Here is a 109,136-nt window from a genome sequence, read left to right as displayed (position 1 = left end):
AAACAACACTGAGAATTCATTTCTTAAATGATGCTTTTGTACAGGACAATCGCTCTCCCTACTCCTCATGTGAGTACTCTCATGTCATTAGTGATAGGACTAGAGTATATGGTTTCAAGCTGCGGCAGGGGAGATTCGGGCTGAACAACAGGAAATATTACTTCTCAGAAAGGGTGGTCAGGCACTAGAATGCACTGCCCAGGGAGGTGGTGGAGTCACAGACCCTGGGGGTGTTCAAGGAATGACTTGATGTTGTGTTGAGGTACATGGTTTAGTGGGAGCTATTGATAATATGTGAATGGTTGGACTGGATGATCTTTTAGGTCTTTTCCAACCTTGGTGATTCTGTGATTCTATGATCTGTTTCCATCCAATAGAGATGAAGGGTGGCTAGCTCATGAGCTGAGCACTTTAAGTATCTCAAGTTTGTGATACAAATTCCATCTAAAGTGCCTTCTTAGACACGCTGGTTAAGATTCACTTTCCAGCTCCTGCCTTTCTCTGCCAGCCAAGGGCTGTGAATACTACATCATCTGTATCTGAGCATCCCAAGCTCTGCAGCCTGAGGATCTATCTGTAGAGAATTGAGTTTCACAAACATTACTGAAGTGTCCATTTCCCAGAGAGCTCTATGTATGTATTTTTCTTCCCCATCAGAGCAGGAAAATATCTGAAGCTGTGGGGTTTCTTATGAATCAGAAATTCTCAAATGCAAAAACTCTGTAACTGGAAACCTGTTTGTTTCTGGACTCGGATATTTGAGGATGAGGCATTAGGAAAACACAGCTATTTTAACACCTGGTTTCATTTCAGTTAACAACTTTGCATCCGATGAATTCTCCCCCATTAAGTCAAATTTATGCTAATACAGCCCTGATTAGCAAATACTATTTCATGTTGGTTTACAGGGAGATTTCAGAATAAGGCAGGTGTGTAGATTTAGGGAATTTTAGCCGGGAAGATTATATTCAGTGAATTTCAGCTCTCGGATGATAGGACAACATAAGCTTCAAAAGTTATTAATAAGTAGCTCTACAGAGTGGTGGAGCTGCCTTCAGGATGACAAGCAGGGAAAAGGCTTTTCAGTGTGAGGTAAATCTGTGCAGCCACTGAACACAACGCAGTCTCTAGCAATGGGGACTGCACAACTCCAGTATTTTTTACTTCATGGAAAACTCGGCCACATCAAACTTACTCTCCTCTGGAGATACAGGCCTTGAAACAACTTGAAATACCTAAGAATGCATTTACAGCATGCCATTTTCAAAGCACTATCTATTAAAATATTAATAACTTATTCCTCTCAGTCCCTTAGTGAAGCGGGTAATTTTGTATTTCCACTGCTTTATGGAAGCACAGCTAAGTACTCTGAAGGAAAGAAATATTACAAGAGTTGAACACGAGAGACAGACATTAATACTTGACAGTTGAAGGCAGTTGAAGAGGATACTTCACACCCATCCACCCAAGCACACACAGCGAGTGGGAGTTTTGAGAGACCCGGGTCTGCTCAGCCTGGGGAAAACATGACTGAGGAGGGATCTGAGAAACGTTTCTAAATATCTACAGGGAGGTGGGAGGCAAATGGATGAGGCCAGGCACTTCTCAGTGGTGTGTAGTGATAGGACAAGGAGCAATGGCCTAAAACTTGAACTTCTGTACTAACACGTGAAACAACTTCTTTATGGTAAGGGTGACAAAGCACTGGAACAGGTTGCCCAGAGTGGTTGTGGAGTCTCCTTCTATGGAGATATTCAAGACCCGTCTGGATGTGTGCCTAAGCGACCTGTGCCTAAGATCCCCTCACTGTAGGGTACCTGCTTCAGAGGAGCTGGACTCGATGGTCTCTTGAGGTCCCTTCCAACTCCTGCAATTCTGTGATTCTGCAAATTAGACCCAGGAAACAAACAACCAGGATGTGTTTTAAGGCACCGGGGCCAAAGTGCACGGGAAACAAACACACTTACTCTCCACTTCTGTAGGGTTTTCAAACAGACACTGCATCAAACGCCGCTTTTCACAGTTAAGTATCACCGTGTTCATTTTAGGATCAGAGAAACCAATGCACGTTAATTTAAGCTGATTGCTCCAGTATTTTATAGGCTATATATAGGCTTCAGCTCTTTCCAGAAGGGCTACATTAAAAACACACACACACACAAACCCAAAACAAAACAACAACAAAAAAACCCAAACATTTCAGAATAAACTGACAGAGAAAATGTTCCTTAGTAGCAGATTCAACGAGCACGCTGAGGGTGGACACAGGCTGTTCTGTGGGAGCCCCGTCCAGGTTGTGCACCCAGCCCTCAGAGTCCCCTCAGAGTCCCTCACAGCCCCCTCAGTCCCCTCACAGCGCCCTCACAGTCCCTCACACTCCCCTCACAGCTCCCTCACAGTCCCCTCACAGCCCCCTCACAGCTCCCTCACAGTCCCCTCACAGTCAGTCCCCTCACAGCCCCCTCACAGCTCCCTCACAGTCCCCTCACAGTCAGTCCCCTCACAGCCCCCTCACAGCTCCCTCACAGCCCCCTCAGTCCCTCACAGTCCCCTCGCTTCCCGCACCCCATCGGCCCCACAATGCCCTCAGGACCCTGGTGAGGGTCCCCGCCCCGGCTGCCCCGCGGTGGGTGGATCCCTCCGATCAGCCGTGTCCCGTCGGCCGATCCCCGCGCCCTTCTCTCGTCCCCCCCGCAGCCCCGTGCCGCCCTCCGTCCCGCTGTGGGCGGCGCTAGGACCCGCCGCACTATTTGTCGCGGCGCTGTGCTGCCGAGGCGGGGTGCGCGGGCGGATGCGTCTGCAAGTAGTTCCGGTCGAGGAAGTGGGTGCTGGCGGCAGCCGGTTCCTTGCCAGGGCAGCAGCGCCGTGAGTCCGGCGGTGCCCGGCCCAGCCTCGAGCCGTCGCCTCGCCCGCCGGGAGCCGCCGCCATGGCCACCCGCTCGTGCCGCGAGAAGGCGCAGAAACAGAACGAGCAGCACCAGGCCATCCTGGCCAAGCTGCTGCGCGAGGAGGACAACAAGTACTGCGCCGACTGCGAGGCCAAGGGTACGGCAGCGGGGCGGGGGGGGAACGGCGGGGCTCGGGGCGGCGGCGGCCTCGCCCTGCTCCTCCACCCGGCCGCGCTGCCGAGCTGGGGGCCGGGCGCTGCACCGCGCGGAGCTCCGTGAGCGCGGCCGCTTCGTGCCCCGCCGGCACCGAGTGTAACTCGGTAACAGGGAGGCGGCTGCCCGGGCCTGGGGCGGTGCGAGGGGCTCCCGAGCTGTTGTTATCTGTACTCGGTCGGGCGGCCCCGTGCCGCGCTGGAGGAGGTACGCGTTTGCGGCTGTGTTTGCTTTGGGTTGTGTGGCTCTGACGTGGACAAAATGTGGCAGATCCCTGTTTGGTGTAGGATCGCTTCGAGGAGATGTTCCCCTGGCTGGGATGATTGCACGGTCATTTATTGAGCTAAATATAATACTTCCTGTGTGACAGCCAGGTGTGCGCAGCGTGGGGCTCCGGCTCGGCATTGCTGGGGTTGAGGCCCGGTGGCCCCTGCTGCTGCCGAGCCCCCTTGGCAGGCGGCTGCTGCTGCTCTGCCCACTGAGGGGACTTGAGCAGTGTCATGTGTGATGGTGCTGTTTAATACATCAGAAAGAAAGAAACCAGATCTTATTCTCCTACTGTATGGATGTAAGTATTATATAATGTGGATTACATTGAAGATAACAGACCCTTGTGACTTGCAAGTAAGTCTTCTTACTGGTTTGCTGGTACAGCTATTCCAGCTTCTTGTTACCATCTTAGAGACCCACTATAACCCAGAGGGTTCTGGAAAAGTCATGCTTGTGTGCTTTATGTGTGACTGGCAGTCCCATGTTGAACTGCTGGCTGAATCCCACACCTGTGCTGTCAGCATCACAGGCCTCGGAGCTTGGCTGCTCAACAGCAGCATCTGAAATTCTCCAACTCAGTTTTGTCTTCTCTTCTGAGTTCCCTCTTTCCATCCATCACCTGGGCAGAGTGTTGCTTAGTCTTTGTTGTCCTTGCTTGGTGTCTTCTGCTCCTTCAGTTCGGCAGTGCTGACACATTCAGCCTCATGTTCCTGTTTGTGTTACTGAACGTTTCTGTGCGCTGCCTTTTTTTCTTGTGACACTTCCATACCTTTCTTCTGTCACAACGCAAAGCTTGAAGTGGCAGCAAGCTCTGACCTTTGGCGTGTTGTTTTTTTCTCTTGGGTTATTGGAGCAGCTACCACTCTGTTGTCCAACCCATCTTTTGCTTTCAAGCGAACCTGTAATTCAGTTTCCTTCTTTGTAATAAATTGTTCTACTTAGCTGCCTTATCTACAATCTGACTGCACTTCTAAAGTCTTCTGTATTTTCTCTGTTGCCACAACCTCTTCCTCCCGTGTTATCTTTCTGTCTGCTAAAGGTATGGTTTGCTCTCACCCTTCCCCCCTCCCCCCTTACAAAACCTGGTTGAGGTTTTGTTTTGTTTTCTTCCCTGAAGCTTAATTTATGTGTGTCTCATCCTGTTCTGGCATTTCTTATTTTCTCACGTCTTATTAGCTTCTTGCTGTCGTCTGCCTTTGCTCATGCTCCTGTAGTTACGTGTGTGGTTTTCTGGTGGTTGTTGAGGAGGTGGTGGATCAGCAAGCTGAGTTAGTGCCAGCTGTTCTAGGGGCACCTGTCTAGTAATAGGATGTGGTAGGACGGGCAGGCTGTGTGGATTTCTTTTCTTACCTTTGGGAGTTTGTTCCTAGGCTGGAGAGCTGTGTGAACAGCATTGGGCTGCCGCTGCGTTATACCCTGGAGCCTGGATATCTGTGTACTTCCAGAAGATGAGGTTCAGAAGGAAAAGCAAAGTTGATTCTCCAGTTGAATATCAATCCTTTGCCTGCCATGAAAGCATAATGCCCTGTCATATCTTTCCCTTGTTGAAACTTGGCCAACAGTGGAGGAGGAATGGAGGCTTTTTCTTCCAGTTTCAGCCAGATTTATTTTTTCCTCCTAATGTGTTTCACGCCTAACCCATGCTGGCTGAGCACTAACAGCTTGCTGGTGTCTGGTGAAGTTCTGGTTATGTTAGTCGTGACACACAGCAATGGCTGAGTTGGTGATTCTTTAAGATGTCTCTGCTGGGATCCCAGGTCTGGCAGCTGTCTCCATGCATGGCTTCCCCCACATGCTGACAGTTGACTTCTCCGCTTGCATCAGAGCAGCAGTGATTTTGTCTCTGCACGTACCCGTAATTACAGGCTGGAGTTCTGTCCTGTCAGCTCCACTAGAGACACTCTTAGGCCTGGCTTCCAGAAACTGTCTCATGAAATTGTTCCTTATAGGACTTCCAAACAAGGGTTCAGTTCTGTCAGAGAACCAGTTATTTTCTTTTCATTGGTGTTATTGATTCTTTTTTTCTTTAAGCTATTGTCACTTCAGTTTCTGTCGGCCTCTTTAATGCAAGCTTTGTGTTCTTGTCTGTCATCCTCCTCCTTGTTGGCTGGGATTCCCTGAGTTGTTCCTCTTTACTGTTCACCTCATTGTTAGGTGACGTTATCTTCATGGTGTAATGAATTGTACTTGGATATTGGTTCTTATTCTGGCAGTCTCTAAAAACCCTTGTTTCTAGCGTGCTATTGCAGATGCCTGGCATTGGCCCAAATTCAGGATGAGCTCTTAACCAAAGCTAAGAGGTTGTCATCACAGTTCCTTAGTTCTCTTACCAGAGACATTGGGGTCCCTCCTTTTGTTCACAGACCTATTACATTTCCCCTGGGCATCTGTTCACCTTGTCACATCTGAGGGATGTTGAAACCTCGCATGTCGTGGTTGCCTATCTGTATTAACTGCAGCTCTTTGAGGCCCTGGAAATTTGTAGGTAGATATCATGTGGAATCTTGTAAATATCCTTCTGACCCTAACAAACTTTATCCCACTTGTTTTTTTTATCGCTCATCACTTTGATCATATCTACCTTTAGTATCTTCTGGCTTTTACATCTTGCATCAAAGGGATCTTCAGCACTTGCTCTGGTCCTTCTGCTGATTCACTCCGAAATCACTGAGCTGGCTCTCCTTGTTCTCGCTACCCAAGGACCATCTGCGTTGCTTATAAGGGAGTTTGAAGTGTATACCTTCCCTATGTTATTACATGCTTGCTTTTGTAGGAGGCTTTTTAGGAGACAAATGTTATTAATGATTAATATTAATAGGAAGGGCAAATCCATCCATATGTTTCTTGCCTACTTCTTAACATGTATGGTATATGGAGTTAACTCTTTTCTGCTTTGTTTTGCAAACCTTAAGGAAGGTGGAGAATATAGCTGAGGACACATCTGCCTACTCTGGCAGGAAGCAATAATTAGGATTGCTGACTTTGGGTACAGTTTGTGGAAGTGCTTTTTATATTCCTTATTTACCTTTTAATTGTTGGATTAGCTGTCATGAATTCAGTGGCTGCTGCTGAAATACACTGGAAGCAACCTGCTGTAGGGCCACGCTTAGAGCCTCACAGATGTCATCTCTTCAGGCAGGAAGCCTAGAAAAGACAGCTCTGGAACTGTCTTCACAATCCGTTGGGTTTTTGGAGGAGTGAAGGATGACATTTGACAGTGCAGTACTTGTCTTCGTACTGCTTTCTTTACATCCCTATCTGAACAGCTGTCTGTGTAAGGTAGTACTTGTCATCTTAGTGTTAAACTACTTATTCCTAATGTTTGTAAGAAACACTAAGGTACGTAGGCAGCAGCTTCAGTGATACTGGCTTTTTGAAAGAGGCAAGCAACCGAGATCCCTTCTAGTGTATGGCCTTATGGTGCAACTTTTCGTGTCCTCTTCTGTGTGTATGTAAGTAAAACTAGCAGGGACTGGAAGGCTGCAGGATCACAGAATCACAGAATGACCCAGGTTGGAAGGGACCTCAAGGATCATGTAGTTCCAACCCCCCTGCCTGGCAGGGCCACCAAACATACACCTTTACTAGATCAGGTTGCCCAGGGCCCCGTCCAACTTGGCCTTGAACACCTCCAAGGACGGGGCATCCACAACCTCCCTGGGCAGCCTGTTCCAGGGCCTAACCACTCTCCTAATGAAGAACTTCCCACTAACATCCAACCTAAATCTTCCCTCTTTTAACTTAAAACCATTTCCCCGTGTCCTGCTATTGTCAGCCCTTTCGAAGAGTTTAATCCCCTCCTGGATGTAAGTTTCCTTCAGGTATTGAAAGGATAAATAGCTCTAGATGTGTTTTATCAGTCTGGTGTGCTGAGAACCATCTTGAAGCATCTGATTTTTATCTTTTTTCTTTCACAGTCTGGGGAGACTAAATGCATTTTTATCATTATTTGTGCTAATATTTGAACCTTTTAAGAAACAACGCCTCGTATGGATTTATCAAATAGAACTGAAGTTGAAAGCCATTAATGTCATTCAGCAGCCCTTTTGACTATAGAGGCTCACAGCTTGCTAATTCTATGTACTTAGTACCTAATTACAATGTGTTCCAAGTCTTCTGGGCTTGTGTTACTGCTTGGCAGCAAGACTGGTGTTACGTAGGCACTGATGTTAAATAGTAGTGAACAGAGTGCTTGCAATATGAAGAGTGTGACAAAGCACAAAAGGAGATGCTTTCTTGAAAAGGGTCAAGGTGTTCAGCAGTAGCGAAGGACTAGTCATTGGAGCAAGCAGGCATGGATACAGACTATATGGAGCAGTTCTTAAGTAGCCCTGCAGAGAAGGACCTGGGGGATCCTGATGGGTGAAAAACTGAACGTGAGCCAGCAGTGTGCCCTTGTACATCATAAAGCAAATGGTATCCTGGACTCCATCAGAAGAGGGGTGGTCAGGGAGGTGATTGTCCTCTGTTCTGCCCTTGTGAGGCCCCATCTGGAGAACTGTATCCAGGTCTGGAGCCCCCACTGCAAGAAAGACAGAGAGCTGTTGGAGAGGATCCAGAGCAGGACCAAGGAGATGATCAGGGGGCTGGAACACCTTCCCCATGAAGAAAGGCTGAGGGAACTGCGCTTGTTCAGCCTGAAGAAAGGAAGGCCGTGGGGTGACCTCATTACAGCCTTTCAGTATCTAAAGGGAGCCTATAAAAAGGAGGGGAGTCAACTCTTTGAAGGGGTTGATATCAGCAGGACAAGGGGAAAAGGTTTTAAGTTGAAGGAGGTAAGATTTATGTTGGGTGTCAGGAAAGTTCTTAGCTATGAGAGTGGTGAGGTGCTGGAATAGGTTGCTCAGAGGGGTTGCCCCATCCCTGGAGGTGTTCAGGGCCAGGTTGGATGGGGCCCTGGGCAGCCTGGTCTAGTATTAAATGGGGAGGTTGGCAGCCCTGTCTGTTGCGGAAGGGGTTAGAGATTCCTGATCCTTGCGGTCCCGTCCAACCTGGGCCATTCTGTGATTCTGTAATGTAAACTGGGAGCAATACATCTTTGTCTACCATCCATCTCTATGAATAAGGGCTCTAAGAGCCTAATCACTGTTCCTAACAATGTTCAAGTGTAAGGCATATGTTTGAAAACCAAACAATTGTTTTCTGTTTGTTATGCATTGCATTTGAATGTTGACTTTAATGCAAACATATCATCTACTGAAATCTGCTGATGAATTCACATCCCTGTCAAGAAGGCAGTTACCTGAGTTGTCAACTGCTTTAGAGTTTTTTAAACTCTAGCAGTTACAATAACACCACTGGAAGCTTGCAGATCTTCTGGACCATCAGATGAAGTGAATAAATAACTGTTAGGAATTCTGTGGGGTTGTTCGTTTCTTTTTTGGTTGAATATCTTTGCCTTCAGAGGTGTGAAGTCTGGCTAAGCGATCTCTTAACAGAATTGTGGTAAAATGACTTATTGGCACTGTTGCTTGTTAAACCTGACTACAAATCAGTTGAAAACTGCCATTTTGGAGGCAATTTTGGGTCCATTTGAATATCACAGTCTCGTGCGGGTTGGAAGGGACCTTAGAGATCATCAAGTCCAACCCCTGGGATTCGAGCCTCCTGTGTAGCAGAGTGGCACTTCTTGAATACCTCCAGGGATGATGATTCAACCACTTCCCTGGGCAGCCCATTCCAGTGCCTGACCACCCTTTTGGATAAAAAATTTTCTTAACATTCAACCTCCATCTCCCCTGGTGCAGCTTGGGGCCATTCCATCTAGTGTCGCTAGTTCCCCAGCTGAAGAGACCAACCTCCACCTTGCCACAACCTCCATACAGGTAGTTGTACGGAGCGGTAAAGTCTCCCCTGAGCCTTCTCCAGGCTAAACAATCCCGTTTCCCTCAGCCACTCCCCATAAAACTTGTGCTCCAGACCCCTCACTAGCTTGGTTGCCGTACTCTGGACACACTTCAGGGCCTTAATGTCTTTCCTATAGTGAAGAGCCTTAAACTGAATGCAGTATTCAGGGTATGGCCTCACCAGAGCTGAGTAGAGAGGGAAGATTGCTTCTGCTCTTCTGCTGGTGAAGCTATTTCTCATACAAACCAGGATGATACTGCCTTTTTGGCTACCTGGGCCATACTGCTGGTTCATGTTCAGCTGAGCATCAGCCACTACTCCCAGGTCTGTTTCCTCTACACAGTCTTCCAGCCACTTTGCCCCAAGCCTGTAGCATTGCTTGGAGTTGTTGTGGCCTAAGCACAGAATCCAGCGCTTGGTCTTGTTGAACTTCATCCTGCTGGCCTTGGCCAAGCAATCCAGCTTGTCTGGATCTCTCTATAGGGCCTTCCCCCCTGCCCCCAGGCAGATTGATGCTTCCTGCTAACTTGATGTTAACTGCAAACTTAGTGAGGGTGCACTTAATCCCCTAGTCCAGGTAATCAGCGAAGATACTGAACAGAACAGGCCCCAGTGCTGACCCTTGGGGAATGTCACTGGTCACCAATTGGTATTAATCCCATACTCTCAAGATCTGTCCCCCCAGCAAGTTCTTCACCAACCACAGGGTGCACCTGTCCAGGCCATGGGCTGCTGGCTTCTCCAGGAGAATACTGTGGGAGACAGTGTCATTGGCTTTGCTGAAGTTTAGGTAGACTATGTCAACAGCCTTTCCCTCATCTACCAGACAGGTCACTTGATCATAGAAGGAGATCAAGTTGGTCAAGCAGGATCCACCTACATGAGTCCATGCTGGCTGGGCCTGATCTGCTGGTTGTCCTGCGTGTGCCATATGATCTCCCTCAAGATGATCTGATAATTAACCATTCGTGGCACCAAGTGGGAATCACAGTGGCAAGCCTCCAGTCCTCCGGATCCTCTGCAGTTGATCAGGAATGCAGATAGGTTGTGGAAAGCAGCGTGGCAGTCATCAGTGCCTGCTCGTCTCAAAAATAAATCACAGGAGAAGGAAGAGACCTGTGGAGATCTCATCCAATCCCCTGCTCAAGTGGGTTCCCTACATGGAGAAGCATCCAGGTGGGTTTTGAAAATCTCCAGAGAAGGAGACTCCACAGCCTCTCTGTGCTGTTCATTCCAGTGCTATGTCACCCTCATGGTAAAGAAGTTCTTTCTGATGTTCAGGTGGAATTTTCTGTGTTGCATTTTGGGCCTGTTGCCCCTTATCCTATGACTGGGCATCACTGAAAAGATCCTGGCCCCATTGTGTTGATATCAGTCCCTTTACTTTCCAGCTGGGAGAAGCGCAGTGGATTTAGAGGAGAACTTGTAAGCAGGTGGAATGAGGCAGTGGGGCTGCTGAAGTACTGAGTGACCTAGTGGAGGAGTCTTGCAAGGAAGGGATTTGTTTCTATCTCCTGTCTCTCACAGTATGGGAAAACGTTCTGAAATAAGCCAGACAAAATCTGTTCAACTTGTGAAAGCACACTGTTGCAAATGCATATTCCTGCTTCTTTATTCTGCCTGAAGGCTTTTTACCAAAGCTCTTTATGTGATATTTTTGCATGGAAACTACATTCTTCAGGACATGGCAGGCCTAGATTGGATGAGATTACAAGTGACATGCTGTAGTCTGGTTAGTTGGTTGGGCTAGATGACCTTTGGAAATTCCTTGCAACTTAAATCTTTCTTTGACTTCCAATATAAACATTTGCAGGACTTATGTGGTTGTTGGGTGTGGTGCGTTTTTTGTTTGTCTTATTTATATTTTTTTATAACCTTTTAGATCAGCGGGGGTGGATTACATAGATGCAGAAAGCCTTACCTTAGTTCTCAGCCCTACTTTCAGAAGTAAAGGCTTTGGCAATTCAATTCCTTTGTGAAGGGCAGAATATGGAAGAGTGACTGGTAGTACTGATGAGACCATGTGTCTAAGTGCAGGACATCCTACTTCTTTGGCCAAGAGCTACTGGTGTCTCTCTCCTAATGATGCCTAAGCTGTGGCTTTGATACTCTTCAGTGGGGTGAAAAAAGGTGTCACTGCAGGATGTTGTTGGTGAGAGATGTTAGGCTTTGTTTTGCACCTAGATGTCTTTTTGTGCAACTGAGATTGACTCTGACTTGCGAATCTTCCCTCTTGTTCTGGCCACTATGGAGAAAGCAAGTTTGATGCAGTCCTAATAGGTCCTTGTCAAGAGCAGCGAGGAAGCAACTAGATACATGTTTGTGCTAAGTAGGCTTCTAGGGAGGTGCCTTTTGTGTAGGAGTGGTTCCCTCCTTAATCTAGATTTCCTAAGGGGATTAATAAAGAGTCAGTTAGTAGATGTTGCTCAGAGAGTAGTCAAAGTTAACTGAGTGCATCTTCCTCAGCGAGCTCACTGGTGTTCATTTGAGCACGATTCAGCTTTACTAACTTAGATGCTTTGAATTGTTCTCCCAGGAGGCCATGGATAAATTCCTTAAAACTTAATGAGTTTACCTTGTGAACAGGTAATGCACAGTGATGTCCTTATTGTTATGTTGAGGTGCTTGAAGAGTAACACTGCTGTATTTGTAACTACTTCAATTCAGCTTCACCGTGCTGATAGCAACAGTTTTCAGATACTCCACAAGAGTAAATATGAGTTAGCTGAGCTATGATTTTACTGGTATCACAGAGACATAGTGAGATTGCAGCCCTCCAATTTTGCAAGTAAGCGATAGAGGTGCTTTAGGAGGTACAGACTTGAGGATGGAGAGTAGCCATGTTCTGTCAGACTGGTGGGCTTGCGTGTGCATCTTTGCCCAGAGATGGATGATGAGCTTAAGAGCTTATGGGTCAGGGCTAGAGGGCAGGCCAGTGTGGGTGATGGTGTAGGAGTCTGCTTCTAACTACCTGATCAGGAAAAAGTAGGAATGAGGCCTTCCTGTATTGTGCTTGTGTGTCCAAGTTTTGGTAGCAGGGAGGCTGCGTGGGGTTAACTTTGTGAGGAGCACAGCAGCCTTGTGTCAGGTCTGAGACTGTTCCAAAAGGGGCTACTGGGTGTGCTCTGGGAGGGCAGATTGAGGGAAGGAAAAACTGCTGCACAGCTACTGGTAGAAAGGAGTGAGAATATGTGAGAGAAGCAGCCTTGCAGCCACTAAAATCAGTGAAGAAGGAGGGGAGGAGGTACTTTCTTCAGCCTAAGAGAGGCCTGTGGTGGAGCAGGCTGTCCCTCTGCAGCCCATGGGCACCATTGAGCAGATCTCCTCATGCAGCCATGGAGGAGGCCACGGTGCAGCAGTGGATGAGGCCTGAAGGAGCTGCAGCCCGTGGAAATTCCCCACAAGAGCCCTGAGCTGGAGTTGCTGCCCGTGAACAGGAGCTCATGATGGGGCGGGATGGCTGAGGGAGCTGCTGTCCATAAGGACTTGTGTGGACTGACTGCTGCCCTTGTTCCCCGTGCTGCTGGAGGGAGAAGGAGGAAGAGGTTGAGTGGGGGGAAGGTGTATTTAGCTTGCTCTCTGTTCTCACTGCTCTAATCCGTTATTATAAATAGGCAATAAATTATGTTAATCTCCCTTATGCTGAGTCTGTTTTGCCTGTGATGATGAGTGATCTCCCTGTCCTTATCTCTACCCTTGAGCCTTTTTTCCATCATATTTTTCCCCTCCTGTTATTTGGAGGAGGGGAGGTTAGGGAGTGGTGTGGTGGAGTTTGGCTTGCTGTCAGTGTGAAACCACCACAGCCCTTCAGAGAACTTGAAGAAGCCTGACATTCACAAGCTGTGGTGTTTGTAGGGGACTTGAACCACAATGAGAATTGCCATAGGGACGGCATAGCAGAGAGCAAACAGTCTAGGAGGTTTCCTGGAAGAGTATTGGTCGTTTTTCAGCACAAGTGGTTGAGTCAAGTGGTTTGTCAAGTGAGGTGCTCAGATGGACCTGACTGACCTGCTACCAACAAAGGAAGGACAGATTGAAGATGTAAAGGTTGGGGATGGTCTTAGCTGCAGTGACTGTGAGATGGAAGAATTTAGTGTCCAAAGAAGAGGAAGAAAGCGAAGAGCAGAACTGTAACTGTGCACTTCAGAGATGAGACTTGGGCCTGTTCAGGGATATGCTTGGAAGAATTATTTGAGTGGTGGGGTCTGGGAAAGAGAGAGGTCTGGGGGTGCTGGTTTGGGCTATTTTTAATGTTATTTATTTCTGAAGGTCACTTCTTTTTGCTGTAGAGGTGCACGTCCCAGTGAGCAGGAAATCAAGCAAAAGCAGCAGGGAGTCTAAATGAGCAAGTTGCTCCTGGCAAACCTCAGACAAAAGAAGCAATGTAAGAGGTGAAAACTGAGACAGGTGATCTGGACAGAATATAGAGGGACTGTCCAAGCATACAGGGATGGTGTTAGGGAGGAAAAGAAAAATCTTGGAGTTTGATTCTGGTAAGGAATATGAAACACAACAGGAAGGACTTTTGCAGATGCATTGGCAGCAGAAAGGGGGCTAGAGAAGGTGTGGACCTGCTACAGAATGGAGCAGGGTGGGAGGTGATGGAGGTAAGAAGTATGGAAAAGGCTTCCTCATTTTGGTCTTTACTAGTAAGACTTGGCTTTCGTAGAGTCCTTCTGTGTAAGAAATCTCACTGGATCTTGTAACTGATTGTTGGATCTCTGTTATGACTAAAAATGATGCCCTCTGGTGGACTAGGGGCAAAATAGAAACTACTTCAAACTTCCTACTCTCCCGATTTGGCCTCTTACCTGATTAATGTCTGCTGAGGGTTTGAGCGATATTGCTCTTCTGCATTCAACTTTGGAGCCTCTAGCATAGGAATGGCATAGAAATGAATCCAGCAGAGGACCATGAAGGCAATCAGAGGGCAGGAACACCTTCCCTATGAAGATAGGCTGAGGGAGCTGGTCTTGATCAGCCTGGAGAGAGAAGGCTCTGGGGAGATCTCATTGCAGCCTTACAGTTCCTAGAAGGGGCCTACAGGAAAGACAGGGAAAGCTCTTTGTAGGGAGTGTAGTGATAAAATAAACAGTAATGTCTTTAAACTAAAAGCGGATATTTAGATTAAACATTAGGAAAAAAATCCTTATGTAAATGATGGGGAGGGACTGGAACAGGTTGTCTAAAGAAGTTGTGGATGCCCTGTCCCCAGGAAGCTGCCATTCAAAGCCAGGTTGGATGGGGCCCTGGGCATCTGATCAAGTGGGTGACAACTGTACCCATGGCAGGGGGTTGGGACTGGGTGGTCTCTAGGTTTCTCCCAACCCAAACCATTCTGGGATTTTGTAGTTTTTTTCTTGAATGACTTTATTTATTTGCCATAATGCAGTTTTGTCTTATTGCAAAGACGCAGTCAACTTAGATTTGAGTGGGTATCTAATTTCATAATTGTCTCTGTTTACAATGGTCTGATCATGTGGTATAGAACTAACCTTTATTTATGCTCTGCTCTTTCTGTGTTTGCTGTTGATTTCCACTAGGCGTTACTTACATGTATGAATATGTACTGTCAAGCAGTCCTGCTTGCTGACACTATATTTGAGCTGGTCAAGAGAACCGGTGTTCCTATTTTTTTTCCACCATAGCCAAAACACATAAGAGTTCTGTGATGGTCCCATCAGAGGAGATGGTTGCCTTTGTGCTGGGGGTCACTGTGTGAAGAGGAGGAGGAATTTAGAGGTTGAGAGAGCATCCTAGTGCTCCAAGTCTGTAGTAGCTGTGGGTATGGCGAGCACTAATTCCGTTGCTTGAAGATACAGTGACATGTAATATTGGGGATGTGAAAAATTGCCCAGGTCAGCATGCTGACTGTCTCAGTTAACCCAGACTTTCAGTTGCCCTTTATCTCTTGAGGAAAGGTATTTGCTTCCTGCAGACTGTTCTGGCATGCGGAGGGTAACTCAGCCCTTGTCAGAGCAGAACCTGGACAGGAGGTTGATGCTGAGGGGCAGTGTTGCCAAGCAACTCACAGCAGCTGGGATTTGGTAAAAACAGTTCTGTTTGTCAGAGCTGTGCCTGTCTCTGATTTTTGTGGAAGAAAATGGATATGCTGACTGAGGAGCTGTACCTTCTTGCATGGCTGGGAAAATACTTTTGTTTCTTTATTTGATCCATGTTTGGTTGTTGATTGCCATACCCTTCTTGTATACTAGTTCTTTTTTTAAGCAGGAGGGAACAGGAATTTCTTATGCAATTTTAGAGAAGCACTTAAACAGTTAAAGCTTTATGGCAGCTTTAAATCTTCCTTAGTAGAATGAAAGGCTGTAGTAGTTCTATAGGAATTTCTGCAAAAGGAAGTGGAAATGATCTGCTCTGTGTAACCTGTTCTTCCTGAGTGCACTGGGATTTGTAGGTAGATTCAAAGTGAGGTAGTGAGTGGTCACTGGGACCTCATAATAATGTTAAATAAATTCTGCTCGTGTTTAGCTGATAACGTGGTGCACTTGTGTGTTGATGTTCCAGCATGACAGACAGACATTTTGCTAAATTCATTTGAATTATATTTCTTCTAATGTCGTCTCAGAGAAGAAACTCCATAGTTTCATGAAATGAGAAGATACCTTTAGAGAAAATGCAAAGCTCATTTCAGCTTTACCTGCAGTGATATGTTCTGATTAGATATAAATAAGTTTTTTCTTTATTGGTTTTGTTAACCATGGGGTGTTCAAATACCAAGTTGTTCAGAGGTTATGGGAACATACCTTAGTGGTGTCTAAGACAACTGAACAAAGTCCTGAGTAGCCCGATCTAATTACAACTGCTTGGAGCATCAGGCTGGTCTGGAAGGATCTCATGAGTTTTATTACCAGTTCTCACCTAAACTACTTTGATTTTTATTCACTGGCTGAGTAAATACAGCAGCTGTATCTCTTAAAAAAAGCAAATGTTAAGCATCTTGTAGAGCAATATTTGTATCTCCTGTTTTGTGGGTTGGCCCTCAGAAAGGCTGGTTCTGTTTTCAACTTGTTCCTTCCCTTGTTCTTTCCTTAAGTTTATACCTTGACGTCCATAGCAAGTGCTGCTTTGAAGGTTAGTAGTACTGTTACGGGATAATTTGGGGATTATCCAAGAATGAGATTGCATTTATGTAGTAAGAAAGAAATTCCTGTGCCTGAACTACAGTTTGTTACTGTAGGGGGATAGCTTGGTAGAAAATAAGAGTAGTGGTGCAGCATTACAATCTGCGTACTCCAGTCTGTTTAACCTGCAGAAGAGGTGAGCAAAGAAGATACATATCTGGGGGAGGAAGGTTGGTGAGTGTACTGTTGTGTTGAGCAGGGATGTTATGGGTAATGCCATTAGCACTCAGCTACTTGCTCATCGCCCCTTGGTGGGATGGGAGAGAGAACCAAAAAGGTAGAGGTGAGGAAACTCATGGGCAAAGGTGGTTTAACAAGTAAAGCAAAAGCTTTGAATGCAAACAAGGCAAAGTTACCGAAAAATTATGGGGAAAGTTGTCCTGGGAGGGGGGAGGTATATTAAAAGGGTAATTGAAGAACAAAGCTGTTATCTAGCTTAGTCGACATAAGTTCATCAAGGGAAAGTCTGGCCTTAGTAATCTGACCTCCTATGATAGTCACCTGCTCGGTAGATGAAGAGCAGGTAGTGGATGTAATCTTTCTTGTTTTCAGACCCTCACAGTGTCCTTCTAGTCAGACTGTCCAACTGTGAGTTGAACAAATTCATGCTGTGCTGGCTGATGAACTGGCTGAACCTCAGAGGCCAAAGAGCTGTAGTGAATGGGGCTACATCTGCCTTCTGGACAGAAGTGGTGTTCCCTAGGGCTCAGTACAATAGCCAGTTCTGTTCAGCAGTTTCATCAGTGATGAAAAAATGGAGTGGAATGCATCCTCAACAAGTTCGCTGATTATACGAAACCAGGAGATGCTGTTCACTTCCTTGAATAACAAGAGTACTTACAGAGGGATCTAGATGCCTTAGAGCATTGGACAGTCAGCAACAGCATGAAGTTCAACAAAGGCAAATGCTGGTATGTGCACCTGAGTTGGGGTAATGATGGGTGCAGGTACAGACTGGGAGATGAATGGCTGGAAAGCAGCTTGGCAGAGAGAGATGTGAAGGGTTCTGGTGACACCAGGATCAACATGAGCCAGCACTGTGCTCTGACAGCCAAGAGGGCAAACCACATTTTGGAGTGCGTTAAACCAGCTGGTCAAAGGGGTGGTTCTCCCACTTATTTGTTGGTATGACCTCAAATTTAATGCTTGTAATGCTTGTAATGCTTTGTGACTGGTTCAGGGGGCACTCGCTGTGTCCCAACAGAGTAGCACAGATATACATATATATATTGTTTTGTTCTTATCGGTGGTACTTTCAGTGTGCAGCTATCAACTTATGAAAACATTTTAGGGAAGTCACAGTTCCCCACATTTTCCTTTTATTTCTGCATATGAAAGGAATATAAGTTCACTTAAAAACAGCAAACCTTTCAGTAGTTCCTTTCTGACAGGGGAAGAATTGTAGTCAAGACCAGTTCCAGAAGCCTCTATTGGAAATGTGAAATGCAACATAACCTTGTCTTTATAGAAAATACCAGATGCTGCTAAGAGGAAATGCTTGCACACTTCTTTTCTTGCAGATTGAACTCTGACAGGAGCAGTGCTTTCTCTTTGAGCCAACAGGCTGAATGAAATCAGAGCGCTGCTCTTTAGCCAAACCCAGATTTGATAGCTAAGACTGCTGGCTTCTTGAATGTGTCCAGGTTGGTACCTGTGACATTTCTGATGTGAAAGAACAATGACTTTACTTTCCAAAGGGTACACAGTGGTGTGCTACCATTCTGCAAGACTGAGAGCGCTGTTATGGAAGCATCCCATGTACTCTGCTTGTGCTCTTCATATGTGCTGGGTAATGAGCTCGAGCCTGGCAGGCATGCTAGCACTGCTGCTTCTAATAGCTGGTTCTGGCCCTGCTTACCTGGAGGTGGTAAGAGTGACTGGGGAAATCTGATATTCAGTCAAACTCATATTTCTAATATGTGACTGTTAGTGAGGCTGAAATATTTTGGTTCCATCTGTTGTGTTACTTGAATATATCCCAGAGTTGAAGTAGTTATAATTTGGATTTGAATTTTTGTTGTTGAAGCTATATATGGTTATTGAGTAGATCAATAGTGTATACTTAATTCTGTGGCTAAATAGAACTGAAAGAACTTCCAGTCTAGTTAAGGCCTCATACAGTTGTAGAAATAAGGTACTGTCTTTATTTGAAACACATTACACAATTATTGCTGCTATTGGAGTATGTATTAGTGAGCTGAAGGGCTAAATGGAACTGGCTGATTGGGATTTCACTGAGTTCTAGGGGAAGGACAGACTGTGCAGGGAGTCAGTGCTTTTCTGTGTGGCTTCTGCAGTTAGGAGAAGGGCTGGGCTTGATGGCTCTGTTGATGGCTTTGATGAAAATGCATTGCTCAAATGGAAGAAACAGACCTGTGGGAATTGTGTCCTTGCAACTCCACAGCACTTACGAGATTTTGGCTAAAAATAGCCACGTTATGCATCCAGATCTTGTTTTTCCAGTGTTCTTGCAATAAATCCTGAGCTGTACAATTCTCAGCCACGACCTAACTGAGCTCTTTAGCAGCGTATAATTGCTTTTATTGCTGACCTTCAGCACGACTTCATGTTGCTGAGTTCAGTTTTATTTAAAACTACCAGAAGCTGCTCCTCTTGTTTGAAGTCTCCCCGGGCTTTTCTTGATGTAGGAAGTTTTAAGTTTCTTCTTAAATTCTGGCCTTGACTGTGTGGTAAAACCACTGAAAATCTTGTTCTGGGAGGACTTCCACTTCAGAGAAGAGCAAGAGATTTCTACTAACTACTTTAAACAAGGTGATCTTTAAGGTCCCTTCCAACCATGGCCATTCTGTGGTTCTGCACGTTTCTTCAAGCTACAGATACTTATTGCCTTTTTTATATAAAAGAGCATTTTGTTGTGTATGTAGGCATTCATATCTGAAGGGCACTTGAAGGCTGTACTTGGATAAAGCATGGAGGTAAAGAATGAGTAGTAGCCTCCTCTGCTGTATAGGAAAAAAGTGAGCTTAATGTGGAGAAACAGTGTGACATAAAAATGTGCTTCAGGTGACAATCAGAAACTAAATGAGTGGAGAAAATGGTGGGTAAACAGTCTCATATCAGTACTCTCTAAAGAACGAAGACGCAAGGTCTTTGAAGAACGTTTTATTTGAGTGTAAAGATTCCTGTGGTGTAGTTCTTGCACAGGTTCTTTGCTGAAAGCTCTTCAAAAATCTTGAAGGTCTCACATATTAGGCTGCCCAGGGGGTGGTGGAGTCTCCTTCTCTGGAGATATTCAAGACCCGCCTGGACGCCTACCTGTGTGACGTGGTGTAGGGAACCTGCTTTGGCAGGGGGGTTGGGCTCCATGATCTCTGGAGGTCCTTTCCAACCCCTACAATTCTGCGATTCTGTGATATTCTTTCTAAGAAAGGCTGGTTTTTAATTCATTAAATCTGACATTTTTCTTCCTGGCTTCATCCTCCTGTTTTCAAGGCTTAACTGATTCAGTAGACCTTATTAACACTGCAGTTAAGGTTTCTGTTTGTTCTGTTTGTTTCTTGTTTGGTTTTGAGCGCATGTGCCAATCTGAATTACAAACAGTAGGAGATGGTGAGTAGGATTGTACTGAAAATACATGTCTGTATGGCTTTTGAGCATCTTAGTCTCTCTTTGACCTAATCACTGTCTTTAGTGATGTTTTGACAGGAGGTATTCAGAGAGTCACTTTGGTTTTCCCTTGTGCTTTTGTTCTTCCCTCCGTGCCTGTTGGAGGTGGAACTCATGTTAGCCATTCTTTTTCATGAAATCATAGGCTGTCCCAAGTTGGAAGGGACCTCCAAGGATCAATCCCGGCTGTACATATGACCACCCAAAAATCAAACTGTGTTTCTGAGAGTATTGTCCAAATGCTTGTTGAACTCTGCTAAACACAGCTGCCTATTTGTTTTCTTTCTGTGTATCTGCTGTATCAGGATGCTCACCTGTTCCTGATCTTTGGAACTCAGCTTGGATAAATGTTTCTGGAAAACATTTATTGATAACTCCATTAAAGTCTCTAGTAGAAGGGTGTTTATGCTGTCTGAATGACACTGAGAAGTAATGTAGAGAGAGCACTGTGTGTCCATATGCTGATACAACCTCTGAGATTTTGGTATATCTTTGGGAAGAAGGTGACTTATAGGAACTGGCTGGCAACCGTGAAGAGACCTGTAAATCTTCTTGCAGTTAATTCGCTTTTCCACAAGATGGAGCCAGTTATTCGACAAATAAAGTGTCCGCGATGTTCCTGCTGTTTAGCGAAAGAGAAGGGAATTAAAGTTACTTCTGTGTGTTTCACTGCTGCTCCTGTAAGCTGAACGGGTAGTGGTGGAGTGGTGAAGGGGAAGAAACTTAAACATTGAGCTTCCTGGAACTAATGTACTTTGGCTTGTGTTATCTTCTATGATGCGCTAAACCAGGCTCAGCATTGCCACTCCTGTTGTTGCTGCCTGAAGAGCTAGATTAGCTGTACCCACAAAAACCTCTGTGTGTAAGTTGTAGTTCCATTAGTTATGTTAACAGGGAGCATCAGCAATGCTGGCAGTTTTTATTGCTGCTTTCTTGATCTACTTTCTAATATAAAGGAGAAGAGCATTTTGCCCAAAACAAGCTGTGGGAATAGGGAGGAAAGAGGCGTAAGGGACACATTAAAGGCATGCAAGGAACTGGTCCAGTTTAAATAATACAGAGAATCATCGTTTTGCTTTAAGGTGACTGAATTACAGCTGCAAATATGACTACATATGCACGAGAAACCTGATGTGCTTTTATTTGGTATTGGTTATTTTAATGGTCATTTAAATTGTTAACGTCCTAGTGAAGATTGCCAAATGTTCTATTAAGAACTGGAAGTTAAGTCTAATCAGTAGAGAGTGTAGAAAAGGAAAAGTTCAGATGAAGCAAACAAGATTTTCATCTTTGAGGTAGTAATCTGTCTTTGGAAAAGGACTAAGTGTTTTCTTGAGTGTACCCAGACTGTTCAGAGACTGCTTGGACTGCTGGAACAGTTGTAAACTCATCAGTTATTTTCAGGACAAGTTCAAGTCCTGCGGCTCTTTTCCTAGCTTTATCTTTAGCTAATGATGAAAGAGACTGAATGCATTTTGAAGCAGTGAAGTTGCCCTTCTCTTAAATGACTGAAGAAGTTACTTGATGTGGGTTTTGTATCAGGAATGGTACACTGAAAGCAGCGCAGCTCAGTTGTTCTGGTGCGAAGCTTCTATTCAAATAACTTGAAAAAGAATAAACTGTATTAAAACTTATATCAAACAACATTTCATGCTAATGTTGGCCAACTGAAGTTGCACAGGATGACGGCTGTTCTTGTCAGGGTGGCTTTACTACAGACGCGAAATGTTTTGCAGAGTGTTGAGCAAAGCTAACATAAAGTATGCATTCAGGAACATCAGTTGCTGCTGCTTTGCTTTTGACCTTGGAGTTCTTTTTGTTCGCAGGCTGTCATATTGCATCTTCAACCAGAGTTTTGAAGCCCATGCAGAAGAATTTTGTAGCTTCTTCTATCCGCTGCTTACAGTGGCCATAATTGACTTTTATTAATTTTTATTTGAAATTAAGTTATTTCTTAAATAAAATTAATGAACATTTGAGAATAAGCAAAACTGTTCCTTTCCAAGGGAATAGTAACTATAGTATGTTATGATTTCAGTGTTTGCTAACAAAATTTTAGGTTAGCAATCTTCATCCCAAATTATTCTAATAGACTTCAGTCATGTAGAGCCCATGTTCTGATTGTATCTTCTCAAAGTAGAACATATGCATATGGGATACGATAGCTGAAAGTCTGAGGAATGGGGAACTAGGCAGTTGGCCTAAAGGGCAGTGCCTAGGTCAGAGACTGATGGGATGTGTAGTTAAATAAGCCCTACTTTGTTTGAAAATGAATAAAGTTATAGTGGCAGTGTGAACACTGTGAAGGGCAAAAATATGGTACATAGATCATAGAATCACAGAATCACCAAGGTTGGAAAAGACCTAAAAGATCATTCAGTCCAACCATTCACCTATTACCAATAGCTCCCACTAAACCATGTCCCTCAATACAACATCCAGTCTTTCCTTGAACACCCCCAGGGTTGGTGACTCTACTACCTGGGCAGTCCATTCCAGTGCCTGACCACCCTTTCTGAGAAGTAATATTTCCTAATGTCTAGATGCTACAGATAAGTGTCTCCTGTCACTGTAGTAACACGGTGAGAACTGGCTTTGTTCCTTATCACCTGAGGGTGAGCCATCCAGTTTTTCTCCATACTGGACAGGCTGTTGGGTGCACAAGACCTTACTGTACTTGTTTTTAAATTCTCATGTCTATATTAAGCACCTGCATAAACAAAGTTATGTTATCTATAATGAGGTAGCAAAGGAAGTATGTAGAGTAAGTTTTTTGCTGTATTCAACAACTTTAGCTGAAAGTGGATTAATATGTTGAGGCAGGTAGTCTGCAAAACTCCATTCTAGAACGCTAAAACTAGAGTACTGTGTGTTGATAGTGGGGTTTTCCTGTGCTATGTATAGCTATGTACGTAGTCCTTGGTGGAGTGGGGGAAATGATAGTTCAAGAGGCTGCTGGCTTTTGTGCTGTCCGAAGATGTGTATTGAAAATAGCTGCTTTAATGTTAGTTCTTACATAAAAAGAGTTAGTTTCTCCATTGAAGTGTGGCTTGTCAAGCATTAGTTTCAGTGAGTGATTGTTAGCTCTCTTGACCCCTGAAACCTAACTTTATGATGGTGCAAATTACTTCTAAAACTGCCAGTCATCTTAATACTTATGGTCTTAAAGGTCAAGCAGTGGACATAGCGTAGTCTGACTTGCTGAGATCATGAACAAGACAAATTAAAAACAAAGTGTCTACCCAAAACATGGCTAGTAAGTGGAAAGCCTTTTGCAGTAAAGACAGGGCTGTGTAAATGTGTGTTGGGATTTTGTGCAGCAATTCCAAAGAATGGAGGCTAACTGAAACCACTTCTTTCTTCCTTGTTTTTGCTAATGCTGAACAGTGCTTGTGCATTGCCAAGACTTCTCCCTTCCTGTCTTCTTCCTCTCAAGTGAGAGGGTTGAATGGACAAGAAACTGAGTGGAGACACAACTGCTATTCCAGTGTTGTGTTGAGTACTAAAAGCTCAAGGATGAGAGAAGGAAGCATGTTGGTGTTCATTGTATTGCTTTCCAAAGCAGCTGTTATACGTACTGAAGCCCTGCTTTCTAGCAGGTAGCTATTCATCCTATACCTCCTGATAGGAAGTAATGAGTAAATCCCTCTTCATGCTTTGCTTGTGCACGCAGCTTTGATTTCACCTGCTAAACTGTCATTATCTATAAGTTTTCTCACTTACCCTTTACCTCCTTTCCGTATCACAGAAGAGTGAGTTAGCAGCCCTGTGTTAGGCTGTCTGTTGTGGCTTGACTCCAGCCAGTCCAAAGTTAAAGATGGGAGAAGGAGGCCTGATTTTCTAGGTCCAAGGAAAGTATTTATAGGCTGTGTTAATTATTGTAATACAAAGGTATCTATTCTCCCTCAAGGGAGTCAACAGCTCCTCCTAACTTAGTATCATCTACAAATTTACTTGATTTACTTGATTGAGTCTTGCATCAGATCACTCATAAAAAAATTAAAGAGAATTTTAAAGAGCATTTGACTTGAAATTACTACAGTCAAATAACCCAAGTGGAGCTAGACTTGATTCTCTTATAGGTGTGTTTGGGAGTTCTGGTTCATAAATCGTCTGGATGCTGGAATACATCTTGGTATTTTGATCACTTGACTTTATAAATGCCTGTATAATTGTTCCCTAAGAGCTTGCATGCTAGTGTTTTGTAGTCCGTGCATAAATGGGTATTAAAGGATTTGTTTCGTTAATATTACTCAGCATTTAATTTCAAGCCAGTTGCAGATGCTTTTCTTAGGAGGTTTTTAATTGGAGAGAAAGGGTTATCTTCTACTGATTTATTTTTTTTTTTTAATTTTTTTTTTTGCTGGTCTTTGCATTTGATGCATAGCTGTAAAGTGTTATTTGAAGGTAAGAGAAATCTTACTGCTTCTCATAAGCCAACTTCTCAGAGTTTCTTTAGGGTGTATTTCCCAGCTAACTGAAATGTTATACGATACCACTGTTAAGTAGAAAGTCATAAATAAAATGGTTGACCACATTAGCAGTAATCAGATGCCTTGGAGAAAGCATTGTCAGCCTTTATTCAGATGTCATTTTGCTTAGAATAGAATAATATCAAAGAAAATCTTCACAGAATATGGAACTTTGAAATTAACTAATATAATTCCATATTTCCCTTAGGTCCACGATGGGCTTCATGGAACACTGGTGTTTTTATTTGCATCAGATGTGCTGGAATACATCGAAATCTTGGAGTCCATATATCAAGGGTCAAATCTGTCAACTTGGACCAGTGGACACCAGAGCAAATACAGGTAAAATGCTGGTGTGCTTTCAAATTGGAAGGAATTCTAGGAATATTTGTGAAAGGGTTGAGTTTATCATGTTTTACTAGCACATAATAGAGACAGGAGATATACAGTGATTTTCAAATGTTTTAGGGCAACAGTTCAGCAAGATAACTTAATACCTCTGCACAGACAAGAAAATTACATGATCAAAAAAAAGATACTTGTGGTTTTTAGGAGATATACTTAAGAGTATTTTACCTTCCCTTCCTTTGAACGTTTCAAATGTGATTCTATATTAATAAAGTGTTGCACGGACTGTCTTCTGATTCTCTGAAAGCAGTGTATGTCCTTTATAAATAGTGCAAGAGATTTTTCAGGTTTCATTCCATGGGACTGAACAGATTTTAGTCAGCTATAACCTATTCACAAATACCTAATTATATTATTTAAACCGTTTTGTGAATAATTTTGAACTCCTCCCAAGTGTGGGATTAGAAATACTTGTGTTCATAAGAATCTTTGGGATGCTGAATGAGTTAAAGAGCTGAAGCTCGTTAAGTGCAATAATTGTGGGACATTAAAGTTCTTTAAAACCTGCAGCATCATTTAATCACACCTTTATCATACTGACTATATCAAGTAGATTTTTGGAAGTATCCAAGGGTCATGAACTAACTGTTTTCTACATTTCCTTAGTGCATGCAAGAAATGGGAAATACTAAAGCAAGATTACTCTATGAAGCAAATCTACCGGAGAACTTTCGAAGACCTCAAACAGATCAGTATCCTTTTTGCTTTAGTTTTCATGTTGAAATTATTTTAAGTGCAATCTAGATGTTATTACTATTTCGAGAAAATTCTCCATTTGGCAACTCATTATTTCATTGATATTGGCATGTATGAAAAAGCAGTAGAAATTGGGAACAGTTCAGAAAAGGTTTAAATTGCTTCAGTTATAGCAAATCTACTTTGCAATGAGATTTGGCAAGCCTCATTTATTTTTACTGTCAAAGAAGTGACTGCATAAATTCCATATATGTAGGAAGTTGGAGTGATACCAGAGAGCTCTCAATTCTGTCCTTGTCTTGAATAACTGCCAGCTAAAGTTAGAAGAATTTGAACAGGATATAATAAGCTGAATCGTGATGTAAAATAAGTCACTGGATCTTACACAAGTGAAGTACAGACTTCTACCTCCAGATTAAGTGTATGGTTTTCTGAAGTTGAAGTGTATGCACTCTGTGAACTGTGTGAGCACAGATGATTAGCATGGGAATTTCTGTATGAACCAGACATCTCTGTCAGCTGCCAATTGTGCAGCTGTATCTGGTAGAGGGGGGGCTGGAGTAAAAATGATCTGCCACAAATAATTCTTTTTCTTCAAAAATAATACTTCTTGAATGCAGGGAATTCATTGTGAAACTGATAATAGTATTAATTTAGATTTGATTTAGCTTCTGATTTAGTGATGGTATTCCACAGGTAGGACTTGCTTCACTTGGTCTTATTGGAACTCTTAATTGTAATGAGATCTTAAACGTTATTGTTAAGCAAGCTGAATGTTTTCCTCGCTCTCTTAAGTCTAATACAGACTATGGAGACTGATAAACTGACTTAGTTTTAACTGGATATGAATTTTCTTCATCTCTATAGAAAAGCAATTATGGTTCTTCTGTTTATTAGATAGTATGCTTGACATGCTATGTATCAGGAGATTTTCTTTTGAATGGTCACGGGTTTAATGATAATGTGCATTTGAGTAAAACCGATGTGTCTCTGATATTCCAGTAGCTTTTGAGTTAAATGTACCAAGGCATAATTAAAACAAACAAACAAACCTTGAACTACATAGCACAGTAATTTTCCAGCTGTAATACTGTAAGACTTGATATCTGTCATAAGACTGAAATGCTTAGGTTAAAACTTACCTAAGACTTGACCTCGAAGATTTTGTACTGCAACTAACTTCAATGTAATGGTGTTATTGCAGGAGAACTAATAACGCTATGCTTGAAGCTTTTGTTTTGAGTAAAGCCAAAAGTAGTTCTGTTGCACAGTAAATCTCAGGCAACTGAGAAAATAATCACTTTTGTCTTTTCAGGCTTATTTAAAACTTTTTGTTGACACTGGAGATAATTGTGTAGTCTCCTATAAGTTTCTTAGTGGTGACTTGTGAAATTAAATAAATTCAGTTTACCATGTCATCTTTATAAAAAAAATACAGTAACAGGAACAAGGATGCTGACATTTTGTTTTATCTCTCTTCCCTTCAATTTTGGCAGCTGCACAGCTGCTTGACAGTGGTGACAAGCTGCTGCAATACGGGCTTCTTTTTGCCATTTGTTTTTGATCTTTTGTATCGTTACAAAATCATCATTGTCTTACAAGTGTTCTGCTTGTGAACATATGTAATATTGTGAATCATCTTTTGGGTGAACTGTGATAACTCATTGCTATATGTTGATTGAATTGGTATGTATTATTGCACGTTAGCATTCGACTTCCTGTAGTACTAGAACGTACTCATACTGCTGCTTTCGAGGGAGCTGAATGGAGACATCGAGTAACTTAGAGGAAGGAAGTCTTTTATCAAAGTCCTCAGTCGTTTCTACTTATTGATCACAAGACTTTCTGGCCATGTTTTCATCTTCTCTTGTGCCTGGCAGGAGGCTCCGGCCTGGAAGCTGCCTCTGAGGATCATCTTGATGTTTTATATGTGGGCACTAGTTTCCTCCTGTTTGAAAGTGGTTTTATTCCAGTAGCAGGTTAAATCTTTCCTTTTGGTCTCTTCATTTTGTTTTTATTGCCTCTGAAATCAGATTTGGCATCTGTTTTAGGTTCTGCTTAATAAGAGCTCAGATGGTTACTGGCCAAAGGAGCCTTTGTCATGGTTCAAAAATTCACGTGGGTTACCTTGAATAAGGATGTGTCTTTCAAAATACATAACTGAATACCCCAGGGTAATCGCATCTGGAAATAAACCTTGTGAAAATACTTCTTAAATTCAGGCTTCATAACTGCCCCATATATCAAGTGTTCATCCTGGGAAACTCTTGTCCTCATGCTTAGCTTATGCACTGCAGCAAGTAATTAATAATGCACACTGCAAATAAAATTTCTGAGGTAGTTCTGTTTATTCTTAACTAAGTACCAAAGTTACGGGTTCAGCATACTCCATTGCATATTCCATTCATCTGCGATTTGATTTTTACCTTTATTTTGGGCAAAGTGTCAGTCCTCATGTGTAAAGAACTGTGTGTATATAGCTATCTTAATACTGGTATTTCAGAGTGCATGTGAGATACTCTTTAGAATGCAGATAAAGTTGAAAAGAAGTATGAAAGTGTAGAGGGAACTGTGAGGTCAGGGCTTGAACTGGTGATTGAGCACCTGGTGAAGAGGTGTGGCTGACCTAGGGAGGGCAGGTACATTGTTTGACAGGAAGGGGTGGACCCAGGGCAGAGCCATGCTAAGTTCATATAAGGACCATCCACTAAAGGGAGAGTGTCTTGGGTCCGGGCCGCTTTCTGGGGAGGAGTGCTGTATTGCTAAAAAGCCACTTCACCAGCTGTGTGAGCTGCATTCTTCTTTCTGTATATGACTATTGGCCTACCTGTGAATACTTTACCTGGTATTGCCAAGAACCTGTCAGAAGCAATTTTGCTTCTACGTAAGCAGAACAAAAAGAATGTTATTGCAGCTTTTTATGAAGCAGGTGTTTAGGTGGTGCTTGCATACCATTTGAAACTAAGTGTTATTGTTGAAGATAAAATTTGATGTGCAGAAGGAAGGAACTGAGCTTAGTGAGCTCACTGCTAATCTTAAGAGATTGTAAATGGAGCTAAGGTATTTTTCCCTTGACTGAAGGGAAAAAATGATCTGGAAGTTAAAAATGCAATGAACCTCAGCCTCCATAGTTGAAACTTTGATTTCTAAATTATATAATGATACTGCTGAACAGATTAGTTAAAATTTATTCTACGGGTGCTGCAGAGTCAGCTTTAGTGAAGTTAAAATATTCACTGTTTTGGATGAGCTGCTTTATTGGGCTGAGATAATGCTTGAAGAAAATAGCTAATGCCCTGTCTGTGTTTGAGCTGAGGAGTTGTATGTTCTGGTTTCAGTGTTACTATGCTTGCTGCTATTTTCACCTTTGGTTCAGTGTATTATTGTCAGTATTGCTTTAGTTTTCTTTCCTTTCTGCAGAGATGTTTGTGCAAGTCCTCTCTGCATATTGAAAAACAGACATATACATTTCTTCTGAAGAACAAGTCTGTTTTCCAAGTTATGATGGCAAACTGTGCTTTAATTATTTGCAGCTTATAAATACTAACTGCAAATATCATGGCAGTGGTACACTTGGCTACTTCTAGTATATCCTTCTGATACCATTTCATTACGAGATTAAACTGGTTAATTTTCTAAATTAAGAGGATTTTTGGATGATGAAGTAGCAGCTGTTTTCTGTGGAGTGTTTTCTGTTTTACTGTTTTAAAATGATTGAGAGAACAGAATCTTCTGCAGTTCTTTGATTTGAATAACGTGTCTGCTTTTTAGGTTACTGGTGCTGTTTTCTGAACGCATGTTTTCCTTAAACCAGCTATTTCCAGAGCCGTGGAATTTTTCATCAGGGATAAGTATGAAAAGAAGAAGTATTATGATAAAAACGCAGCTAATGCCTTCAATGTAAGTAAGCGGTTTTGCTAAGAATTCTGTCACTTTTCTTACTTGGGAGTTTCAAATATAAAAAACATTATACACATTAGAATGTCATTTGTGGTTTAAAACTTTTTTGATACAGTGATAAATGTTTTCTTTTATCTCTTGAAATTTGATTCTTACATCCTTCAAGTGCAGCTTGCATTGTCTGTTATATTTATAACAGCAAACCATTATGGCCCAAGAAATAGCTTTCTTCAGAACCTGTACATTGTGGTGTTCTGCTCTTTCAGTGATGAATAGTTTTTTAACAGTGTACTTGGGAGTTCTTTCTGTGCGTCCCTTTCTGTGTTACGGGAATAAAACAGGATTACTGTTCCTCTTGTCTTTCTTTCCTTATTCTTTGTAGTACCTTGATGGGATTTTAAGGTGTTGTGTAGCCCTATTCTGTGGATCTTGCTACTCTGCTAAACACTAAAACCTTGCTTCCAGTGAGGTGCTTGGTAACAGCAAACGTGGTCAGTAAGACATAATGGCTGTTCAATCAGATAGCTGTGCAGTTGCCACAGTAAGCTGATGAATGACTTCCTTGCAAAGCAGTTTTGAGAATGTAAGCCATTCTTAGAAACACCAAGATTGTAAGAGGCCTCTAAGATCATCTAGTTCAACTGTCCACTTACCTCCAATGTTTCCCTACTAAACTTAGTCCCTTAGTACAACATCTAAGTGTTTCTTGATACTGTGGGAGACAGTGACAAAGGCTTTGCTTAAGTTTAGGTAGACTATGTCAACAGCCCTTCCTTCACTCATCAGGCAGGCCACTCAATCACAAAAGGAGATCGTGTTGGTTAAGCAGCACCTGTCGTTCGTGAACCCATGCTGGTTGGGCCTGATCCTGTGGTTGTCCTGCATGTGCTGTGTGATCCCACTCAAGATGGTTTTAATGAAGTTTGGAGTCTAACAGTTTTGTTTTCATTTATACAGTTGTTTATGGGGTACATAAACAATCTAGTTCATACTTCTTAATTTTTATATAAATATATGTATGCTTAAACTCTTATACGTCCGCGTTATTGAAGTATGGCCTAACACAAAACTTATTAGTGATCTTCGTTAGAGAATGAGTATCAGGATGGGAGAAGATACTGGATATTTATCCTACCTTTGCCATTTGAGGAAGTGGGTCTTTGAAGGCTATTTTTATTTGAGAAGGTTTAGAACAGCCTGCAAACTAGAAAAGTTAATTTAATTAAGCTCTGTTGAAGCAGAGGTAAGGTTACTTCATTTAAACTATGGTTTTTGATTCTGAAGTAGAAAATGGGAACAAATCATTTAAAATTATACGTACTTAAAAGACTTGCAAGGTCATCTTAAACAGTGAGCCTAGCTGTTTAGTGTGACAATCTACTTCTGCTTTAGTATATTTGAACGAGTAATCAGATTTTGCTTACTGTACAGCAGACTAATATAAATGGTTTATTTGTCATAGCATTAAGAATAGAATCCAGACAAGCTGGAGAGATGAATGTTACTGCTGAGTAGGGGGCAGTGTTTTATTTCATCCTGCCTAGGCTTTTCTTTCATTGACTTTAGTAAATCGCATAATTAGTCTGATAGAGGAATACAATCTGATTATGAAATACTTAATAGATGAGCCCTGCAAATTCACACAAGTGTGGTGCTTGCCTCCCAACCTGCTACTTGTTTTCATTGACTCTCCTTGGCTCTCAGCCCAGCTCTCGTGCACTTGTATTTCTCTGGTGTTCTGTGGTTATCTTTTGAGCGAACCTTGGATTGACAGGAAAGAGGGAGAAAAGGTGGAGATGGGTATTCTTTTGGCATGTCCAATATGCTTCTTTTCTTCTGGATATATAAGGTAGAGAAGAAGCAAAGTGACAGAACAGGGCTCAGTGGACACAAGCTGGAGCATAAGTTCCAGCTGAATGGTGAAGAAAAACCCTTTCACTGTGAGGGATGATGAGACATTGGAACAGTCTGCCCAGAGAGATTGTGGAGTCTCCTTTTCTGGGGGTATTCAAGAGTTACCTGGACACCTTCCCATGCAACCTACTGTAGGGAACCTGTCTTAGCAGGGGGATTGGATTTTATGATCTCTAGAGGTCCCTTCCAACCCCTGTGATTCTGTGTATGTATATCTATCTATATGTATGTGCTGTCGTTTATATGAACAAGTAAAACATGTGCAAAAGCAGGCTCGCTAGACCTCAGGATTGCTTTCCTTAATCATATAGTCATAGAATGGCATGGGTTGAAAAGAACCTCAAAGATCATTGAGTTTCAAACTCCTTGCTATGTGTTGGCAAGCACCAGCTGCCAGACCAGGCTGCCCAGAGCCACATTCAGCCTGGCTTTGAATGCCTCCAGGGATGGGGCATCCACAACCTCCTTGGGTAACTTGTTCCAGTGTGTCACCACCCTCCGTGTGAAGAACTTTCTCCTAATATCTAACCCACATCCAGTAGTTTTGCTGAAGTGGTACTGAAAACTTCAAGGGTGGTGTTCCCAAATCTGGTCTTACTGTTTGAGGTGCTTGCGATAACAGCTTTCAAGTTGCATAGAAGTTGCACATTTTAATAAAACGTGTTCAGTGCCATATGCTGTTTTTCATGGATTGATTTTGACAAGATCATAAGCTTTTCAGGTTTGTCTCGCAGTGCCATGTCTGTGTTAATGTATTCTGCCTGTTGGAGTCAGGAGCGTATATGTCAAGTTCAGTTCTTGATTCTGTGATGCTCAGGATTCTTGTATGAAAATGCTGATTAGATGAGTTATCTTTTCTGACAACTCTGCTGTAATGCTGAATTTAGTTTTGAGAGGCCCTTATTGTGATCACAGAGTTATCCATTGTCCAGCCCAGTAGGGCTTTCAAATACGCAGGGGGAAAGAAATGCCAGGAAAAAAAAAAAAATCTTGAGAGAAATACATTTAAAATCAGTCTGATAACTTCAGGGATGAGGTGATGTGGGTGTTTTATGAGAGCCTTTCATTTTATTTTTTTTAACATTTAAACTTGAAACATTCTGACAATTCAGAAGTTTGAACCTTTGCTGCTTCATTATACTGTAATACAAGGAGAAAAAGATTTAGAAAAAACATCTAACATTGCAGTTGTTATTTTCAGATTTTAGGTCAGCAGGGGGTGACCAACAGCCACAGAATGAGGCTGTAACTTCTGTAAGTGTCAGACAGCCTATTTATATCAAGCTTGATAAGCAGAAGCATCTTTTTTTTCTTTAAGTAAAGATATAGTTTAGGGAAATGTAATCCTCAAGAAAGCCCTTTAGGGCAGACATGTTTTTTACTTGCAGAAGCAGTTATCTTTTAGCCAGCCCAAAGAATGGAAGCTTATAACTTCTGCAAATATCATACAGTTGTAATAATCTGTAAGTAGTTACATACAACAATAGGCCTCTGATTAATGGCTATGACTTTACAGACAGCTATCTGGTATTTATTATGTTTAGGAAAATGTATGCTTATTATCAAAGTGCATTCCACTTAAGCAGTGTAGCCTGTGACAGAAGTAGTATTTCTTAGGCCAGTGCCTATCATAATTCTCTTAAAACATCAGTAAGAGATGCACTGGTATAAAAGACAAATGCTCATTTCTCAGAAAGTAGTTTGCAGTCCTAATGTGGTGAGACTTTGATCTGTCAAAACTACTCCCAAGCAACTGCTTAAGCCAAGTCTCCCAATTTGTCCAGTTACCTTCCTGTTTTGCTTTGATATGATGCAGTTTTGAAACATGCAGGACTTAGTGCTCAGTATGCTTTTTTATGGATGCCTGAATTCGAAAAGAATTGAGGAGTATTACAATTAAGAATGTGAAGTGGTGTGTTACGTGGGAGTGTATGTTATCTTCGTGCTATGAAAATTACGTGTGACTTAGTATTGCTAACAGTGGGTATTTTTTCATACTGAATAATGATCTTGAGAGCAGCATCAAGTCAACTGATTTGAAATACACCCAGCATAATATTGTCCTCCTAAAATCTATTTTCTGCCAAGCCCTCTTCTTATTTTTTTAATAGTAATATGTAAGCTGTGAAAAAAAAGTATAGCATAGAATCTATTAAAACAAAATCCACAAAATGAAAGGATTAAGGGTCTCTATGATCATGATGCTTCTAAGGTACAGTAGCACAAACATCTTGCTGTGCAGTATTCTGCGGTGTTTGACTTACAGCTTAGAGCTTCCGTGACTTCTGTAATCACAACTACAGACACCATGTGTCAGAGATACCAGGTAATTGTGTATGTTAAAACTTCACGTGGGTGCTAATACGAAGCTGTTCAGGAATATCATTTCACTTCAGGCACACTCCTGAGTTTCACTTCTAACCATAGGCAAATCTTCTTGTATTCATGTGTTGCTTTTGTGTACAACTATGCAAGAAACTGAGTGCTAAAGCATGCAGAGCAGTTCTTCCTCTTGCAATTTGGGTTGTAAAAACTCTTGCTTAGTAAATCTGTTGTTTGCTTTGGGTTTCCATTAAAATTTTTGTTGCTTGTTTTCTCCTGAAGTGCTTTTCAAGCAGCATGGCCTGCAGCTCCCCAGACACCTTTTCTCCAAGAATCTGAACCTGGATGTTTAAATAAATAACTTGAAGGACTTAATAGAATTGTTACACTAAATATAAGCAGAGCAAATGAAAGTTTAATCAGAGACATGAGACATATTCTGAGATAAGATATGAAACTCATTATTTTTAGGAGGCTAAGCTGTCTTAAAGAAGCTACTGCTTTCAGAAGAGAAGGCATGCATAGTTCTAAAGCTGGGTATAGAGAGGGGAGTCCCAGGTGGTAAAATACTGGATGGGCTAAGCAGATGGCTGCTTTAACACCCTCAAATTTTAGGGTTTTTTCTACTTTTCCTCTCACCAGACCTTATTACAATTGCAGCAGTTCTTTTGTTTCTTTTCTTTCTGTTTTTGTCTGGCATATGTTTTTATTTCTCTGGATAACTTTTTCTCTTACTTTGTCATACTACTTTCAAGAAAGCCGTAGATATGTGCAGTGATGCGGAGCCAGAAGAAAGTTGATAGGAATTCCAGCTGAAAACTGTAGTTATCACAACCTGCATGCTTGTTGTGCAAGGGCATTTTTTATTTTTTAAATTTATTTCTTCTAGTGATATTTTCATTGTTGAAGCTATGGCAAATCAAGCTATTCTTGCCTTTTAGTTCAGGTTCTCTTTCCCTTTTTTGTTACCTTTATTGCAGAAACCATCTTTACCATAGACTTTCTACCACTATCAGCTGATGTATGAGATGTATAATGACTTGAAAATGGAATGTATGCAGTTCATTAGTAGAACTTAATGTGGAAAAATATCCTAATTTATTTAAAACTAATGTGTGGTTTTTTTTTAGCTGAGCTATCACAAGTTTTGATTCTTTTAAAACATTTGTATGATACTGAAAAGAGATGATGTACAGCTTAGTTTGAAAACAGGACGAGTGTGTTTTTCTGTAATCTATTTAGAATATTACAGCAAATCACAGAATCACAGAATTATCAAGGTTGGAAAAGACCTAGAAGATCATCCAGTCCAACCATTACCAATACTTCCCAGCTGTTTTACCCTGAGAAAGAGGGTGCACTTAAAGCATTATCTTACTATTGTGACTATCAAGACAAAGCATTTATCTGACAAGTGCACATTTTGGCCTTATTTCTTTCTCTTGATTCTCTGACCAATCTGAAGACAAAGTACTTGAATTCAGAACTGAAAATTAGGAGATTGCTTTCAGAGATCGCTTTCTAGTATGGAAGAAGTTTGAAGATTAGTCTTAGAGTGCTAGTAACTGTAGTTACTAAACTTGTAAAGTTAGACTGCATTATTTCTCCTTTGTATTTGTATCCTCAGAAACAAATAAGCATAATCTGCGTAGCTAATGTGAAGACAGTGTCTAGTTGTGTAGGAATACAAGTATAATCTTTCTCAAGGAAACAGTCTTGCTGATGCTAAAGCTACTTCTCTTGATGTTTTTATCTAACTTCTGTCAAGACTTTAATGTGTTTGTCACCAGTATCTGGAATGACATCTGAGTTGGTAACAATGGGTGGAATTTACTTCTTGTTGAGGAAAAGCATTATGGAAGGTCAAAGCTCTTGGCTTAGTAAATATCTGATGAAAGTACGTGTGTTATATTTTTGTGCTGGGACAAGAGTTGTTTGCCTGATATATGTATGTGTTTGTTAAAATAATTCAATGCTGTGACTATACATGGAAAGGTGAAGTGCTCAAAGGGTGACTTGGTTCGACTTCTCCCTTTGTTCACTCTTGAAAGAAGGCAAACAATGTTCTGCATCTGTAAAACGAAGTTTAAAGGTTTTTCTGAAAGAAGTATTCATTTTGACTGATTATGTCTGTATTGAGTTCCAAATACTTGTAATCAAATGCATATAACTGATAAGGTAGAGGGCAAGTTGTTGATAAGGCCATGCCTTTAGGTGCAGTTGCTGAGAGAAATGACTTAAGTTTCACAGAGCTTTAGGAAATCAAGTTTGAAGCCACCATATTATCTAACTTTAAAAGTTAAAAAAAAAAAATAGTACCCTCACTTAGCTGTTAAAACAACCAACAACAGTGACCCTTATGTCATACTTGTTATACAGGAAAGAAGTAGTGAGGTAGCTGTCCATTGTATCTAAAGATAAATCATGTAGGAATTCTCACAAGCAATCTGCAATCTTTTTTTTTTTTTAATTAAAAACAACACAGCTTCTCAGAATGGATATGGAAACTGCATTTCTCACAGTGGATAGTGAATCAACTCAAGCTCATTCTAGGTACTTTCAGCCTCAGAAATAATGATCTGGCACCAACTATTCCACTACATGTAGTGTGAATATATTATCATGCACTGATGGTAGTCAGAGAATAATAAACAAAATTGCTATATTTAAGAAAAAGTGTGAATTATGTATGAAGCAGAAGCTCTATGAAACTCTTTAAGTTCATGGAAAGCAAAGAATAATGGATCTACATTTTCCGTGCTTTAAAACACTATGTATAATTGAAGAGGGTTGAAATTAGACAGGCAACTGGATAAAATGTGATGTGAATTTAAAGATTGCAATGACACGTTTTCCAGAAAGTTGCTTTAAAGGAGATTAGTGCAGCAACTGTGTTGGGTAAAATGTGCCATGTGGGCAATTTAAGATGTAAAAATTCAGGTATGATAGCATGGATTAAAAGCAGCTATACAGTAACTAGCATTGAGTAACATTCAGTCATCGTCTTGGAGAGATGTTACTGGAGGCTTAGAAACCAAACCAAACACCTTTCCCAATAATTCAATAACCTTAGTGCTTTTCCTAAGTGGTCTGTGGAAAAAATAATTGACTCAAGTAATAAATATATTTGAAATACATTAATAAAGATGAGCATTAAAAGGTAGTGAAATAACGCCATGCAAGAACTGTGATTTGAGAGCAAGGATAGTGAAAGTGGGATAAAATTATTTGTGTGATCATGCTGGTGGAATTAGTTAAATTAAGAATCACAAGATAGCTAGGAGGAACCCTTAGAGATGATCCAACCTGCTCAAAGCAGGTCAGCTAGAACAGTCTACTAAGAGCTGTGTTCACGGGAGTTTTGAGAATCTCTAGGGGTAGAGACTCCACAACTTCTCATGGCAACTTGTAAGGGCTGTTGAGTATTGGAGCACTTACCAAGTTTATAGTTCAGTGGAATTTCCTCTGAATCAATTTGATCAGTGTTTCTTGGTCCTTTTACTAAATACCTGAATACCGCAGGCAGCAGTTTGCTTCAGTCTTCCTAGTTCAGTGCTACCAGGTACTTATACATGAGAATTTTTTTTCCTCCCTATTCCTTTCCTTCTCCTACTTTAGCTTTCTCTCCTCCACACTAAACAGTCTTAACTCACTAAGCCTCTCCATGCCTGAACGATGCTTCAATCCCTTAATTGTTTTAGAATTCTTTTGTTGGACTTGTTCCTGCCAGCCCATGTCTGTCTCATGCTGGGGAACCCAGAACTGGACATGTTACTGACACACATCCAGCTTGTCCTCCAGGACCTTTGGGTTCTCTTTTGCAGAGCTTCTTTCTAGCCAGTTGACCCCCAGCCTGGACTGATGGATGAAGTTTTTCTTCCCCAGATGCAGGTGCTCCCTTCTGAATTCCATGTGGCTCCTGTTGGGCTGTCCTGCCAGTGTTGCTTTGAATGGCAGCATGCCCATGTGCTGCATCTACTCCTCTTCCTGATTTTGCATCATCTTCATACTTGATGTGATGAAGTGTCCCTCTGTGCAAGTCATCAGTGAAGCAATTAAGCAGACTTGGCCCCAGAATCAACAGCTGAATATACTGCTGCTGGCATGCCTTCAACTTGGAATTTGCCCAGCAGTGGGCAAAGCAGTTAAGTAATTAATTTGATATAAGAAGCAGGGTCTTATTTTCCCCTTATTTTTCATAAGGAAGCAAGTACTTCCCGTGAGGAGTAAACATGAGTGGACTGACCTGGCTACAAGTTACTGTATCAGTGCAGGCAAAAATTCTGCCAAAGCTGAAATCCATACTGATGATTACCAGTTCAGAGTCAATTGTGAAAATGATATGTTATCCTGGTATGCAGTGGAGCAGGAGTTGCCACTTTGGAGAAGAAAGGTGTTCTGAAATGTTGGGAAGCTCTATTAAAGACAGTTTTCCCTGGAACAAATGCAGATAGAAAACATCTGTTAGGTTGGACAGGGGAAATAGAGAACACTTGAGTAAGAGATTAAAAGCATCTGTTTATCCAGTGTCAGCCTTTAATTAAGCCATGGTGATTCTCTGTAGCATCCCAAGATGTGGAAGTCTAAAGGAGAAGCTGAGTAACAGCCAAAAGAGTAGGCAGCAATAAGTATGGGTGCCATTAGAGTTGGAAAATAAATGTAGCATCAAAATCAAGTGCTGTTGAAAAAGATCTCCCAGAGTATTCATTGTGTGTCTACTCAATGAAAATGTTATACATGTCTATACTTCTGCAATTCCAGAGCATGGGAGTGAATGGAGCTAAATCCAACTAGTGACTGGTCATGAGTGTTGTTTCCCAGGGGTTGGTGCTGGGGCCCGTCCTCTTCAGTATCTTTATTGATGATCTGGATGAGGGCATTGAGCGCACCCTCAGTAAGTTGCAGATGGCACCAAGTTGGCTGGAAGCATCAATCTATCTGGAGATAGCGAGGCCCTACAGAGGGAAATGGACAGGCTGGAGAGCTTGGCTGAAGCCAACGGGATGAGGTTCAACAAGACCAAATGGTGGGTCCTGCACTTTGGTCTCAACAACCTCAGGCATCACTACAGGCTTGGGGTGGAGTGGCTGGATGACTATAGAGGAAGTGGATCTGGGAGTACTGATTGATGCTCAGCTTGGTTGTTCAGTCTGGAGAAGAGGAGGCTCAGGGGAGACCTTATTGCCCTTTATAACTACCTGAAAGAAGGTTGTAGTGAGCTGGGGGTCAGCCTCTTTTCTTGTGTAAATGGTGATAGGACCAGAGGGAATGACTTCAAGCTGCGGCAGGGGAGATTTAGGCTGGGTTTTAGGAAATACTACTTCTCTGGAGGAGTAGTCGGGCAGTGGAATGGGCTGCCCAGGGAGGTGGTGGAGTCACCAACCCTGGAGGTGTTCAAGGAACATTTGGACGCTGTGTTGAGGGACATGGCTTAGTGAGAACTACTTGTGACGGGTGGATGGTTGGACTGGATGATCTTTTAGGTCTTTTCCAGCCTTGGTGATTCTGTGCACCTATACAGAACTACAGTTAGGTTTTGTGCCAACTTCAACTCCTGAAATGAGACATGAGCACCTGAAAAAGAATAGAGGAAGGATGAGCACATTCAGAATGCCAACTGCACAATAGTACTGGGAAAAGCCAGCTGCTGCAGTGTCTCGTTGAATGTGGGTCCCTGCATCTTTTTTCTGTAGTGTTTGCCCAGCAGTCAGAGCACTGAATATCAGTGTTTTACTAACTAAAAAGCCTAACCAGTTAAGTTAATGAACTGCAGATATTCAGACATAAGCGCTGGTAATAGTGCATTAGCATTCGTATCCTGCTTTCAGTATTTCAAGAGTAGACCTTTAAAAGTGATAAGCAGTTGGTTGTGTGTACATGCATTTATTACAATTCTGTAATTGATACTGCTTTAAAGTAAAATACTAATTTAATTTTGTCAGTATGCATTGGAGATGCAGCGTAATAAAGACAATGAATAGCATATCTAGTACCTGAACTTAAAACCTATCAAATGAGTATGGAGTAGACCTCTTGATTTAGATCATTTCCCTGTATATTGTGTGCGTTTAAATTGGCCACTCGAGGGCACCTTTGTATTTGGTTCAGCTCCTGACTTCCTGAATATATTGACCTGGTTTCATAATGCACTCATTTTTAATCTCTTGAATCTTTTGAATAATAGCACTGTAAATTTCATATTTAATGGAAGCTTTATGCAGGTTTCTAAAGCTTCAGCTTGAACTCTTTAATAAAAGGCTAGGTAGCAAAATGCATTATATCAAGAGCAAGGTTTTAGAAAAACTAAAAATTAATGAAAACTTCTAATACATTGACCATAACATCCATTAGTATTTGCGTGATCTACCTGGAAGGACATTGTGGTGAGGTGGGAGTCTGCTGCTTCTTCTAGTTAACTAGCAATGGGACATAAGGGAATGGCCTCAAGTTGTGCCATGGAGGTTCAGGTTGGATATTAGGAAAAGCTTGTTTTCCAAAAGAGTGGTTGGGCACTGTAACAGTCTGAAGTCTCCACCACCAGAGAAGTGGTGGAGTCTTTTTTTCCTGGAGGTGCTCAAAAAATGTGTGAACTTGATACTTAGGGTGATGGTTTAGTGTGCACTGCTAGTGATAGGTAGACTGTTGGACTAGATAATCTCAGAAGGCTTTTCCAACCTTGGTGATTCTGTGATTGTTGCCTTCTATCAAATATGTTATTAAAAAACTAACTACAGTAAAATCATTTGTTTTTGTGTACGTTCTCTGATAGCTTCATTTAGTATTTCTTTCAACCTTACTTTTCTCTGAAATAGTATCTTGTGAATAGAATGCATCAGGCAAATAATGCATGTCTTGGTGCTCCTACATTCACTAGTAAAATAGCGTGTATCTGGATAGCATCACTGCAGAGAGCTAACATGGTTTAGTGGGAAAATACTGGTGGTGGATGGATGGTTGGATTAGATGATCTTGGAGAACTTTCCCTACCGTGGTCATTCTGTGATCTCCCAGTAAAGAGGCCAGAGAATTGGAAAAACATCGCAAACTTGAAAAATCCATTCTTTTCTATTTTATGTACCAAGTCTTTTATAGATGATCTGTGAAAATGAAGTCTTATGTAATGTGTGTATCCTATTGTTCTTCACTGAATATTAATACTTTTGAAGTCTGCATTGAGTTTCATTGGGCAAAATAGTCATTTTTGCTATATCAGCTTTCCTAAAACAAAGAATTGCTAAAATTAAATGACTGCAAGTTTTTTTGGTCTCAGACTTGATTGAAAATTTATAATCTTTACAGTATAAATACAGAGACTTAAAGAACTCTGTACTGCATTTCCTCTTTTAGCCTGCTCTGAATTCACTTCTCAATCAAAAGTCCCAACTATTCTTTGATTAAAAACTAAATGAAGTATTCAGATGATTGTTGTCTGTTCACAGTAGTACATATTTAATGCACACAAACACATCAGCTTTATTCTTAGCAGCATGTGCGGCTGGCTGTAGGGGTTGCCATTGGTTTTGTTGTGTGCTTTAAGGTGCCAGTAATTAGCTTTTGTTCACCGCACTCCAGAGCACTGTGCTAGCATATGTTGCCAGAGTATATCATGTTGTGCTTCTTGATTTGAATTCGGGAAAATGGCTGGAAACCACTTGCTTTTTTTGGTATAGAAATCTAGATAGATTTGCACTTTTATACATGTGGTCACAAGTGGGAGAGGTTTGGATCATTAGTCTTTAATAGCCTTGGTGACAGATCTCACTCCTGTCATCTACTTGTGCAAATGTCTTTTTTCTGTTAGATCTAAATTAAACAAATATAAAGATACTTTTTACTTCTCCTGCCGTTCACTCTTCAGACTTCATAACTGGTGTCAGTACTAGTCTGTATTTTCAAATAACTTTCTTTTTGGAGTTTAAGGACTGGAAGATCAGAGAAGTAGCAACAAAAGTATTGTCTATGGAATAGCAGTTTTGCGAAGCAGGTTGTTTTTGCTGCCCAGAAGATGGGATGCCTGTTTGTGGTCAGCAGTATTTTCAGATCCTTAAACTTGCTCTGAGGAATGGAGCTGATCTTCCTTCCTGATGCTTCTGGTCAGTCTTAGAGAAACAAGTCAGTGTCAAGACAGGCTGATAAATACTGAATGGAAAACATGTGTATTGCTTTGAGAGAGGATTACGTAGTGTTCCTTTTCAATGACCTCAGTCTACTTAAAAGGTTTTAAATTTATTATTGAAAACCTTAGTTGACGATCCTGAGCAGTGATCAGCTATAAACACTTAAGGTGCATTTGTGGCTTTCAGTTCATGAAAGGCAGGCTCTCCAGTATGGAATGCAGTGTGTTTTGGGACTGGGTGTGTGTACCTGTCCCAAGTGGCTGGGTCTGGGAATTAGCTTCAACCTCGGTGCTACCACTGCTGCCTACCAAATGGTATTATTGCAGACATAGAAGTAGGTCACTGAGCATATGCTTTCTCAATTGCCATTTGTTAGTCAAATGAGATTCATTAGCTTGCCAACGAACTGGGACAGCTTTATGAGCTACCTTATCGTGGTTATAATTTTAAAAACAAAGATTAACCACTACTATAGGACAGCAACACACAGTTTGTCAGCAACTGTTCCTTATCAGTATTTTGTTTCTTCTGCCTGGTGTGACCTATAGGGGCTGGGTCTGTCTCAACAGTGGCACGATGATGATGGCATGGAGAAGCTATTAGTGCTTACTCTGAATGATCGCTCTGTCTTTTTGCAGCTAAGTCATCAGAATAGTGTTGGAACTGCTTTAAGGATGATTTATGCTATTAAAGATCATTAGTGAGGTTTCTGCTATACATCATATCTGTAAAGTGTATTCCCCTTTGAAAAGAAGAACAGGCCACAACCTTTCAGAGTAATAGTTGGGGGACAGCTGGATGGAAAATACAACCTGTGGTGTTTATTGAAATCTAAGAGCATCAAGTGACTTCAGTGATTTGCTAAAATATAGCATGTGGGTTAATTTGAATTAAGAATGAGCATTTTGGAAACTGAGAACCAAGTTCTGGGTGATCTGAAGTTTCTCTTTGTGCTTGAGGACCATATTAGAACCTGAAAAAATGCTGTATGTTATTCCAGTCAACATCCATAATCCCAGGGTAATTAAAAACACATAAACAAAACTGACATTGCAGTAGTATTACAGTTTTTAGTTGTGTCTGGTGCAGTTCTGGTATGTAGACCTGACACAAGGAAACACATGAGTGTGGACAAGGGCCATAAGAGCTGGTACTACTGGGACTTCACTCTAGCTAGTTTGCCGTGCTTCTTCATAAGGCTTCTCTGCATCCCTGGCTAACTGGACTGCTTTGAGTTCAGGAGCTACCTTGCTTAGTACCAGCTGGGAGCCGGATGCTGGGCAGCTGTCCCTGAGACACATCCCCAGTGGCAAGTAATACTCCAGCTTTCTCTGGTAGCCTGATCAGCTCCACAATGGACTGTATCAGTCGGTCTTTAATCCTGTTTTATGCTTAGCTTTATCCAGCCACTCAATTTAACTTGATTGGATTTTTTTCCATTCAGATGTCCTTATCTGGTACAGCAGAGAAGATAACAAATTTAACACGATGCAGTGATGATAAAACTGTTCAGCAGCTCAAACTCCTGCCATTACTTTCATTATATAAGTGTTATCAGTTCTTTATATGTTGTAATGCCTCTTCTCTTAGAGATTATATTCAGTCATGCACCTTTTGTACTTCTGCTTAGTTGAATACTTACATATTTCAGACGTGTGTTAAAGTGCTGAAGTTTAGCCTGAAGTGAATGCAGTTCTGCTGTACATCTTCAAACACTATTTGTATTTTTCTCACCTTATACATCCTGTTCAGACTGCAACTGCTTTTCCCTGCCTATCTGCTTACAGCTTGTGTACTGTTTCTCTTTTGATTTGCGAAGCTACAGTAATTTCAGGCTTTTATACAGTTGCCATATCCCAGATTGGATACTCCCTCATAAATTAAGGATGATATGCAGATTGAGAAGGACTACTATAGAAGCATAGAAGCATGGAAATGTGATGCAAACATCTCTAGTGCTAATTTCATTCCAGCCCCCAGATGAAATTCTGCTTTTCTAGTTCTGTGTGGTGAGCAGCTGTTACCTGCTGATCACCTGCTAGAACTGTCAGACTTAAATTCTGTTACATCTGAAGAATACAAAAAAATGTTACAAGGGGAAAAATCCTACTTTATCCTTACAAGGCACACCTAAGATGTTCCACAATCACAGTTTCACTCATTTGAGTTTAATTCGGATTTTGATAAGAAGCATGTTATTAGAACTCATTGTTTAGTGTGTGTGTACATAGATGTATCTATATATCTATATCTATCTATATCTATCTATATACATATATATATATATATACTCAAATCACTCTGAAAGTAATGTCCGTAGAAATTACAACAAAGATATGAAGAGCACAGTAACAGTACTTGACAAAAAGAATTCTCAGTCACAGAATGTTGATTTTCAGTATAGTCACCACATTATGTGTGTATTTTTGCCTGCGATGAACAAAAGCCCACATGCAGCACTCAAAAATCTCCATGGCTGTCCAGAATATGGCTTGTCTTTCATATCCCTGTCAGTGTTGCTGAAATGCACCACGTATGGCCTCACTGTGCTCACATCCACTGTTTCGTCTCTATCAACATTCAGCAAGCATCAGTGAAAGTCAATGGGTGCCACTTTCTGCACATGAAGAAATTCAGTGATGCACCTTTCCTTCATACACACTTCCATGTCAGGTGCCATGTTGTCAGACTGCCCCTCTGCTGTCGTCTGTCACACAGCAGCAACATAGACTTGAAAAAAGGTGGGAAGGTTCAACCTCTACTGCCATACCACCAACATCCACCTCCAACATTGTGGGCCAACCTAATAAAATAGGCATTACTGTCAGAGCACAGCCCTCCTGGTTCCCTGACATCTCTATTCATTTATAGTGTGGTGTAATCAGAATAAACAGGATCCCTGCAGCACCTGAGTGCTATGGCACAAGAAACAGCTTTCTTGCAGCTGTTCTATCTAGAACTCTTCGTATAACCTGAGGATTTAAATACAGCAAATTTAAAAATGAGGAATCTGTTCCATATTTCTGTGGGTTAACTCTATTTTAAAAACCAGGCCATGTGTAGTTACTGAGTTTGTGGAAAAAAATATGTTATATATGCTTTATGAATATTCACCTGTCGTACTTGTAGGATTGGAAATCTGGGACGTGAGGTAGGCTTTTTCTGTATCTATTTTTCTTTAACTACAGTAAAAACATGTCATCTGAATTGGCTATTTTGATCCAACATAATGACCTGCTCTGCAATAGCCTCCCTTACTTATAAGTTTTCATCGTAGATAGTAGAGATGATACAAGACAGTGTAGAAGTGTCAACTTTATAGCTCTGAGGATCTACTGCATGTTTGTTGAAAGTAATTCAGTTGTACTTTTGTAGAGAGAATAACAGAAAGATAATGTTTCCATCAAAGTGACTGACTATGCGTAAAGAAACAGGATAGACAGATGTATGGAAAAGCATCTAGAGAAATCCCATTTTCCTGAGCGAACCAGATCAGTTTCACATTTTGGATAATTCTGTAAGTGATAACAGCAGTGCGTTTTGGTCACAACAACCTCAGGCAACCCTACAGGCTTGGAGAGGAGTGACTGGAAAGCTGCCTGATGGAAAGGGACCTTGGTGTGCTGATGGACAGTTGGCTGAATATGAGCCAGCAGTGTGCCCAGGTGGCCAAGAAGACCAATGGCATCATGGCTTGTATCACAAATGATGTGGTGAGCTGGACTAGGGAAGTCATCCTGACCCGGTACTCGGTACTGGTGAGGCCTCACCTTAAATACTGTGTTCAGTTTTGGGCACCTCAGTACAGAAAGGACACTGAGGTGCTGGAGCAGGTCCAGAGAAGGGCAACAAAAGAATATGCCCTATGAGGAGGGACTGAGGGAACTGAGTCTATTAAGTCTGGGGAAAAGGAGGCTGAGGGGAGACCTTGTTGATCTCTTCCAATATCTGAAAGGTGCTTACAGCGAGAGCGAGGCTGATCTCACTGGTGACAGGTGACAGAATGAGGGGAAATGGCCTCAAGTTCTGCCAGGGGAGGTTTAGGTTGGAAATCAGGAAACAGTTCTTTACAGAAAGGGTTGTTTAGCACTGGAATAGGCTGCCCAGGGAGGTCATTATCCCTGGATGTGCTTAAAAACCATTTGGATGTGGTGCTCAGGGACATGACTTAGCAGAGAGTTGTTAGTTTTGTTAGTATGGTTGGGTCATGGTTGGACTTGATGATCTTTATGGTCTTTTCCAACCTGAGTAATTCTGCGGTTCTGTGATTTTATGTACTTGTTCGTAGAAGAGAAGCTTCCCCTGACTAGAAGATCTGACTAGAAGTTCTGCCTCTTGGATGCTGCTTTATCTATATGCTTCATAAACTCTAAGCTCCTCACTCCTTTGGAATGATCTTAAAGGAGCAGCTAATTAGGACTTCAGTTAATGTATAACTCTGAGTTATTTTGCATTGTTTTTACTAAAAATACTGTTGCAGTGGAAAAGAACAAAGGCTATCTTCTCTCACCCTCCTATGAGGACAGTATGACTGTGTGCTTCAGGACATTAATATTTCAGCAGTCACACAGGGAAAAGGGAAAAACGAATGAAGCTGAATTGTCTTTCTTAGATCTGTGATATGAATTTGTCCAGGTTCATTTACTTGTATACTGTTCTAGAGAATTCTGTTGTAGGTCCCACGTTCTTGCTTGATGGAGTTCCTTTAGAATTCATGCAGATAAATGCAAATACTTTTGTCTTCTCCTTTTGCTTTTTCTGTGTTGGTTTTTTTTCCCCAGTACTCCAAAAATTACTCAGAACAAAAATTATACCTTAGCTGTCTCTGCCCCTCTCCACCATTTTCCCAACTTTCCTTGCTTATTTTCCTTCTCATTTCTTTCCTGTTTTGCACAGATATCCTCTTCTGATACTGCTCAACCTTTGGCATCCTCTCCTTCTCTCCAGGCTGCTGCTGAGAAGAGCAAAGCAGAGGTATATCTTTCTGGTGTAACTTTTTTGTTAATTATCTAATCTGCTGCTTTGCACAGATGTTTGTATTGCTATAGGGTAATTCCATAGAGTTGCTGGAGAATTAAAACTCTTAATAATCATTCAGGCATTCTCCCCCTCGCTTCCCTGACTGGGTACAAAGGAACTTATACAGTGGGACAAAACATGTGTGAGTGATGTGCTAACGTTTACATGTTGAAATGTTGGTTACCCTTTGGTTTAGTTGGTGTTCCAGAGCTATGTGGAAACAATTCTTCATTCCAAATTAGTGGGCATGAGTGACTTTGGCCTTTCTCTTCAGGCATAATTTTTGACATCTTTTCTACGTTACTTGTTTCAGAATCATCAGTATTATTCCACTTACTTCAGTCTCCTTGGAGATAAGTGTCACTAAATTAATTCTTGCGTTTCTTTTAACTCTTACTGTTACAATATCCTTTCTAGCCAAGGCATGTGTATGTGAACTAAAATTACATTTAATGTTTAGAAAGGCCTTTGAAAATTTTCGCAAACAAGAAGAGGATGAGGTATCATTTACATGAACTTTCAGTAGATGTTACAATGTGGAATAAGAATGGGATGCTTCAAAATGCAAATGTTCAGTATCAGGTTCTTCTGTATGAACACTTTAAGTGGAGATTGTATGCAGCCTGTGAAAAGTTATGATCTCAACATAGATCTTTTTTCTTCTAGATATAGAAAATGTGGCCAGATGTTATAGATTTTGTCCAACTATATTAAACATAAATTAAAATCTGAGTTAGCGTCATAGCCGAGACCGCAAGCCTTTGTGAATCTGATGTGCTTTTGTAGATGTAGCAGGAATCTCAGCAGCTGCTCTATAGTTAAACTCACAGTTTATTTCACAGTCCTCTCTTTTTGCATTCAAATTTTTAAGTTCTGCTGTCTAACTAGTATGCCATACTGTTGGAAACAATTCTGGGGAAAAACGAATGATAGTTGTTAGCAGTATAATTTCATGTGATGGTCTTGATAGCGCTTTTTGACTAATTTTGTAAGAAATGAAACACTTGAAGTTCTGGCATGAATACACCTTCTGAGAAGTGCTTTTATTTAGTCTGTATTCATTTTTATCTAAGGGAGCTGAAGCAGAAAGCTTGTATATTGAACTTGTGAAGTGTGAAGATGAAGGAGTTACAGGTTTTTAAGTCAGAAAAGGAGTGAAAATAAAGTCTGTGGGAATTGAAAAAGATCCTTGTAGGATTTGTGAGGTGAAAAACACTGATGAGTGGTTTGTCTTCACATCTCCACTCCAGTTTGGGCTTTGTTCAGAGGCATTTCTTGTTTTCACTTTGTCACTTTTGTGGCATGTTTGCTGTATTTAAATTTAAGAATTTAAATTTCCTGATTATTTTTCCCCCCTCTAGAAGTGAGGTTTCTCTAGCAAAATATATTTAACAATCATATATGTTAAAGTCAATCTGGAAATCGAGACATCTTGAAGATAATACGCAAAAACCTCTAACTCTGTGTTCATTTGAACATATTCTCGTGACTTAGTGTTGTATCTGAGAAGCAAGTGTACTGCAGTAACACTTAGAACAACCTTCTCCAGTAGGAGGGAAGACAAATAGTTGTGTAAGTCCTAGAAGAATATCTGTAGGAGAAGAAATCAAGTGTACTTAAATTATTCAACTTGAGAAAGTAGGGAGGGAGGAAAGGGATAAACAACTTCTGGAAAAAGTGTTCTCCAGCAGTGTAAGTGTGCACAATATGTGATTACATTCAAAACATGCGAGGAGTGTTTAGAATTCAAGTTGATACTAGAATTGGTGATACGAAAATGAAAGAGGGGCTAAGCTTCATTTGAAAAGCATGGCTGTGCATTTGCAATCTTAGTTTAGTAAGAGTGGAATGGCTTCCTTCCATTGAGGAGAGTATCATCAATGGCTGCAACTTGGTGCTGTTTGTCTTGGTGCTGCAGTTGCTGTGAGGCCTCAGTTGATTTTACCTTGTGTGAGAACTTGCACAGATTCTCTTCTTCCCTCTTTTAACATCCCACAGCTTTGTTGTAACTGCTTGGTAGTGGAAGCTGAGTGGCAGACAGTGGCTCCTGTTCTGATGTCTGAAAAGACCCCATCTTACGTATGTTATGAGCAGGAGCCTTGAGGAGTGTTTTTCAGTCATGTTAGACCCATGTAGTTTTGAATTAATAAATGGGGGACAACTTCTGTAGTGTGGCTATGAGTCTTTCAAAGGAAAGGGATCTCTTCTGTCCTTTCTGGGTCCACCTATGGTCATGTGACTCAGGAAGTCTTTCATATGACCAAAGTCAATGTTCTATATGCAAGAGTGCTATGTTTCTAACTCTACTCAGTCAGCCTTTAAAACTGGTAACCCTCTGCAGAAGGTGAAAGTTACGTACATATTAACTTACAGTTCTTTGGTCAGGTTGGAAACTGTATTAGTGACAGAGGTTATCAGACAGTGGTTTACTCTCCACTCCTTCCATGGCAGATACCACAAATCCCCTTTCCTTCTACCCATCACCACTTGATCCGCTGTTCACCCTTTGCCACTTTACTTAAATGACAGAACTGCAAAGCTGAAGGTTTCACAGCTTCCCTCTGTAACTCATCTTAATGATGCCACGTGTTTCTGAATCCAGCAGAACCTAAACTATGCTAGTTTTTGGAAGCTTAGTAGTTGTTATCCTTTCTTCCATTAAATTGTCTGACTGATCCTCAATTCATGTCAACTCCCAACAACTTAATGTCCCGCAGCAAGGAATTACACAGCTTAGTTACAGCATATGTAGAAAATAGTCTGCCTTTGTTTTGAATCTTATTCTATGCTGCCTTTGATAGCCACTTACTATTGTACTGGAAGACAAGAAGTGATTCCTGACACAGAAATTCAAGACGGTTTCTGTTTGACTTGGAAAGCAATGGATGATGCAGGGAAAACAATTCTTTTGTGGTAATCTTTGATACTAGTCAAAGATGACACACTTGTTTCTTTCTGTACTTTGTGGGATTTCACTGTTGTTAAGGAGATACTAGTGATTATTAAGAGAGAGTGTCAAAAACAGAGTTCCCATGGGTCGTGAGAAGACTTTAGAAGGTGGTGCAGAGCAGCTAGATCATATGATATGGAAGTAATAAACTTCAGTAAGCTATTTTTGTGAGTATGTGGCCTCATCTGAACTGTATTCTGTATCCAGTTGTAGGTACTTTTTCTCTCCAGGTCTTTTCTTAGGAAAAAAGCAACACTGGTATTTTTTTCTTTATGCTTGTAAGCAGAAATGCAGTTGAGAAGACAAAATAGTATTTTCTTCAATTTTCAAAATAAAATGTCATCTTTTTAGTAGCACTATTTGAGCAAAACCACTTCTGCAAGCAGTGCAGGTAGGAGCATAAGCGCATAGGCTCTGAATTAAAAGGGACTAGCTGGAGATTTTTCTTCTGTGTGACTGGACATTCACTATGTTTGCAAATGCAAACACTGAGTATTAGCTAATGCTCTTTTTTGTTGTGTTTTTTTTTTCCCCTCAGAAGGAAAAAGAAAAAAAGAAAGAAGAGAAAAAGAGAGAGAGAGAAGCAGAAAAAACATCAAAACAAACGGCAGTTGAAAAGGTAAGAATATCATCTGTTTCAGATATTTAAAAATGTAGTGTTGGTTGTGTTCAAGAATTTTAAAAAATGAGATTCGTAGCTGTGGGGAGAATTAAACACACACACACAATCCCAATAATCCACACAAATGTCTAACTTATATGGGAATAAGAGCACACATAAGGAGTTTGAAGATCAGTGAATTTGGATTTGTTAATATTCTCAGATGATGAAGGTTTTTAAGAGGTACCATTACCATTCTTACATAAAAAGTTTTCAGCTTTATTGAGCGCCATATGATCATTTAGTGATATCTTTCTTAAATGAATCCATGTTAAAAAATAAGTGTTTAATCTATAGAATTGAATTAATAGCTCCTATCTGGATAACTTGAGAATATTCAACTAGAATGTGTCACAAAATGTGACAGGCAGTCCAGCTTAAGCTGCTTCGTTTAGTAGTTATATTAAAACATAACAAGCAGCTTAACAACGTAGGGACATTTAAAATTTCATGTATACTGATCTACATTGCTTGTAGAGTTAATATTAAAGAGAAGTGAAATGGATAATTTAAGTTTTAAATACAGTAGTTTGTTCTGAGACAGATGTCCTCTCACCAATTATATGACTCCAATTATGTTCTTATATCCAAGTATGTTCTTATGTGCATCATAGTCCGCAAAACACATTGGTGTCTCCATCTGTCATTTAATTCCTCAGTAGTGTTCAGTTACAATTATGAAAAATATTGAATATTCATGGCTTATGATTGCAGATGTATTTCTAGTTAAGTTTTCAAATTTCACTTTTCTTTGTTTTGCATAATAAAAAGATACAAAAATATACGCATGTGTGGATGGGGAAAAAATAACCCTCCCCAATACAAGGGTTTTTTGTTTGTTTGTTTTTGGGTTTTTGGTGTTTTTTTTTTTTCGTGTTGAATTGGAAAGCAGTTTTAGAATTACAAAGCCAACATATTGTGATGATAATTTGGATTGCTTCAGTGACCCACTGAAAAAAGGATATCCTTATACATATGGCAGGAGGTCAAGGCATGTTTGTTAGTGGTAAGATAAATATTAATGTTCTTGATTGTTGAAGCTTTGCAAGGGCACAATTCTTTTACATCCAGCCAAATTAAGTGTCGTGATCAAAACAGTATAATATAGTCATATAGGCTAAACATGTTGCTGTAGTTTGTAAAGCCCAGAAGTTGAGTGTTGGCTGGGAGGAGGAAGGAGTTTTTATTGCAAGGGTGCCTTGTCCCATGGCTAAGAGAACTTCACTGAGTGAGTAGAAAGGACCGCAGTGTGCCTTTACAGCTGAGGAGCTACCCTAACGCTTGATAAAACCCATCTGAAATGCCTCTGATTAGACTTGAAATGTAATGCCAGTTAAATGATTGAGCAAGAAGGTGTTTTCATTTTACATGCTTGCAGTGCAAAATGTGTAATTCTGTAAGGATAACGTGTGTTTAGTAAAGTGCATTATTCCAACAGTGTGTGAATGTGTCAGGTGGTTATCGTTTAAGTCTATGTTGGCTAGCATGCTTTTATAAGTGAAAACGACAGAAATGTCTATTTTAATGGATTAAATGCTGGTGGGCTTTTTAGTAAGAATCATCATGTCCTTGAGGCAGTTTCCATGGGAATCAGTTTTCAGGAAAGTTCTTGCTGGAGACAGCAATTTCAGATGCAGAACAGCATTTCCACAAGGTCCAAGCAAAATCTACTGCACAACAGTGAGAAGTAAGGATACTTGCAGGTTTTCAGGGTTGTTCCACTTTCTGTGATTACAATTACAAATTACTGGGCAATTTGTATTGTAACAAGGTCAGCTACAGATTGACGGTAAGCTACAGTGATAATGTTTTATTGAGAGTAGCCAACAGTGTGATGTTCCACATCAGATCCTGCAGTATTCTGTAAAATTAAAATAGTGATTTTGCTAAGCTACTGGAAGTTGTAATGTATGTTTGTTTTCCTATTTGATACCTCGTGGAATCTTATGGAATAACACTGAAACTTCACTGTTACTAATTGTAGCTTCTGGTTCTTTGTAAAGCATGTTCAAGCGGTCTATTATGTTTATCATGTTGGTAATGGGCTGACAATAGTCAGATAAGACAGAGTTAGCTTTCCTACCATGTAAGCACTAATTTGATCCTGGAGTACTGTGCAGTAGTTAATATGGATCTCAGCTGATAAACCTGTTCCTACGTATGTACAGCAAATTTCTTGTAACCTTTAGATAATGACATTTGTATTGAAGATTCCATTGATTCACTAGTAGTTTGTACCATTACAAGATGACATGTAAGAGTTGCCCTAATATAACCAACTACCAGTACACACTATTGAGCATTCAGTGTCAATGTGCTTCAATTTTTCCAGGAAAACAGTATAATAATTGGCATACTAGATGCTCAGCGAGCACGTAATTATATTGTAACATATCATGTCAGAAAACCAGAATTTTACCTTATGTTTTAGACTTTCTACTGTGGGCTGAATATTTATAATAGGGCTGGTACAGTAATCTGTCAAGATTCAGAGTCACACTGTAAATTATAGCAAATTAGCCTGCAAAATTTATTTCCTTGGATATCAGAACTACAGATTGTGGGGGTTTATTGACAATTTAAGGTCATCTGCACAAAGGCTGGAAAAACTGAATGCCTTGAGAAACTCTTAATTGAACAGTTAAAATAGAATTCCCTTCAGGAAGTTGAAAGATGAAATGTGGGTGAATGTGAATCTGTTTACACTTCAAGCATTTTTTACTTGAAGATGACACCTTCCAAGAACAGATTATCTTAATTTTCAATTACATATCTTCATGTTTTAAGCTAGTAATTAAGATCTAGAGCCTCTAAAGCACAGAAGACTCATGTAGTATAAATAAGAAATTACAAGTGACTTGAAGTTCTCATAAGCTTGTAACTATTGACAAGTCATATTAGTAGTCTGAGAAGATGGGTGCCACTTTTCCAACACACTCATTTCATAAATTCAGATCCCGATTTTAGATAAATGTTAAAGGGAAGTAATCATTCTGTATAAGGATGGGCAAAGAACTGGAGCATGAGGAATATAGCTCTTGAACTAACATTTGTAAGGAATGGGGAAATAAAATCTCCCATTTTGTGTGAAATATACAAATTCTCTTGAAGAATGCAATAATTAACTGCCTAGTAAGAGTAAAGAGACCTGAACTACTAAAGGAATTCTCTTCAGGAATTTGACAGGTTATTCTGGGAGCAGTTGGCATGGTGAGGTCTGGATTCTGCAGATATTCTTGCATCCTCTTTTTCTTTCCTTCACTGTCTACTTGATCCTGCTCAGAATAAGTAAGACAACACTATAAGGATAAAAGTGTAGTTACGTGCTGCATTACTCTCAGTCTGCCACCTCCTATCTATTTCCTTGATGATTGCATGTGAAAGTTTTTAAATTTTTGGCAAGAAAAAATGGATCAAATTTCAACAACCATCTTTTAAGATTCATCACCCTGCCCACCCTTTCATCAGCTGCTGAGTAGTTTTTCTTTCTTATTAGTCCTTTTCATAGTTGAGGCTGGTGAACTTGCTCAAATCAGACATTTTTTTTTTCTGTGTTTTTCTTTTCTGCTGAGGCTGATTGAACTGGATCTTCATTCAAGGGCAAAGCGAAACACTGAACTCCTATTTATTTCTAGTATTTCTACTGAGAAAGACCTCTTACTCCTCAGGAAATTGAATGTGCTCAATTTACAGTCATTTGGCAACTTTCAAAAGAATGTGTAGCCTACATATTCCACTAGTGCGTAAGGGAGCTAGCAAAGCCTTACAGTAGTCTCTGGAATTCAGACTTAAACTGTTCATTCCTTTTGTGTAGTGTCTGCTCTTTGCACAAAGGAGCACTTCAGGTAAATCACAGTGCAGCGTGCACCCCGTCAGTCTGCTACTAGTTTTCCACCAAAGGAAAGGATAAGATGCAATCTGATCATTAAAGCTGCGCCGTATGTCTTAGTTTCATCTGGGATGGAATTATTTTCTTCAGTGTGTCTGGTATGATGCTGTATTTTGGTTCTAGGGGAAAAGCAACATTGATAGTACACCAGTGTTTACAGTTGCTTGCTAAGCACTGAGCTAAGACCATTCTCAGTGAAGGTCCCAAGGAGCTGGGAGGAAGTCAGCCACCCACATTCTGTTTCAAGTGGCCGAAGGGGTATTCCATACCATATGGTATATGAAGGCAGTTTTGAACAGGGTGAGACCGAATCTTGCTGTCCTCCGCTGCTGACAGGGTTTGCTAGATGTCAGTTGAGAGGTGAGCAATTGTTTCTGCATTGCTTGCTGAAGTAGGGTGGAGAAAAATCATGTGCCTAAAGTGTTCAGATGTGGCAGTATTCAACTTTATATATAGCTTTAGTTGTTAAATATAGGAAATCTGATGTGCTAGCAATCTAGAATTAAGCCAGAAGTGATTTAGGAAACCATCCTCAGTAAACTTGGCATGTATTTCTGATTATAAGATTCAGATAAGTCCTGGGCACTTAATTCTTTGTAAGTGTTTTCATTCAGGACTGTATGGCTTTTTATGGCATTTGCCTTGGGGACTTTGCATCAGTTGAAGACTTTCATGGTTCATTCTGATAGTTTCACTGTAAAATATTGCGAACTGAAGGTTGTAATTACCATAAAACTACATCTCCTTTTTCTTCTTTTAAATGGGCCCTGCCAAGACAGATTATATTGTATTAGGATGGTAAAGTTAAATGGTCGGGATGTAAAGAGCAAGCTGTTTTTTGTCTTCACAAACCATTTGTGCTTTTGCAAACTAATTTTGACATTCAAAGTTAAGATTTTTTTCTTCTGAACATATCAGGATGATGAATGTTTTTAAGGGAGTGCAGCAGTTAACTTGATTAACTGAAGTACTCTTTGACACTGTAAGTTGAATTTGTTTTATTATATTGCATCTTGAATTTGAAACTGGCTCTTGTTTATGTATAAAGTTGATTTAAGTGACAGGAATGGGTCAGTTAGAGGTTATCTTCCAGTGGCAGTATATCAAAGGCTGCTTTTCTTCCTCAAACTGTGGACTAAATTGCCAGCTTAAACTCAGTGATAACAGTGATGTGCTGACTCTGTCCAGTTGTTACCAACCTGCACCAGATGGCCAGTGTTATGGAGGTACTGACATAAATTTATTTGCCCTTTTAGAAAGTACAAGCAAACCCCTCAAGTAGAAGTGGGAACATTATGTTAGTAGCTTTTCCCTCTCCTGTAGACAAAATAGCATCATTTACCAAAGATGAAGAAATTGCTGTGGTTTCTTTGTGTTGTCCCCTCTGCCCCTAAAGAGAAGTAAACTCCCACAAAAATCAACCTGTCTGGGCAAGTGAGGCAAAACCAACATTAGTCTCTATTGGTTGGAAGAATGAAAAGTAGCTAAAATGTTGGTGTATACTTAAGCACTGGTTTGGAAACGGTTTACTTAGGTGTTTACTTTTAAACTGTAAGTCAACTCAGCAAATACAGACCTGAATTACAATTTCAACTTTTAGAATATCTGTAATGTAATTCCATATTTGATTGTGTTATGATTGATGAGGTCTAAGTTGCATGAATTCATGTGCACATTCTCCTAAAACCATAAGCATAATTTTGCTTTCCTGAATGATTTCATGTTCAATGTTTTTTCTTATAATCTTACATAAAATGTTATGAAACTTTGATGTTAATATATAATTGAGTATTTACCAGAGGAACAGAAGAATTCTTCACTGTGATTACATACGTAGTCTTACTTAGTCCTTATAATATAAATTAATGGAATGTAGATCTGAGTTAAAGCTTAGCATTCAGGACTATGTGATTAAAATATAGAACAGCCTGTTTCCCTGCCTTCTACCTCCACCAAGGATGTATTTCAGACTTGTTCTCTTAGTTTTATGGACCTGTGCAGCCTGGTTTTATGTTTCTAATACTATCTTTTCTGTGTTTTGGAAGAGACCAGATTATTTTTGAGGTTTTGTCCTATGTCCTTCTACAGATTAGCATAAGAAATGAGATTCTCCTTCCCAAAGCTGTGTAATTCATTCTTTGTGCAGGTAACAAAGGATTCCTTGTGTTTAGGGGTTGCTTTGAAACCTCTAATCTCATGAAAGTAATCTGCCATGGGTCTTATTACCTATTAGAGCTCTAGACAAAGACATGAGGAAATAAATATTGCAGGTAGAAGTAATAGGAAACCTTATTTGTCAGATGGGAGGGAAAAGGATATTTGTCTTTTTAGTTGCAGAAAAAGAGTGAGGCCATAAGAACGGTATCACGTTTTTTTCCCCAGTCCAGTATTCCCTGCATTCTCTATATCAGCTTGATTCTATCAACTCCGCTCTGTGGCAGAACATCATTTTCAAGTTTGTTTTTTATTAATTCTAAATAAATGGAATCTTAACCCTATGAAAACAAGCTTGGGTTTGTGTTGCTTTGGTTAAATTTGTCTTCGTTTTAAAGGTGTTGTTAGGTGTGCTTAGCTTTACATGATCCTCACTTATCTTCTTCCTCTGTACAGAGTCAAATAGTAAATCAGACCTGGTTTTTGAGTCAGTAATACCTACTAATAAATGGTATTTCCGGATTTCTCCTGCTTACATCTGATAAGAATCAGCTTTTTTCCCATATGAATTTAAGAAAATTGGGAAGGCAACTCCTGCAGAGTTGTCAGAGTAAGTTATGCTGTAGCTTTCATTTTTATGCCTCATTGTAAAATGTTAAAATCAGTACTGAGGTATGTTAGTTCTGCCTTTAGTCTGTATGATTTGACTCCTACAACTATAAGCAGGCACATATTTAATAAAATGGAAAGTGGGTGCATTTAAATTGTTTTGAACTAAATCAGCCTTATTCACAGATGGACACTATTAAAAACACCTACATGACCAAGACTTAAGCATTTTGAGGCCTTTGAAACCATGGGAGCACATGTGATTGAAAGAGCATGTATAAAGTCTCATATAAAACATTTAATAAAAATTACAGCTCTGGTTAGATTGCGCACAGTCAGTGAAATGTGCAAGAACAAAATGGTATGAAATCATTACAGAAGTGGTACTGACATATGGAGTTGAATATGAAGAAGGATACAGATACGAAGTTGAGAACAGAAGCAAGAACTTTAAATAGCATTACTCAAAATAATAACCTTATCACATTTTGAATAATATGCTTTGTTTTCCTAACATAATTACAAGTGTTGGATCAGGAGCAAAGCAGTCAGGGGTCTTTGTGTGTTCCCATTCATTTTACTGTGGTTAGGCTAGAACATGTTTAAACCCCTCAGGAGAGGTACTGCACTTCAGTGGGTGAGCATCAAGATATAGCAGCTGGATAGCAGCAAGAGCTGTCAGATATGCAAATGGTACTTAAGAGTAAAGATGGTAACTTCATTTTTCATGAAAAATAATTTCACAGAATCACAGAATTATCAAGGTTGGAAAAGACCTAAAAGATCATCCAGTCCAACCATTACCGATACTTCCCAGCTAAATCATATCCAACAGCACAACATCCAAATGTTTCTTGAACACTCCCATGGTCGATGACTCCACCACCTCCCTGGGCAGTGCATTCCAGTGCCTGACCACCCTTAGATGGTACAGGCAATTGTAAAACCTCCAATATTAGTTTAAGTACTTAGTAATTTCTTTTAAAAAAAAAAAAAAAAGAGAGAATATTTAATAGCTTCAAGTTCACACCGTCATGACATTTTCTGTGTCTTACCATTTAGCTGACATAGATGTTGATTCTGTGTCTTTTTATTAGAAGAATTAGAGTACTTAGAATGTTGAATTCATTGTGTTTTGGTAGTTGCTCATGGCAGTAGAACAACGCATAAAAATCCTTGCTGTTCTGATGTCAATGCTATTACCTAATTATGTTTTCACAGTCTTCATTCAAAGGTATTTGGGAGATGCCACTCTAACTTTGGCAGAGAAATAAGCAGGGCAAGGCAGAGGCAGGAGTTTTTAATGCAATTTGAAGGAAATGGACAAGTTTCTCACTTCAGGAAATTTTGCAAGAATCGCAGTATAAAGTAAAGTCACTCATTAACTAGCTGTTCAGATGCAGAATGCCTATTTAATGCTGAATTCCTTGTACGTCAATCAGCGCTGTTAACCCATCTGCAATCAGTTGCCTTCCATCTCTGATAACAAAACGATTATAGCTGGATAATTTTTTTTGTCTTACCTGAAATTTTGCCTTTATAAAATTGGCACCTGCAGCTACAAAATGGGACCATTCTGCAGTTGGTCCCATGCTGGTTGTCACTGTACTGTTGCAAAATAAATCCCTGCATCTCATTGTTCAGCAAATGCATTTCTCAGCTTGAGGATTTTGTAGTTTGTGTCAGAATATGTTACTGCAGGCTTGTCTGCTAGGCAAATAATGTGTTTTGCACTGTGTATTAATGTGATTATGTGATTAATTCTGCTCAAGATAACATGTAGATTTTGTCTTATGTATTTAAATTGTCAGCATACAGGGTAGGTACATAACAAAGTATCAGACAAGTAGGGTAAGAGGTTTGTGCCAGTCATTGGGAGAACTCAGGTCAGAGGAGCCTGTGGGTCAGCAGATGGAGAAATCAGCATCTAGAAGCCACTTACTGCAAAGGCAGCGCATCTGTGACCAGCCACTGGAGGTACCCACAGTGCGCTCACATGTGTGTAACAGCTAGCATGTTTTGAGTTGAATTAGCCAATGAGTAGGATACCAGCATCTGGAAAGATCTGTGCTCTGAGATGGTAAATACCTGTGGGTGTGGGCTCTTGTTATTATCCTTTTCAGGATCCATTTTCAAAACATAATGCTGTACCACCTGGCTGTAAATGAGCTAAGGAACTGGAGCTAATGTAACTGTATTACTGTAATATTGTCCTGGCTAATTAGGTCAGTGTAAGCATAGGAGAAATACTTATTCTTGTTTTATGAACTCAGCTTATGTGATTCTAAAACTGAAGACGTTTCAGACAACTTTGCAGAAATAGAAACCACGTGTATTGCATTTTTCAGCTTGCAAACTGAGCTGCATTGTAGTGGGATGCTGCATGAGCCACAGCTTTAAGATTGAAATGTCTAGATTTTCTCCTCTAAAATGACTTCTCTAAGACTTCAAAAACAAGCTTTATTGGAATGGAAGTAGAATACTTTGGTTTTATCTGATCAATTTTCAGGACCAGATAAGATAGAATAGGAAAAGGGTTGATAAACAGCTTTTCCCTGTGCTTTTTGTGTCCTTGTAACTGGGTCCTTGCTTCTAGATTCAAATGCAGTCATTTTAACAATTCTCAGCTGCAGCAAGCTCTGCTCAAATCCTTACCTCCAGAATCTGCAACAAATTTTGTCACCTTTGCATGCAGGCTGCAGGCCTGTCCTTCTCAGCAGTTTTGTCATCTCTAGCTCAGCTCCAGCTTCCTGCTTCTTATTGTGACCATTACCTAGTGAACGTGAAGGAAAGCACCAGAAGACTGTAAGTGCCAAACTTTTAGGAGAAAGAACTCATCACCTTATTTCAGATGCTATTGTATATTTGTATATGGAGTGAGATATCCCTTTGGTTCATTTGGGTCAGCTGCCCTGGTTCTGTCCCCTCCCAGCTCTTTGTGCTCACCCAGCTCCTTGATGACAGGACAGCACGAGAACCTGAAACATACCTGACTTAGTTGTTGCAGAGCAGTGCTTACACTGAAAATTGGTGTTGCTAACAGTGTTTTCATCAAAAATCCAAGACACAGCACCATATCAGCAACTAGGGAGAAAACTGCCTTGGCCAGAACCAGGGCAAGTGCTTTGCATTAACTGTGAACATTTAATGAAATCCATATACTTAGGTAGTTAAAGCTTAGACTGAGGAGAACTTAAAAATGTTTTCCTTTAGAAATGTTTGAACTAAACAGCCTTTGTGTACAGATTCCTATAAATAAATAAACCTGATTCTATATTTTTTGTTTGTTTGGTATAAATGGCCTAATTTAATTTGTGTACACCAGTGTGAGCGGTGCAGTGTCAGGCAGTGATTCATTAGGGTAATTGCAGTAGACTTTTAAATAACAAATTTAAATGTTCCCCCTGGAGTGAGGTGTTTGTTTGAGGGAATTCTAGTTCCAGTAAGAGTTGCAGCTTTTCTGTTGTTGCTGACGTGGAGTGTTTTTCATCTTGATTAGAAATGCATCAGGTTTTGCATGCTGAGATACTGTAATGGGTACAACAAAATACCCAACAGTGCTGTAACTATTGGGTATTTTGTGGTTCAATACAGTGTGCTACTTTTCTGGTTCTTCTTGCAACTTAGGTGAAATGGAAGTTCATCGTTTGCTGAAAGTATCCTGAGTTTTAAAGACTCAGTCTCTTTACTGAGTTTCTTTACATTTAGTTAAAAGCTTGAGGAGAGTGTTAATATCTTGCAGGAGGGTGAGCAGAACAACACATTTTATCTTTAACTTGAATCAAATTTACTACTATGGAAGAATTAGTTTTAATTTATTTACCTGTCAGGTCCTGAAGCTGTAAAATGTTCTTTAAAAATTCTAGAACACCTGTGAATAGTGCTTTAAATAGATACTGGCTAAACTAACTTATGTAATAAAAGTATATAAGCTGTCAGGAAAAATCATATCTATGGACCTACTGCAATCTTATAGTAAATGACTAACATTAATTTCTCATATGGGAATTCTCCAGTGTTTATGCTGCCCTCAAAAGTTTTATTGCAAGCAGGTAATGAAGAGGGAAGGAATCCAATTACTTTATGCACAACGCATGAAGTCCCTACCTAATAAAGAGCAGAGAAGGACTTCTGTTCAGTAAGCACAGAAGCATCTGTAAGCTCTAGTGAGTAAACTGGAAATTGCTTTTAAGTAGGTTAGGAATGATTCTCACTACATTATTTGATGGATCTTCTAGCTTTTATAAAGCTTCTTGGAGCTACGGTAGAGTATAGAAATAAATGCTCGAGTAGGTCTGATGTGTGTGAAACAGACTGAATTATAGATTCATGTGAATTTTTCATTGAAGTATGAAATTGAGGAAAATGTTCAGAGGGGCATTTTTTCTGTATAGTATTTCAGTATGAAAATAGGAGCAGATAGCTGGATTGGACAGCTGATGGAACAGATCTTTGACAGTGATCGATTGCTTCACAGTAGGAGAGAGATTCATGGTAGTAACTTGGACAAATGCTCCTACTTGAAAAGTTCTACTTGAGAGCTACTAGTTGTGTGGCTTATGTCTTGCACTATGTATGCTGCTACTCCTACTAATTCACAGCTAATGCAAAAGGGATAAGGTGAACAGAATCACAGAATTGCATGGGTTGAAAGGGGCCTTAAGAGTCCAACCCCAGTATTAATTGTAAATGCTGCAGCTGAAATCTCCTAAATTATTTGTATGAATGTCTTATGGTAGTGAATTAGCAGTTCTGTTTTTTTTTTGAAGTATTTTACTTTACATTTCTGTTGGATGTCCTTTGCCTTCCAGAATTGTTAAACCCATAGTTTGTACATGCACAGATCATTGACATAAAGTTAGAGAAGCAGAAAATTGGCACTTGAATTAGTGAGCATTATTCTTTTGTCCCAGAGTCACTCATTTATAATGAAAAATAACCACAGTATGTTCTCAGCATACTGACACTTCTGAACCTACCTTTAGCAAACAAGCTTGTTTCATTATTCTCATTTCCTGTGCAAAATGTCCCCAGCTGCCTCTGTCAGAGGAGGGTTATCTGGTGGATGGGAAGGTACAAACAAGTGTCTTATAAATGCAAAGCTCAGACTGGCCTATACACTCTGGAGTACATGATCATATTTGAAAATGTTCTGAAAGGACTGTAACATATGGGTAGTGTTCTTAAATCACTTCACAAGCTTGGATTAATTTCCTGTGTTATTACAATAATGATTAAAAAGGAGAGAATGGGTATAACTGGAGATTATGGAATTGCTGCTAGATCTGAATAATAAAGTGTTTTTTTTTTTCCTCAGAGTTTAACTAATACAGGAGGGCCTCACATTGTCTGTATATCCAGCTTACCATTTCCCATTCCTCTACTTGTCTTCTACATCTTGCAGCCAAGTGTTTGTGGGCACTGTGCTGAGAGGCAGAGATGCACAAGCTGGTTTTTGTGGGAAGGTGGCATGGATAACACCAGCCAACAGACCTCATAGTATCCTGTTATGCATGTTAATTTAGTAGATGTGTGACTGTCAGTCATGGTGGCCTTGACCTTCCTTCTTGTCTTGCCCATGAGATAACTGTATCCCTTGTAGACAACATCATAGGCGCTGTTCCGTAATCTTTGTGCAGAGGAAGGAAGAGGACTGACTTGGCAATGCTTTCATTATTTCTCTTTTCTCTGATGAGACAATGAATTATTCATTCTGCGGTTATCTTCAGAAATAGCTGGCTGAACAAAATCTGATGAAATGCCTGACTGGGACACTGGACTCTCTACAGAAAGCACACTTATGCTTCAGTTATTGCAGGCTTGCTTTGTAAGACTCTGGAAGAAAGCATGGCTACCCATTCCTGGGAGAAGGAGTGGACTTATGGATGAGCCTGCTGCAAAATTGTATTGCTATGATTCAGAGATGTAAGGCTTTTGTGGATACTGAGCTTCCATGGGAGAATGGAACTTGAGAATTCACTGTGACTTGTAGGATAAGTTCCATAAGCAGGTGATTTATGTGACCAAATTGCTCCTTGTGTCTGCTATAGTCTATACTATGCAAAAGACAGGGAAGATTAGGTAGTTATTACCTGTGCTGATGGGGTGAAATTCAAAAACAGGACATCATGTGGTGGATGAGCAAAATAGGGGAAAAAAGATTGGAGAAATTCATGAGGTTCAACAAATCCAAGTGCAAGGTCTTGCACCTTGGATGTGGCAACATCCACTACCAATACAAGCTGGGGGATAAAAGGATTGAGCACCATTGGAATGGTGTTATATCTAGAGCAATTAATTGTGAGAGTTCAATAAATGGTAATATTGAACACTGTTATTTTTTTTTCTAGTAGGGGCAAATAGAAGTTTTATTTTTGACTGGTCTAAACCAGTATTCTTACAAATCCTGTTTTTCAAATTAAGTCTCAGATCACTTTTATTATCTCACACGATGAGTAAATAAACAAGAACAAGAAAGAAAACAAGAGTGCAGCATTAAATGTAGCTTGTTAATCTTTCATGACGCAATGGTAAACTTTCTCATCTTGTGAAAACACAGAAATTGTTTTTCTAGAATCATGTTGTCTTAATCCTGGAAGAATGTAGTCAGAATTTAAATGAAATAAAATTCAAAAGTTTGCCTTGTATTCAAATTTGAAGTATTATCTTAACCATGAGATGTTGGGAAGTGAGCAAGATCAGTAAGTGGTTTTGACTGTGTAATATCTGCTATCTCTATATATTAGAAGCAGACCGGTGAGTGCACCCATCATAATGAAAACATAAACTCAGTGTGGGTCTTTAGAAAAATTACATTACATAAAACTACTTAAGCAGACTTATGCAGTCACTTAAAGAGTGTAATATATTACAGATGGCCCGATCTTATCCACAGTTGATTGCTCTTTACAGCAGTTATGGCAAGAATTCTGTTTGGATGGCTTCCTGGCATAAAATGTTAATGTTGACCAAGTTGTAATGTAGAGGTATGTACAGATTGTCAGCATTCAATGCTCCGTGTGTTGAATTCATAACAATTGACTTCCAGTAAAGGTGTGAGGAAATGAAAATTCATATAATCATTTGGGTCCTGGTGTAGGGAACCTGCTTTGGCAGGGGGGTTGGACTCGATGATCTCTGGAGGTCCCTTCCAACCCCTACGATTCTGTGATTTCTGTATTTCCATTTCACGTAACTAGGAAAGAGATGTTTCTTCCTGTAAAGAAGATACTTTCTGACCTGTTCATTTCATTTGTTAGAGGTAAAGTTAGAAGGAGTTCCTACTTTTAAATGTCTTCTCTTTAAATACTGTGATATATCTTATTACCTAAGTACCACTTATGGATAAAGTTTTAGTGTTATGTTGTCACAGTATATTTTATTGTATTGTGGAGCTCCAATGGGGTTTAAAATTAGGATTCAGTGGGATATCACTGGATAGTAAATAGAAAATTGAACTAGAGCAGAAACTTGAAGAGGGAATTGTTTCCATGACAGCAACTTTATCAATTTTAATTACACAAGTTTGTTTGTCTTACTTTAATAAAATGCAGGCTCTGTGGGTCTTGCGATTATCTAAGGTTCTGGCAATTAGTGTGCTTTCTACTCAGATATTTTATGAAGGAGTAGCATTTGTATTAGTCTCACATAACACACGTAGTCTTTTTAGAAGAATAATATAGGGAAATTCTATTCAGACAGTGGGGGAAAAAAAGCTACTCTTAGTCCATTGTTACTCAGCTCCTGTTAAGTATGCGCCTTTCCATGCCGACCCATACACACTGCCGTGCCTCATGGGATGCTCATAACTGTAGCCTTTGCAGCAGTAGAACCTTGTTTTCCCCAGTTTTCTCTGACACATGGAATATGAACATCACATAATGTTTCTGCAGTAGGTGCTTTTACTTCTGAAGCAGTCTTCAGAGCTGTTACTAAAATTATCTCTCAGAGCTTCAAGAATAGGCTATAAAGCAATCCTTAACAGTGATTTCCATGCATTTGGTGTTACACCAGTCAAGATAGAAGAGCATCTTAGAAATTACTCAGTGTTTGGTGCTGGAACTGCATTGTGCCCACAGTCCGCAACAGAAGACTGCTTCAGCCCCTTCCCCTGAAAATGTAAAACATTGTTAGGGCACCTGGAAGTATGGAAGTTCTTTAGCCTTACTGAAAATATCTGATGAAGGAATGCTAACAGATAACAACTTGTATGTGCTGTATCATCTGGCAGAATCACGGAATGGTTGAGGTTGAAAGGGACCTCTAGAGGTCATCTTGCTCAGCCCGCTGGTTCAGGAGTCACTCCAAATAGTTTTCACTGTCTCCAAGCTATGAGACTCCACAGCTTTTCTAGGCAACCTGTGCTAATACTCCATCACCCACACAACACAGAATTGCACCTGCTGTTCAGAGGGAACCTCCTGTGCTCCTGTTTGTGTTCATTGGATCCTGGCCTTGCAGTGGGCACCACTGAACAGTCAGACCCTGTCTTCTGTGCACCCTTCCTTCAGGTATTTATGGACACGGATGAGCTCCCCCTTAAGTACTTAAGTAAAAGTTTAAAGGGACAGTGTTGGTGGGGAAAAAAGCAATTGTAAGCTATTGTGTTTCAACTAGGTATTATCTGTGCAATCACACAAAACAGTGATATCCATTCTGGGGCTTGGTAATGAGGAAGTATTTTCCTGCTTCTCTGCTTAAGAAGTTTGCTTTATTACTGAAAGTACTTACAAGAAGTTCCAAGATTTTTCAATCTGAAGAGTTGTATAAAGGGATGCAGTACCTGGTTGAAGAAGTGATAACTTCAGTGGGATTTTTGTAGCCCTCTCTAAAATGGGCTCCATTTTTCTTAGGACAGAAACCAAAAGGAATCTTAGTGTAGCAGAAATCACAAGCAGATTTTTGTCAGAGTACGTTACTCTGCTGCAAAATACAGTAATTTTTAGGTAAAGCACTAAATTAAACAGTAAGTTAACAAAATGTCACTGCCTTGTTGTGTTGTGTTGTTGTTGTTGGTTTTTTACCCACTGCATGCTCCTGTGCTCACTGTGAGCACTATTTAGCTTCAACATCTCTGAAGAGCACTCTACATAAAGCTTAGTCATGTGTGAGTCCTGTTGGAACAAAGCTACTAAACAGAAATTAAACGTCATGTTTCTCTTGAGGATTTGGAATAAAAATTTCAAATGGCTTGGATGTGGTTGTTCTTTTCTGGAAGTTTCTATGCCTGTCTGTGCCAGAATTATATAGGTTGGAAGGGACCTATGCAGGTCTTCTGCTTCAGCCCCAGAAATATGCCATGATCTCTGTTATAGAACACATTAGTAAGGTATTGCTTTTCATTGTACCTTCTTCAAGTGGACTTCAGTACAGTCAGCAGCTCAAAAAAAACCATAACACCCTCAAACTGGAGAACAGGATACTCCAGCAGCTGGCATTTGTTGTGGTCAGGGAGTGGAGGGTGGGAAGAGGAGGAAGCAATGTAGTATCACTGCTACAATTAAGAATTGGAGAGTGTTCAGGTGAAATGTTTTTAGTATTCGAGATTGCCGCTAAGTATTGCTGGTGAGTATTGATAAAATGTAAGGTGATGGATAGGGGTGTTATTCTTTTCAGACTGAAGGTTAGTCTTGGTGAAAACTGGCTGTATATAAAGGAGAAACTTAATGATGCTTTGAGAATTTCCCTCGAAGAAATAACAGTAAATACTTGCAGTATTAACAACTGTGACTATAATTTAGCAGTCTGCTGGTGTAAGTAGCTATGAAGTAATCTGGAAACCTATTCTTTAGATATTGGTGAGGGGGTAAAATAAGAAAGAAATTGCTGATCAAGAAATAGAACAATATTGGGAAAGGGTACCTTAGAGAATCTTACATGTTTTCTGTACATCGTACCTTCATTGTCTTACCAGACTCTAAATATACAATTAATGATGGTTGAGAAAGTTCATTTAACAAAGTAGAAGACTCAAGTACATGATTATTACTGTATTTTTATATTTAGATTTATTAAAAGATTATTTTGCTACAATGATACGTACTGAACAAAGGAAACTGCTATTTGAACACCATCTGTTCAGATTTACTAATGTATGCAAAGCTGATTTGTTTTCTGTGAGAAGTTTGCCCTCTAAACCAACCCTATTAAGCTTTAATTTATTACAAACTTACGCGTTCTGATAACGCATATCTGGAGTAATGAAAACTTACACATTTAGTGTAATTCAAACAGTTTTGCTTTTCAGTTTAAAGAAGTTGTTGTTCTGTACTCAGAATTGTTAAACTGTTCAAAGAAAAAAATCAGTCTTATGAATTCAGGCAAAAAAGTCAGAAACGCTTCTTTTTACATCCTCGGTGATCCATGGTGTTTGGTACGGAGTTGGAGGAGAACCAAGTGGATGAATTTCCATGTTGAATTCTATTCTAAAGTTTTCTGTTATCTGATTAATATTAGTGACAGTAATCTAAGTTCTTAGGTATCTGTTCAGACATACGTTCAGCTGCAGAAAACCTTGTTTTGAATGATCAGTTCTTAAAAATCACTGATGTGCAAAAGTTTACTTTCAGACTTATGCTTTTTTTTCTCATACCAAATAATATTTACCTCCAATATTCAAAGTGTTTGCTATTCTTTAAATAATGTGTTCAGACATGGTACTTGTAAGACACTTTAGAATCAGAGAAGCCGCGGAATATTTTTCCAGCAGCAGTTTCCCATTTATTCTTGAGCAAAGTACATAGAGTCAACAGAAGGATTTTTTGCAAGGAAATGTCTCTAAAAGATGAACAAAGATGAGTTTGAGTGTTCAGGTTCCCTGTCACTGCAGAAATGGAGTTTGTTTCATTACAGATATTTTCTGGAGGACATCAGTGGATGCTTTCTCATCTAAGAGAGGGGTTGGTAAATTAAGCTGTTCACTAGAGCCATCTTTGAGTACTCCTGAGTTTTGTCAGTGCTCTTTGCAAACACCGAGTTCAAGACTCTATCCTGAGTTTGCAATAGAAGAAAGTAAGGGATTAATAAATAACTTCATACATGCTGAAACATGTTATGTAACTGTAAAAATTATCTTAATACTAAGATTGGGGGTTGGAATTACATGATCCTTGAGGTCCCTTCCAACCCGGGTCATTCTGTGATTCTGTGATTTAATGACTAGAGCAACCTCAGGGACTGTCAAAGCCAGGCTGTAGGAATGAAAATGGTGGGAGTAAAGTGGGTACTCCTGGTCAACCAGTCCGCTTCACCTGTCAGTGATTTTGTGAAGTAAATGCATGTCAGATGTGCACAAGAGGATATGTTTGCCATGTCAGTGCTGTAAACAGTTTGTTTTAAAAAGTGATGTTTGGATGAGTTAGGATGATCAGGCAGATATTGGTGTGACATGAACTATAAATAGATTTACGAAGTCATTGTCATAATCAGATTCCATGTCAGTGCCACTTGCCTACAGGCTTAGAAAGAAAGACCAAAAAAACAGATTGTACTTCTGTGCTTGGCATCTACAAAGTCTGTACGTTCTGCTGGTGCTGTTTTTGAGAAGGGTAAAAAGTTGTCACTAGTCTGCTGCTCTTTTTTTAGTGCAAGCTTTGAGACCCTGAACCTTTTTAGTGCTGCAGAAACACTATAGTTTGGAGGCTGAAGCTACTCAATCAGATTACAGACAGATTTCTGCCTGGTGCATGATAAGCAGTGCTTCAGCATAAGATTTAAATTTATTCTACAGCTCTTATTTAAAAATTGATTACATATCAGCAAAGGAATAAGGATTATGTTTTACAGTAATATGCCTCGTCCTTTATGATCACAAGTGCGATTTGTCTCGTTACAAATCAAATTCATTACTATAAGCAAATACAGGGAAAAGCTTTTATTTCTGGTATTGGCATAGCATCCTTAATGGGAATTTTTTAAGCATCACACCCTATTCAAAAAAATTAACTGATTTTTTTTTCCCCCTCTTTAGCCTCAGAAGAAAGAGGATCAGCAATTAGAAGCCAAAGGAAGTCCAAAAAAGGCATCAGAACCCACCATTGACCTGCTAGGGCTTGGTAAGCAATAAATAATTACCTGTTTTTCAGTGGAATGTGTACACATAATTTTAAATTTTAATAAATATGTTTCCATTTTCTCTGTGTTTTACTGATATTGTTAGCTGGATTTGGAAACCGAGTCTATGAATTTGAAACTACAAAGGAAAATGCCATGGGGATCTGTGTATATCAATACTTGCGTTTTGCTAGGGAGAGTAATGAGCTCCTGTGGGAAGAGGAAGTTATCAAAGTGATCTTCAAAGGGCTTGTGGATTGTGATATTTCAATGTTTATGGTACTGGCATGTTTTATAGTTGAAATGCAGAGGTAATCTGAATTGTATTTCTCTAAAATGCCTTACATGATAAAATCTCTATCTTAGTTAAAAGAAAAACAAAGGGTCTGACTGTAGCTAACCAATATCTAGTAAAACAATGCACTGAGTACTGCAGTCTTGTGAACTGACTGTGACAGTCATTCGGTTGTACCTTCTGCACATTTTGTTTTCCTGTCTGGCAGGTAACCATCTATTTGTTGTGTAAATAAACTGTTCTGGACTCTAATCATTTCATCTGCACCATCTGCCCATACGAGAGTGTTTTTATACTTTTTCTTTGCTTGCTGAAGGTTATGTTTGTATAATGTGCAAGTGTGTTTGCCCACTGGATGGAAACAAATGATAGGAAAACAAAATATGGCAATAACTATTTTTAATCCCTTTTATTGTGTAATGTTAGGAAGTTTCTCCACATATTAGAAGTGCATATTAAAATGTTCAGTGCTTATTGATACACTAGTTATTCTAGATTTTGCCATAGTATTGACAGCGCATTGGAGGAGGCAGATAAGTCATTTAAATGTACTTTTCTAGCCTGTAGTAACAAGTGGAATTTGTATGAAAATGATTTGTTTTGTTTTGTTTTCATTTTAAGATAATAATTTTACAGCAAAGCAAAAAGTATCGTCCCTGTTTTAGAATTCGTGCTGTCAGTCAGAATGCAATTTATTTTCCCTCTGTATGCAGAATGGCTGTAAAATACTGTTTTCTTACTGGCTGTGTATGTGTCACAGTCCATATCTCATCTCAAGTCATATGTTACTGTAGGCAAGCAAAACTTAATTAACAGGAAAAGTTAGATCATGGGTGAACCTGTTAAAAACAAGAAGTAATTCAGGCTTCATGGAAGGCCAGTTCTTTTTCCTTTACCAGACTGACATCCTAATTAAGAATTCAAATTTAATTTGAAAGTAGTTCTGAGATTGTCAGACTTCTGTAGTTTGTTAGTTACGATTTGAAAAGAATCTTGGAAATACCATTTTATGGTATGATAATGAATTTGGATTATGTAAAAACATAATGCACAATAGAAAGAGTATTATCATTGTGTTCAACATTTGAGGTTCTTCAGTGTAAATAAACACGGTGGGATATACAAAGGGCAAAGTTTATAATCATAGCAAAAAATGATGTTGGAGGAGGGAGTGTTGAGAACTTTAAATAACAAATTGAAAGGCAGTGTAATAAGCTGGCATCACTTGGAATCCACTGAGCTGCAAACAAGATGGATTAATGAGAGCAGACCTGCATAATTCATTTGGAGTTATCTTGTAATTAATTCTCACAGTAGGCTGCTTGTTATTACTTTGTTGATTCAGATAGTATTAAAGGAAAGATCACTTCAATGCAGTATATATGCCATATCAAACAATTTTAGAATGGATTTGATGGTATAGCTCATTCTTCTTGCTGAGTGGATGTATTTCTAATGACAATAATTCATTCTCAGGACTTTGTTTCTGCAAATTGAGAACAATGGTAGTTTTTACAAGGGTGGATCAGAGTCATTTGTAATAGCAAATGAGGTAGTTTTAATGGATCGCAATTCATGCTGCAAGAATTTTAGCTTTTTAACCAGCCCAGCCTCTTGTTTTCTTTAGAATATATCTGTGCTGGCTTTGAGTACGAAGTTAACTTTTTGGGGATATGAAGTTATCACAACCTTTTGTGTGTATGTCTTTCTTCTGGGTTTTAATATTGACTTCATCAGAATGTAAACAAACTGTGAAACAAGACTTACCCTTAGAAAACAAGTAGCACTTGTAACTGGACTAAATAACAGCGGTGTTACCTGATGTCCATACTGTGCAGCCCCCGGTTTTTTCCCTCACTTCCCAAGCCATAAGAAATCACAGTTTATTTCTGCAGGCTGAAACTGACACTGCTGTTTTTTAATGATCTCTACAATTAGTTGGATCTTCCCCACACAGAAAGAGTGCACTGCTGAGAATGTGAGGATGTTAATGCAAGAATTGGTAGCATGGGATTTTATAACATTAATTTTTAATAGGGGTATTATAGGAAACTTTTTTCTGTTTGAAAGTCACAGCATGTGAACCAAAGTTCTTTGGCATTTAAGTGGTTGTCAGCACTCTCTCCATCTCGACACTGTTAATCCTGCTAATCCTCTGTGCTGCTCAGTAGCTTGGGGTTTTCTCTTACAAGTTAGGTGATTCCACTTATGTCAGACTGATGAAGAAAAGATAGCTTTAAAAAACTGTTTAAAAATTTGTATCTATGCAGGATAGTGAGAATTATATAGTATTGCTGATATATTAAGATCGTGCTTAGGTAGGTATACAGTGTATCCACTCCAAGTGAAAATATACACAATCACTTGGTGCAGATAGATTTGCTTGCTTTCTGAGGAAAAGAGGAAATAGGTTCTGATCAATGGCCTGGTGCACCGTAGTTTAGAATATCCATGATCTCCATAAACGCATAAGCTATTACACTGAAATGAGTTTGTGTATGCCTGCATACACACATTTTTATTACTATACTAATATTTATACAAATAATAAACAAGACTGAAAACAAGTTTTGTTCTACATTCTGAGATTTACCTTGTTCTGGAATCTTCCAGTTTCATGGTGGAAAAAATGTTTCAGGATTTGCTAAATATTCCAACTGTTGCATTTTGAGAAAGGAATAAGACAGGATCTCCTATTAATATTATTCATGCAGAGCTAAAACTGTGTTGTAAAGAGTCATTCAGGATGTCTCATTTCTGCACTAATGCAGACAGAAATACTTATTTTACTGAATTTTACACTAAAAATGTTGAAAGCATATACATTGTCAACTACTACCCTTAGAGAATATCTATAGCTCTGTTCTATAGGGAATACCTATACCTATATTATATGTATGGCTATATACCTATAATACCTAAACAGCTTCGGACTGATCTAGCAAAAACCTAGGTTTCATAATGTTAATTCATAACCGTCATATTAACTGCTTGAAAAATACCATGAATGTTTTACATATGTGAAATGCTTGTTTTACTAAATCATTATGTGTAAATTTGAAGTCTTAGTTGATAAACATTTTTAGATTGAGGGATACTGAACCACTTTGGAATGTAAGACTTTTCTTAATACATACGACTCCCTGAGAAAATGGAAGCATTAAATTATTAATTCCAGACAATCCATTTGCATGAAAATTATGCACTATTCATTCCTAAATTTATCTGAAGCAGTCAACCTTTTGGGAGATGTTTTTGGAACTGCCTGCCTGCAGGATGACCTCAAATGAATAGAGTGCTTTGAACTACCAGAAGCTCATTACTTGCTTGACAATGCGTTTATTTGCATGCGTCTTAAAGCACTCTTTTGGGGCAGAATGATGGATCAGATTATACATATGGTGTCCACTGGCTTCCAGTCATCAGAGCAGAAATAGGAGAAGGAAAAGACCTTCATAGCTAAGGTATAAACAGATATCCCATAATCATAGATTACCTTGTTCTTCAGTATTGTTGAAAAACTCCCAGAGAAGTCAAATGCTGACACAGAAATTAAATTGACTAATGTAGCTACTGAAATCATTGAATCACAGAATATCCCCAGTTAGAAGGTGCCCGTAAGGATCACTGAGTCGAATTTCAACCCTATGTCTGAGAGCACTGTCCAAACAGTCCTCAAACTCTGTTAGCTTGGGGCTGTGCCCACTGCCCTGGGCAGCCTGTTCCTTGCCCACAGCCATCTGGTGAAGAACATTTCACTAATTCCCACCTAACCTTTCCATGACACAGCTCCATGCCATTCCTGTGCCATTCTCTCGGGCCCTGTCGCTGTCACAGAGAGCTCCCTATGAGGAGCTGCAGCTGCCATGAGGCCTCCCCTCAGCTCCTCTGCTGTGGGCTGAGCACACCCAGGGACCTCAGCTGCTTCTCATTCACCTTTCCCTCTAGAGCCTTCACCATCTTTGTAATCCTCCTCTGAACACTCTGTAATAGTTTTATGACATTCTTATCTTGTGGTACCCAACACTGCACATGGTACTCAACATGAGGCTGCACCAGTGTCAAGCAGAGCTGGACAGTTGCTTCAATCCTTCTGTCATTGTTCAGTTCATCCTTTACTTTCAGCATATGACATCTAGTATTTTGAAGCTGTTCCTGTGGCCATTTTGACATTGTGGAGTTCCTTGGTCTGTCTTACAGTATAATTGTTGTCACAAGCTTCAGACAAAATACAGGTATAGACTCACGGTGGTAACTTCTGGTATGTACCATGTTGTCAGATTTCGACACTCATGACTTTGGTGTTAACTTTTCGAGTTGATAGTAGTAGCAGCCTGTATCTTTAGAATAAATAGTTACATTCAAGGGGGCGAGGGGGAGGTCACTTTCCATCACAATGTGGTGGAAGGCTAAAATAAGAAGGCATCTTCGGGTGGGAATGTTTTGGACCGATCGTTTCAGAATGCAGTACCTTCTGGTATGAGCTAACAGCTGAAAGTCCTGTCAGATCTTCTGTGATGGTTTCCTTAGTCAAGTGATTTCCAGGCTGATGAGGTGGCGGTGCTGTGAGGCTCTTTTTTGTTCCAACCTGTCAGTATCCTGGGCTACCAGGTAGGGCAGTCTCCAGCTGCTGGAACTGCAGTGAGTTTACACGTGACTGAGCAAAGTAATGAAAAATGATAGTATTCTACATGCAAGATGACAGATCTTGCTATAGTCTGCCAGTTGCGTTCTTAAATAGAGAAGCAGAGGAGCAAAGGGAGATGTTACTTCTAAGTAATATGTTTACTCTTCTGTGGTTTTTTTCCTTAAAGAAATAATTAATAAATAAAAGTTCTTCTGTGTTTGTTCTTTGCCAGACAGAAAAGAATGCTGCGCTTGTTTCAGGGATAGAATTGTATTACTTTAAATAAATGGTGGAAGATTCTTATCATTTGCTTTTAATTAAACTTTGCATCTCAGCCATGATCTTTACTAATCAGACCACTTCTCTGTCCCTATTAGAGTTCCTGAATGTTTTAGTTACAAAAACCTCACATCTGTCTATACCCCAGACTGTTCTCAGTGGTAGTAATGAGTGTTTTATGTGTTATTACTAGAATGTTCATGCATGGCTGTTAATGATCAACCTCTGCTCTAGAAACAGATCCTTTCATTAAGTCTTCATCAAACACTGAAAAATAAGTTCTTATATAGCTCAATAAAAGAAAGAAGTGACTGTTTTTTTCTTTAATATTAATCAGCTGTTTTTGAAAGTCCCTGATGCTTTTTGAAGTTAACAGCTGGCGATCTGTATTCTTTGTTTTAAACTTGGAATATACTAGTATGTTAGTCTGTAAATGTATGTTGGAAGCTTTTGACAGATATATTTGAAATGAGCTACCCATTTTTGATTGCATGATTAAAAAAAATGATAATCAAATCCTTTAATTAGAATCCTAGGTAAGTAAAAATTTACAGAAACTTTGAATAATGAGAACAATCTTTTATTAGAAATGGAATATGAGGGTGGTGGCAGTGTGGTGGTCAGCTTTAATTATTTTTTAATTATTTATTACTCATAAAAATACCTGCCAATGTTCGTTTTAAATGTGATTCTGTTGTTTTTTCAAGATGGTCCAGCTGAAACATCAGTTGCAAATGGAGGCACTGCTGCCGCTGCCACAGCATTGAATGATGACCTGGATATCTTTGGCCCAATGATCTCTAATCCTTTACCAGCAGTTGCTGTACCTCCCGCTCAGGTAAATGTTTAGTTACATCTTTGTGTAAATACATGTGAGGTCCCTTCCAACCCAAATGATTCTATGTTTCTATGATTATTATTGCTTTGTAACGCTCATAGTTAGGGCATGATACAGCAGATGCTTCTTTCTTAAACCTACTGGAAATTTGGAATCTCAAGCGTCTTACTCAAAACCAAGAATGAATATTTAGAAAAACTAATATTGTTTCTGGGGCTGATCTGGCTTTTGTTTCATCTTGGAAACTTGTATGTCATACCTTCCTCGAAGAAGAGGCATCATAACCCTGTATTGTGGCCCACTACCTTTCGTAGAGCAATGACAGTTAGAAAGTGGCTCCATTGCCTGGCCTGCTGTAGCTATGAAGGGCAGCTCTCAGCCTCAGAGAATAATGTATTGATGCTGAACTTGGCTGGTACAGATGAGAACACAATTGCAGTGGCTTTAGTCCTCAGAGCAGCTTCTTAGAGGGACGCTTTCCCCCAGCTGTGGAGCTCTTAGGTAGATTAGAGGTTTACACTTGCAGAAGGCTTTTTGTCTCACCCAGTTGAAGTAGGAAGGACCTGATGTATTCTTGAATTTATGGCTTGGGACCTATGATCTATACTGGTTTTTCCTCATTCAGCAGTTCTGATATAAAAAATTGAAGGAATGATGATGGAAAGTAATTCTAATTCAGCTGGCATATCGTAATTTTGTTTCAAGTGTTCAATTTATCACTGCGGTCAACTCAAGGCATATTGCCATTATTGCTAGATTTGACTGCGGTTTTTATTCTTTATCTTTTACTCTCCCTTCACCTACTGGCTGCTGAGGACCAGCTTTGTGAAAAATGCTAGGTAGGGACTGAAATCACACTTCTTTTTAAACATAAAAGCTACACGTAAGGGCAAGCTTCCTGGTGTGCCTTCAGCCACTTCTAAATGATGAGGGAAATGAGTGGTTCAAGTGTGTTAGCTAAGATTGCAAAGGAAATTGTTGGTATGGATTTTCTTGGCTCTTGTGGATGTCTGTGTTCAAAGTACCAGAAAGAACACTAAGTGCATGTTGTCCTACTATTCTACTGCCTTATGTCAAAATTGATCTAGATAAATCCACCTATAGAGCTAGATGTGAAAAGCAGTAAGCCATTTCCAGCTTCACTGAACTGTTTAATTTATCCAATTTTGTTGTAGATTGGGTAAATTGAAATCTAGAATCATGACGTTTCCACTCAACCCCGTAATAAACGGACCAGTGATAGTAACACATATAGCAGAAAAGATTGACTTCTGGTTTTCACTTTTTCCTGCCTTTCTGATACTGAAAGTGGTTCTCTCTGAGTGTACTGTTCAGGACAAAAGACTTTGGGGGTACAGTTCATGTTGCCCAGTCAGTCTTTTCAGAGAGGTTTCAGAATGTCAGCTTTCTTGATTCGATTCTGTGAGCGAGTGGTGTGACCTGCTGGTTAAACACATGATTTAGCTGTAGAGTACAGAGAATCAAAAAGGTGCTGTGGTTTAACCTGGCCAGCAGCTCAGCACCACCCAACCACTCACTTGTTGACATGATTGTCTGCATGCTAATGGTTGCTCATGGATTAAATGGTGGGATAACTACAGTGAACTGAATGGTATGTATTAGTAGTTATGCAAGTTTCTAGAACAGGTTTAGCACTGAGTAAATATATTAGGAAGCATTAAAATGGAAAATATTAATCTCAGTATTTGGTAACACCTTGATTGTGTTCTCTAAAGCTTGAACATTACTTGCAGTTAACAAATCAGCCCAGATTTTTATTGTTAAATTGCTTTTTTCTGAGTGCCGTAATCAAGAGAGGTGAATAGACCTCTTATCAAATATGCAGCATCATGCGAGATTTAATTCTTGGTTATGTTCCCTTTTAGATCAGTAATCTCAAAGAATATGTAATATAAACAGATAATTTCCCCAGGTTAGAGACAGGGAAGTGGAGGTAGCAGGGGGTGATGATTAAATAAGTTGCTTTGCAAACTGGAACAAAGTCAATATTCCTTTTACATCCAAAAAGGCCTTGTAGGTCTGGATGGTGGTACCTGGCCTGGGCACTATTTTCGGAAAGTAGTTGATGGTGCCTCTCATTTGTCAGTGGTATGAGTAGTTTGCGGCATCTTTCCCTTATAATCCAGATACAACTTGGATGGGATTCAGAAGAGAGTCAGGAAAATACTAGAGACTAGTAACCATACTCGGTAATGAGAGATTTTAAAGATTCACTCTGTTTAACTTACTGAAGTAAAGAAGTTATATGATCATGTTCTTTAATTATTTTCTATGAGAAAGGAAATGGGAAAGTGGGGATAAGGTGGGGAAAGGTGCTTACAGTGATAGAGGGGCAGGTCTCTTCTCACTGGTGACAAGTGACAGGACGAGGGGAAATGGCCTCAAGTTGCGCCGAGGTAAGTTAGGAAACACTTCTTTACGGGAAGGGTAGTTAGGTACTGGAATAGGCTCCCCAGGGAGGTGGTTGAGTCACCATCCCTGGATGTGTTTAACAGTCGTTTGGATTTGGTGCTCAGGGACATGATTTAGCAGAGGGATGTTAGAGTTAGGGTACTATGGTTAGGCTGTGGTTGGACTTGATGATCTTCAAGGCCTTTTCCAACCTGGGTAATACTATGATTCTATAAACACAGTAGGTTTGTGAACGTCAAAAGAGAAGGGAATTTGATGCTGTTCCTCAAGTAGACTGGCAGAGAAAACAGGTAATTGTTCACTGCTCGCAGAACTGCTTTTCTTTTTCAGCTTAAACCTTCAAAATAGGGTTTAGTATTGGGTTAGGATTCAAATTCTTTTGGCACAGTGAAGCACAAAGCTTTACTATTTGAAGGTTTAATTATGAGACTGAAAGGCAGTGATGTCCGAAAACCTTAGGAATCTTGACGGTTGACACAGCCAATACATGATTTTAAAAGAAAACAGAAGTCTTTATTTTTCATTCTCAAAGGTGACTTGAACATTCAGCATTCTGTTGATTTTTAGCTCTCCTTTCAGATGTCTTTATTTCAGTCTTCAAAAATACTTTAACTATTTCTTCTTCCTATTCTGTATGGCAGGATACTAATAAAATGTTGCATTTGTAAAGGACTGGTAAAGAGCAATGGGATTGCATGCTTTTTCTAGGATTTTGCCTATTAGCAAGAATATACGCATTTAAAATTGAAGTGAGCGTAGCTAAACTGCAATATTAGTACAGTGTTTTTTGTTACCAAACATTGCATAGGAACCAAACAAAGGTCTGTGATTCTTAGCTGTAATTAAGCAGTATCCTAAATTGTTTTGGACAGATATTAGTTTCAGACTTTGTATGGGTGTATCTTCCAGCAAAAATGTGATCTTCATTCTTTGCTGAAACTTGCAGGGAAGGGGAGAAAAGGGAAGCAGTGAGGTATGTAGTTAGAAAGTACTGATTCACTGGAGCACTGATGCTTTCCCAAGGCAGAATGCTAAAATCCACTGAGATTACACTTCAGAGTATTTATATGTGGTGGGTTTTTTCTTGTATGCATGTTTTGCATTGTACTGGGAGCTGAGAATTGGTTCAGGGAATACAGAAATACATTTTGGTACAGATGCTGTATATTATCACGTCTGTTTCAAGACAAACTTTCATTTAAAGCAGTAATATGTTTTAGATAACTCTCTGTTCTCAGATACTCATTTTTCCCAGAGGTGTATGTACCTACGTGACTGCTGCAGATCAGCAGATGAACTTCAGCTTTTCAACAAGCTGTGGTGATGAGAATGTTTCCGAGTCCTTCGGTCTTTGTGGAAAAACATGATTCGTTCAGAAGCTTGCTGTGCTCTGAGTGGTATCTGTCTGGGGTCTTATTGGGGACCTATGTAGACCTATTTTCGTGTGATCCACTGAATTATTGATAGCAGCTTCTTGTTTATTTTATCCTTTTTTTGATGTTAAGGTATGTAAAATATAAGTTTATTCGTTCATCTGAATGTAGGGGACATGGATTGACTTTGTTCATCCTGACTGTAATTGGTTACCGCCAAGCTTATCAAATCTATCTCTTAATCATAGTAATTGTTCTTGTTTCCTAATTACTTGTCTGCTTGTATTTGCTCAGTTTATCATCATTAAGACAGTCTGAGTGTCTGGGAAGTCTGTGGACAAATGCCAGGATTTGGTGGCAGGCTGGGCATAGGGGTCACATTGAAACTTCTTACTCAGGTAGTCACTGTACGCTTGCACTCGGTATCCAGAACAGCCGTCTTCTGTATTTCCTTCTGACTGTATGCACACATGGAAGCTGCTCAGGTCTGGGAGTCAGTTGTTGGAATTCCCCAGTGCTGTATTGCTCCTGGACCTGCTTCACCAAATTGTTCAGAATTTGGTGTCAGTGCTGAGATTCTGGATCTTAGAAGGGGTTCAGTGATTGGTAAAGTATTAAACTATTTGTTTTTGTATCAGTGGCTGCTGGCTTACCTCTTGAAGAAGCTGAAGAGGACTTCTTCATAGTTTAGGATAAGTTCATTGTGCTTTAATGTTGGTTAATGCTGGTCCTGTGTTCCCTTTCTTTTCATGTATGTTCAAGTTGTGGCAATTCGAATATTGCTGGCATCATTGATGCATGAGATTTTAATTGTTTTGACATCTCCCAAGGGTTGTATTTCTCCTCTTTGGTGTTGGCCTTTTTTCAGTTCTGGGGCCTCTTTCAGTTTTATATTCTTGTAACTTCTGATACAAGTCTCAATTTTTCTCGTATTGAGTGGCAAGAGTGTGCTTTCTTTTGTTATATGCTAGATTCTTGATGAAAAAGATTGCTTCAAGCTATATGGAGACATTCAGTTGTAACTCTCCCTGTGCTTTTAGGTATTACATTTAAAGAATGCAGTGCTTTGGAGAAGACAATGAAGTCTGCAGTAATCTGACATCTCTTCTTCCTGGGTAGCTTTCACGACAGTGATTTCTGTAATATCCCTATCTGCGCATTTTAAGATGTATTGCACTGTCTTCCTTGGCTGTAATGTACAAACTAGGACCTTCACGTTCATCTCTGTTTCCTAAAGATATGGTCCAGATAAAGAGGCTTGACAGAGGGAGTGAAGAGCAGAAAGTGTTTGTTGTTGGAACTATTTCTACATGCAAAAGATTTGTAAGCATTAAGAAGTTTCTCCAGACTGCCATAACTGTGCCATGATGCACACTGTGTATAGTTGCATTACGCATTTGTGTAAAGATGCACATTGTGTATTGCAGAAGCCAGAACAGGCTAATGAGTTTAACAAGGGGAAGTTCAAAGCCCTGCACCTGGGGAGCAGCAACCCCAGGCACCAGGACATCTGGGGCAGAAAAGGCCTTGGGTGTCCTGGTGGGCACCATGGTGAACTTGAGCCAGCAATGGGCTCATGTTGCCAAGAAAACTAACGGTATTCTGGGATTCATTAGTTTTATCTGCCCAGTGCCAGGACAGGAGGCACTGATCACAAACTGTAACGCTCTGATCAACGGGAGCACTTCTGTGCTGTGTGGGTGATGGAGCCTGGCACACACCTCCCAGAGATGTTGTGGAATCTTCTCTTCAGAGATCTCCTAAGGCCGTCTGCACTGCTACAGCTGTCAGGCCAACGTAAAATATTCAGGATGACACGAGCTTTATATATTGTTTTGTAATATTTAGGGAGTTTAATGCCAAAATCAAAATATTTATTTTAGTCTCCTGTGTTAACCTAAACTTCTCCTGTCAGCCATGTGCACTTTCTATGGCCAGATGGTAAATGCGATGGATTTAACTACCATATTTATAGCCCTGGCACACATGGCTGATATTTTATGGTAAAAAATGTCCTTTTTTTAGGTATCATGCTTTACAGGTAATAAATAAACTGTCGGTGATGAATCCAATCTATGTTTAAACATGAAACACATTTGAGGAACTGCTAGTAGTTCTGGTAAGTTCCGTTATACATTGAGCTGTTTCATATTTCTTAACTAGCCAATGAGTGTTGAGCTTTGGTGCAGTGATGGACGGCATTGCACACAGCTTTTCTTAAAGGCATAATGATGTTTGGATTCAAGACATACTTTCACAGAGGCCTTGGATTGCATGAGAATAGCAGGCATGTGAAAATCATGTCCATGTTTAAGTTGAATGCCACCCTTTGTTTTATTGCCATACAGTTTGCATTATCTGCCATTTATTTAGCTGTTGAACACTTGAGGGAGTGCTTCTACAGTGCCTATGAGTCCTCTTAGAATCTTCCTAAAACAATCTGAATTAACAAATATTAAATGGATGTTTAATCTCGTGGCATAAACATGGTAACTGTTGATCATCTCCCCTGGGCTTTCAGCTGTCCCTTCTTCTTGTGCAAAGTATGTGCAAGTATGATGTGCTTTATTTCACTAATGCACCTAAAGGTAACAGCATTTCATGTATCCAGGGAACCTCTAAATTAAGGTCGTCCCAAACAAGAACAGTCTGATGCTGTTCATTTACAAGACAAACCAACCATACATGAAAACAGAACAGGACAAAAAAAGAACCCAACCAAACAACAACAGCAAAAGAAAACAGACACATCTGCTGTTCTCCCTTCTAGAAAAATCAAACCTCCTCCTTACTGCAGTATGAACAGCCGAGAGAAGCTGCCTGTATTAGCTCACTTCTGCTGTTTCAGTGTCTTTCTCTGAACACAGCTATTGTACAGTGGCTGATGCACTACTAGGAGGATGTATAACAGTTCAGTACTGGGACTTCTGGATGTACCTATGGAAAAACAAATACAACCACCAGGGGTGAGCTTTTACCTGTACACAAACTGAAATCTTTCTCTAGTATTTTTGCAAAGGTTCTGCCAGCATATCAGTTCTCTCAGTCTGAGAGGGCTTCCTGCTGCCCACTAAAACCAATTATTTTCTATTTGCAATAAGAATTTTTGTCAGTAATAAACAGGAGGCAGTGGCTTTATGAGCATGTGAACCAGGCAGAGCTGCAAGGCTGTAGCTGTAAGCAGGAGCAGAGGTGTGTTACAGCACCTGCATGTTTCGGGGTGACTTCTGGTCTGATGGCATTGCTGTAGGATGGCAGTGAAGAGGTGGATCTGGCTGCAGAGCCAGACTCTTTTTGTGCTTTCATGCAAGCAGCTTTATCCTCGGTTGTACAAAAGAGTTGAAAACTGAATACACTGTGGTGTTAGACAGGTGTGTGAACTGTAGAATCATTTAAGGTTGGAAAAGACCACTAAGATGACCTAAGCCCAGCTGTCAACCCATCACTACCATGCCCACTAACCATGTCCCCAGCCAGGTGGCACTGTCAAGGTAGGCCGCAACTCACTGCACCTCATGTTGGTTGGTATTGGAAGTTCCCACTGGTAGCAGGAGTCATTTGTTTCAAGGAATATAACAGGAATACAATGCACTGCTTCCTTACCTAAGCACTATGGAAGTATTATGTGTACCAGCAGCCAAATATTGGTTGCAGTTTGGTTATAAAACAAATGGTAAAAGAGCAACAGAGAGCCTGACAGCCTGGCTATATTGTAGTTGCTCAGTCCCGGACTGCACTAAGCTGAAGATCCCACGTTTTCTCAATAAAGCAAGTGTGCTTACAGAGCTCTAAGCCAATTACATTGTATTTTAGAAGTTGTTTATCAGCTGAAATTCGACTTCTGCCTTTTCTCCAAAAATATTATCCTCTTAGCTGAAGTGTACTCTAAAACACTGAATCTTTCGTGTTAGCTCCTCTCTCATTTATTCTGCTTATGAGAGGATTAATGAGATGTGAATTGTAATCTCCTTGTTGATTTCCTAATTATTTTCCATAATCTGGCTACGGCTCAGGATTTATGCTGCTCATTGATAAAAGATGTTGGAGAAACAGGAAGGAACAACCTGTGTGTAGTCCCCGGAGTTTGTCAGGGTTTAATTCAGTTCTGTAACCTCAGCCCAGTGTTCTGTTCTTTCCCTATTGTATGTACTGCTGTCTTAAGCGACACTGCACCTTGGTAGATCCTCATTCATTTAAATTTATTTTCAGTAAACGAATGGGTTTTTGTGTGGTTCTGGGATGAGGAATGCAGTAAATACTTAATCTAACAACATTGCTGGTTTCCCTCAGCATTCTGTCCTGACCTTTATTTCCCAGAGCACTTCTGCCAAGCCAGCAGCTGCCACCTTATCTGCAGCAGCAGGAGATCTTGATCTGTTCACTGAGCAAACAACAAAATCAGAAGAGTCTACAAAGAAACAGCTCTCTAAGGACTCCATCTTGTCACTGTATGGCACAGGAACCATGCAACAGCAGAGTGCACCAGGTAAATCATTTGGCACGTGTTTCTGATGCAATTCTATTTTAAGCTTTGCCCAGCATACCATCATCTCCTACAAGTGTAAGACAAAGGTAGGGCACCCTGCCACTGTATTCAAATGAAGAAATGTATTTTTACCGTTACAAACATGGGAAAATTACTGAGACATTAATACCGAAGCTGTAGAACAAAAACTGTGTGTGTATTTGACAAATTTGTGAATTGAGCTCCTGCTGTCAAGCTTGTTGCTTAGGGTCTGAGCCTCTGCAGCAGGCTGCCGAGGTGAATGCAGAGCTGTCAGGTTTGATTTCTGTGGGAGGAAAACAGGCTTCTAGTGCAGTGATTGAAGGCTCACTCATCTCGGGGATTTGCCAGACACTTCTCTATGGTGGTGAGTCCTTTTGCTGTGAGAGATTTTACAAGAATTAAGCTAGCAGCACTGACATACAGCTGGACAAAGATATCCTTTAAAATTGTGTTGATACACCTAAAGCTTTCGGGGACGAAGGGAGAAGATCACAAAGCACTTTCTCTGAAGTGTTCCTTTCTCTGCTCCAGGTATGTTCATGGGCTCCTCCTCTATGCCATTTACCACACAGCCATCGACTCATTTTCAAGGTTTCCCAGCCATGGGAGTTCCTGTGCCTGCAGCCACCGGGATGATGGGAAGCATGATGGGACAGTCAGTGCCGGTCATGGGGCAGAGCACAGGGGTGATGGTAGGAATGGGAATGCCCAATGGATTTACTGGTACGACACAAACTGGTGTGATGGGACTTCCTCAGAATGTCGTTGGACCTCAAGGTGGAATGGTGGGACAAATGGTTACTCCACAGAATAAGTACGGATTGCAACAAAATCAGCAAGCTCAATGGAACCTCACCCAGGTAAATGCTTGTTATTCCAAGGTCAGGGTGTCTGAAAAAACATCTCCTTTTCAGATACAAACTGCTTAGCTGTAGGAGGAAAGCTGCAGTGGAGCCAAGTTACAGACTGCTGGACTATGAATTGCTCAGACACACAAGGAAGAAAATCAATGAAGAAATAAATTAAAGATAACCAATATATAAGCACAGAATAAACTCTGCTGAGGCAGACTAAATTCAGTTTTCTGCTGCTGTAGCCAGTCTCATTCTGGCATCTGAATTAGGTAAAGAAACAGCTGCAGTTATGCCACACCAAAGTGTAAACACAGCGGTGTAACGAAGAGCAGAATTGAATGGCTCAAGGATGGCTATTAACAATTAATACTTTAATTTTCAAGCTTCGAGATAAATTTCAGTGGAACATGCAGTTCTCTGCACTGTGATGTTCTACTGTAGATAAATTCCTTAGAGTCATCTGTAATTTATCTGTAGCATTTCCACACTTTTATTTCTTAAGCATGTTTAAAAGGTTCTATGGGAGCATTAATATGTGCTTACTACTATACTGATACGTTATCCAAGGAAGCATCTTAAAATCGTGTAGTTGGGAGCTTACTCAGAAAAAAAAAAAGTGAACTTGAGCAACGATTTTTTCCTATTTTTTCATTAGAAGAACCTGACAATAACTGAATGCTGCTTACTCTGGTAATTCATGAGGTGTAATGACTTCCTGAGATTTCACTATACTAATTAAGACTTGTGGTGTGAGCAGTTGTGGGGGTTCTTACATAGATAAAGTAGCCTCTCTCTGGAAACACAGACTGTCATTCACTTTGAAAAGTAGTTGCCTAAAGGTGAGAATTTCAAAACGTCATGTGAAAAATACCTGCGCACTAACAGTAGTCCACGGATCTTTTTAAAGGTGTCTAACTCTAAAAAGGTCCCATAAATAAAAATCTTGCTTGTTATTGTGTGTATATTAAAAGCTGGCTCATATGACAAGCTCATACATTTCAAACTCTTTCACTCTTAAATTCTTTAGAGAGGTCATCTTTACTCTGTCTATACAGACTTATTTTTGGCTTGTCTGCATTTGTGTTTTAGAAGATAACAGGCAGTTATTTTAAGTTTTTAATGCTGAGCACTGAAACATCATAATGTTTTCCAAGAGCAGAAGTATTTTAGCATCCTCCTTAAAATGAACATGAATTCTGAACTATTTCCAAACTTTAATTAGTTATCTTTCCTAATTTCATGTGAACTGTTTGACTCGTTTTAAAGAAGTTGCAGTATCTTGAGTAGCTTCTTCAACAAAATATGCCTCTATTTATAGATAGCAGTCAAGTTTATAAGTCTGTGTCGTTGGTTGCTGACTAAATGGACAATTAATATAAAAAAAACCAACACAAAGTAGTGGTGCAGTCAAGATATTGAGGTCTCTAAAGAAATACTGTTGAAACAAAAACCATCATCTGGAGTTGCAAACGTAGACAAGGCTTTACTTCTCACTTGGGTGTTCTCTCAGTATAATTGCCAAAATTCTGTTGGTTAGCTTTGAAAGATGAAAGAGAGCTCTTATCAGCAGAAGTACATCAGGCTCCCTTGTCACAAGCTCTGTATTCACAAGTAGAATTCACTAGCTGAATGCTGATACAGCCTTCTCATAGACTGCCAGTCAGCTGCTGCATCACAGCGATCACCTGAACAGAAACTGGATCTAGAAGAGCCGGTAGCCCCAAAAATATTTAGATGCTTACCTAGAGTCAGTATTTTTATTTAATAAGAAATACTCATTTCAGGAGTATTTTAACTCATCTTTTAACTGAGTTGCTCACTTAGGAGGTAGTACTGCCTTTTGGCTAACAGTGTTGCCTCTCAACTCCAATGCTCACTAGACTCATCTATGCTTCACAGATGAATCAGCAGATGGCTGGAATGAACCTCAGCAGCTCCAGCAACGTGATGGGCTTTGGGCAGCCCCCCAGCACAGTGGCGGGGTGGACTGGAAGCTCCTCGGGTCAGACTCTCAGCACACAACTGTGGAAATGAACGTTGCAATAGAAGTTTCACCCAGAAGAGCCACCTAACATTCCTTGTCCAAATGCATTTACTTCCGCTGTTCTCTCCATGTACATATTTTTTCTTTTTCCCAGGCTGTTCAGATTAAGAATATAACTGACTGACCGTGCTGTGGTCTGTATTGATTTAAATTTGATGTAGTGAAAAGCTGATCAAGAACACATTTATATATCACTGGCAGCGTTTTCATACGATGCATATGATTTCATAGACCATGTATTTAAGAAGCTGCTTAACCACGTATTGTTTTTTTTTTTTCCCCTCAAAATTCTAGATCAAATGGTTTGCATTTAAGGGACGTAGCTATCATGTTAGTAATATCCAAAAATATAAACCCCGATCCCCCCAAAATTACCCAGTAATCCTGTAGAAGGTACTGTATGAACAAATATTTAATCATATATAAATAGAATGTAAATGTATCACTGAGCAATGTTTTCTAGTGTATCAAACAAATTTTGTTTCATCATACATTTCACTGTGATGTTATTATGGTGTGCATAACAGGGAATATGATCATTGAAAGGAAGATAAACCTGGATGTTACTCCGGTCCTACAAATTAATAGACTGTTCTTTTAAAAATGAGCATTTGATCCATTTGAGTTTCCTGTGCTAAAGTCCCCAAGCGGGCTCACAAGGCATGTACGCAGTATTAGTGCTGAGAACTGGAATGCATACAAGGTAACTCGGTGTGAACAGATCTGTCTTTCCTTGTGGAAATATCCAGGTTTATGACAGTGATTGTGTTTACATTTTATGGTGCCTCATAATGATAAAATGTTATTTCCCTATATTAAAAGGATGAATCCGTAAATGATTGTTGGTTTTTATTTCATTATTGTATAACTATTTGACAGCTATTTCTTTAAGTCTGACTTTAATGAAGGAAAGCGTGTTCGGATTGGAGGCTCTATTTATGCAAATATTTAGAACAACAGTTCATGATTTAAAATCAGTTTATAATTATACCACTAAGCTGGATAAATACAAAAAACTATATACATACATGATGATTTTGACAATATTCCATTGCAGTCATGTTGCGATTGATTGATTGTTTTTACTGTGTGGAAACAGCCGTACAGCAAAGGTAAGTGTCAGTTGATTAAGATGAGTTCAGAAACGCATGCAAACAAGTTAGAACAAAGCACACCCATTTGATTTGCCTAATAGAATATCTGACAACTTTCTTTTGTTTCCACAGAAGTCCACTGGGTGACCTTAAAACCTCACATCTGTAGGCTGTTGGAGGGGGCTGAATCGGAGCACTTTCCAGCACATCCACTGCACTGTGAATCGTCTCAGGATCATACCTCAATGTTGACTGTGTCCAGATGATATTTTGGCTCATTGGCTAGATTGACCTTTTCCGTTCGTGTGTGCCATACAAGAACCTGTAAAATAACACTTTGTTAATACGGTCATCTACAAAGACCATTGAGAACCTTTTGAGAAAATAAATGGCTACCTTTGTGCAGTTGTTTGCTTTTGGCTCCAGTTCCTCCACTGTTGTTATCTGTTTGAGAAAATCAGATTCTTGCATTCCTGGCTGAGAACCGCGACGCTTGAATACGGCCTTCGGATGTGACAGAATCACCTGAAGGCTCACAGCAAATCCTTGAAGAAAGGAAGAACAGAATGGTTAAGAAAAACCATAAGGTTACAAGTTACACTTAGCCTAGAAAACTCCGTGTTCCTTTTAAAAATGTTTTAAGTTTGATGACGTGAGTAGACAGTCTTTGGTAGAATAGGACAGCCTGCATTGTTTTCTTTTACCCTAAAGATGCACTCAGATTTTCAACATTTCATAAATTCCCTGTCATTAAGAGAATAGTCTTTTAAATCTTCCTCTTTCTCCCTCTAATTAAGAAATAAAACTGAAATTCAACTAAAATAAGATGTACAGAATGTACACTGAAAAAATCTTTCTTGGTTTATGGGAGAGAATCAGGAAAAAAGGATTAAGTTAGATGTTACTTAGACAAAGCAACTGTTGTCTCTGGAGATTTTTAACACTGCTGATAGAAGACAATTCATACATGGTGTATATTGGCCTTCTACACCCTGCGCCTGTGGGGGACTTCCGAACCATTCATGTGAATGGCCACCTGCAGGACAGTCTGTAGCTGATGCGGGTGTTGCACAGCACTATCAAAGGATCTCATCAGAGCTTATTTACAATGCATTCTCCCTAATAATATACATTAGGTCTTCAAAGGGAGCTAAATTGGGAAGTCAGTGATTTGCACAAGCTCACCCTTTCTGAAGCAGCTCTTGTGAATCTCCAGTTTGCCACTGGTTATAGAAATTTGGAGTTGTTATTCAGCAGGATTCAGTCACATGTAAACTTCTTTAAGGATGACTCAAAAGTCAGCCTGATACACTTGTAAAGGAAAATTACATCTGTGAAGCCTTGTATCTAAGAGCAAGTCTACCAAATAAATGGGTTTTTGTCAGTTCACAGTGATTCCAGCTGTCCCTTTGCACAGTTTTGACATCTGTTCTGGAAAACTGAAAGAATACTTAATTCTAAAGCTAGTATTAAGATTTTTCTCATCAAAAAGGAGCATAATTTGCTCTAATAGAGCTTAGGCTGCCCCACCTGCTAGAGGTGGTGCTGCACCCAGCAGTTCTCTGTTAAGGGCTGGCCTTAGCAGGGGCCAGCAGGGAGATGACGGCCATTTGGACTTCCCTTCTTTGGTGGGGTTTGTCTTCAGCAGGCTACGGGCCCTCACTGCTGTCTAGGTCCTTGTCTCCTGGCTGTGAGGAGCACAATGTGGGTTCCAAAAATCCTCCTGTTTTTCAGGCAAAGTCAAATAATTAGGCTGTTGTACATAAAGACATGGAGTACTGCACACTGACTGGCATAAGGCCTGAGCTTCCCTAATCGGCGGTCACGCATTCTTTCTGTATCTTTACAATTTTCAGTAAGTAGCAACTTGAAAATAATTCAAGGAAACCTCTCCCCTGGCTCTCCGGCTCTTCAGCTCTGCTTTACAACTGCTTCAATTTCACATACTGACGTATTTACATAGATAAAACTTTCAGAGCACTTGAATGAAAACCATTTTCTAGTGCCAACTTCCAGTTCACTCCATCACAGGCAGAACATTCTGGAATCAAAAAAGAAGTGAGATGGCGAAGGGTCTAACCACAGTGGCGCTAGTTACTTCCCCTAGCAGCTAGTTATCCCATGCTAATAGGCCAGTGACCATAGCCACTGCTACTTCTGAATTCTAGTTTCACATAATTCCTTGGTGGAAGTGACGTCTCCAGCACAGCATAACCAGACAGCGCTACACACACTATTTCTACTGGGCTTAATCACATGAAATACCATAGGACAAGTTTATAGCCAAAGTGTAACGTGGCGTTTTGCTGCTTCTGTTTTGATGCAAAGCTGTGAATGAAATGTAATTGGTTGATGAGCCACGTAGATAAGAATGAGTTTGTTGGAGGATGGATGAGACATCTGGAAGACACAGCAAAGATTACATCTGTGCTGCTTTCTCTGCAACCTGTTAATTCACACTTTGACTTGTGTTGGATTAACAGCTTCTGTTAAATGATGGAAACATTTTTCTTTACCCTGTTAGACCACCTTTCAAGATTTAGTTGCCGCGATTAATAGCTTTGCCTCCTGAATGCTCCAGATAGCACAGCAGCTGAAGGCAAGCCAGAAACTAAGTCCTTATCGCTTCCAGAGCGAATAAATGCTAAAGCTTTGTGCTGATGGTGACACAGATACGCTGGTTTCCATGCAGCTTAAGGTGCTGCCTTTGACTTGTTAACCATACCATGACTTGGAGTCTGCTTCCCTCTTCTTTGGGTACTGCACCATTTGAACTGCAGTGCAGTAGAGGTGCTCAGCCCCACATTTGTGTACTTCAGAACAGAGAACCCTGCCGACAATTAATTTACCATAAAAGAGGCTCTCTATGTTAAACCCAGCAATCCTTAAAGAAATTCTTACATCCTTTGATGTCAGGGTGGGGGCTTTGAGTTTATCTGCCACAGCCAGTCAAGATTTCTTTATGTACTCCAGTGTTGTTAATAGCTGCTTTTCCGAGTAGAACTGTGAGAAAGATGAGGTGCAGTAAAGATGGCACACTACTGCAAAATCCAAGGAGCAGATGGTTGCTCGGGCCCTAGCAGAGGGACTCAGAGCACAATGAATGACTCCAAAACGTGCTCGCCCAGTGATTCACAGGTGCGGATTAATCTGTATACCCAAAGCAGCTGCTGGAATGCTAATAGAAAGCACACATCTCTTTCCCTTCAACAGACCTGACGTTATGAGATTCATGATCCAACTAGTTCTCATGGGTGGTAAGAAAAACAACAACAACTCTTGCACCGGGAACAAGCCATAAGTAAATCAATAACGGTGTCACAGATTTAAAACCAGGTCTGTAACACACAACACACTCCACTCACTTCAACTGCCCAAGTGGCTTCTGATAACCTGAAAATAGCCTGAACATTTTTGTTTCTACGTGTGACGCTCCATTGAGATTTTTCTAATTCTCCAAAGGCCTTACAAGTGTTCTTGTTATGGGCTGCATTCCTTTAGGTATCAAAGCGTAATGACGGATTAGAGCTCGTATCTGCATCAGGCTGTCTAGGTCCAGAATGTGTCTACAGGAATTCCTGCATGTTCTGTAAGTATTTGCAGAGCTTGATGTTAAGAGAAGCACAGGCAGGCTGATCTCAATTGGGAACTGGGAGCAAACCTCTCCCCCTGCACTATAAGGGTGGAGCAAATCTGAGACTGACTCACAAGACTGAATGTGTGCAAGTCTATGGGGCTGCATGACATGCATCCTAAGTGAGCTGGTTGAGGTGGTTGTCAAGCTGATCTCCATCTTATTTGAGAAGTTGCAAAATCCCTGGGACTGGAAAATGGGAAACAAGACTCCCCTTACAAGGTGTCTGAGGCCAGGCTGGATGGGGCCCTTGATCTAGCAGTTACCAGCCCCATCTGTGGCAGGGGTTGGAGCTTGATGATCATAGAGGTCCCTTCCAATCCAAGCCATTCATGATTCTATGAATTTATCTGGCCATATACAGTATGTATAGTGTATCTCTAACCAAACAAACAATGAAAACAACTGTTGCTTAAAGTTATTCATCTTCCATCCACTTACCTTCTCGAGTAATTCTATGTCAAGGAAACCGGATATCGTCGGTATGGCACTTGATGTGGCACTCCCCTAAAATGGGGATTGAGCTGGGGTCTGTCACATTATTTTTAGTCAACCTACTATTATAAGAGCGCCTCGGCTGGAGTCACCGCTGCTATAGCAGTCAGATTCTGGTCAGTCTATGACAGAAATACCAGTGACAAAAGGTATCCTGGGGTATGTTTTGCTTAGATTGAAGTAAAACCTGCCCATAGAGAGGATTCATTGCCGTACTTCTTCCTTCCTGACATGGCACTATCACTTTAACTTTTTTTTTTTAAACTAGTTTTCCTCAGTTCACATTTAAGCCTTATTTTAATAATACTTTTAAGCCTCAGGACCACACATTTGAATAGACAGTTTGTTTCCCTTTCTAACCTTTGGGCAATGTTTACCTATATCTAAAAGAACATATTCTTAAATTAATTTCTTTGTGTTACACAAGAGCCCAACTCCTATAACTTTCACGTAATGGATACAGAATTTGCTTAGCTCTGTTTAATAAAATATTATCACAGCCCAGCTAAAAGCACCAATAATATTTATTGCAGAATCCAGCCAAGTGCTGTTTTCACTGAGAACTACGAAAACATTTCTCCAGCAGATCTAGGAAATATGTTTCCAAAGCAATAAGTAAGGCTGAATTTCAGCCAGAAAGAAATACCTTTCACCATTCCATTGAAAACTAATAAATAGGTAGAATTTACCTTAGAAATTCACAAATAGTTGTGACTTTGCTGCCACACCACTCTCCCTCCTTAGGGTTTGTGTTTTATGTAACTGAAGACACTCCTTAAATCAGCTGCAGAGGATGGCACACAGATGAGAGACAACAGCTCATGCTGCAGATGCTGAGCCCTGCTCTCTGCAGCCAGAACTGAAAACATGGACACACAGCCCTGCTGCTCAGGTTTGAGCAAGGAAACATTTAACTGCAGTGTGTCAAACAAGGGGTGCTTATGGTACCACAGAATTCTGGGGATGAGTTGAACAGTCTCACAGGAGGTGGGAGCAAACTGCAGCTCCGTCCTGCTCCCCCCGGCCCTTCTGTCCCCTGCTGCTGGTGGGCAGAGCCGATAGGAACAACAACAACAAAATTATTCGCTCCCTTTCCTCCTCTTCTGAGTGTGCACTCAGACGTCTGTTTTCCAGGCAAACTGTTCATTCTCTCCTCCTTCCCCTTGGCCTCACTCCCTCTGCTCTAAAATTCAAATGCTCTCGACACGTCTGCAGTCATTTCTTACCCCCCGTTTCCTACCAGCTCAGGCTTAGTGTTATGTTTTGCTTACAACACCCAGTTCTCTTTCCCTTTTTCCCCCTTCCTCCTCAAACTCTGCAAACCACCTACTGTTAAAACTCAGGCGGTACTTTAAAAACACCAGAACTAATCTGTATGCTCTGGTGGTTGCCTGACAATAAGGAACACAGGAAACAGCTACTCTGCTTTCTGAATGCAATTTAGCGCTGGGGAATAACAGTGTCAGCCACAAAGTTCTAGAAAGAAATAACCTATGTTTTCTTCACCGATAAAATATGACATTTCAAAGAAGAATCTAGAAGTCGGCTAGTGAGGGTCTCAGCTGATCCCCATGGAATCAGCAGAACCTGCCCCACTTGACCTGTGGGAGATACGAATTTGACCCCATACCTTCATGTCTAGAATAGGAAGTTCATGTGCTTCCCCTTTTTACTGAAATAACAATAATAAAATGCAATTCAAATGTTTGTGTTATATTTGTTGGACTAACAGAAGATCTCTCCGAAGCAGCACCTCCTTACTTGTGATTCTATCTGTGATTTCCAATACTCTCAGCCCTTGTACCTGTCTCCATAGCCCTTCCCTTCCAAGATCTCTGTAGATGCAGGAGCAGGTAATGCTCACGGAGCTGCCTCTCCCCTGTGCCAGTGTTGCAGCAGCAACTGCAAGCTGTAAGCAAAGATGACACGAGCTTTCCACGCATCTCCTCCTATCAGGGTTTGTCCCTTGGCTAATGTAGTGTAATGGCTTTTTGCCTGCTGCTAATAAATTATGAACCATGCTATCATCCTTATAATGCCTTTCTGCAGCACAGGATCTGTATCTATAATCCACACGCAGACTATTCTCACAGCAGCATGACTGTAGGGATGGGCAGAACTGCACCCACTGACACTCACTGATGCTTGCTGAACATTTATGGAGACCAAACAGTGGATGTGAGCATAGTGAGGAGATGGGTGGTGTGTTTCAGCAGTGGCGACAGCAACATGAAAGACAAACCACATTCAGGATGGCCATGCAGATCTTTATGAGTGCAGCATACAGGCTCCTGTCCATCACTGCCAAAAATGCATAGGTAACGATGGTGACTATTTTGGAAAATACTGTTTTGCAGCTGAGAATTTACTCTATCAAACAGCATTACTGGGCTCTTTCTGGCTGTTACATTTCCCATGGAAATAAATAGGAGGCATTACTTTCAGAGCAAGCTATGTAAGAAATGCTGAAGTGCAAATACTGTTATCACGCTGGGAAACCAGCTGCTGCTGCACCAGAAATCAGAGTTTGGCCCAGCGATGATTCATGTGGCAGTTGTTGAATATACAGAAAAGAGTGCCCAAGCATGGACTGACAGCGAGACAGAGCTGCGTGGTGTGCTAACTTCCCAGAGGAAGATTGATTAGATCAATTTTGAAGCTTTTCTGCTTTCTCCTGCTAGGCTATAGCTGTCAGTGATTTTTTTTCCCCCCGAAGCCCAGCATTTCATACTATATCCATCTACAGTTATCACCATCACTCCAAATAGCCAATAAAACAATGAATTATGTCATGATAAAGTAGCGTTTTACAACATGAGGTCTAAGAAGGGTCTCCATTTATACTGCCTGCTGTAGATGGATGACTCAAGGCAAGGCAAGGCTCCTTGCAAAAATTAACTGGATGAATTGATTTACAATTAACTCATTCCAGAAAAACAATTCATTCAACATAAAAGCCAAGTTGCCACATGCAATTACAAGCAAGTGAAAGTAAGTTGCGCCATCACCAAGAAGCAACTTAATTAAATGAGGTGTGCAAACTGAGACTTCCAGGATATTTAATGCTACAGCACTATGAACAGCAGATACGCTTGAGAAGTTTTAAAATCTGCTTACGCTGGGATGTATGTTTCTGTCCCACTCATTTAAAGAAAAACTAAGGATAGGCACGAAGAGCTTTCTGTCATTTATACAGCACAAAGTGTATCACTTACCAGCCATGTCAATGGCGAAGGGCCTGTCAGCTCTCCAGCCCGTGTACCACCCCACGACCTTGCCGTTCTCCACCACTGGGCGCTCATACCGCCGTCCCCCGACCAGCCCTACGGGCCACACCGACACCTTACGGGTTGTGCGCATCTGCAAGAGGAGAGCAGAGCTTGATTTCAGCAGGCTTCCTAGAAAGCTTTTCTGTAAGCGTTGGTGGAAAGCCTGCACATCAATCCTCAGTCATTTAAAAGCAAAGGTAGCTTACAGATTTCAGCCCAGCGGGGTGAGCATGTGGAGGCTGCAAAGGCCTACTCGTTTTCTGTGAGAACTCCAGCTCTCTTCCAGTAGGCACCTCCATCCTGCCAGAAATCCTCACCATGTTTTTATAAGAACAAATATCTGAAGCTATGGAAAAAATGGTACTTGCTTTCCTGTTAGTTTTAATGGTGTATGGTGTTAAGAGATCTTTCTTTCCGGCACTCTTTCATAGAATCATAGAATCACAAGGTTGGAAAGGACCTACAAGATCCAAAGGTCCAACCATCCTCCCATCACCATTGCTACCACAAGCCACTAAACCATATCTCATAGCTCCTCATCCAGACACCTCTTGAACATTGCCAGGGATGGCGACTCCACCATCTCCCTGGGCAGCCATTCCAGTGCCTGACCACTCTCTGAGAGAAGAAGTTCTTTCTTATGTCCAGTCTAAACCTCTTCTGGTACAGTAAGTTTATTTCTATAGATTGCATATGTAGTCTAGTAGCACGGTGAGATAGACTGTTACAGGAATGATTAGCAAATGCACACTTCATTGAGACATGTACAATTAAGAAACTCTTCCCCTGCCTGCACTACATAAGATCTGTACGAAGGAGGTTACAGCAATTAAAGGCTCGTACTAAAATAAATAAATAACATAAAAAAAAAAAGAAGGAAAAGTTTGGGCTGTGCCTTTAAACGTTCACATGTTGTTTCAGAAAGAACTGCTGGGTTTCTGGGCATGGCATGGGCAAGTGTGGGTGTTTGTTCCCAAAAGAGCTAGAAGTAATTCTGTAAATGCTGGCCTGATCTATCCTGCAGGAGATTACAGGGAGTGGAAAATGACTCTCTTTAGCAACAAGCGCACTGGACTGGGGTTCCTTGAATTCAGCACGCTGGTTAGCAGCCCGGTTTCTGCAGTGAATTGGAAGGTAACATGTCAGAAACGCTCATGTGCTGCTCTGCAGTGAGGCCTGAGGAGCTATGCCCAGCTGTACCACACAGGTTTAACTACTGCGCTTAAATGCAGTCCTATTTAAGCAAGTATCGAGCTATCCCACTGTAACACAGGCTTAATTTGATTGATTTTTAAAACAATCTCATCTTCTAGAGTAGCTGAGGCCATTTCCTTAGGGAAACGCGATCCCTTTCTCCCCTCAAACACTCATCTTTGCAAAAAACAAATACAACTTTACTTATTTGTAATGCACTCCCCTATAGATAGATGTTCAAGTGAAAGACAACCTTGGTTAAATATTAAACACTTGCCTCTCTTTCTGCCAAGGTGAAAGATTTAACATATGTATCAGCTGGACTCCCAGGAGATCCACCAGGAAAAAAAACACCAAGAAAGCACTTTGCTCTGGGTCCTATTGCTAAGTTAGAAACATCAGCAGATTTTTCAGTGAATATCAGGAGTGCATAAAATACATACTTAGAAATCAGAAGAGAGCTGTACACCTCCTCTTCTTCTCTTGGTGCATCTTCTGTGTCCAAACCACTGACTTTTTTTATTGCTCCTGCCTGCTTCAGATTATTTTTCCCATCTCGCCCACTCCTCCATTCAGAAAATGCAGAATTAGCAATCAACTGTTCTGATTCAGAAATCAATCTGTTCTCACAGAATTGTAGTGGTTGGAAGGAAGCTCTGGAGAGCACCGAATCCAACCCTCTCACTAAAGCAGGTTCCCTAGAATAGGTTACATGGGAAAGCATCCATGTGGGTTTTGGATGTCTCCAATGAAGATATCTCCAGACTCCACAACATCTCTGGATGTGCCCTCACCATGTTCCTATGTTCCTCTCAAGTGGCTATACCTCTTTTCTACATTCCATAGACTTGCTTCTTCCATTTGAGTTTTACCATGAGCTCCTTGCTCATCCATGTGGGTCTCCTGCCATCTTTGCCTGATTTCTTACTCTTAGGGATGCACCAATCTTGAGCTTGGAAGAAGTGGTGCTTGAATGTCAACCAACTCTCTTGGGCTTCCTTACCTTCCAATGCTCTAACCCATGGGATACCTCCAAGCAGGTCCTTGAAGAGGTCTAATTTGTCTCTCATGAAGTCCAGGGTTGAAATCCTACTTACTGCCTTGTTTCTTCAGTGTAAGATGCTGAAATCCATTATGTCACAGTCAGTGCACCTTCAAGATTTTAGCTCTCGTTTTAACATTACATCCACAATGCAATTTTTTTCTAATGGTATATTGACATTAACATCCAAAGCCATGGGATATGGACACAAGGCATGATCCTGTTGGGCTTGTCTATACAGCCAACTTTCCAGGAGGTTTGCAGGGCACAATCACATCCTACTGTGCTAAGCTGGTGTTATCTGCAAGATAAACACAGATATTCCCTTACCTCTTATCTATCAGCACCAACATGTACTTGGGCATATGGCTGCAGGACCAACTAACTTATCACTGTACTGATTTACAGTGCTCCAGCTGCTCTGTGCCAGCTGCCTGTCTGCACCCTCAGCAAACACCAAGTGCCCCCAGGTAAGCACAAGCATGCCCCCCTGCTACACCAAGGCAGTTCATGCACAGTAAGCCCAAGCTCAGTCCCTTCCCATGTTTGTGGGAAGCTAAGCAGCAAACTGAGCTAGGTCACACAACACTTCTGCACTGGGTGAATACTGGCTACAGCATTCACGCCAATAGAGCCGGACAGATTTACATCAATATCTCACCTTACAAAGTGTGTAGAAAAACCTTGTTAGTCCAGAGTATCTCACTGACCTCATGAAATTGGCACAAAATGACCCAAGAATTATTATAGCCTTGGGTCTGTCTTCGTGTCTGCAAGTTAAGCCAGTAAAGCCACCATACATCAGCAGAAAATAGGTAAACGTTTACAGAGCTCTTTATTTTGCCCTTGTGTTACTTTCCTTATTCTCACAGGTTCCATTTGTGGAGAATGAAATAAGCATTTGTCAAGAATGCAGCAATCCCTTAAGTACAAACAGCAAGAGCACATCTAGACCACTATTTATGCTAATTCTGAAATACCTGGCAGCCTCAGGATCTGCTAGGCAGATGGAAGTGGGAATATTTCTTTTAATCTTCTGAGAATAGCATTACTGCATTTAACATCCTGAGGCATTATGGCTGTATTTATGTATGACTCTGTGAAAGCTGTATTTGGATTAAAAGGTCAGCTCGCAGCTGGAATTTGACACTATCAAACAAAAAGGTGATTCAGAAACATGCTAATTCTAAACAGCTTTGCTGCTGTGGGTTACGCAACTACCCAAATCCTATAAATTACAAACAGCTTCCTAAATTGCTCTTCTAGCTGTCATTTTAATGTGGCAACACACGTTCTCTTACCATTCTGTGCTTTTAAGTCCTGGCAGTGTACAAGAATGAGATTCATCGTACTTACAGGGAACTCAATGTAAGTCAGGCATCTAGTTTATCCTAGTTCAACTTTGATAGTTAACAAGCAGAGATACAAATATGCCAGTGTGATTCATCCCACCTGGCTTCAACAGCTGCCTTAAGGTAGGGTGAATCTCCTTCTGGAAATGCTTTTTCCTACCCTTAATTTGGTTGGGACGCAGAAGAGAGCGATGTTCTGGGTGGGGGAAGGTGGGGAAAAGGACACTAAGATGATAGAATAAGCCAAAACGAAGCAGAGGAGAACTAGGAAGAAGTAGGCAAAGAAATGACAGAGAGAGCATTAACCACTGACAGCAGAAATCCCAACGAGGTGATGGGAACATAGCAGTGGATATAGTAGTAATGCAGGGATCGCTAAAGAATAACAAGTGAAAATGCAGAAAATGTAGCCAAGTAGTAAAAGAGAGAGTGTTAAAAGCATTGCCAAAAAAGCATCTCAGTCAATCAAGGAAAGCTACCTAATGGGATGTGCTGGACTGATGGATGGGTAAGATGTCAAGCCAGAGAGAAAATAAAGAAGCCCTAAGGGAAAGAAGGTAAATGACAGAGAGAAAAAAGTAGACTCCTACTTCTTTGCAGTGAAAAGGCTTCGATGCTGAAACAACCATCTTAGTGCTACTGCAGCCTGATGTTGATGTGTTTCTATCTGGGATTCAATGTTTCCAACAAAACAAACCCAGCTGCCGCAAGCAGAAAGCGCTGTTCAGTCTTCTACAGCCCTTGTGTGGCGCATCCTGGTCTGTCTTTAGACTGTCACCTCAATCGAACTCCATCCCAGAGTTTCAAATACCCCTACATGCAAAACTCCAGTTTATTGTTACCAAAGAGGTAATCTAGAGCTCCTTCAGCACAGCTCTCCCACAAAGTGCTGCAGGTTACATGAGCACAGCCAGCAACTCCATCAATTCTCAAGAAGGGCATCGTGCATTATTCTGAAGACACACAAAGCCAATTTCTATGTCAACACTTACGCTGCCAGGACAGCTCCTCTGCTCCCCATTCACTTAGGCACAAAATGGAGCTCCTATTCCTAACACTGCTTCAGAGGGATACTGAGTCACAAAAAAATCTGTAGCTGTGGGGAAAGGAACTTCAAAAAGCAAATGTGATGTCAGTGAGCTTGACTACAAAGGGTCCATAGCTCTGCTGGATGATGCACAGGAAGGGTCTACAAAGCAGCCACTACCTAAGCCAGCCCTGCAGCTAGGGAGATGGCACTTCAACACAACCTGGCAGACATTTGTCTCATCTGCTCTTATCACCACAGAAGCCCCACAACCTTTACAGGTGATGAGACTCAGTGCTTCATCATACCATTGGAAAGCTCTTCCCTTTACTTTTCCTTATGTTGCCCCTACTCGTTTTCACAATCCACACCACATAGGGAAGACAAAGTTCCCCTCTCACAAGCAACATTTTACAAATCAGATACATTGATTAATGCTCCTAAATGACATCAGCATCCTTGGGTAAAATGTCAGCACTGCTTCCATAAAGGAGAAAGCTGTACCAACCCTTAACTACTGCAGCTAGGAGCCAATCTCTGCACTGGGAAGACTTCCAAAACACAACACTTTCAGCTCTTCCACTTACTAATTCCTTTTCTTATCCTGTTTTCTGTCATTCCACTCAGCTGTGCTCCCGCATCGTGAGCTCTAAAGAGCCACTGACGATTCATAATTAATTTCATAGCAACAGTATTAGTTTTGCAGGTAAAAAGGAGAAGATTGCTGTCAAAGTACCGAAATAGAGAGCGCTTGGTACCTTGTAATCCACAGTCCCTCACTTGGATAAATCCACTTCAAATAACCTTTCTGTCGCTGCTTCCTCTCATTTTTTAAGCTATGTCATTGTTTTTCTACCAGTCTCTTCTAATCCAACCTTTTTAGCGTAGGTATTACATGTCTATGTGCAAGGGGAATGTCAGCGTGCATTTAAAAGCTGCCATGTATTCTTAAATAATTTATATCCCAGAAAGGTATTTAATGCACTGCTAACTCTTATTTAGATCTTTTTTTATTATGAAGCAAATAACTAATGACAGCCAGCTAATATTTAATTCTATCTGTGCTGCTGAGTGTGATTTTTAAGATGATGGCAAAAATCTGATTTTCCAGCCAGCTCTGCGAGATGCAACAGAAGATCTCTGTGTTTTCAAAGAGAACTAGAATCACTTTTAATACTTCCAAATCTTTTGCATAACTATATCAATTAAAAACTACCTGGAAGTCAACTTTTACATAACTGTCCTACCCTTAATCCGCTATATTAAGCTATCAAAGGAGCACGATCCCTTCCCTCGTTAAATCTGAAGTAAGTAGGAAATATTCACCTCTTCTGTCTTTTCTGAGTTGCTTTCAAACTGTTTTACAAAGAAGATCATGGGAGAACTAAAACATAAGTTCAGTTTCCAACTGTTCACCCCTCTAAAAGCCCTGTCTAATGTTTTTCTCTCCTTGTGAGGGAGAAAAAACCCAACAGAACCCTTGGGGGAAAGAAAAGGAATCGAAAAAAATACATAGAACCTTCTGCTAATAGAGAATAAAAGTTGTGAACAGAATCAGAGATGCAGAAATTTCAATCCTTGCTTTCAAAATATTTTACTGAGATTTTCTGACATATCAGACATCAGTGTCACTTCTCACATTTTAAACCAGAAACTATTCAAATCAGGAGGAAAAGCTCCCGTTAGGTTTCCATGATTGTTGCAACAGATCAAAAGTCCCTGGAATTTTTGGTGCTGGTTTAAGTCTACAGATAAAAGTAGCAAACAAAAACTGTTAGCTCCCACACATATACAAAACCAATTCAAGCCATTAACAAAGAACTAACCATTCCCTGAAATGTGTATAAAATTAACTTTGAAAACAGCTAGCACCTGCACTATCTAGGGAACAGAGGAGGTTTAGGTTAGATATTAGGAGGAAGTTTTCCACACAGAGGGTGGTGACGCACTGGAACAGGTTGCCCAAGGAGGTTGTGGATGCCCCATCCCTGGAGGCATTCAAGGCCAGGCTGGATGTGGCTCTGGGCAGCCTGGTCTGGTGGTTGGCGACTCTGCATATACCAGGGGGTTGACACTGGGTGATCACTGCAGTCCTTTTCAACCCAGGCCATTTTATGATTCTATGAACTGAAGCAGCCCTGCCCCAACAGTGCAAAGCAGAAAGCCACAGCATCACAGACAGCCACCAAGAAAGGAAGGAAGCCAATGGTGGCTGACAGACACCTGTATGGACCATCAGATGCCAATGTGACACACAGCATCTGCATGTATATAGGTTCTGTTTTCACTAACAAGGATTTTTTCCAGCTGCAGACTGATAGCAGCAGCTAGAGTATCTGCTGCCTTCATGCAAACCTCCTGGGAGAATGAAAACGTTGTCTTGTGTTCCTGCTCTTCATTCTGAACCACTCACACAACTCATTCTCTGCTCTACAGTGCCACTATGAGAATTATCAATGTCTATTAGCAAAGAAGAAATCTTTGTTATTTTTCATCTCTTCTACATGACTCGTTCCCATTTGGTTGATTTGAGGATGATCCTGCCTGGACAATTTAGGCCACTACCTAAGCACTATCATACTTACAATATACTACAGGTTTTGTGTTTAATTCAATGTTCGTTTAAATTGCTTCTGTGAAGAGCAACCCAGCTGACTGAGTCAGAGAACACTGAGCAGATTCTTGTATTTTCTGTGGCTCCATGAACCCTGAATTATCTGTAAACGCAACCTCAAATTCAAGCTAAAAGGGTGGAGCTCTTTCTCCTCCCCTCCTTCCTTTCCAGCATGATAGTCAGAGCATCCTTGTGCAGGCAACAGATACGGCAATTTGAATTCTGGTCCCCAGCTCAGTGAGCAACTAGGCTAAATGCTGAGCTACTAAATAAAAGGATTTGTCTTTCCTTAGAAATGAGAATTAATGCTGTGATTTACTTTGAACTCCATTCTGCAGGGCTGTATTCTGAACACATAGTACAGCGTGAGCTCCTCTAAAGGAACCCTCAGCTCACATTCAGGCATGACAGCGGTATCACAGAATAGCTTGGGTTGGAAGGGACCTCAAGGATCATGAAGCTCCAAACCCCTGCCGCAAGCAAGGCTGCCAACCTCCACATGCAATACTAGACCAGGCTGCCCAGGGCCCCATCCAACCTGGCCTTGAACACCTCTAGGCACAGGGCATCCACAACCTCTCTGGGCAGCCTGTAGGTGCTGTACTGGCATTCTTTAGGCACCAGCAGTGACCAAAGGGCTGGGGGGGCAACAAGGGAGATCATGGCTTTAGACATATTTGAAATTAAAGTGCTTATATCTCATTTTAGGTGTCCGAGCAAAACACAAGCAAAACTGACAGAAAGAACCCAGAGAGCAATCTGCAGAAGTCAATGCATTTCTTAATGCAACAAGCTCATCTTCTGGCACACTGAAGACATTTGCTCCAGAGTTTGGGGAAGAGTTCAGGGTAGGGGAAATCCAACCTTGTCTACCTGCAGTTCCCAGCACTTGGAATCTTGTTTCTAACACCTCTCTAGGAAACCGGAATGTGAGTCTTACCTAAATTTTCCTCCAGAATATCTGAAAATATCAAAACAGCAGTTGCTAAGCATCAGTCACAATACACAATAACCTGCATTCAGGAATAGGATGAAGCACAAAGGCAACAAACTATAACAGAGTCACTCCAGGAAGAACAGCCTACAGGAAAAAAAAACAGAAGTTATGATGATTCATATAGAAACATCTGTAAAACGTATCACACACCAAATTGGGGATTTCAGGCCTCACGGTGGCTTTGTTATGAATGCAGCTGAGGTTCAGCTGATAAAAGACGTTTTCAGAAAGTGGACTGCTGGTTTTGATGCAGACGGACACCTCCAGGCAAACACATCATGTGTGAGCATGGAAAAGAATAAATCACTTCTGAGGTCTGCATCCCCGAAGAATAAATGACAAAACAATACGCCAGAACCAGCGGCACTGAACTAAAAGCATGATTTTTCACCTGAGCGCCATTATACTCTCAAGTGGAAAGAGCTGGGAATAATTCAAAGGCCACACCTCCATTCCCGCAACTACTCCTTGAGCCTTCCAAAGAACGTTACAACCCAGGAACAGCTGCTCCTTCCCCAAAGCCTTCCCAAGGAAGATGGGACCTCCCCAACACAACGCTCAGCTGAGCAGACAACCAATGCACTGGAACAGCAGAAAGACAACGCAGGCTCTCCACCATACCCAAGGAACTACAGCTAAACCTGCTCAGCCCCTGCCCAGCTTGACTCCCAGGATATAATCTTGCCAGAAAAAAGAACTAAGCTATACACACGATCCATTATGTCCTACATAAAACCCCACAAACATTTATAAAAGCAACATAGAGCTCCTGTTTTATACTACAGATAGTGTTTCCCAGCAAAACACCTCTGCAGAGTTATTTTTCTTCCTGTTTTCTATTCCTCTCATTTTCACATAACATGCTGCATAATCCATTCCCTATCAAATATAACACACTCATTCCTGTAAGTACCAGATAGAAGTACTTTGGACAAAGATCAGAATGTCCTCATTGAAAGCTCTCAGCAACATGCCACGGCATCCTATGTAAAAGCACACTCCCTTTTTATTGTGCCCTTATTGCTCATACACCACTGCTCACAACAAGCCGTGCTAAAAGGCTCTGCCTTCTATTGCAGCACCAGGGAAACCCACAGCAGAGGAGCTGCCATGAACACAATCTTACACTGGCATACAGCTCCCTGGCACGTCTTCTGCCCTGCAGTAACACCCTCTGACTGCAGGAATTAGCAGCAAAAGGCACACTTTGCACTCACCCTCACCTAGAGCACAACCTGCAGAGGGCTGCCCAGCCAGCACAGGGCAGTGCTCCAACCAGAACCGAGAGCTCCTCTCTCCTTGTTCACATTCATGCTGCTCCCCTAAGTGGGTAAGGGGTGACCAGGTGTGGGATTAGGCAGCTGCAGAGCTGGAGGATGGCTCCCGGTACGGTACCATATAACAGGCAGAGCAAACCTCCCTCTCAGGCATCTTCAGTGCCACTTGCAGGCAGAATTACTACCGGATTCCTTCTGCATGCAACACGTTCTGAAGTGTTCTCTTCGTGCTTGGAAAAGAGAAGCTCAGTTTACCCTCATAAATCAATCAATTCCTGAAGGAGAGAGCGGGATTTACTACAAAGCTGTCAAGTCAGAATCTGTAACCAACAGAGAAGGTTTTTTGAACGAGAAATAAAATTTCAAGCAGCGCCTTGGCTGACAACAAGACTGCTAGTTCCCTGCACATGCACTTCCCACTTGCTGTGAAGGCACATACCTCCAGCAAACCCTGCCAGGGGACTTCCACCAGCTCTGCCAGGTGGATGAGGTGCTCCCAGTGGGACTATAGGTGGCATCCCAGAGACTGACTTATACACACCAGTGATGCCAGAAAACAGCCATGGGAACAGTTGGTGATACCTGAAGCAAAAGCTCTTTCTCTGCTCCCGCACTGGAGATTTCCAGCTGCTGCATCTCAAGGGAGACCTCACTCATGCACATGGGCCAGCCTGCAAACACAGGGCACAAAATAAACCAGCTTCCTCACCAGCTAAGCCTGGTGAAAGGGAGGTCTCAGGGGGTGAGTGGCTGCAGGTGCGAGGTCACTGCTCCTGTGAGCAAGAGGAAGCATAGATCCTCTGCCATGCCTGTAATTGTCAAGGCTAGCCTCTCACACGTTCACAGAATCACAGAATTGTAGGAGTTGGAAGGGACCTCTAGAGATCATCGAGTCCAACCCCCCTGTCAAAGCAGGTTCCCTACACCACGTCACACAGGCAGACGTCCAGTTGGGTCTTGAATACCTCCAGAGAAGGAGATTCCACCACCCCCCTGGGCAGCCTGTTCCAGTTCATTCCTTTGCTTTCATGTGAGTGTACCCTTGCAGCCCACAAAGCCAACTGTACCACGGGCTACACCAAAAGCATGGCCAGCAGGTCGAAGGAGGGGATCCTGCCCTTCTGCTCTGTGCTGGTGAGCTCTCACATAGAGCACTGCATCCAGACGCGGAGTCCTCAACACATGAGGACCTGTTGGGGTGCACGCAAAGATGGCCACAAAACTGATCCAAGGGATGGAACATCCCTCCTACAAGGACAGGCTGAGAGAGCAGGGGCTGTTCAGCCTGGAAAAGAGAAGGCTCCAGGGAGAACTGAGAGCAGCCTTCCAGTACCTGAAGCAGGGCTATAAGAGAGAAGGGGACAGACTTTTAAGCCTGTTGCAATAAGAGTGGGGAAATCGCTTCAAACTAAAAGAGGGGATACATAGACTGGATTAAGGAAAAGGCCTTTCATGGTAAGTGTAGTGAAGCACTGGAACAGGTTGCCCAGATTAGTGGTGGATGCCCTATCCCTGGAGACATTCAAGGTCAGGATGGACAGGGCTCTGAGCAACCTGATCTAGCTGTGGATGTTCCTGCTCACCTCAGGGGAGCTGCACTAAGTGACCTTTATGGATCCAATCCAACTCAAACCATTCTAAGTGCATTTTCTGTTTACAGAGCCCCTTAGGAGGCATCAGGGTAGTTTGTATCTTTGAGCAGAGATGGCCGCTTCCACCCATGGAGGACTGGGACATTATGGCACCCTCAGCACAGCCACAAGACTTTAAGGACATCACTCACAACAAGAATTGTATCTCCAGGCTGAGGTCCTCAAACTGGCAGCATCAGTGCTGAATGCCAAACTGAGAAAGGAAGCGGGGCACCCCACTCAGCTGGACCACACACCTGCCAGCACGATGAAAAGGGGAACGGATGCACTACCACCTAAACACAAGCAAACAAAAGCACTTCTTCTAAAACAACCAGCTCTGGGGAATTTCATGTGACGTCCTGAGACATCACAACCCTTGTGACACCCAAGCTTCGCAGTTCCCTTCAGCGATGGACATGGGTCACCACCAGCCTCATGCTCCCACCTGCTTGTCGGCCCCGCTGTGTCCTCCCCGCATGACCCTGCTGAGGTTACACGTCCAACATTCATCTTATGCTGTTGGAGGCCCACTCATTCATCGTACACCCCTCCTCCGTGCCGAGGGGGCCCGCGAAGAGAGCTGAGAGCCTGACATACTGCAGCGCCTCAGCACGGGCTGAAGTACACACACCTGGGACTGCTGGAAGGGAGCGATCCGACCCGCCGCTTCTCGGAGCTTCGCACAGCCCGGGCAGCTCCACGAGGAGCCACGGAAAAGCGGCCGGGGAGTAACGCGAAGGAGCGCGGGGCTCAGGCTGGCACAGCCGGCCGGTCAGCGCGCTCCGTCGCGGCTCTCACCCGTTATATAATCCCCAAACCCGCTTCGCTCGGCAGGGAAACGGGACAGCCGTCACAAGTCCGCGGGGCTGCGGGGAGCCCCAACGAGGCGCCGCATCCCGGCGGGGCGCAACGGGGAGCCCGACCGGACCGAACTCAGGCGTCGGGACGGGACGGGCGCCGAGGGGAGCCCGCGGGCAGCCCGCACGCACCTCGTGGAAGAGCTCCAGGCTGTACGTGTTGTCGTCGTCGGCGAAGAAGAGCACGCCGGGCTGCGGGGCCGGCAGGTGCTGGTGCCGCTGCCGCAGCCAGGCCAGGCCGGCGTTGCGCTGCTCGGTGGCTCGGGGCAGCCCTGGCCGCTTGTATCGGCGCGGCGTGGGGACGTGCAGGTGCGTGCAGGGCAGCCCGGCGCCCGCCACGAAGCGGCTCACCAGCTCGCTGCGCGTCGCCGCGTCCTCCACCAGGATCCAATGCAGGTTTGGCACATGCAGGAGGGTGTTGGCCAGGCGTGTCAGCTCTGCTTTCTGCACGGGCCGGCTGTAGGTGGGCGTGATGGCATAGATGGTGGGCAAAGCGGCCTCGGGGCGCCGCGGGGGGGACGCCCGCTCAGCCGCCGCTCGGGACCCTCCGCCGCCGCCGCCGCTGCCGCCGCCGCTCCCTCCGCCGCGGGGTCCCGGCGCGGGCGGCGGAGCGCGGCTGCTGTCGATGTCCAGCACGATGACGACGACGAGCACCCAGGGCAGCAGCAGGAGAAAGCGGCTGAGGAGCAGCGCCTTCATGCTGCCCCGCCGCGCCGCAACGACCCTCAGCGCCGCCCCATGGACGGGCGCGGGGCCGCCGCTCCGCCTCGCCCCGCGCCGGGGCACCGCCGCCGCCCGCCTCTATCCCGCCAGCGGCCGCGCTCCCTCCTCCTCTTCTTCCTCCTCCTCCCTCGGCATGGCCGGGGGGGGCTCTGGGGAGCGGCCGCTTCCCTCCCCGCCGCTTCCCCTGGCGGCGCGGAGGCGGGAGGCGGGCGGAGGGAGGGTCCCCGCGGGCGGCTCCGGGGGTCCCGCCCCGCCCCGCTCCGTTCCGGGCTGCCCGCCGCTCTATCGCGCCCCGACGGCCCCGGCTGCTCGCGGCGCTCACCTCCGGGCCGGCCCCGTTTTGTCTTTATTCCCAGACGAGGAACATTTCGGAGCGCTGCAGAAGTACGAAGTTGTCAATATCTGTACGTGTTGGGCTCTGCCCGCGGCTCTCCGCTCCGCCGCCGGCTGAAGGAGCGGCACAGGGAGCGACGAGCGCCGTTCGCAGCCGTCCCGAGCATCGCCGCTTCTCCGGGATCAGAGCGGCGTGACAACTCCTTTAAAAAGCATCAATGCGCGAGGGTTTGATAGTAACGCACCTGCATTTGCCTCGCTCGGGAGAAAGCATTCATTAAGTGCTGTGCCGCGCGTGCAATGCGTGTGTCAGACCAGAGCTTTCTCACCGAGGAAGTTTCCAACGCGTTCTCGGCTCTCTGCTGCCATAGCTGAAGAGCTGCGTGCAACTCGAGCCGAGCACCTGAGTGTTGTACGACAACACAGCGGCACGGCGCTGGGATTTAGCAATTTCCAAGTTCTTCGTTCCCTGAGTAAAACATTCACCCTTTCACAGGCTGAATCGTGGGCTCACCGACCCGGGGACTGTTTGGGTTCAGAAATGGGGTGATTCATCACTGAACATTCGGTGGGGATGGTGTGGGTTAGAGACACTGATCACATCTTCACGCAGCCTCCTCCAATTAAGCTGCTCCTTTCCTTTCTGCTCTGTGCGCATCCTTCGCATCGGCACGTGTGTGACAGCCGCAGGCAGAGCAGCGCATCTATCGCTCCTACCCACGGAGCGATCCATTTGTTATTCGGAAGGACGTATGAACCCAGAGGGCTCACACACAGAAAGGGCGCTGACGTGACGCAACGTGGGCTGAAATCCATGCGAAAGTGAGGGTGGCACATGGGCACGCATTGAGTATCTCAATGGGGGAACATCTGTGTGGCTGAGAGGTAATGGGACTTAGCGTGTTTGGTGGGGGGATGGAAGGGTTGCTGTGTGATTTATGGAATAACACAGCACGGTGCAGCCAGCATAAATAGTTCAATACATCCGAATCAAAACCACCTCAGACATGAAATTACAGTTGCCTGTGTTGTTCTGATGCGCTGTATCGAAAGGACAATAATCTAAATACCATCTCTCCCCAATGACTGAGCATACCCTTGTTTTCTCATTTGCTCAAATATCCTGTTTACAGAGAGAATTCATTGAAGTCACACAACGTATGTATCAAAGCTACATACCGGTGAGCTGCTGTTT

At 41.3% G+C, this 109,136-nt stretch overlaps 2 protein-coding genes across 3 annotated transcripts; one reads left to right on the top strand and one right to left on the bottom strand.

The window, feature by feature from the left end:
- The first annotated feature begins 2,784 nt into the window (after positions 1-2,784).
- SMAP1 (small ArfGAP 1) lies at positions 2,785-87,235 on the top strand. Of its 2 annotated transcripts, XM_032443264.1 has the most exons (11): positions 2,785-3,045; positions 24,668-24,801; positions 25,474-25,559; positions 29,388-29,463; positions 46,713-46,790; positions 50,324-50,404; positions 69,067-69,151; positions 75,058-75,188; positions 83,312-83,480; positions 84,033-84,361; positions 86,255-87,235. In XM_032443264.1, the coding sequence occupies exons 1-11, from the start codon at positions 2,928-2,930 to the stop codon at positions 86,387-86,389; spliced, it is 1,422 nt and encodes a 473-aa protein (XP_032299155.1). In that variant the 5' UTR covers positions 2,785-2,927; the 3' UTR covers positions 86,390-87,235. The 2 variants fall into 2 exon arrangements, with proteins under 2 accessions (XP_032299155.1, XP_015714575.1); XM_015859089.2 differs by lacking the exon at positions 46,713-46,790 and having other exon boundaries at positions 86,255-86,689.
- On the bottom strand, positions 87,236-107,801 carry B3GAT2 (beta-1,3-glucuronyltransferase 2). The gene is made up of 4 exons (XM_015859090.2): positions 107,018-107,801; positions 94,838-94,982; positions 87,890-88,038; positions 87,236-87,815 (listed from the first exon to the last, which is right to left on the bottom strand). The coding sequence occupies exons 1-4, from the start codon at positions 107,582-107,584 to the stop codon at positions 87,729-87,731; spliced, it is 948 nt and encodes a 315-aa protein (XP_015714576.1). The 5' UTR covers positions 107,585-107,801; the 3' UTR covers positions 87,236-87,728.
- Positions 107,802-109,136: the final 1,335 nt, after the last annotated feature.

Source organism: Coturnix japonica, chromosome 3, assembly GCF_001577835.2.
Source record: "Coturnix japonica isolate 7356 chromosome 3, Coturnix japonica 2.1, whole genome shotgun sequence".
In the NCBI taxonomy this organism is placed as follows: Eukaryota; Metazoa; Chordata; class Aves; order Galliformes; family Phasianidae; genus Coturnix; species Coturnix japonica.
The sequence above is the reverse complement of the archived record's forward strand: the minus strand, read 5'-3'. Positions and strand labels throughout refer to the sequence as shown.

Excerpts from the sequence above, each read along its gene's own strand:
- SMAP1 (XM_032443264.1), top strand. The coding sequence starts at position 2,928 with ATGGCCACCCGCTCGTGCCGCGAGAAGGCGCAGAAACAGAACGAGCAG. Across the intron at positions 69,152-75,057 it reads CATTGACCTGCTAGGGCTTG|ATGGTCCAGCTGAAACATCA; the intron begins GTAAGCAATAAA and ends TGTTTTTTCAAG. Across the intron at positions 75,189-83,311 it reads TTGCTGTACCTCCCGCTCAG|AGCACTTCTGCCAAGCCAGC; the intron begins GTAAATGTTTAG and ends TTTATTTCCCAG.
- B3GAT2 (XM_015859090.2), bottom strand. The coding sequence starts at position 107,584 with ATGAAGGCGCTGCTCCTCAGCCGCTTTCTCCTGCTGCTGCCCTGGGTG. Across the intron at positions 94,983-107,017 it reads GCCTGGAGCTCTTCCACGAG|ATGCGCACAACCCGTAAGGT; the intron begins GTGCGTGCGGGC and ends CTCCTCTTGCAG. Across the intron at positions 87,816-87,889 it reads AAGCAAACAACTGCACAAAG|GTTCTTGTATGGCACACACG; the intron begins GTAGCCATTTAT and ends GTTATTTTACAG.